Genomic DNA, 144179 nt, shown 5'->3' with positions numbered 1-144179 from the left:
GTCTGATTAAGGATCACCCCTGAGCTAGTGTCTATGATCTGCCAGGTGATATTATAAGGAATATGTGGGCTCCCGGTGGCAGGAGTGATCACAAGCAAGGTTACCAACATCAGGCAGGTCGAGTGCGCCGCAGCTTGAGCTTGAGCGGGTTGCGCTGGTCTTGGTCAATGCTCCAACGTGTGATGAAGTCTTCCTGGATTGCAGAGGGGTCGGCTGGGCGAGTGTGGGAGTGGTGGATCCAAGTCGCGATGCCGTCTACCTTGAGAGCGGTGGGTGTAGTCAGTACGACGATATAGGGGCCCTTCCAGCGTGGTTCGAGGGTCTCTCGTCGGTGCCTTCTGACGAACACCCAGTCTCCTGGCTGGTACTGATGAGGCGTCGGGGTGGGGCCAGCCTTGTAGACAGCGTGGAGGAGCGGCCAAATGTCCTCGTGCACCTTCTGCAGTTCTCTGGGTAAGATGTCTTCCAGTAGCTTCTTGGCCACCGTCTGGGCTGTTTCATGCTTGGTTGGGTACGCCTCTACCCAGCCAGAGAAGGTGTCTATGAACACTAAAAGATATTTATAAGCATACTTTCCTGGTTTGACTTCAGTGAAGTCGACCTCCCAGTGTGCTCCTGGTTTGGTGCCTCTGAGCCTGGTTCCTTGTCCACCTGATCCAACTCTTGCGTTTGTGAGTTGGCAGGTCTTACAGGAGGCTATAATCTGATTGATTTTGGAGTCTTGTTGGTGAATCTTGATCTTGGCATGCTGAATTAAGTCCTTTAACTTCCGGGCTCCCAGGTGGGTGGACCGATGCATGCGTTCTAACACTGTGACCCCAAGCCAGTCCAGTAGTATGAGTTTCTCATCCGAGGTATACCACCATCCCTTTATTTCCTTGGTGAGGGGAAGCTTTCTGATCTGCTGCAGCTCTTCCTGAGAGTACCTAGGCTGGTCTGGTAGAACTGGGTCCCCGGGGTCTGGTAGTTGTAAGGCCATGGCGGGGACGGGGACTGAGGTGAAGGCCGCTGCCATGGCTGCCTGATCAGCCTTTTGGTTGCCTCTTGCTACTGGATCATCTGCCTTCTGGTGCCCTTGACAGTGGACAATGGCTAACTTCGCGGGAAGCCATAGGGCAGCAAGCAGGTCTAGAATTTCCTGTTTGTTTTTTACTGTCCGTCCCTCTGCTGTCAATAGCCCTCTTTCCTGGTAAATCGCCCCGTGGACATGAGCCGTAGCAAATGCATAACGGCTGTCTGTGTAAATGTTAAGCCGCTTCCCCGCCCCCAGTGTCAGTGTCTTGGTGAGAGCAATGAGTTCTGCTCGCTGGGCTGCTGTCCCAGGAGGCAGTGCTTCTGCCCACACAGTGTCCGTGTCGGTGACCACTGCTGCACCCGCATACCTGCATCCATCTCGCACGAAGCTGCTCCCATCCGTGAACCAGGTGGCCTCTGCGTCAGGGAAGGGCCAATCGGTCAAGTCCTTCCGAAGTCCATGTACCTGCTCCAGGATCCCTGCACAGTCATGCAGTGGGGCATCTAGGTCGGGGTCAGGCAGCAGGGTAGCAGGGTTGAGAGCCATGCTGGGATGGAACCGTACTCTAGGGGGGTTGAGCAGCAGGCTTTGATAGTGGGTCATGCGAGCATTACTCATCCATCGGTCGGGAGGCTGTTTTAGGACTCCCTCAATGGCATGCGGGGTTGTTATCCAGATTTCCTGTCCCAGGGTCAATTTGTCGGCATCCTTGACTAAAAGCGCGGTTGCTGCAATGATTCTTAGGCACGGCGGCCAGCCGGCGGCTACGGGGTCCAGCTTTTTAGACAAATATGCTACCGGGCGGCTCCAGAGCCCTAAAGTCTGGGTTAAAACTCCTTTTGCTATTCCCTTTCGCTCGTCTACAAAGAGGCGAAAGGGTTTCGTGATGTCTGGCAGGCCCAGAGCCGGGGCAGCCAGAAGGGCCTTCTTTATCTGATTAAAGGCAATTTCCTCTGTCTCAGTCCATTCAAAGGCCTTTCCCTCTTTGGTTGCTTCATATAGGGGTCTGGCGATCTCAGCAAAACTTGGGATCCAGAGGCGGCAGTAGCCAGCCGATCCTAGGAATTCCCTTACTTCCCTCCGGGTGGTGGGAATGGGGATTTTCAGGACTGTTTCTTTTCTAGCGTCTGACAACCGCCGCTGTCCACCCTCCAGTATGTACCCCAGGTAACTCACCCTCTCTTGGCATATCTGAGCTTTCTTCGCAGAGGCCCGGTACCCTAAGGTCCCTAGGGTGGCCAACAAGTCTTTGGTCCCCTGTTCACAGTCCTTGGCAGTGTCTGCAACAATCAAGATGTCATCTACATACTGGAGGAGGGTGAGACTGGGGTGCTCTCTCCTGTACTCACCGAGGTCCTCATGTAGCGCCTCGTCGAAGATGGTGGGCGAATTCTTGAACCCTTGGGGTAATCGTGTCCAGGCTAATTGTCCACTGTAGCCTTCCTCTGGATCGTGCCATTCAAAGGCGAACAGGGGTTAGCTTTGAGGCGTGAGCGGCAGGCTGAAAAAAGCATCCTTCAAATCCAATACAGTGTACCAGACTCTAGAGGGTGCCAAAGAGCTCAGGAAAGTGTATGGGTTGGGGACGGTTGGGTGTATATCCATAACTCTTTTATTTACTTCTCGGAGGTCCTGGACTGGTCAGTAATCATTCGTGTGGGGCTTTCTGACTGGCAGGAGGCGGGTGTTCCAGGCAGATTGGCATGGAACCAGTATCCCTAGGCTTCATAGTCTTCGGATATGAGGCTGAATCCCCTTCCGAGCCTCCTGGGACATAGGGTACTGTTTAACTCTGATGGGACCTTCCCCTGGTTTCAACTCTACCAGGGTTGGGGCCCTGTGAGCAGCCAGTCCTACTCCCTCCGTCTCTGCCCAGGCAGTGGGGAATTCTTGTAGCCATTTGTCCATATTGTTCTCTCCTGGGGGCGCCCCCTGGTGGAGGCGATATTCATCCTCCAGTCGCAAAGTCAGAACCTGGATGGGATGGCCTTTGCCATCGGTGACCTGGGGCCCCCCTTGTCTGAAAGTTATTTGAGCTCCAATCTTGGTTAGCAAGTCCCGTCCTAAAAGGGGGTAGGGGCACTCTGGTATTACCATGAAGGAATGGGATACCCGGCCCGTTCCTAGATCTACTGTTCTTCGGGTAGTCCATGAATACTGGCTTATGCCAGTTGCCCCTTGCACCCAGGACTTTTTGCTGGCTAGCTTCCCTTGAGGTGTGCGTAGGACTGAGTGTTGTGCTCCAGTGTCGACAAGGAAGTTAACAGGGGTCCCCTCCACTCTAAGAGTTACCCTGGGCTCGGGGAGGGGGTCCGAACCCCGACCCCCCTAATCATTCAGTCCTCCCAGCTCCAAGACCTCCACCCGGTCCGTTTTGTTTCCCTTTTTACAGGCCTTCTTTGGGCAGTCCCGGACCCAGTGTCCTATCTCTTTGCAGTAGGCACACTGGTTCCGTTGCAGCTTCTTCTTCCCACCCCGGGCGGTCCCCTTACCTCCTTCTTGGTCATCAGCAAGCTGGCGAAGGCGGCGGGTCCGGTCGTCAGGGGACTCCATGGTGGTGGCTAGCAGAATCTTGGCCAGGTTTCAGGTTTGCTTGTCACTGGCAGTCACCATGGCGCGGGTTTGCCTATCCTCAGGAGATTCTCGATTGTTATACACCTTTTCAGCCACTTCCAGCAAGTCCCGAAAACTCTTTTCCCCTAATCTATCTATCCACTGCAGTTTCTTTCTAATGTCTATGGCTGACTGGTTTATAAAACTCATGACCACAGCTGCATTATTTTCTGGAGCTTCTGGATCCATGGGGGTATAGGTGCGATATGCCTCCATGATCCACTCGAGAAAGGCAGCTGGAGACTCATCTCTTTCCTGCTGTACATTCCCTACCTTGGTCAAATTGGTAGGCTTCCTAGCAGCCATACAGAGACCCCCTATCAGAGTCTGGCGGTAGATTCGAAGCCTCTCCTTACCTTCTGCCGTGTTGAAATCCCAGTCAGGCCTAGTTAAGGGGAAAGAGACATCTATCTGTGCCTGGTTGGTGGTTGGATTTCCGTCTACACCGGGAACCACCTTCCGGGCCTCATTGAGGATTCTCTCTCTCTCCTCCGTTGTGAACAGGACCTGTAAAAGCTGCTGACAGTCATCCCATGTGGGCTGATGGGTGAAAAGAACAGAATCTAGCAAGTCAATAAGTCCCCCCGGCTTCTCAGAGAACTTAGGGTTCTGTGCCTTCCAGTTGTACAAATCGCTCGTAGTGAAAGGCCAGTAAAAATAAGGTTGATTGCCGTCCGCATCTGGGGATCCGGCGGCTTGTAAGGGCAGGGTCTTGATAGTAGAATCGGGTGCGGCGACGGACATCTCCCTCTGAGCCCTCAGCCGGGTGAGGGGCGGACCTCCCATCTGAATCGCGGCCATTCCCGGAACCGGAACCCCGCTCCCGGCCACACCCGGAACTGCGTCAGCTTCCCGCGACGGGGCAGGATCAAATCTCTCCGGCAACCTAGGGAGCCGATATGGGGGAGGAAAAATTAGCTCTCCTTCGTTACCCCCCTGCAAAACCGGGTAGAGGGGAGCCGGAGCCGATGGCAGGGTGGTCTTTTTCTCCTCCTTTTTCTTCTTTTCCATTTCCTGCAAGGCAAGAATGGGTGCCGGCTCCGGTGGGCGTGGAGCCAGGAAGGGCTTGAGCCAGGAGGGAGGGTCCTCCACGAGATCCTGCCAAGTAACAATGTAAGGGAGCTGATCTGGATGACCCCCCTTTGGCCGAGAAACAATTTCTCTGACCCGGCGAACGGTGGGGAGGTCGAAAGTCCCCTCCTTAGGCCACCCAGCATTGAGAGCCGGCCACTCACTGGAACAGAAAGTCTGCCATCGACCCTTCCTCACCTCTACAGCAAGGTTAGTAGCCCTTCCCTTAACCTCTTTAAAATGATCAACCATGATGCTCAAAGGAGTAGTTTGAGTCTGTCCTATAACGTCCGTCCAGTGAGTCCACAAAATTAGACAAAAGAACACAGACAACAGACAAACAAAGATAACTAAGAACAGCCTTCCGACCCTGCAGAAGAAAAACTGGACGATGGCCGTATGCCAACCAGCGGGAGCGACCCACCTCGTCCCAGAGGTACAGAGGTTTAAGGGGAATGCACTCCCCTCGTGAGGGGTTTTCACACCCCTCCAGACGGAGGGCCAAGGCGTCCCCTGACTCCTCCTGCCTGAGACACGCGAGTGCGTCCACTTAGATCTTATCAGGCACAGATTACAGAAGCGAGCTCGTACAGAACAGAACAGAGGACACACAGACACTTACCGTGGTTAGCAGACCCTCCAGAGTGGGGTGCCTTGTGGGAGTTGGGGATCCCGGACACGCCCCCAAATGTTATGCCCAGAGTTCGGGGTCCCCAATAATTCACCAACAGGGAGCCTCTTCCGATGCAAAAGCAAAGAGTCGTTTATTCAAACCCAGGTTTGGCTCCCGGTCTCTGTCCGACACAGCGGTGAGACGAGAGAGTGTGTCCCGGGAGAACAAAGGTTATATAGGGCAAGTTATTTGGGTGGGCTTTAGGGGTGACGTGAGTTACAGAGATTGGTCATTTAGGTCAGAAGGGTTAGAGATTGAGGTGACCAACACATTCTGAAGGTTAGAGCCGTCCTCCTCTACAGCCTTATTAGGACCTGAGCTGCATTTCTGGAGCTTCATTGGTCCATTCAGGTAGTGATTGGGGGAGTTAGAACAATACCAGCATTCTTGCAGTCACTCTCAGAAAAGCGGGGGGGCTTGGGCTGAGGGCCCAGCCTTGCAAGACAAGATAGAGGGGAGGGAGGAGAGTGTGTCTCTGCTCTGTCCTTGAAAAGGGAGGAGGGCTTGTTCTTTGTTCTTTCAATAGCATTTTGGATGGCTCTTGGAAGCTTGAGACAACACTGAAGATTATGTTGTAAACAGTGCCTGAACTTAACGCCAGAGACACGCACAACAAAATTCAGACTTCAATCGCCAGACATTTAAGGTTTTCCCTCCAGGCCCCAGAAACCTAAGAACAGGTGCTCTTTCTGAGGACTGGGCCCCTCCTCCCGCCTTTCCTTCCCAGGATCAGCAAGGAGAAAGCCTGTGACAGAGGGCATAAGCCTGTCCCTACAGCACCTGGAACCCACTCTCCCCACCCCCTTCTACTTTTCTGACAGCGCCCCAAATTCTGCTGCCAGACCCCAGGGAGCCAGGGCCTGGTGATCAGGGTAAGGAGTCCTGTTGCCATAGTGTCTGGGGCTTCTCCCGGACAGGCAGGCTCCATGGATGCAGGTGGATGCAGACCTGGGAAGGAAGGAGCCGCCTGGCCTGCCTTCCATCTCAGCACCTCCACCCAGGAGAGGGGGTATCCATGGAATCCGCTTGTGGGCTGGAGAAAGGGGCATATCACTGCCACATCCGCCTCTGCCAGACTCCTCCCATTGTGCATAGGACCCCGCAGAGCCAAGCCCAGCAGCAAAGCGCCCAGCCAGGAGGGCAGCAGCTTGGACCCTGGCACCTCCCAGAGACCACGCCCGGCCACCAGGGCCAGGGTCTGCAGCCTTCCCTGAATTCTGAATCCACAGGTACCAGACGCCCTGAGCCTAGGACCCCCTTCCCCAGGGAAGACTCAGTGTAACTCGCGCTGGTCTTCCTGCAGCACAAGGCCAACTGGGCAGGGGCACAGCACTCCAGGAAGGCAGGCAAGTGATGCCTGGGGGATTGGGCAGCCTCGTGGAGCCTGGCTGCCAGGTGGGGACACAGCTGTGCCTGAGCTGGAAGGCAGGTGAGTGCACACCCGGTGGGCAGGCCCAGCCTGACAGGGCCCCTGTGCTCTCTGGAGGCTGGAGATGACCATCCCATCTCCTCAGTAAGAACCACGCTCCCATTTCCCGCGGGCTGGACTGGAAATCTCCATGTGAGACCTGGACACCCTGGTCCTCCCTCCATGTGGGATTTGACCAGCTTCCCAGCTGACTTTGGCAGACATAATCCTCAAAATTTGCGTTTCCTAGATGCGAATCTTTAGCCAGGAAAATTTGCTGCACGCTGCATGGCCCTTTCCGCTGTTTCCCTTCCCTAACCCCTGACCTGTCCACCAGGTTGGCTCAAGCCCGCCACACGGCTCAAGCCTTTCCCACCCTGGCCGCCAGCCCCCAGAAAGGGCCCAGCGCCTGGACTGCAGTGCTCAGTGGCCCCTCCGCCCTGGGAGCTCCCCCGGCTCAACAGCTTTCTCTACTGTCTCTGGTATGTTGTCCTGAAATGGGTCCTGTGGAAGCGACCTCTGTTCTGCTCTAGATGCCTGGTGGTGTGGGGAAGCCACATGCGCTCTTGAAGTCCCGGGCACACGCTGTCCACGCTGGGGGCATGCACTTTGACGCTGGGAACACGCGCTCTGATGCACAGGGCACGCGTTTTGACGCACAGAGCATGTGTTCTGATGCCCGGGTCACTTGCTCTGGACCTCCTGGGCAGGAGCTGCGGGAGTGGAGCGCTTGGGTCAGGGAGGCCTGTGCACGTGGTGACACCCTGTGGTCCCTGTGCTCCCTTTATTCCAGGGGGAAGGCTCCTGGGGGTGGCTGTGACCACCCTGCCCTGCGGGACCTGCAGGAAAGCAGAGCCTCAGGGGAGCGACCACCACCAGTATAGGTAAAAGGACGAAGGTCTCACTCCAGGCATCCCTGTGTGTCTCTTTCTCCCATTTGTCAGAAGGAATGGCTCGGTTGCCCCGCAGGAGTGAAGCTGTCTGTCCACAGGAGTGATGTCTGTACGGGTTGGGTATGCTGGGGAGGGGAGGCTGGTCCTGCACCACTTGTCTTGGGTGCTGAGGTGGACCTGCTACCGAGCCTGGGGGAGGCTATGGAATCTGCACCTGCAGGTGCACCAGCTTGGTGGACCTGGGCAAGCAGGGCACCTGGACAGGGGTGTGCCCTGTTCTCTCAGAGGCCGCCTGTCCTTTCCAGCCCCCTGTGTGCAGTCCTGTTCCCTGGAGGAAACTGGATTCCTGCTGCAGGGGATGTGGTGGGGGGTGGGAGGGTGAGGGTGGTCGCTCAGGCCTCTCTCCTGCCCCAGCTTCTCCCACCTGCCCCAGCTTCTCCCTCCTGCCCACAGACCCACCTCTCAGCCTGTTCCCACCTTCACAGTGCCTCCAGAGGCCCACACAGATACACAGTAGGTCTGTACCTGGGTTAGACCTGCCACCCAGAAACGTCAAGATAGGTTAGCATTAGAACATCCTCACTGCTGGGAGAGGCACTGCCCACAACCTGCGTATGGCTATTTGCCCTCCTCTTTATCCTGCTGCACTGGGAACTGCAGTGTCACACCCACCCTGGTCCTCACAGGGCCCAGGGTATCACTGTGCTCACTGAGCATGCCTTCACCACACCTGGCCTGGGCCCAGTCAGGGTCCTTACCTGCATGGCCATATCCCCTCTTCCCATCCTGTGTCTGTTTTGAGAAGGTGATTACTTCACTCAAGAGGTCCATTGAAATAATGAGACCACTTAGTCATTCCCATGGAAGAGCAAAGCATCTGGCCACCTCACAATCCTTGGTGGGTCAGAGACGGGGTAAATCACAGAACCCTAAATACAGGTGCCAGCGATGCAAAATGATTGCCTTGCTGGTGCATTCGGAGAGCAGGGTCTACAGCGACAGTCCTTCTCTGAATCTCATACTTGTTAAAAAGGATAAAGATCCAGATGACACAATTCAGAAACCATGAACGGCCCGGATAAATCCTCCACTGCAAGCAGTTTCTATGGTCACTTCTTTGGGGAAGACCCTACCTTTAACAGCTGCCAAGCTTCTCTTCCCGACCTGGAAAAGTCACATGTTCACCTGCCAGAGATGGGAAGCGCTTGGGAGCCATCAAAGGTATTGAAAGCATTGTAGTTCCTGCTTTTCCCCTGCTGGCTGTGTGACCACAGAGGGGTGCCCAACCTCTCTGAGATGGTTTCTTTCTGCCTACACCAAGCGATTAAACAAAACTTTGTCCTGCCAGTGTCCCTCAGTGGTTGAGCATAGTCCCAGGAACCAGAAGGTTGTCTGTTTGATTCCAGTTGAGGCACATGCCTGGGTTGTGGACACAATCCCCAGTGTGGGGCATGTAGGAGGCAGCTGACCAGTGATGTTCCTCTCTCCTCAATGTTTCTATCTCTCTCCCCTCCTCTTTCTCTAAAAATCTAGAAAAACAAAACAAAAACTTATCCCTGGAATCTTGCACATTCCTTTGCTAGTGCCGATTGTGAACAGCCAGCATGTCTCTGGCACTCAGGTTTCAAATCTCGAAGATAGACACGCAGAGGATGCTCCGAGGTCAGGGGTCAAAAAGATTCACATAAAACAGCCTGCAGTGAAGGAGCCATCTTCCTGTCAACATGAAAGGTGGGCCATGTTTCTGGAAATTGACTGTGTTAGACTTGGAAAATTATAATCTACTTAGAATCTTTTGCACATCTTGCTTCTGAGATGTTGCTGCCAAGTTTCCTAATTCTGTTTCCTCTACCCTCTGTACACTCCGACATACACATCTGAGAGAGTATACATATGACACATACATGCCTTATATTTTCCCACAAAATGCAGCTCAAACCCCTGTGGAAAATTACCAGAAATTAGTGCACAGGTTCCAGATAGTAGGCATTTCCTATAAAATGAAGTTGGGGATGGAATTTATTATATTAACTAAACCAATTTCCATGCGATGACGGTGAAAATTCTGTCTGGCAGCCTGGCTGTCTTTGTGGTGGCAGCATTCCTTCACCAGGAACATCTTGGCTGCCCCTGCAAGAGCACTCCCAATTAAAAAGGTGCGGTTACATGGCAGTTTCACTGTGCTTTGTGCTGCCCGCTGTGTAATGAGTGCTCCAAGCTGGGGAACAGATTTGGGCCTCCTCATGCCTGCTAACGACCTGCATCAGAATGGGCTGCTTTCTTTGTCATATTACTTAGTTTTCTTAGAGCCAGATTCAAGTTTTGTTCATAAAATCATGACGGTGATAAATGAAGGGGGCCCTATAAACCCTCCAAAGCATATAGATCGTGGGCTAGGAATGCAACAGCAGGTTTTGCCAATGGAAGGAAATACGTCAACTTCTAGATTACAGATTTTTAAACAGGTATTTGCTTAATGAAAAGGTGGTACAAGTGTGTCTGTAAAATTCACAGGATATGAGAGTTACAAGGGTACAGTGGAAACCTAAAACCGGTCTCCAGCTAACAAAGCTCTGTCTAGGGGCAACTAAGGTTATCGATCCTTATGCGTCCTCTGGCTTATTTTATAGTGAAGGAAAATGGCACTCAGACCCGCAAAGCGATTAATTGAGCCACACCACTGGTTACTTGCTGTAGCTAGACCACTGGACCAGGACATGGCCTCCCCCAGTCCTGACACATTCGTCCCCATCATCCATGGCTGTCCACAGGCCCCAGGCAAACTAGAGACATTCTTTTTTTTTTTTAAATAATTAAATCTTTATTGTTCAGATTATTACATTTGTTCCTCTTTTTTCCCCCCATAACTCCCTTCCTCCCAGTTCCCACCCCACCCTCCGCCCTCACTCCCCACCCACTGTCCTCATCCATAGGTGCATGATATTTGTCCAGTCTCTTCCCGCATCTCCCACACCCCTTTCCCCCCCAAGCATAGTCAGTCCATTCCCTTTCTGTGTCCCTGATTCTATTATAATTACCAGTTCATTCTGTTCATCAGATTATTTATTCACTTGATTCTTAGATTCACTTGTTGATAGATGCGTATTTGTTGTTCATAATTTGTGTCTTTCCTTTTTCTTCTTCTTCCTCTTCTTAAAGGATGCCTTTCAGCATTTCATATAATACTGGTTTGGTGGTGATGAACTCCTTTAGCTTTTCTTTATCTGTGAAGCTCTTTATCTGACCTTCAATTCTGAATGATAGCTTTCCTGGATAAAGTACTCTTGGTTGTAGGTTCTTGGTATTCATCACTTTGAATATTTCTTGCCACTCCCTTCTGGCCTGCAAAGTTTCTCTTGAGAAATCAGCTGACAGTCGTATGGGTATTCCCTTGTAGGTAACTGAGTTTCTTTCTCTTGCTGCTTTTAAGATTCTCTCTTTGTCTTTTGCTCTTGGAATTTTAATTATGATGTGTGTTGGTGTGGTCCTCTTTGGATTGCTTTTGTTTGGGGTTCTCTGAGCTTCCTGGACTTGTAAGTCTATTTCTTTCACCAGGTAGGGGAAATTTTCTGTCATTATTTCTTCAAATAGGTTTTCAATATCTTGCTCTCTCTCATCTTCTTGCACCCCTATAATTTGGATGTTGGTATGCTTGTAGCTGTCCCAGAGGCTCCTTACACTATCTTCCTATTTTTGGATTCTTTTTTCATTTTGCTTTTCCGGTTGGGTGTTTTTTGCTTCTTCGAATTTCAAATCTTTGACTTGATTCTTGCGCTTTTCTGGTCTGCTGTTGGGAGTCTGTATAATATTCTTTATTTCAGTCAGTGTATGCTTACTTTCTAGTTGGTCCTTTATCACACCATCGAGGGTCTCATTAGATTTCCTGTACATCTCATCAAGTTTATCGACAGACTCTAGAAGGCTCTTGAGAGACCTCAAAAGTGTGGTTTTGAATTCTATATCCAGAATCCTGCTTTCCTCCGGTTCTGTCCTTTGTGGCCTGTTTCTTTGTCTCGGCATTTTTTTTATGCTTCGCTGTGTTGATTGAGTGGATTTCTGTGTTAAGTGTCCCAATTACCTGAGGTAGACACTCTTGGTGCACCCCCTTGTGGTCTTTGTGCGAAGTCTTGTTGTAGTTAAGCCTTGATTGTTGTAGGTAATTACTCCTTGACCTCCAGGCCAACTGGCTGTGAGAATCAGCTGTGAGACATTCTTTTCTTAAAACACAAACTACAACGTTAATAAAACAGAAGGCCGAGGAGAACCTTCAGACACAGTGCTTTCACTTGGATGAATTTTCAATTCAGGACACCGGAGATTAGTTCTGAAATAGATATATAGGGAATCCATTCAAATGGCCTCAGCTTATAGATGAGGGAACTGAGGTTCCGACAAGGAAATAAATTTCCAGCACATTAATGCTGACGGGACCTGTTTTCGTGAACTCTAAGCAGTGCTTCTGACTTTGCAGAGGCAGTCTGGGTTCTCTCTCCCTTGCCCTATTGGCATCTCATGGTATGCCTGGCTGTGTCAGGGCATTATGGCTAAGTTGGAATGGAAAATGCAGGAGCTCACTGATTTTCAAAATGGTTTTACCTATAGGAACTTGCGAGGACATCTCTGGCTAGAAGATTTAGCCTTGAGTGTCTGGAAACCTTGAACTGAGACTGATGTTCAAAAGCAGTACCTCCCACTTGCTCCTGGAGAAAAGCCTTTCCCGCAAGGTGAGTCCTTGACTGGTCATTACTAAAAGGTGCACCAACTTAGTAATCCACACGTTAAACCTAAATGTTCATGTTAACTAATGTCACCCCAATAAAATTTAATGAAAAAAAAAAGAAAAAGAAAAGGAAAAAAAAACAACGAATGAAAAAATAAATGAAAAGTGCACCTTTTATTTATAAAATAAAAGTGGGAAATGGTTTGCTAAGCATTTGGACATCTTTTGTCTTCTTAGTAGAGCAAGTTATGGCCTTTGGAAAAATAAAACAATCATGAATAAAGCTTTGAAAAAAAGCTATGTAGTAACAAGTTTCCTCATATCTTTCTAATTTGGGTTGTATCCAGTGGTTCTCAACCTTCTGGCACTTTAAATACAGTTCCTCATGTTGTGACCCATCCATAAAATTATTATCATTGCTGCATCAAAACTGTAATGTTGCTACTATTATGAATCGTAATGTAAATATCAGATATGCAGTATGGTCTTAGGCGACCCCTGTGAAAGGGTCATTTGACCACCAATGGGGTTGCGAAAACAGGTTGAGAACCGCTGTATTAGACAGTGTGATTACAGAGAACAAGAGGAAGATTGACAGCAAGATGAAAGTTTGAGTATAGTCACCCTCCTCCCCTGCCCAGGCAAGACGAACAGCGTCAAAATGTCCCTGCCTGTGCTACCTCTACAGTCCTTTATATTTTAAATCTAACAACCAACTTGGGAGGCGCAAATTCTCACCACTTTCATTCTAAAGGTGATTATAATGAAACTAATGGCCTGGTGCACAAAATTCATGCACATTAAAAGGGGATATATTAGAAGAGATATTTTAATATTGCTATTTGCCCTTTCTCTATAATAGAAGTGTCAGAGATAAAAGAAAATTAGTAAAATGTATATGAAAGCTTTTCTCCTATCAGAGTCTGGGGTGCACCCTGGGACTGAGTCAAGTCCCCGCCTACCAAAATCGCATGAGATCCAGGCCCAGACCTAGCCAGCCCAACCCCCATAGGGTGAGATCCAGACTCAGCCGGCACCAAATTTGTCAAACCCCACCAGGTGGGAGGTGAAGCCTCAGGTCCTCAGCACACACTCAGGTCTCCTGGCTGAGCGCAAGGGCTGGGTGCATGGCCTAAGGCCCCTTGGCCTGGCACCGGGGTGGGTGGCATGGCCTGAGGTCCCCCATCAAGCCCCGCTGGGCTGGGGCTTATGGCCTGACGTCCCTAGACATGCCCTGCCTGGAAGGGGTGTGGCCTCAGGTCCCCCGTCAGTCCCTGCCTGGTGGGGGGTGAAGCCTCAGGTCCCCAGCCAAGGGCGGGGGAGCAACCTGAGGTTTCCCAGCCCGGCACCAGGGTAGGGGGTGTACCTTGAGATCCCCTGTCAAGCCCCACTGGATGGGGGGTGCAGCCTCAGGTCCACTGGCCGAGTGCCAGTGTGGGGGGCATGTTCTGAGGTCCCCTGCCCCAGCGCCCGGGAGGGGTTGCAGCCTGAGGTCCCCCGTCAAATCCTGCTGGGCAGTGGGTATGGCCTGAGGTCCCCTGGTCTGGGGTGGGTGTCGTGGCCTGAGGTCCTCTGTTGAGCCCCACTAGGCAGGGGGTGCAGCCTCAGTTCCCCTGCCCAAGCCCAGCGCCACACAGCCTCAGGTCCCTGCTGATTGCTCAGCCTCTCCTGTGAGTGGAGTCATTTTTTGTTACGGAAACCCCGCCTCCGCTTTGGGCACTGCCATCTTCATGATGGTATGATGGTCAATTTGCATATTCCCTCTTTATTAGATAGGATGATAACATTGTAAGGTATTGTATCATTCCCTCTCTCATTTTCCTGTGTCTTGGGTATGTCTTGTAATGATCATTGAGGCAATAATTACAATGAGGTATTCTCAGCAGTTCTTGACCCTGGATATTACTTTTTGCATCATTCACTTAGTCAACAAACAATTATCAAATGCTTATTATGTGCCAGGGTATGTTCTAAGTATAGGTGACTTGAAGGTGAACAAGTGGTCTTCCTGCCTCCAATCTTGCCTGTGTTTATCCTTTCTTCCCAGCGTAGTCAGAGGGAGCCCCCTCTACAAAGTGCAAATCTGATTCTGTCACCATAATGACATTAATGTTCAGATTCAGTTCAAAATACTTCAGGCTTTTGGTTTCTGTTGGTTTCTTAGCCTTCTTTCTATAACCTTCTCTCTCCACTCTTACACTGTAGTCATACTGCAGTCTCAGTTTTGTCAGCTCATCCAACTTTTTTGTTTTGAGCTTCATTTATATAGTCCCTTCTGGTCGGAATACTCTCCACTCCACTTACCTCTCTACTCCCTCCAGACTTTTAGCAGGCAATCTTCCCAAATACCTTCAGCTGTCAAGTTAGATGTCACTGCTCCTGGGTTGCCTTTTCTGTGTTCTTTAAAGCCTACTCTAGTATATGTGTGCAGAGCACACTCTACTTCTCATTTCATTGCATACATCATAATGTGTTGCATTTGTTTACCTCTCACAGCTCCTTTATAAGTTCTTTGAGATCAAAGACAATTGTGTTTTCAACACCTTGCCTATTCTTAAGATATCCTTCTTTTATTTTCAGTTACAGTTTACATTTAATATTATTCTGTACTAGAAACCCAGTGCACGAATTTGTGCATGGGTGTGGTCCAGCTGGCCAGGCCCCGATTGGGGTGGATCAGGGCTGGGCCTGTGGGGACGAGGAGAAGATGGGAGGTTGACCAGCCAGATCATCATGATCGGGGCCAGGGCAGATGGGGGAAAAGGCTGTGGGTGATTGGCTGGTGGGCCTGGCCCCAATTGAGGTGGGGGTGCCAATTGGGGGTGGGGCCAGCAATGGGGTGGGGCTGAAGGAGGTTGGTTGTCTGGCCCCGCCCCTTATTGGGGTAGAGGGTGGCAATCAGGGGCAGGGCCAGCTGGGGAGAGGGGTTGCAGGCTGTGCGGTTTGGTGGGGGCCCATTGTGGGTGGGGCTGGCCAGGGGGAGGGGCTGCAGGAGGTTGGCCACCAGCCCCACCTCCTATTAGGGTGGGGGGGCAATCAGGCACAGGGTGAGCCCATCGGGGACACGGCTGACAGGGAGGAAGGGCCATGAGAGTTTGGCTAGGGGGCCAAACCCCAGAACGGCCCTTTCGTTGGCCTCAGAGGGCGTCATAGTGATCAGTTGTTCCAGTCATTACGGTGTTCTGGTCACTGGGTTTTTATACATGTATAGATTACTTTCAGATGTACAGCATAGTGGTTAGAAAATCATGTAATTTACAGACTGGTTCCCCCAATATTTCAAGTACCTACATGGCCCTATACATAGTTATTACGATATTGATTAGTCCCTGTGCTATAATTTACATCCCTGTGACTATTCTCTAACTACCAATTTGTACTTCTTAGTCCCTTCACCTTTTTCCCCCAGTGCCCACAGCCTTCATCTCCCCTGTCAATTGACACTCTGTTGTCTGTATCTGTGAATCTGTTTCTATTTATTTTCCTTAAATTGTAATTTAGATTTCATATGTAAGGGAAATCATATGCTATTTGTCTTTCTTTACCTGACTTATTTCACTAAACATAATACCCCCTAGGTCTATTCATGCTGTCACAAAGGTAAGATTTCTTTTTAATGTTCAAGTAGTATTCCATGTGTATATGTACCACAGTTTTTTTTTTTTTTATCCTCACCCAAGGACATGCTTAGAGAGAAAATGGGAAGGACGAAGAGAAAGAGAAAGAGCATTGATGTTACAGAGAAACATCAATTTGTTGCCTTCTGTATGTGCCCCTACCAGGCATGGAGCCCACAACCTGGATATGTGCCCTGACCAGGATTCAAATGGGCAACCTTTAAGTTCAAGGGGTGATGCCCAATCATCTGAGCCCCACTGGCCAGGGCCCAACAATTCCATTTTATGATATACACTAAAAGGACTTGAAATCTGGAACTCAAATGAATGTGTGTACACCAAAGCTCATAGAAGCATTATTTACAATAATGTAGAGGTAGAAATAACTTAATGTCTATCAACAGAGGAATGGACAAACAACAGTTGTATATTCATACAACAGAATATTATTCATTTTACAAAGGTAATGAAATTCTGATTCATGCTGCAGTAGGTGAACCTTGAAAACATGGTAAGTATGAGGTAAGCCACGGGGAAAAAAGGACAAATATATGAATCCATTTCTATGGGATATCTACAGTGGACAAATTCAAAGAGATGGAAAGTTGAATAGAGATTACAAGGCACTGGTTGTAGGGAGAAATGAGAAGTTAGTGTTCAATTTGTATAGAATATCTGTTAGTTATGATAAAAAGTTCTGGAAATGACAGTGGATGATGGTTACACAATATTGTGACTGTGCTTCATGCCACTGAATTATACATTTAAAAATGGTTAAAATAATACATTTTGTTAGGCATAGTTCACCACAATAATAATAAATTAAATTGAAAAGCAAAACAAAGATAAGAAGGAACCAGGGAATCTAATGAACAAAATAAACTGATGGACAAAATAGATCCAGAGGCACAGAAGCATGGAATAGTCTGAGGAATCTGAGGGAAGGTAGGGGTAGGATACGGGTGGGGAGACATTAACCAGGGCAACTCATATGTATACATGCATTGCCCTGGGACACAGACAATAGTGTGATGAAGACCTGCAATGGACATATATAGGGTAGAGATGCTTATTGGGGAAGGGGAGAGATGGGGAGACAGCTGTAATACTTTCAACAATAAAGATAAATTTTTTAAAAAGTAACCAGGGGAACCAGAAATCTTGACTATGACTGAAATAGTACCAAAGGCTCAGTTTATAGGGACTTGTTTTAAAAGAAACAAAGTTGAGTTGTTAAATATCTTTATAAACAAATGATTGAGGTAATATGTATATAAATTATATCTATGTAATATGAGAATGAATGGGTAATTTTTTTGTCTTTGGAAATGTTTGACATTTTCTAATTAATATTTAGTAGGCATGCAGCATCAAAGTAATTAGGCCTGTTGCATTGAAAGGAATTAAAGGAAAGTTCTGAGATTATTTTGAGGCTCTTTTATATTCTCCACTTGATTATTAGTTTCTTGAGAGTAGGAGCTGCCTTAACTCATGTATGTAGTTCTATTCCTTGCCACTTGGTAAACCCTGATCTGTTTTGAATGAATGATTGTGGGCAGGATTAGCAAGGTTGTTTTTGTTTGGGGCTTAACTGGATTGCAATGTAGGTGTTAGCAGCAATGTCTCCAGTATGGCACTGGAACAAGAAAAATACAATAGGAGCTCAAAGCTATAAAGTTGGGGGTATGGGAGGAATGTAAAGATGTATCCTATACGTTAAAGTTCAAAAAGTTTCACACTATTTTATCAGTTTGTATAGAGTACACTAAATTATTCTACAAATATTAGAATACAATATGTGAATTATTTTCATATTAGGTATTAGATAGATCATGTTGGCTCCTTCAGTGGAGACCCCAGTGAGGTCATTAGCTGCTCCCTATTTCAGTGTGCTGTAATTTCTGGATTCTAAATTGTCATGCCTTTGCTCACCAAGGATTAATCACTATGGATTCCTAATGGATAGTGCTTTGTGCCTGCAAAGTTCACCAGCCTGTGCAGTTTAAACTTGCAACTGTGGCCTTCTATAAGATGGTCTAACCAGGCAATTTCGGCATAAAAATGATCACTAAATGAAGTGCGAGACTATAAAAAGCCACAGGTCACATCATTAAATGTATCTGAGATAAGCATCATTATTCTCTGTTCATGTTACTTGGCAATACTATTTATGTTACATTAACCTAATCCTAAATGTTATTGTAAATGTTTTCCTTTTATTCTATTTTTAAATTCTTTATTGTTTAAAGAATTACATAAGTCTCCCTTTCCCCCCATTGACCTCTCCCTGGCCGCCCCCACCGCCAGCATATGCCCTCACATGCCTACTGTTTGTGTCCATTGGATATGCTCATATGCTTGCATAAAAGTCCTTTGGTTGCTCTCTTACACCTCACCCCCTGCCTTCCCTCACAGGTTGGACAGTCTGTTAAATGCTTCTATGACTCTGGTTCTATTTTTGTTCACCAGTTTATGTTCATTATATTCCACAAATGAATGAGATCGTGTGATATTTTTCTTTCTCTGAATATCTTATTTTGCTTAGCATAGTGCTCTCCAGTTCCATCCATGCTGTTGCCAATGGTAAGAATTCCTTCTTTCTTACTGAAGCATAGTATTCCATTGGGTAGATGTACCACAGTTTTCTAATCCACTCATCTGCTGATGGACACTTAGGCTGTTTCCAAATCTTAGCTATGGTAAATTGTGCTGCTATGAACATAGGGATGCATATATCCTTTCTGATTATTGTTTCAGTTTTCTTGAGACATATTCCTAGAAGTGGGATCACTGGGTCAAATGGGAGTTCCATTTTTAATTTTTTGAGGAAACACCATACTGTGTCCATAGTGGCAGCACCAGTCTGCATTCCCACCAGCACTGTAAGAGGGTTCCTTTTTCTCCACATCCTCTCCAGCACTTGTCGTTTCTTGATTTGTTGATGATAGCCATTCTGACAGGTGTGAGATGGTATCTCATTGTTCTTTTGATTTGCATCTCTCGGATGATTAGTGACTTTGAGCATCTATATATATATACTAGATGCCTGGTGCACAGTACTTTGTGCACTGGAGGGGGCGGGGGGTGTCCCTCGGCCCAACCTGTGCCCTCTCATAGTCTGGGACCCCTTGAGAGATAACCACCTGCTGCCTTAGGCCTGCTCCTCTGGTGGCCGATGGCATGCCCAATACCGGAGTGTCTGCCTTGTCTCCCCTGGTCTCAGATGGCAGGCCCGGATCCCAAGCTGGGTCTGGTGGCCAGTCAGATTGTGCTGCCTCCTGCTCTGCCCCACACACGACAAGCCCAGATCCCATGCTGGAGGGGGGCGGAGGCTCTGGATTGTGCTGCTGGGGCACTGTTGGCCCTGAATCTGTTTTACTGTACACCTGTGTTTGCGTTTCACACCCTGTAGGACAGCAACTTTGAAGAATGTCTTCTCGAACACCTATATATATCCTATATAATAAAAGAGGAATATGCTAATTAGCCCAGATATACTAATTAGTTAAGACCATTCAGGTGCTTAATAGTCATGACCTGTCAGGCGCAGCCTGGGTGTGTCCCCCAGAGGAAGCGGTCACCGTCAGGGGCGCCGCTCAGCTCTGAGGCTACCCCGCCATGGGTCATGAAGAGGCAAGCCTCACTTCCTGGCCTAGGCCGGACCCAGGCGGAAGTGGCCATAGGCAGAGGTGGAAGCAGGCACCCTGCATCCGGGCCAGAGGATGCCCAGCTGAAAGAGTCACTGGAGACTCTGGTTAAATTCAATAGTTAAAATCACCATGAACTGTAAGAGCTGACATCCTCAAACACTCAGGACCCTAAATCATACAAATTAATAGGAAACAATTGCATAGTGCTTTGGCCTAATTGTACACACTTTAGTATTGTTTACAAATTATTCTACATCCTTCAAGTAAATTCAGCAGCTGACTGAGGAGAGCAGGTGCTGAGATGTGAAGGGCCCCAGCTCTGCTGTCTTGAGTTTGTGGTTCCCAAGGAAAAAGCCAGAAGGGGTGATAAACCCTCCTCAAACTCAGCCAGCGCCTATCTAAGCTGTGGCAAGCGGAGGCTTGGTTTAAATCGAGCCTCTCCAGCAGTGAATGACGCCAGCCCTCCCTGGATCAGGCAGGTTCCTGTGGAGTGCAATCTCCAGGTAATAGGAGGGGGCCCCAGTTTCATCCCTGGCGATGTCATGTGCATTAGCTCAGTCAGCAGGGAAAGAAGGGAAAGGGCATCATGTGGGGCAGCTCTGGTGAGCAAGTGGAAGGAAACCATATCTGTCAGGCACTCCCGTGCTACCCCCTTCAACCAACATGTAAGAAGAATCAAATAAACCAATACAAACACCCCTCCCTGCCCTGGAGAGATCTGGGACTGAGGGACGTCTTGTCTTGCCCAGACATTGTGTACCTGCTTCCCACCCACTTTACCCAAATAGACAGGTTAGGGGGTTAAGGGGAGGAGGAGGAGCCCTGCAGGACGGGGACACCCTGGAACTGCACCCCTGCCCTCCATCTAGACCTGACCTCAGGGAGCACAGGGCCTGACCCCACCCCCAGAAGATTTGCATATCAGAGACCCTCCAGTACTTCCAGGCACTGGGCATTCTGGCATCTACCCTGCCTGCTGGCCACTGACCCTCACTGTCTCCAGCCCCAGAAACACTCTGTCCTCCACAACTTTCGGTCTTTATAGCCTAAATGCACGGTGGGTTTAGTTGCTTCTCCACAGATTTCATTTGATAAGAACCCAGTGAAGTTGCTTAGCAACTGAGCTGCTCAGACTTCATCAGAGACATCCAATGACACACCTTACTTGGCTTTTATAGCAAAGCAATCTTATTCTTTTATTTTTTTAAGTACATTTTTATTGGTTTCAGAGAGGAAGGTAGAGGAAGAGAGATAGAAACATCAATGATGAGAGAGAATCATTGATCAGCTGCCTCCTGCACGCATCGTACTGGGGATCGAGCCTGCAACCCAGGCATGTCCTCTTGACCAGAATCAAAGCTGGGAACCTTCAGTCCGCAGGCTGAAGATCTAGCCACTGAGCAAAACCAGCTAGGACAAGCAATCTTATGCTTAAAGGCTTGATTTTTGTCATAAACAAGTGGATTTGAATGATAGCAAACCAATATACATTTTTTAATGAAATGTCTCTTCATTTCTACTAATGCAACTCTGCCTTAAGGGTTATGTTGTATGATCTATATTAATAAAAGAGTAATATGCTCATTAGACTGGACATCTTCCAGTCATCAATCCGGATGTCCTTCTGCACAAAGCCATGATGGTAGGGTCCGAGGCAGCGGCACACATGGGTGACCAGGCCGGCAGGGGAGAGCAGTTAGCAGCCAGTGGTTCCAGATTGTGAGACGGATGTCTTACTGCCAGTTTAGGCCTGGTCCCACAGGGGATCTCCTGAAGGGACCTGGATTGGAGAGGGCGCAGGCTGGGCTGAGGGACATTTCCCCCTCTCCCTGTGCATGAATTTCATGCACCAGATCTCTAGTCTATATATAATGCTAAGTGACTGGCCGTCTGTGTGATGATTTGACTAATTTTCTTTCATCTCTGACACCTATAAAGACAGGGAGAATAGTAATATTAAAATATTTCTTCTAGAGAACCAAGATGGTGGCGTAGGGAGCGGACCTGTGTGTGCTGCTCTCTCACAGCATCATTGAAACTATCAACTATGAAGTAAACAACCGCCACTCAGAACCATGGGGAAGTTGGCCCAGTGGGAGATCTACAACTGGAGGAAAAGAAAGAAGTGCGGTGAGACTGAGTGGGAGCTACGGAGGCACCAAAACCAGAGGTACGCAGTCACATGCCACGCGGGCTGCAAATGGATTCTCGGTTTTTTACGAACCCTCGAATCCTCTGGGCTTGCTCGGGGCGGGTCTCTGAGGCCCCAGATCCCACAGGGAGAGGCGGCCACGGCCTTGCAGTGGTCGGAGAGCGAGGGAAGCTCTGACACGTGGCTGCTCGCCGGCACTGAGGGACAAGAAGTCCTGGTGTCCCGGGGAGGCGAGGGGCGCGGAGACGCCGCCATCGCTATTTCCTCCACGCTGGCGACTCCCTGTGACCCCGCCCTACCCTCAGGGCTGTGCCAGAGGCACAAGAGGGAATGACTGTGCTTTTACAAACTCTCAAATCCACTGAGCTGGTTCGGGCGGGTCTCTGAGGCCCCAGGCCCCAAGGCGAGAGACTGCATGGCCTTCCAGCGGTCAGAAAGCGAGGGAGGCTCTGGCGCTCGGCTGCTCGCCGGCACTGGGGGACGCAAAGTCCTGGTGTCCTGGATAGGCAAGGGGCCGCTGAGTCTCCGCCCCAGCGACTCCCTGTGACCCCGCCCTACGCAATTTACATTCTCATCTGGGCTGTGCCAGACTCACAAGTAGAAACACCTTTGCTTCTGCAAACTTTCAAATCCACTGAGCTGGTTCAGGCGGGATCATGAGGCACCAGACCCTATGGGGAGAGGCAGCACGGCCTTGCAGCCATCAGAAAGCGAGGGAGACTCTGTTGCACAGCTGCTCGCCGGCACTGGGGGACACAAAGCCCTGGCAGAGAGTCAAGGGGCCGCGGAGACTCAGCCAGTGCTATTTGCTCCGCCATGGCGACTCCCTGAGTCTCAGCCCTAATCAATTTACATCCCCATCCAAGCTGTGCCAGGTGCACAAAAAAGACCCACCTGCGCTTTTGCAGCCTATCCCAACAAATTGCAGACTTCAACTGCTCGCAGCCATGGGAGACACACTCAAGAAGCAGACCCAGGAGAACCAGGATGGCGGCATAAGGAAGAGACCTGTGCGTGCTACCTCACACAACAACATCGAAACTACCAAATATCAGACAAACACCTATCATACAGAACCATGGGAAAGTTGGCCCAGTGGAAGCTCTACAACTGGAAGGAGAGAAAGAACATTGAGACTGAGTAGGATGTGACACCAAGTACAGAGCCCAACCCAACAAACTGCAGATTTCAACTCCTCCAATAGAAAGAAGCGCATTGAGACTGAGTAGGATGTGCAGAGGTACCAAGTACAGAGCCCATCCCAGCAGGCTGCAGATTTCAGCTCCTTGCATCTGGGAGGGACGCAATCGGGGGGCAGAGTCGGGTCCGGGGCCGTCCAGGGCTGGGCCTGACTCGGCCGGCACTGTGGAACTGCTGTACCAGCAAGCGCACAAACATGCCCACTGATCCCAGTCTCTTGTGGGGCGCTGGGGGACAGCAGACAGGCAGTCTGTGCACTTGGTGGAGGGCAGGAGTGCTGGATGTTCAACCACCAGGAATGCCTGGAGATTTTATCTGGTGGGGAGCCGCCGGCAGGGGACAAAGGGCCAAACTTCCTGTTTCCCCGGTAAGGCTGGGATGGCCCCGGTGAGGTTGAAACGGTCCCGGTGTGGTAGGGACGACCCCGGTCAGGTCGAAACGGCCCCGGTGTGGTAGGGACAACCCCAGTGAGGTTGAAACGGCCCCCATGAGGTAGGGACGACCCCAGTGAGGTTGAAACGGCCCCCGTGAGGTAGGGACGACCCTGGTCAGGTCGAAACGGCCCCGGTGTGGTAGGGACAACCCCGGTCAGGTTGAAACGGCCCCGGTGTGGTAGGGACGACCCCGGTGAGGTTGAAACGGCCCCCGTGAGGTAGGGACTGCCCCGGTCAGGTCGAAACGGCCCCGGTGTGGTAGGGACAACCCCGGTCAGGTCGAAACGGCCCCGGTGTGGTAGAGACAACCCCAGTCAGGTTGAAACGGCCCCAGTGTGGTAGAGACGACCCCGGTGAGGTTGAAACGGCCCCCGTGAGGTAGGGACGACCCCAGTGAGGTTGAAACGGCCCCCGTGAGGTAGGGACGACCCCGGTGAGGTTGAAACGGCCCCCGTGAGGTAGGGACGACCCCAGTCAGGTCGAAACGGCCCCGGTGTGGTAGGGACAACCCCAGTCAGGTTGAAACAGCCCCGGTGTGGTAGGGACAACCCCGGTGAGGTTGAAACGGCCCCCGTGAGGTAGGGACGACCCTGGTCAGGTCGAAACGGCCCCAGTGTGGTAGGGACAACCCCGGTCAGGTTGAAACCGCCCCCGTGAGGTAGGGACGACCCTGGTGAGGTTGAAACGGCCCCCGTGAGGTAGGGACGACCCCAGTCTGGTAGGGACAACCCCGGTCAGGTCGAAACGGCCCCGGTGTGGTAGGGACAACCCCGGTCAAGTTGAAACGGGCCCGGTGTGGTAGGGACGACCCCGGTGAGGTTGAAACGGCCCCCGTGAGGTAGGGACGACACCGGTGAGGTTGAAATGGCCCCCGTGAGGTAGGGACAGCCCCGGTGAGGTTGAAACGTCCCTGGTGAGGCTCAGACGGCCCTGGTGAGGTTGAGATTACTCCAGTGAGGTTCGGACAAATAAAGGGGACCAGTATGGACTGATGAACAGGGGTAGATACAGAAGCAGAGCAACATTGAACAGAATGTTAAACTACAGTGGGAAGCCTAGGGAGGGTTGGGGGGGGATTAAGAGACCAACTGAAGGACTTATATGCATGCATATAAGATTAACCAATGGACACAAGACACGGGGCAGGGCGGGCGGGGGGTAGTGGCTGGGGGAATGTCAAGGGAGGAAAAAAGGAGTCATATGTAATACTCTTTGTAATACTTTAAGAAATAAAAATTCTTAAAAAAAAAATATTTCTTCTAATTAATTTCCTTTCAATGTGCACTAATCCGTGCCCTGGGCAATAGTGTTTTCATATTGGCCTTCTGTATGTTCTCTTTTGAAAAGTGTCTATTTAGGTCCTTTGTCCAATTTTTGGATGGGATTCTTTATCTTCCTTTTATGAAGTTGTATGAGTTCCCTATGAATTTTGGAGATTAAATCCTTATTGGAGATAAAAATGGCAATTATGTTTTGCCATGCAGTGGGCTTTCTTGTTCTTCCATTGATGGATTCTTTTGCTGTGCAGAAGCTTTTTCATTTGATGTAGTACCATTTGTTTATTTTCTGCTTAGTTTCCATTGCCCTTGGAGCTGTATCAGTAAAGATATTTCTATGACTCAGATTCATCACTGTAATGTTTAAGTGGAAGTAAAATAAGGAATTTAGGGACTGCTACTTCTTCCATAGTACCTAGATTTCTACTTTAAATATAATTTGATCATTCCAAAGATATTTGCCAAATATTATTCTAGGTGCATGGGATATGTTGGTAAACAGAAGAGACAAAGGGCTCTGCATTTGTGTAGCTTATATTCTAGTGAGGAGACACAGACAATACTTAATAACCATAATATATAAGGAAATAATATAGATATTAGTAAGTTAAAAGGGCTATAAAAACACTAAGTTTAGTGAAGTACAATTATGATATTATAGAAGTTGGTAAGGCTTGGCCTCATGGAGAAGATGAATTTGAACAAAGGTCTGAAGGAGTTAAGAGGCTCCCTGAGGTAACTCTTCCAAGAAGCTCAAACAGCCAGTGCCAAGGCTGTAAGTCAGGGATATCCCTGGTATATTTGGGGAACACACAGGCCCATGAGGCTGAAGGTAAGTGAGCAGGGAGAGAGGGAAGTTAAGTGAGCAGGGAGAGAGGAAGTGGAGATGTGGCTGGAGGGGTAATAGGAATGTGAAGAGGTGGCAGATCTTATAGGGTCTTGTAGGCCATTTAAAAATCTTTAGCTATTATTCATAGTGAAATTGAGGGACCACTGTGGGATTCTGAGAAGAGGAGTAAACTTGATCTGCCTGATGTTTAAAAGTCTCACCTCCACTGCTTGAGCATAAACTGACAGGAGCAAGGAACCCATTAGGAAGTTTGGGAGTCAGCGTATATTTTGAAGGTAGAACCAACAGAATCTCCTGACAGAATGGATGTGCAGTGTGAGGGAATGAGGAGTCAAAGCTTTTGGCCAAAACACCTAAAATGATGAAATTGTCATTAACGTGGGGCTTGGGGGAGAGACAACAGAAATTGACTTTTGAATGTGGAGATGATGCATCAACTGGTAGTAAGTATTTGCTTATTATATATAAGGCTAAGGTAGTCAGGCTAAGTTAACTATTTGAGAAGATGCTATTATTATTCACATTTTAAGAAATTGTGACCACAGAACCAGCTTAAACTGGTCCTATGCTGTTTCTAACCAGATTTGAAATATTTAAACCTTGGATACACCACTTATAGGTAAACCCCACTCATGAGTGACACTTGTGCACCAGAAACTACTCTCCACCCCCATGGATCCAAAATAACCATATGATTAGAACCTGAACCCCAGAACCCTTTTGGAAGCAAAGTGTCTATTGTCCAGGATTATCTGGTGCTGAAGCCCCTTAAATCTTGCCCCTTGACCAGCAGGACAGATTTGACACTAGCCTCCTGTTTTCTTGGAAGTCAACTTGCAAATAAAAGCTCTTTCTTTTATCTCCTATGTTAATTTTATTCCTAAGACTCTTAATTTTTTTGTTGCAGTGGTAAATGGAATTTTTTGTTTAGTTTCTCTTTCTATTAGTTTATTATTGGTGTATTGAAAAGCCATTGGTGTTTCAGTGTTAATTTTGTATCCTGCTACATTTCCGAATTTATTAAATCCAATAATTTTTCCATGGAGTCTTTAGGATTTTTCTAGTACAGTATCATGTCATCTGAGAATAAGGAGTTTTGCTTCCTCCTTTCCAATTTGGATCTCTTTTTTATGACTTCTTGTCTGATCACAGTGGCTAGGACTTCCAGTACTATGCTGAACAAGAGTGGTGAAAGAGGACATCCCTGTATTGTTCCCGTTCCTAGGGGAAATGGTTTTCTTTTTTGCCCATTGAGTATGATGTTGGCAGTAGGTTTTGTCATATATGCCTTTTATTATGATGAGATAAGATCCCTCTATTCCTATTTTACTGAGAATTTTTATCAGCAATGGGTGTTGGATTTTGTCAAGTGCTTTTTCTGAATCAATTGATATAATCATAAGTTGATGGAAATTCAGGAGTCAGTGATGAAAAGGAACTATTGGGATTAGGGTGGCAGTTAGAGCAAGATTATCAGCACTTTCTGTCCCTTTTCTAACTACTTATCTTTTTGATTTGCTTTGCACTTAGAATTTAAAAGCATTCCCTAATCTGGTTTATAGTTTCTCCTACTAATATTGAAACTCATGGAACTTGGACCCTATATTGATGCACATACTTTATTGATTATTGGTATTATCCTATTGGACCTTTGCATTTTTGTTGATCCAGAATATCTGTTTCATATTTTAAATTTGCATTAGACAGAGCTAAAACGTGCATGCTTAGTTTATTTTGTCTACTTATTGTTATCCCATCCCCTGTACTAGGTGTTATTTTTTTTCTCATGCTCGTGAGCCAGTGTTTCTTTAAAATAATTTTCTGCAGTATAGAGTAATCATGTCTATAAAAAAGGAATTTAAAGCAGCATTCATTCCACTCATTTAAAAGCAGTATTGAACTTTTGCTACGCTAGAGTCAGAGTAAGAAGACAAATGATACAGGTTCTTTTCCCTCAAGAGTTGGTGCTTGGTAGAGGAAAAGAGGAAAAGAATATGCAAAAACAAAACTTCCCAATTTGATGAAATAAAAACTACAGGAAGATTGCCATTATTAATTTCCATCCTTTTATAAATGAAGTCTTAGCTTTGGTAAACACCATTTGATTTACTTAAGTACATTTTTTCTTTTTTAAAATATATTTTTCTTGATTTCAGAGAGGAAGCGAGAGGGAGAGATAGAAACATCAATGATGAGAGAGAATTATTAATCAGCTGCCTCCTGCATACCCCCCACTGGGGATCGAAGCCAAAACCCTGGCATGTGCCCTCACCAGAATTGAACCCGGGTCACTTCATTCCACAGGCCAACACTCTATCCACTGAGCCAAATCAGCCAGAGCAAATTAAATCAGTACATCTTAAAGACCTTCTAGGAGGAGTCCTCGGGGTGAACTAGACAATGTTCCTGTCCTCATGGAGCTGAAAGGGCTGGTAATGTGGATGTAGATTTCCCTGTACACCCAGCCCTTCCCAATTGCAAACTGACAGGGTTCTTGAGAAAACCAAATTGAAGGTATTGAGGATGGCACACACAGGATCATTAAGTTCTCCAAGTTTATGTAGTCTTTTCCAGGTGCATAAACTTCCTCTTTCTAGTATCCCAAATTATTCCTGTAATGGCTTAAATATTTAATTGAAATGCCAGGAGCTAGTCTCTTGGCTAGGTTTCTAAGTGGAATTCCCCTTATGCTATCCTCTATACAACAAAATATTGAAGAGTTGCCTGGCTTTGTGTCTTGATGAATAATCATTGGGATAAGACATATTTCTCGGGAAAGGTAATATTGTTTATAATTCCTGCTGGACTTGGCTAATAGTTTCAGTGTTTGCTGAAATTCATACTGACATCTCTTGAATGGATCTTTTTCTTTTGATGGCCCTCCTTATGTAAAACCATCTTTATTTTCCTTGGAGAGTCTATTGTTAGCAAAATTACTTGTTAATATTAAATATGAGAATGATTTCTATTCCAGTGGGAGGGGAATAACTGCTGGTCCCCTTCCTTTTTTTGGCATCTAAATATTAAGAAAGAGTACAGCACCTGTCCTAGACTTGTAGGCTTAATCTTCAGAAAACTGTAAAACTCCAAACATATTTTTTGACTCCTGGGAATTCAACATGTTCCTTAAAACATTATTTTTATTACATAAAATTCCTTGTCATTTTCTAAAAGCATAGGTTTTCCTCTTACTGATAAGTTACTCCATTTTTAAACATTTTAATTTAATTCTAAAATATTTCATTATATTAGTTATGTTGTTAGATGATTCAATATTTACTTTCACTTCTTTTTATATAAAATCAAAACAACTATTTGATTCACTCACATGAATGATAATTTGGGAGTACAAGAAAGATAAGCCGGTGTGGCATTGGTTAGAATGTCGGCTTGCACACTGAGGGTCACAGATTTGGTTTGAGGTCATGGACGGGTATCTGGGTTGCAGGTTCAATCCTGTGTGCAGGAGGCATCTGATCTCTCTCTCTCTCTCTCTCCGCCACTCTCTCAGGAGATAGATGGGAAAAGTATCCTTGGGTGAGGATTAACAAAAAAAAAGGAAAAAAGAAAAAGAAAACACAAACCAAAAAACGCATGATTGTTGTCTTGGCAGTTAGTTCATGTTATCATCTCCTAAACCTGGCTTTTCTTGAAATTTCCACTTTCCCAACAGTACTGATACAAATTGTCCCCAACAATGGGACATAAAGAAGGGACATAAAGGAGTGATTTACCCTCCACCCAATAATTCTTGGACACCAATTGGGGGGTCCTGCAATTTGACTCAATTCTGACAGTATCTATCTGAAGATAGTGTCAGAACTCATAGGTAAGGACTCAGTCCTACAAGACTGCTCCCCCGCCCCTCCCCACGCCCCCAACACACACCCTTCAGATTCTAGTCACAACTTCAGGTTGTCACCTGTGTTTCTAACTGGTGATAAGGTGGAGGTTCCAACCACCTCCTCTTTGGGAATTATTTGCTAGAGTGGCTCACAGAACCCAGAGACACATTTTACTTAGTAGATCACTGATTTATTCTAAAAGGGTATAACTCTGGAGCAGCCAAATGGAAGAGAGCTTAGGTAAGTCAAGGGGAAGGGCGTGGAGTTTCTACAGCCTCTTCAGGTGACACTGTTCTAGCAACCCCCTGTGTTCACTGGCCCAGAAGCTCTCTGAACGCCCTCCTGGTTTAATGAGCTCTAATCAGGGTCTTCCTCTGTAGTAGTCTGCTTTGGCCTGCACAACAGAAATTGATTCTCTCACAGTTCTAGAAGCTAGAAGTCCACTGCAGGTCTGGTCCACTGAGGCCTCTCTTTTTGGCTTGCAAATGGCTATCCTCTTGCTGCCCCTTCACGTGGTTGTCCCTCTGTGTATGGGAGCTTCTGACCCCCAGTATCTCACTGTATTTTCTAATCTCTTCTAATGTGGATGCCTATCATATTGGATTAGGGCCCATACTAACAGCCTTATTTTAACTTAGTTACCTCTTTTAAGGCCCATCTCCAAATACAGTCACATTCTCAGGTACTGGAGGTTGGGCTTCAACATATGAATTTTGGACTTACGTGAATTTAACAGGTTCCTGGATACAAGTTTAGAATATAATTATCACTTGTGTTTCTATGTGTTAGCAATTAACAAAAAGAAGATGAAATTAAAATGGAATTTATAATAACATGAAAAATGTAAAATATATAGTAATATATCTAAAAGATGGGTGTAATGTCTGCACTGAAAATTACTAAGCTTTGCTGAGAGAAATGAAAGAATATGCCACATTCATGGCTAGAAGACTCAATATTATTGTCAATTCATCCCAAATTGACCCATAGATGCAAGGCAACACAATTAAAATTCGAGCAGACTGTGTTAGTTTCTAGTGAAAACTGACAAACTGAGTCTAAAATTTATATGGAAATGTAAAGAAGCTAGAGTAACCAAGCCAGTCTTTAAAAAGCAGTACATGATGAACACTTTTACCACCAGAAACCAATTTACTGTAAAGTTAGAGTTCTAAGACATGGGATAGTACTCGCATGGGGAAAGTCAAGCAGATTGTTGGAATAGGATAGAGAGAGAGAATCCAGAAATAGCCCAAACATACAGTTTCATAACTGCACAATTTATGGCAGGATTTCTACTGAAACTCAGAAGGAAAAGGACAATCTTCTGAAAAAATGATGCTTGATCAAATGGATAGCAATATGGAAAAAATAAAGTATCCCTCTTCCTTACTACATATTCCAAGTTCAATTGAGTAGTATTGTATACCTAACTATGACAGGTTAAAAACTCAACTTTAGGACAATGACATAGGATAATATCTTCCTGATCTTCAAATAATGAATGATTTCTTAAACAGAAAATTGGACGACATAAAATTAAGAACTTTTGTTCACCAAAATAAACCATTTAGGTGCCCAAAAGGCAACCATAGAGTCGTATACAATGTTTACAACACATATAACTAGTAGTTCAAATATATATATGGCCTGGTGCACAAAATTCACATAGGGAGGGGGTTTCCCTCAGCCAAGCCTGCACCCTTTCTAATCAGGGACCCCTTGGGGAATGTCCAGCAGCCAGGCATCCCTCTTGCAATCTGGGACTGCTGGCTCCTAGCTGCTCACCTGCCTGCCTGCCTGATCACCCCTAACTGCCCTCCCCTGCCAGCCTGATCTCGCCTCCACCTGCCTCTGCCTGCCTCATTGCCCCTAACTACACTCCCCTGCCAGCCTGATCTCGCCTCCAACTGACTCTGCCTTGGCCCCCACCACCATGGCTTTGACTGGAAGGAAGTCAAACGTCTGGAAGATGGCTGGTGGACCTGATCTAATTAGCATATTACCCTTTTATTAATATAGATAGATTATATAGGATAGGATTGTTTAAATGCGGGGGGGCTTTTTCAGCAGGAGGAGATGCTCTTGGCAAACAAACACACATAGTCCCTATATCTGGACTGATAGCCAGCCATATGTACTATACTGCCAAAGCGGTCATTAAAAAATTGAACTGCTTTCTTACACTTTACACCAAACAGCTATTGCCTTTAAAACCCCTCCTCAGCCCCTACCTTAGGTTCTCCCTTTGCAGTTCACCCAGATTAGGTTCTGATTGGCTTGTTTCTGTGCCAGTCACTGTCAAAAGCTCCACCACCTAGGCAGCCATTGGTTCCTGGCACTTCACCCAGATTTGGTTCTGATTGGTCGGTTCTCTGCCAGTCAGCGTCTCTGGGCCTATCTCTGGGCCTGATCAAAGAGGCAGAGCTGATCAGCACCCCCTCCCCCACTCTTGTGGAGGCCCAGAGAGAAACAGAGGCATGGCTGCTGGTGAAGCCAGGAGAGAAAGAGAGAGGCAATGGCTGATCAACAGCTGCCACTGAGGCTGCAGATCAGACGTTGCCTCTGTCTTTGGGCCTCTCTCCAGGCCTGATCTGCAGCCCCCTAGGCAGTCAGTGCTGAGTCACTGCCCTGGTACTGGCTGCAGTCAGTGTTGGGTAGCCACGGCTACCCAGAACTGACTTCCAGTGTTCGGTGTTCAGTGGAGCCTTGGTCATTGCGGATGTTACGGATCCTGGCTCTTTATATATATAGATAAGCCTAAGTGAGCTCCGACCATTCGACCGTCCAACCGGTAGCTATGATGCACAATGACCACCAGGGGGCAGATGCTCAACATAGGAGCTGCCAAGCTGCAATGACTTGGCAGCTGTGGTTCTCAGGTGACACACCTAGAACCAGAGCAGATGGAGCCCAATTCTGGGGTATGTCACCTGAGACCTGCCCTCTCACAATCTGGGACCTCTCAGGGGATGTCAGAGAGCCAGTTTCGGCCCCATATCCATAGGCCATGTGGAGGGACCCCACCTGTGCACAAATCTGTGCACCAGGCCTCTAGTATACTAATAATTACTACAAATCAGTAAGAAAAATGCACATACATACACAACCTTCTGGCAAATGGGCTTGAGAAGGCAGGCACCTCACGAAAAGAGTATATCCAATGGTCAATAAACATGTGTTCATCTTATTATTAAGCAGGTAAAGTAATATTAGAAACACAATTTGGTGGCATTGTATATATGTCAAAATGGTCAAAAATTAAATTAAAAATGGTGTCAAATGTTGGTGAGGAAGTGGAGTAATTCTAGCTCTCAGATGCTATTGGTGGGGATGTAAATTCCAACAACCACTTTGGGAAACTGCCAGTATCTTCTAAAGTGAAACATGGACATTCCCTATGACTAGCCGACCATGTCCTGGTTTTCCCTGCACAGTTTTGGCTTGTGCACATTTTCTCAAAATGCTTTTTAGGTTAGCATTTGTCCTAGGCTTTTTCATTTTGAAACAAAATTTTGTTTAATAGTTGCATTCAAATAAGACAGGAAAGTTTTAGTGGACTTTCTTCTTCCAGCTTCTGCCAGGATTTGCCTAGTAGCGTGGGATGTATAAATATGAGAGTTCATACTTTAACACATTGTTAAATCTTAAAGGCAACCAGAGATAACACACTTTCCTTTCACCAACTCTCTCATGATGCCACATAACTAAAGTTTTTCTTTGATGGACACCATGCAGAGTGCTTTAAAAATAAACGTTCTTCTTTGTCTTGAATTGTAGTAAAAGAAGTTCCTGACAAAAACTTCTGATGGGTGTCCAAGTGGCCCCTTCTGGCCATTTGGTATAATACCAGCCAATTGTGCCGTGGCCCCTACCCATTGTCCTATGGGAAGCGTGAAGCCCATAAACTGCCAGCTAGTGTGATCAGCAGTGAAGTTGAGAAACTATACGTAGGAGTATTTGAAATATGTACAGAAAATAAAAGCTGGGCTGTCCTGTTAAAGAGTGAATCGAGTAGTTTTGTTATCTATTGTAGGGTGTAAATCTACAACAGTTCATTAATCATGCCATTATTTGGTAATGCTTTTTAAATTTCACAATAAATTTCCTTAAGAGCAATGAGCTAAAAAAAATTGGAAATGCATATTTAATTAAAACAATTAGGTACTATTTCTGTTTCTCAAGGAAGGTGATGATAAATGAATTATTTTCACAAAATATCTATGGACTGACATCAACTATCCATCACAGGGTGATATCACTGATCACAGAACAAATGGATTGAAGAAATGTCTGCATATATATTAAAGTGGTAGGGATTTTAGAAGGGCTGTAAGTAGCCACAAAAGGTGAGTTTACATGTCACTCCATGAAGCATGACTTTACATTAAGATCAAATGACCATTTCAAATTAATGTTTTTCATTTAAAAATGTCTAATTTTCTTGTGCAAATACAAAACCTGAAATGATAGCTGTCAGTGTGTTTAGTCCATTAGCAGAACAAGAACTTTTAATTTATTTTTTGTTAATCCTCACCTGAGGAAATTTTTCCATTGATTTTTTTTTATTGAGAGTTGTGGGGGGATGGAAGAGAGAGAGAGAGACATCAATGTGAGAGAGAAAGAGAGAGAGAGAGGGAGAGGGAGAGGGGGGAGGGAGACATCAATGTGAGAGAGAGAGAGAGACATCAATGTGAGAGAGAAAGAGAGAGAGAGAGGGAGAGGGAGAGGGGAGAGGGAGGCATCAATGTGAGAGAGAGAGAGAGACATCAATGTGAGAGAGAGAGATATCAATGTGAGAGAGAAAGAGAGAGAGAGAGGGAGAAGGAGAGGGGGGAGAGGGCGGCATCAATGTGAGAGAGAGAGAGAGACATCAATGTGAGAGAGACACATTGATTTCTTGCCTCTTGCAAGTGCCCCAACAGGGTCGGGGACAGAACTCACAACTAAGGTACATGCCTTTAAGTGGGAATCAAACCTGAAACCCTTTGGCGTGAACGCTGATGCTCTAACCACTGAGAAACCCCAGCCAGGGCAGAACAAGAACTTTTAAAACAGTTAAATGATAACAACAGTATAGCAATGTTATTGATGCCTCAGAAGGCTGATTGTTAAGCCTTTTCCAGTACACCCCTCTCTGGCACCCTATATCCCACTTTATGCACCATGATTCTGAAGTAAAAGACATCTTAAGACTGTCTTTTTGTAAATAATAATATAGTACAGTAATTTGTAAACAGCAAAACCAAACCTCATCATTTGAAATACTTCTGTAGCATTGCTGTTACATGTTCTACTTTACTACTTTCATTAGTATTAAAGGATAAAATAAATATGTCAACTGTAAAGCTTTCCTGAGGCATTGTACATTTATATATTTACTAGAGGCCCAATGCACGAAATTCGTGAAAGAGTAGGCCTTCCTTCCCCTGCTGCCAGCCCCGGCTTCCCTCTGGCACCTGGGACCCGGTCTTCCCTCGAAGTCCTGGCTTCATCTGGAAGTTCATCCAGAAGGACGTCCAGTCTCATTAGCATATTACACTTTTATTATTATAGATCCTTCACTTCAACCTATGTTTTCTATACCTTGGGACAGGTCCCAAGTTTCTGTGTAAAGTTATCAAGGGCTCAGGAGATGGCGATGTTACATTGTCTTTTCATCATTTTTCGGAGCTGTTGTTTTCTAGGACACTCATCAGAAACTTGTCATCTTAGAACCGGGGTTGAGAGGAAAAACCCAGATCTCTTAACCTGGTTCTAATTAGATACCAACTGAGATTCTAAGTCTCCTTTTTATTTTCCAAATCCTATAAAAATTTGGTGTCTTATGTAAATAGATATTGTCTAAACATCCATTCCTTAGGCATTTTTCTTTAATACCTCTCATCTGAGATTCTGAATGTATTCTGTTAATATTTCCTCTTCAGGTCTTAAAATCTAGGTAAGTAGATGAATCCTCTCACAAATCCTTTATTATTTTTTTCAGCACTTAAAACAACAAAGTCCAGAGAAGTGATGTTATTCTGAAAATTGAGTTTTGCCTCCCAGAAAACAGCCTTTCAATTTTTAAAATATCGCTAACACTAACAAATAGGATAAAGTCTATCTGATGAGTGAATGAATGTGTGACAATCTGGCTGGCTGTAGGACCTTTCTGCCACCCCCAGGCCTGTCACTGGAGCTGGCTAATAGGAACGTTGTTCAATTTTTACTTTGTCGTATCAAAACTAGGAGCTCAGTGTATGCATTTTTGTACCTTGAAAGGAACTGTAAGCCACAAGGCTGTAGTGGGCACAGAGTCGGGTCTCAGCCCATCCTCTGCTCCCCTACATGGCCCCTCCTGCCATAGACCCCATTCCCCTGTCTGCCAGCAGCCTAGCTCCTGCTGCTACTGCTCCCATGTGCTGACAGCATGGAGCCATTGGGACTGGCGCCGGGCACTGGCAGCAGGTGGGAGTGGTGGCTCTGGCGCTGGCTGTGGGTGTGAACAGGGCTAGTGCCAGCAGTGGGTGTGAGTGGTGGCTCTGGTGCCAGCAGTGGGTAGGAGTGGGGCCGTTGCTGGCAGTGGGTGTGAGAGGCGGCTGCTGGCCCTGATCGCCCCTCAGGAGCAGGGGGAGGTAGAGAAGCCCTGAGGGGCTATCCTGGCCAGTAGCCACCATACACACCCACTGACGGCACCGAGTGATCAGGGCAAGCGCTGGCAAGTGCTGGGCGGGACAGTGGCACATGGGAGCAAAGAATTTTCTGTAACCATCAGAGGCCCGTCCTGATGACAGCAACCAGTGCTCTGCCTTGGTCTTGTGCCCCCGCTCACCTGCTCCACAATCCCTCTGTGGCCAATGCCCACCATGTTCCACACTCTATCGCCTGTTGGCGACACCGCCATGTTCCGCGCACGTCCCTTGGTAGTCAGCACACGTCATAGTGACCGGCTGTTCAGTTGTTCGGTTGTTCAGCCATTTGGTCTATTTGCATATTAGGGTTTTATATATATACTAGAGGCTGGGTGCACAAAAGTTTGTGCACTCAGAGGGGAGGGGGGGATCCCCCCCAGCCCGGCCTGTGCTCTCTCACAGTCTGTGACCCCTCGGGACATAACGACCTGCTGGCGTAGGCCTGCTCCCGGGTGGCAGAGGGCAAGCCCAATCCCTAGGTGCAGCCCCTGGTCAGGCTCAGAACAGGGCCGAATGGGGAGTTGGGGAACCGCCCCCTGTCATGCACAGAGCAGGATGGATAGGGAGGTTGGGATGCCAACGTCAGTCACGCTCAGGGTAGGGCCAATTGGGGGGTTGGGGCACTGCACCCTGTCAAACTCAAGGCAGGGTCAATGGGGAGGTTGCAGCACCACCCCCTGTTACGCACAGAGCAGGGTGGATCAGGGGGTTGGGGCGCTGCACCCTGTCAGTCACAGTGCAGGGCCAATAAGGGAGTTGGGGTGCTGCCCCCTGTCACAAACTGAGCAGGGTCAATCAGGGGTTGGGGAGCACCCCTGGCATGCACAGAGCAGAGCTCATCAGGGGGTTAAGGAGCTCCCCCCTGTAATGCTCAGAGCAGGGCCGATCAGGGGGTTGAGGAGCTCCCCCCTGTCACACACAGAGCAAGTCCGATCAGGGGGTTGAGGAACTCCCCCCTGTCACTCACAGAGTAGGGCTGATAGGGGAGTTGGGGCACCCCCCTGTCAAACACAGAGCAGGGCAGATGATTGGTTTAGGATGCTGCATCCTGTCACACTCAGGGCAGGGGCAATGGGGAGGGTATGGCTCTACCCAGTCACACACAGTTCAGGGCCCATGAGGGGGTAGTTGTGGCGCCGCACCCTGTCACACACAGAGCAGGGCCTGTGGCGGGGGGTGGGCTTGGGGCGCTGCACCCTGTCAAACACAGAGCCACTGGGTGATCAAAGGATTGGGGAGCACCCCCTATCATCCACAGAGCAGTGCCGATCAGGGGGTTGGGGTGCTGCTCCCTGTCAAGCTGATCCCGGTGCTGGGAGCCTCACGGCTCCGCTGATCCTGGTGCTGGGAGTCATATTACCCTTTTACTATATAGAATAGAGGCATGGTGCACGGGTGAGGGCTGGCTGGTTTGTCCTGAAGGGTGTCCTGGATCAGGGTGGGGGTCCCCACTGGGGTGCCTGGCCAGTCTTGGTTTGGGGCTGAGGGCCGTTTTCCAGCTGGCTGGTTACTGAAGCTCCCAACCGCTCCTTTTTTTCTTTTTCTTTTTTTCTATTCTGGGCCAGCTTTAGCTCTGAGGCCTCCTCTGCTGAAAACTTTGATACAATGTTGCAGTCAGGCTGGCTGAAGCCTGGCTGACTGAAAGCCGGTTTCTGGGGTTATATTTGGCTTCTATATTTGCAACATAGTTGCTTAGAGTTGCAGCTGAGAGGCCGGCAAGTCAGGCGGGGGAACGTTGGAGTCCGCTGTCACTGGAGCAAGCAAGCCTCCCTGTTTGCTTCAGTGCATGGCTGCTGGCCGCCATCTTGGCTGACAGTTAATTTGCATAAGGATATGCTGATTAGCCAATGGGAAGGATAGCAGTCATATGCTAAGTACCACGTTTCTCTTTTATTAGTGTAGATATAGATAGATTTCAGAGCTATAAAAAAGTATAGCTAATCTAACCAACATACACACACCTACCACTCATCTGTAGAAAAAAAAGATCACAGGTGCCCTTGAACACCATATGCATTATTCCTATTTGCACTCATTGTTCTTACTCCCTAGTATTTCAAGTCCAGTTTTTTTGTTCATGTCTTTGTCATCTATCCTACTGACTTTCTTCTTTTGTTGTTAATCCTTACCCAAGAATATTTTTCCCACTGATTTTTAGAGAGGGTGGAAAGGAAGGCAGGGAGGGAAGAGAGGGAGAGAGAAACACTGATGTGAGAAGAGAGATACACCTTTTGGTTACCTCTGCTCATGACTCAACATGGACCTGGGATTGAAGCTGTAACCCAGGTATGTGTCCTTGAACCCTTTGGCGTGCAGGCCCACATTCTAACCACGGAACCACATCGGCCAGCACCTGGCTGATCTTTTATACTTGCTTTTTTTTCTGTTTAACATTATGTTTTGGAAACTTCCCACATTTATATCTAGTTTATTCAGTTTTACGTTTGCACATTGAGTGCATTACCATTCTTCCACTAATGCATATTTATGTCACTTCCAATTTTCCACTATGGACTACACACATAGTTGTTTGTGTGAGATATTTCTATAAATCTGTTTACTGCATGCACCTTAGATATTTCATAAAAACGACAAAACATAAGAACAGATATCTATAGTCATGGCAGCCAGTTTATCTTCCCATTGCCTCATTAAATGTAACTTGTGTCTTTCTTATAGGCATTGATAATTTTAAGATATTAAGAAGGCAATAGCCTGAGAATTCAAAAACCTTTCAGCGTGTCATTCAGCCTCTCAGAATTTGAATTTTCTAAACACCAATGAGTGGAACGGTACGGTTGTAGGCATGCACAGATTCCACGTGACTTCAAATCTCTGTGTTTAAGGACTTTGGCTGCTTGTTATCCCCCCAAGACTGTCAACCCACCCCCACTTTTAAAAATAACTTTTTGATATTGAAATTTAAAATGTATACAAAAATAGAGAAAATAGAATAATGAACTTTTATGTTCTTATCATTTAGTTTTAACCATTATTAATTCAGGCCCTCTTGAATCATACATGCCTATTTGCCTACACACTCCCCTCTCCCCCACATTCTTTGAAGCATATCTTGGAATTCTAGGATCTTAATCTGAAAGGTAACAATTTTTTCTTTGTAACAATGGCAATAACATGATTACACAAACACAATTAATACTCAGTCTTTATTAATAAAATAACCAGTAAGAGTACACATTTTCAATATTTTCTCATAACATTTTTATGAACCTTGGTCCCGCGGTTCCGCCTTTCCCATGACCCGGCTTTCTGATAACGATCACGATCACGATCACAATCATGCTCGTGGGCCACAGGAAAGGCAGCTTCTGGGTCAGGGGGCGCCGCCTTTCCTGAGGCCTGGCTTTCAGATCACGGTAACTATCATGACCACAGGCAAGGCGGCTCCTGTGTCCCAGGGTGCTTCCCTTCTTGTGGCCTGGCTTTCCAATCTCAATCCCGGGCCGAGGCAAGGAGGTACCTGGGTCCCAGGGTGCTACCTTACCAGGGGCCCAGCTTTCTGATCACGATCACGTTCTCGATCACAAGCTGCAGGCAAGGTGGCTCCTGGGTGCTGAGGTGCCGCCTTGCCTGCGGCCAAGTTTTCCAATCGTGATCACGAACAAGGGCCACAGTCAAGGTGGCTGATGGGTCCTGGGGTGCCACCTAGCAAGCAGTGCTGCTTTCAGCTCACAATCTCAGTAAAGGTCAGGATCACGGCTGCAGGATAGGTAGTTCCTGGGTCCAAGGGTGCTGCCTTGCCTGCGGCCATGCTTTCGGATCACGATCACGATCAGGATCATGATCAAGATCACAATCACGATCACAGGCTTCAGGCAAGATAGCTTCTGGGTCCTGGGATGGTGCCTAGCTTGCGGCCCAGCTTTCCAATAATGATCATAATCACAGACCACAGGAAGATGGCTGATGGGTGCTGGGGTGCCACCTTGCCTGTGCTTCTGCTTTCAGACAACAATCAGGATCACGATCACAATCATGATCACAGCTGCAGGCAAGGCAGCTACTGGGTCCCGGGGTGCCACCTTGCCTGTGGTCTTGCTTTCCGATCTCAATCACGGGCCACAGACAGGGCGGCACCTTTGTGCCCAGGGGCTGCCTTGCCTGTGGTCCACCTTTCTGATCTCGATCTTAATCACAAGCCACAGGCAAGGTGGTTCCTTGGTCTGCAGGGCACCCCTTGTCTGCGACCTGGCTTTCAAATCACTATCACGAGCTGCAGGCAAGGCAGCTCATGGGTCCCGGAGTTATGCCTTGCCTGTGATCCGGCATTCCAATCTCAATCACAGGTCGCAGGCACAGCGGCTCCTAGGTCCTGGGGTGCCTCCTTGCCTGAATCCTGCCTTCTAAATCACAATCATGGGACACAGGCAAGGCAGCTCCTGGGACCCCGGGTGCCCGCATGCCTGAGGCCTGGCTTTCACATCACGATCATGATAATGGGGCAGAGGCAAGGCGGCTCCTGGGTCCGGCTGTGGCGCCGTGCCTGAGGCCAGCCCTCTGAGCATGATCACGATCACGTGCTCCCTTGTGTCCCTGGGTGCCCCTTGCCTGTGGTCCTGCTTTTAAATCACGATCACTATATCAATCACGGCTGCAGGCAAGGCAGCTCCTGGGTCTCATTGTGCCGCCTTGTCTGTTGTTCGGCTTTCAAATCATGATCATGGGCCACAGGCAAGGTGCCTCCTGGTACCCAGGGGGCCTGCATCCCGGCTTTCCGATTACAATCATCATCATGGGCCACAGGCAAGCCTGCTCTTGTGTCCGGGGGTGCCACCTTGCATGTGGTCCGGCTTTCAAATCACAATCAAGGCCCACAGGCATGGCGGTTCCTGGGACTCAGGGTGCTGCCAGCCTTTGACTCAGCTTTCTGATCATGATCATAATCACGGGACACAGGCAAGATGGCTGATGGGTCCTGGGGTGCCGCCTTGCCTGTGGCCTGCTTTCAGATCAAGATCAAGATCAAGATCATGGTTGCAGGCAAGGCAGTTTGTATGTCTCGAGGTGCCGCCTTGCCTGCAGCCTGGCTTTCAAATCATGATCACATGCCAAAACCGGTTTGGCTCAGTGGATAGAGCGTCGGCCTGCGGACTGAAAGGTCCCAGGTTCTATTCCGGTCAAGGGCATGTACCTGGGTTGCGGGCACATCCCCAGTAGGAGATGTGCAGGAGGCAGCTGATCGATGTTTCTCTCTCATCGATGTTTCTAACTATCTCTCTCCCTTCCTCTCTGTAAAAAATCAATAAAATATATTTTAAAAAAAAAATCATGATCACAGTCTTCAGGCAAGGCGGCTCCTGGGTCGCAGTGTTTCTACTTTGGCTGTGGTCCGGCTTTCTTATATCAATCACTTGACACAGGCAAGGTGGCAACTGGGACACAGGGTGCTGCCTTTCCTGTGGCCTTAATTTCCAATTACTATCACGAACACCATCACGATCAAGCTGCAGGCAATGCACCTCCTGGGTCCCGGGGTGCTGCCTTGCCTGTGGTCTGGCTTTCAAATCACAAACATGGGCCACAGGCAACGCGGCTCAAGGAACGCCGGGTGCCACCTTGTCTGTGGTCCTGCTTTCTGATCTCAATCATGGGAAGCAGGCAAGGTGCCTCCTGGGACACAGGGTATTGCCTTGCCTGCGGCCTTACTTTCTGATCAGGATCACAATCACTGGCCGCAGGTAAGGCGGCCCCTTTTCCGGGGGTGCCACCTTGCCTGTGGTCTGGCTTTCAAATCATGATCATGGGCCACAGGCAAGGCGGCTCCAGGGACCCAGGATGCCACCTTACCTGTGGTCCGGCTTTCTAATCTCAATCACCTGATGAAGGCAAGGCGGCTCCTGGGATGCAGGGTTCTGCCTGGCCTTCGGCTCAGCTTTCTGATCATGATCTTGATCACCGGCCACAGGCAAGATGGCTGATGGGTCCTGGGGTGCCGCCTTGCCTGTGGTCCTGTTTTCAGATCAAGATCAAGATCAAGATCATGGCTGCAGGCAAGACAGCTTGTAGGTCTCCAGGTCCCGCCTTGCCTGTGGCATGGCTTTCAAAACAAGATCTCAGTCCTCAGGCAAGACGGCTCCTGGATCCCAGTGTGCAAACTTGGCTGTGGTCCGGCTTTCTGATCTCAATCACAGGACACAGGCAAGGCGGCAGCTGGGACACAAGGTGCTGCCTTACCTGGGGCCTTAATTTCCAATTACTATCACGATCATGGCTGCAGGCAAGGCACCTCCTGGGTCCCGGGTTGTTGCCTTGCCTGTGGTCTTGCTTTCAAATCACCATCATGGGCCAAAGGCAAGGCGGCTCCTGGTACCCAGGATGCCTGCATACCAGCTTTCTGATTTCACTCATCATCATGGGCCACAGGCAAGCCTGTTCCTGTGTCACGGGATGCCGCCTTGCCTGTGGCCTGGCTTTCAAATCAAGATCTCAGTCCTCAGGCAAGGTGGCTCCTGAGTCCCATTGTGCCACCTTGGCTGTGGTCCGGGTTTTTTATCTCAATCCCAGGACCCAGGCAAGGTGTCTCCTGAGACACAGGGTGCTGCCTTTCCTGTGGCCTTAATTTCCAATTACTGTCACGATCATGGCTGCAGGCAAGGCACCTCCTGTGTCCCAGGTTGCCGCCTTGCCTGTGGTCCCACTTTCAAATCATGATCATGGGCCACAGGCAAGGTGGCTCCTGGGAACCATGGTCCTACCTGGCCTCCGGCTCTGCTTTCTGATCATGATTATAATCACGGGCCACAGGAAAGATGGCTGATGGGTCCTGGGGTGCCGCCTTGCCTGTGGTCCCACTTTCAGATCAAGATCACTATAATGATCAAGGCTACAGGCAAGGAAGTTCCTAAGTCCCGGGGTGCCGCCTTGCCTGTGGTCTTGTTTCAGATCAAGATCAAGATCACGATCATGGCTACAGGCAAGGCAGCTTATAGGCCTCTAGGTGCCGCCTTGCCTGCAGCCTGGCTTTCAAATCAACATCTCAGTCCTCAGGTAAGGCGGCTCCTGGGACCCGGGTGCACCCATGCCTGAGGCCTGGCTTTCAGATCATGATCATGATAATGGGCCAGAGGCAAGGCGGCTCCTGGGTCCTGGTTTGCCGCTGTGCCTGAGGCCAGCCTTCTGAGCATGATCATGATCACGGGCCCCCTCGGGTCCCTGGTTGCCCACTTGCCTGGGGTCCTGCTTTTAAATCACAATCACAATCTTGATCACGGCTGCAGGCAAGGCACCTCCTGGAACCTGGGGTGCTGCCTTGTCTGTGGTCCGGCTTTCAAATCACGATCATGGGCCACAGGCAAGGCGGCTCCTGGGACCCAGGGTTCTGCCTGACATTCAGCTCAGCTTTCTGATCATGATCATGATCAGGGGCCACAGGCAAGAAGGATGATGGGTCCTGGGGTGCCGCCGTGCCTGTGGTCCTGCTTTCAGATCAAGATCAAGATCACCATCATGGCTGCAGGCCAGGCACCTCCTGGGACCTGGGGTGCTGCCTTGTCTGTGGTCAGGCTTTCAAATCACGATCATGGGCCACAGGCAAGGTGCCTCCTGGTACCCAGGGGGACTGCATCCCGGCTTTCCGATTACAATCATCATCATGGGCCACAGGCAAGCCTGCTCCTGTGTCCCGTGTTGCCGCCTTGCCTGTGGTCTGGCTTTCCTATCTCAATCACAGGACCCAGGCAAGGCAGCAACTTTGTCCCGGGGTGCCACCTTGCCTGTGGTCCAGCTTTCAAATCACAATCATGGGCCACAGGCCAGGAGGCTCCTGGGATCAGGGGTGCCACCTTGCCTCCGGTCCAGCTTTCTGATCTCAATCATGGGACCCAGGCAAGGCAGCTCCTGGGGCCCAGGGTGCTGCCTTGCCTGTGGCATTACTTTCCAATCACGATCACGATCACAATCACAATCACGATTAGGGGACACAGGCAAGGCAGACCCTGGGTCCAGGGGTTCCACCTTGCCTGTGGTCCTGCTTTCAGATCAAGTACACGATCATGATCACAGCTGCAGGTAAGGCAGTTCCTAGGTCCCGGGGTGCTGCCTTGCCTGCAGCCATGCTTGCACATCGCGATCACGATCACGAACACAGGCCTCAGGCAAGGTGGCTTCTGGGTCCTGGGTTGCTGCCTAGCTTGCAGCCCAGCTATCCAATCATGATCATAATCACAGGCAACATGCAAGATGGCTGATGGGTCCTGGGGTCCCGCCTTAACTGTGGTTCTGCTTTCAGATCACAATCAGGATGACGATCATAATCAAGATCACAGTTGCAGGCAAGGCAGCTCCTGGGTCCCAGGGTGCCACCTTGCCTGTGGTCCTGCTTTCCAATCTCAATCACGGGCCACAGGCAAGGCAGCACCTTTGTCCTGGGGTGCCACATTGCCTGTGGTCCAGCTTTCCGATCTCAATCGAGGGACACAAGCAAGGCAGCTCCTGGGAGCCAGGGTGCTGCCTTGCCTGTGGCAGTACATTCCAATCACGATCACGATCACAATCATGATTAGGGGACACAGACAAGACAGACCCTGGGTCCAGGGGTTGCGCCTTGCCTGTGGTCGTGCATTCCAATCTCTATCACGGGCCACAGGCACAGCGGCTCCTAGGTCCTGGGGTGCCCCCTTGCCTGAAGCCTGGCTTCTAAATCACAATCATGGGCCATAGGCAAGGCGGCTCCTGGGAACTGGGGTGCCCCCAAGCCTGAGGCCAGACTTTTATATCAAGATCATGATAATGGGCTAGAGGCAAGGCGGCTCCTAGGTCTCGGTGAGGCGCAGTGCCTGAGGCCGGCCCTCTGAGCATGATCACGATCACGGGCTCCCTTGTGTCCCGGGGTGCCCCCTTGCCTGTGGTCCTGCTTTTAAATCACGATCATGAACTGGATCACTGCTGCAGGCGCACCAGCTCCTGGGTCCGGGGGTGCCACCTTGCCTGTGGTCCGGCTTTCAAATCACCATCAGGGGCAACAGGCAAGGAGGCTCCTGGAACCCAGGATTCTGCCTGACCTTCGGGTCAGCATTCTGATCATGATCATGATCACCAGCCACCGGCTAGATAACTGATGGGTCCAGGGGGGCCGCCTTGCCGGTGGTCCTGATTTTAGATCAAGATAAAGATCACGATCATGGCTGCAGGCAGGGCAGCTTGTAGGTCTCAAGGTGCCACCTTGCCTGCTACCTGGCATTCAAATCATGATCTCAGTCCTCAGCCAAGGCGTCTGCTGGGTCCCAGTGTGCCACCTTGGCTATGGTCCGGCTCTCTGATCTCAATCACAGGACACAGGCAAGGCGGCTCCCGGGACAGAGGGTGCTGCCTTGCCTGCGGCCTTAATTTCCAATAACTATCACGATCATGGCTGCAGGCAAGGCAACTCCTGTGTCCTGTGTTGCCACTTTGCCTGTGGTCCGGCTTTCAAATCACCATCATGGGCCACAGGCTAGGCGGCTCTCGGGAACCATGGTGCCACCTTGCCTGTGGTCTGGCTTTCCAATCTCAATCACGGGAGGAATGTAAGGGGGCTCCTGGGACCCAGTGTGTTGCCTTGCCTGAGGCCTTACTTTCTGATAACGATCACAATCACTGGCCACAGGCAAGGCAACACCTTATTCCCCTGGTGCCACCTTGCCTGTGGTCCGGCTTTCAAATCATGATCATGGGCAAGAGGCAAGGAGTTTCCTGGGACCCAGGGTTCTGCCTGACCTTCGGGTCAGCATACTGATCATGATCATGATCAGGGGCCACAGGCTAGATAGCTGATGAGTCCGGGGGGGCTGCGGTGCCAGTGGTCCTGTTTTCAGATCAAGATCAAGTTCATGATCATGGCTTCAGGGAAGGCGTCTTGTAGGTCTCGAGGTGCCACCTTGCCTGTTACCTGGCTTTCAAATCATGATCTCAGTCCTCAGCCAAGGCGTCTTCTGGGTCCCAGTGTGCCACCGTGCCTGTGGTCCGGCTTTCCTATCTCAATCACGGGACGAATGCAAGGCGGCTCCTGGGACACAGGGTGTTACCTTGCCTGAGGCCTTACTTTCTGATCAAGATCACAATCACTAGCCACAGGCAACGCGGCAACTTTGTCCCGGGGTGCCACCTTGCCTGTGGTCCTGCTCTCTGATCTCAGTCATGGGCCAAAGGCAGGGTGACACCCTTATGCCCAGGAGCTGACTTGCCTGCAGTCCTCCTTTCTGATCTCGATCTTAATCAAAAGCCACAGGCAAGGTGGCTCAATGGTCTTTGGGGCACCCCTTGTCTGCGACCTGGCTTTCAAATCACTATCAGGGGCTGCAGGCAAGGCAGCTCCTGGGTCCCGGGGTTCCGCCTTGCCTGTGGTCAAGCATTCTAATCTCAATCACGGGCTGCAGGCACAGCGGCTCCTGGGTCCTGTGGTGCCCCCTTGCCAGAAGCCCGGTTTCTAAATCACAATCATGTGCCACAGGCAAGGCGGCTCCTGGGACCCGGGGTGAACCCATGCCTGAGGCCAGGCTTTCAGATCACGATCATGATCATGGCCTAGAGGCAAAGCAGCTCCTGGGTATCAGTGTGGCGCAGTGCCTGAGGCTGGCCCTCTGAGCATGATCACGATCACGGGCTCCCTTGTGTCCCTGGGTGCCCCCTTGTCTGTGGTCCCGCTTTTAATTCACGATCATGATCTCGATCACGGCTGCAGGCACAGCAGCTCCTGGGTCCCGGGGTGCCGCCTTGTCTGTCGTCCTGCTTTCAAATAACCATCAAGGGCCACAAGCAAGGCGGCTCCTAGTACCCCTTTTGCCACCTTGCCGGTGCTCCGGCTTTCCTATCTCAACCACAGGACACCGGCAATGCGGCTCCTGGGACCCAGGGTGCTGCCTTGCCTGAGGCCTTACTTTCCAATCAAGATCACGATCACAAGCCCAAGGCAAGGCGGCCCCTTTGTCCCGGGGTGCCACCTTGCCTGTGGTCTGGCTTTCAAATCATGATCATGGGCCACAGGCAATGCGGCTCCTGGGACCCAGGGTTCTGCATGACCTTCAGCTCAGCTTTCTGATCATGAACATGATCAGGGGCCACAGGCAAGTTGGCTGATGGGTCCTGGGGTGCCGCCATGCCTGTGGTCCTGCTTTCAGATAATGATCAAGATCACGATCATGGCTGAAGGCAAGGCACCTCCAGGGTGCCGGGTTGCTACCTTGCCTGTGGTCTGTCATTCCAATCACCATCATGGGACACAGGCTAGACGGCTCTCGGGACGGGGGGTGCCACCTTGCCTCTTTTCCGGCTTTCCTATCTCAATCATGGGCCGCAGTTAAGGCAGCACCTTTGTTCCGGGGTGCCACCTACCCTATCGTCCGGCTTTCAAATCACGATCGTGGGCCACAGGCAAGGCGGCTCCTGAGACCCGGATTGCCACCTTGCCGGTGGTCTGGCTTTCCGATCTCAATCACGGGACACAGGCAGGGTGGAACCCTCGTGCCCAGGAGCTGACTTGCCGGTGGTCCTCCTTTCTGATCTCGATCTTAATCACAATCCACAGGCAATGTGGCTCCTTGGTCTGTGGGGCACCCCTTGTCTGCGACCTGGCTTTCAAATCACTATCATGGGCTTCAGGCAAGGCAGCTCCTGGGTCACCGGGTTCCGCCTTGCCTGTGGTCGTTCATTCCAATCTCAATCACGGCTGCAGGCACAGCAGCTCCTTGGTCGTGGCGGGCCCCCTTGCCTGAAGCCCGGCTTCTAAATCACAATCATGGGCCACAGGCAAGGCGGATCCTGGGTCCGGGTGTGGCGCAGTGCCAGAGGCCGGCCCTCTGAGCATGATCACGATCACGGGCTCCCTTGTGTCCCTGGGTGCCCCCTTGCCTGTGGTCCTGCTTTTAAATCACGATCATGATCTCGAAAAAAGCTGCAGGCACGGCAAATCCTGGGTCCCGGGGTGCCGCCTTGTCTATGGTCCGGCTTTCAAATAACCATCAAGGGCCACAGGCAAGGCAGCACCTGGGACCCCAGGTGCCGCCTTGCCGGTGCTCCGGCTTTCCTATCTCAACCACAGGACTCAGGCAAGGCATCTCCTGGGACCCAGGGTGCTGCCTTGCTTGAGGCCTTACTTTCCAATCACGTTCACGATCACAGGCAACAGGCAAGGCGGCACCTTTTTCCTGAGGTGCCACCTTGCCTGTGGTCAGGCTTTCAAATCACGATCATGGGCCAAAGGAAAGGCGGCTCCTGGGACCCAGGGTTCCTGCATCTCGGCTTTCCGACTGCAATCATCATCATGGGCCACAGGCAAGCCTGCTCCTGTGTCCCTCGGTGCCACCTTGCCTGTGGTCAGGCTTTCAAATCATGATCATGGGCCACAGGCAATGCGGCTCCTGGGACCCAGGGTTCTACCTGACATTCAGCTCAGCTTTCTGATCATGATCATGATCAAGGGCCACAGGCAAGAAGGCTGATGGGTCCTGGGTGCCGCCGTACCTGTGGTCCTGCTTTCAGATCAAGATCAAGATCACGATCATGGCTGCAGGCCAGGCACCTCCTGGGTCCCGGGATGCAACCTTGCCTGTGGTGAGGCTTTCAAATCACCATCTTGGGCCACACGCAAGGTGGCTCCTGGGACCTAGGGTGTTAGCTTGCCTGAGGACTTACTTTCTGATCAGGATCACAATCACTGGCCGCAGGCAAGGCGGCACCTTTGTCCCGGGGTGCCACCTTGCCTGTGGTCCTGCTTTCTGATCTCAGTCTTGGGCCACAGGCAGGGTGGCACCCTTATGCCCAGGAGCTGACTTGCCTGCGGTCCTCCTTTCTGATCTTGACCTTAATCACAAGCCACAGGCAAGGTGGCTCCTTGGTCTTTGGGGCACCCCTTGTCTGCGACCCGGCTTTCAAATGACTATCAGGGGCTGCAGGCAAGGCAGCTCCTGGGTCCCTGGGTTCCGCCTTGCCTGTGGTCAAGCATTCTAATCTCAATCACGGGATGTAGGCACAGTGGCTCCTGGGTCTTGGGGTGCCCCCTTGACAGAAGACCGGCTTCTAAATCACAATCATGTGCCACAGGCAAGGCGGCTCCTGGGACCCGAGGTGAACCCATGCCTGAGGCTAGGCTTTCAGATGACGATCATGATCATGGGCCAGAGGCAAAGCAGCTCCTGGGTATCGGTGTGGCGCAGTGCCTGAGACCGGCCCTCTGAGCATGATCACAATCACGGGCTCCCTTGTGTCCCTGGGTGCCCCCTTGCCTGTGGTCCCGCTTTTAATTCACGATCATGATCTCGATCACGGCTGCAGGCACAGCAGCTCCTGGGTCCCGGGGTGCCACCTTGTCTGTGGTCCTGCTTCAAATAACCATCAAGGGCCACAGGCAAGGCGGCTCCTGGGACCGCGGGTGCCACCTTGCCGGTGGTCCGGCTTTCCTATCTCAACCACAGGACACAGGCAATGGGGTTCTTTGGAACCAGGGTGCTGCCTAGCCTGAGGCCTTACTTTCCAATATGGATCACGATCACAAGCCCGAGGTGAAGGCAGCCCCTTGTCCCGGGGTGCCACCGTGCCGCTGGTGCGGCTTTCCTATCTCAACCACAGGACACAGGCAAGGTGTTCCTGGGACCCAGGGTGCTGCCTTGCCTGAGGCCTTACTTTCCAATCACGATCACGATCACAGGCCACGGGCAAGGCGGCCCCTTTGTCCTGGGGGGCCACCTTGCCTGTGGTCAGGCTTTCAAATCACGATCATGGGCCACAGGCAAGGCGGCTCCTGGGACCCAGGGTGCCTGTATCCCGGCTTTCCGACTGCAAACATCAGCATGGGCCACAGGCAAGCCTTCCCCTGTGTCCCTAGGTGCCACCTTGCCTGTGGTCCAGCTTTCCCATCTCAATCACTTGATTCAGGCAAGGAGGCTCCTTTGACCCAGGGTGTTGTCTTGCTGTGGCCTTACATTCCAATCAAGATCATGACCACAGGCCCAGGCAAGGCGGCCCATTTGTCGTGGGGTTCCACCTTGCCTGGGGTCCAGCTTTCAAATCACGATCATGGGCCACAGGCAATGCGGCTCCTGGGACCCAGGGTTCTGCCTGACATTCAGCTCAGTTTTCTGATCATGATCATGATCAGGGGCCACACGCAAGAAGGCTGATGGGTCCTGGGGTGCCGCCGTGCCTGTGGTCCTTCTTTCAGATCAAGATCAAGATCACCATCATGGATGCAGGCAAGGCACCTCCTGGTTCCCGGGATGACACCTTGCCTCTGGTCCGGCTTTCAAATCCCCATCATGGGCCACAGGCAAGGCGGCTTCCGGGACCCGGGGTCCTACGTTGCCCATGGTCCGGCTTTCCTATCTCAATCACGCTACGAATGCAAGGCGGCTCCTGGGACCCAGTGTGTTACCTTGCCTGAGGCCTTAATTTCTGATCAGGATCACAATCACTGGCGGCAGGCAAGGCGGCACCTTTGTCCCGGGGTGCCACCTTGCCTGTGCCATGCTTTCTGATCTCAGTCATGGGCCACAGGCAGGGTGGCACCCTTATGCCCAGGAACTGACTTGCCTGCGGTCCTCCTTTCTGATCTCGATCTTAATCACAAGCCACAGGCAAGGTGGCTCCTTGGTCTTTGGGGCACCCCTTGTCTGCGACCTGGCTTTCAAATGACTATCAGGGGCTGCAGGCAAGGCAGCTCCTGGGTCCCAGGGTTCCGCCTTGCCTGTGGTCAAGCATTCTAATCTCAATCACGGGCTGCAGGCACAGCGGCTCCTGGGTCCTGTGGTGCCCCCTTGCCAGAAGCCCAGCTTCTAAATGACAATCATGGGCCACAGGCAAGGCGGCTCCTGGGACCCGGGGTGAACCCATGCCTGAGGCCAGGCTTTCAGATCACGATCATGATCATGGCCTAGAGGCAAAGCAGCTCCTGGGTATCGGTGTGGCGCAGTGCCTGAGACCGGCCCTCTGAGCATGATCACGATCACGGGCTCCCTTGTGTCCCTGGGTGCCCCCTTGCCTGTGGTCCCGCTTTTAATTCACGATCATGATCTCGATCACGGCTGCAGGCACAGCCGCTCCTGGGTCCCGGGGTGCCGCCTTGTCTGTGGTCCTGCTTCAAATAACCATCAAGGGCCACAGGCAAGGCAGCTCCTGGGACCCCAGGTGCCGCCTTGCCGGTGCTCCGGCTTTCCTATCTCAACCACAGGACTCAGGCAAGGCATCTCCTGGGACCCAGGGTGCTGCCTTGCTTGAGGCCTTACTTTCCAATCACGATCACGATCACAGGCCACAGGCAAGGCGGCACCTTTTTCCTGAGGTGCCACCTTGCCTGTGGTCAGGCTTTCAAATCACGATCATGGGTCACAGGCAAGGCGGCTCCTGGGACCCAGGGTTCCTGCATCTCGGCTTTCTGACTGCAATCATCATCATGGGCCACAGGCAAGCCTGCTCCTGTGTCCCTCGGTGTCACCTTGCCTGTGGACCAGCTTTCCCATCTCAATCACTTGATTCAGGCAAGGAGGCTCATTTGACCCAGGGTGTTGCCTTGCTGTGGCCTTACATTCCAATCAAGATCACGACCACAGGCCCAGGCAAGGCGGCCCATTTGTCCCCGGGTGCCACCTTGCCTGTGGTCCAGCTTTCAAATCATGATCATGGGCCACAGGCAATGCGGCTCCTGGGACCCAGGGTTCTGCCTGACATTCAGCTCAGCTTTCTGATCATGATCATGATCAGGGGCCACAGGCAAGAAGGCTGATGGGTCCTGGGTACCGCCGTACCTGTGGTCCTGCTTTCAGATCAAGATCAAGATCACGATCATGGCTGCAGGCCAGGAACCTCCTGGGTCCCAGGATGCCACCTTGCCTGTGGTGAGGCTTTCAAATCACCATCTTGGGCCACACGCAAGGCAGCTCCTGGGACCTAGGGTGTTAGCTTGCCTGAGGACTTACTTTCTGATCAGGATCACAATCACTGGCCGCAGGCAAGGCGGCACCTTTGTCCCGGGGTGCCACCTTGCCTGTGGTCCTGCTTTCTGATCTCAGTCTTGGGCCACAGGCAGGGTGGCACCCTTATGCCCAGGAGCTGACTTGCCTGCGGTCCTCCTTTTTGATCTTGACCTTAATCACAAGCCACAGGCAAGGTGGCTCCTTGGTCTTTGGGGCACCCCTTGTCTGCGACCCGGCTTTCAAATGACTATCAGGGGCTGCAGGCAAGGCAGCTCCTGGGTCCCTGGGTTCCGCCTTGCCTGTGGTCAAGCATTCTAATCTCAATCACGGGATGTAGGCACAGTGGCTCCTGGGTCTTGGGGTGCCCCCTTGACAGAAGACCGGCTTCTAAATCACAATCATGTGCCACAGGCGAGGCGGCTCCTGGGACCCGAGGTGAACCCATGCCTGAGGCTAGGCTTTCAGATGACTATCATGATCATGGGCCAGAGGCAAAGCAGCTCCTGTGTATCGGTGTGGCGCAGTGCCTGAGACCGGCCCTCTGAGCATGATCACGATCACGGGCTCCCTTGTGTCCCTGGGTGCCCCCTTGCCTGTGGTCCCGCTTTTAATTCACGATCATGATCTCGATCACGGCTGCAGGCACAGCAGCTCCTGGGTCCCGGGGTGCCACCTTGTCTGTGGTCCTGCTTCAAATAACCATCAAGGGCCACAGGCAAGGCTGCTCCTGGGACCGCGGGTGCCACCTTGCCGGTGGTCCGGCTTTCCTATCTCAACCACAGGACACAGGCAATGGGGCTCTTTGGAACCAGGGTGCTGCCTAGCCTGAGGCCTTACTTTCCAATATGGATCACGATCACAAGCCCGAGGTGAAGGCAGCCCCTCGTCCCGGGGTGCCACCGTGCCGCTGGTGCGGCTTTCCTATCTCAACCACAGGACACAGGCAAGGCGTTCCTGGGACCCAGGGTGCTGCCTTGCCTGAGGCCTTACTTTCCAATCACGATCACGATCACAGGCCACGGGCAAGGCGGCCCCTTTGTCCTGGGGGGCCACCTTGCCTGTGGTCAGGGTTTCAAATCACGATCATGGGCCACAGGCAAGGCGGCTCCTGGGACCCAGGGTGCCTGTATCCCGGCTTTCCGACTGCAAACATCAGCATGGGCCACAGGCAAGCCTGCCCCTGTGTCCCTAGGTGCCACCTTGCCTGTGGTCCAGCTTTCCCATCTCAATCACTTGATTCAGGCAAGGAGGCTCCTTTGACCCAGGGTGTTGTCTTGCTGCGGCCTTACATTCCAATCAAGATCATGACCACAGGCCCAGGCAAGGCGGCCCATTTGTCGCGGGGTTCCACCTTGCCTGTGGTCCAGCTTTCAAATCATGATCATGGGCCACAGGCAATGCGGCTCCTGGGACCCAGGGTTCTGCCTGACATTCAGCTCAGTTTTCTGATCATGATCATGATCAGGGGCCACACGCAAGAATGCTGATGGGTCCTGGGGTGCCGCCGTGCCTGTGGTCCTTCTTTCAGATCAAGATCAAGATCACGATCATGGATGCAGGCAAGGCACCTCCTGGTTCCCGGGATGACACCTTGCCTCTGGTCTGGCTTTCAAATCCCCATCATGGGCCACAGGCAAGGCGGCTTCCGGGACCCGGGGTCCTACGTTGCCCATGGTCCGGCTTTCCTATCTCAATCACGCTACGAATGCAAGGCGGCTCCTGGGACCCAGTGTGTTACCTTGCCTGAGGCCTTAATTTCTAATCAGGATCACAATCACTGGCGGCAGGCAAGGCGGCACCTTTGTCCCGGGGTGCCACCTTGCCTGTGCCATGCTTTCTGATCTCAGTCATGGGCCACAGGCAGGGTGGCACCCTTATGCCCAGGAACTGACTTGCCTGCGGTCCTCCTTTCTGATCTCGATCTTAATCACAAGCCACAGGCAAGGTGGCTCCTTGGTCTTTGGGGCACCCCTTGTCTGCGACCTGGCTTTCAAATCACTATCAGGGGCTGCAGGCAAGGCAGCTCCTGGGTCCCAGGATTCCGCCTTGCCTGTGGTCAAGCATTCTAATCTCAATCACGGGCTGCAGGCACAGCGGCTCCTGGGTCCTGTGGTGCCCCCTTGCCAGAAGCCCAGCTTCTAAATCACAATCATGGGCCACAGGCAAGGCGGCTCCTGGGTCCCTGGGTTCCGCCTTGCCTGTGGTCAAGCATTCTAATCTCAATCACGGGATGCAGGCACAGTGGCTCCTGGGTCCTGTGGTGCCCCCTTGACAGAAGCCCGGCTTCTAAATCACAATCATGGGCCACAGGCAAGGCGGCTCCTGGGACCCGAGGTGAACCCATGCCTGAGGCCAGGCTTTCAGATCACGATCATGATCATGGCCTAGAGGCAAAGCAGCTCCTGGGTATCCGTGTGGCGCAGTGCCTGAGAACGGCCCTCTGAGCATGATCACTATCACGGGCTCCCTTGTGTCCCTGGGTGCCCCCTTGCCTGTGGTCCCGCTTTTAATTCACGATCATGATCTCGATCACGCCTGCAGGCACAGCCGCTCCTGGGTCCCGGGGTGCCGCCTTGTTTGTGGTCCTGCTTCAAATAACCATCAAGGGCCACAGGCAAGGCAGCTCCTGGGACCCCAGGTGCCGCCTTGCCCGTGCTCCGGCTTTCCTATCTCAACCACAGGACTCAGGCAAGGCATCTCCTGGGACCCAGGGTGCTGCCTTGCTTGAGGCCTTACTTTCCAATCACGATCACGATCACAGGCCACAGGCAAGGCGGCACCTTTTTCCTGAGGTGCCACCTTGCCTGTGGTCAGGCTTTCAAATCACGATCATGGGTCACAGGCAAGGCGGCTCCTGGGACCCAGGGTTCCTGCATCTCGGCTTTCCGACTGCAATCATCATCATGGGCCACAGGCAAGCCTGCTCCTGTGTCCCTCGGTGTCACCTTGCCTGTGGACCAGCTTTCCTATCTCAATCACTTGATTCAGGCAAGGAGGCTCCTTTGACCCAGGGTGTTGCCTTGCTGTGGCCTTACATTCCAATCAAGATCACGACCACAGGCCCAGGCAAGGCGGCCCATTTGTCCCCGGTGCCACCTTGCCTGTGGTCCAGCTTTCAAATCATGATCATGGGCCACAGGCAATGCGGCTCCTGGGACCCAGGGTTCTACCTGACATTCAGCTCAGCTTTCTGATCATGATCATGATCAGGGGCCACAGGCAAGAAGGCTGATGGGTCCTGGGTGCCGCCGTACCTGTGGTTCTGCTTTCAGATCAAGATCAAGATCACGAACATGGCTGCAGGCCAGGCACCTCCTGGGTCCCGGGATGCCACCTTGCCTGTGGTGAGGCTTTCAAATCACCATCTTGGGCCACACGCAAGGCGGCTCCTGGGACCTAGGGTGTTAGCTTGCCTGAGGACTTACTTTCTGATCAGGATCACAATCACTGGCCGCAGGCAAGGCGGCACCTTTGTCCCGGGGTGCCACCTTGCCTGTGGTCCTGCTTTCTGATCTCAGTCTTGGGCCACAGGCAGGGTGGCACCCTTATGCCCAGGAGCTGACTTGCCTGCGGTCCTCCTTTCTGATCTTGACCTTAATCACAAGCCACAGGCAAGGTGGCTCCTTGGTCTTTGGGGCACCCCTTGTCTGCGACCCGGCTTTCAAATGACTATCAGCGGCTGCAGGCAAGGCAGCTCCTGGGTCCCTGGGTTCCGCCTTGCCTGTGGTCAAGCATTCTAATCTCAATCACGGGATGTAGGCACAGTGGCTCCTGGGTCTTGGGGTGCCCCCTTGACAGAAGACCGGCTTCTAAATCACAATCATGTGCCACAGGCAAGGCGGCTCCTGGGACCGAGGTGAACCCATGCCTGAGGCTAGGCTTTCAGATGACGATCATGATCATGGGCCAGAGGCAAAGCAGCTCCTGGGTATCGGTGTGGCGCAGTGCCTGAGACTGGCCCTCTGAGCATGATCACGATCACGGGCTCCCTTGTGTCCCTGGGTGCCCCCTTGCCTGTGGTCCCGCTTTTAATTCACGATCATGATCTCGATCACGGCTGCAGGCACAGCAGCTCCTGGGTCCCGGGGTGCCACCTTGTCTGTGGTCCTGCTTCAAATAACCATCAAGGGCCACAGGCAAGGCGGCTCCTGGGACTGCGGGTGCCACCTTGCCGGTGGTCCGGCTTTCCTATCTCAACCACAGGACACAGGCAAGGCGTTCCTGGGACCCAGGGTGCTGCCTTGCCTGAGGCCTTACTTTCCAATCACGATCACGATCACAGGCCACGGGCAAGGCGGCCCCTTTGTCCTGGGGGGCCACCTTGCCTGTGGTCAGGCTTTCAAATCACGATCATGGGCCACAGGAAAGGCAGCTCCTGGGACCCAGGGTGCCTGTATCCCGGCTTTCCGACTGCAAACATCAGCATGGGCCACAGGCAAGCCTGCCCCTGTGTCCCTAGGTGCCACCTTGCCTGTGGTCCAGCTTTCCCATCTCAATCACTTGATTCAGGCAAGGAGGCTCCTTTGACCCAGGGTGTTGTCTTGCTGCGGCCTTACATTCCAATCAAGATCATGACCACAGGCCCAGGCAAGGCGGCCCATTTGTCGCGGGGTTCCACCTTGCCTGGGGTCCAGCTTTCAAATCACGATCATGGGCCACAGGCAATGCGGCTCCTGGGACCCAGGGTTCTGCCTGACATTCAGCTCAGTTTTCTGATCATGATCATGATCAGGGGCCACACGCAAGATGGCTGATGGGTCCTGCGGTGCCGCCGTGCCTGTGGACCTTCTTTCAGATCAAGATCAAGATCACCATCATGGATGCAGGCAAGGCACCTCCTGGTTCCCGGGATGACACCTTGCCTCTGGTCCGGCTTTCAAATCCCCATCATGGGCCACAGGCAAGGCGGCTTCCGGGACCCGGGGTCCTACGTTGCCCATGGTCCGGCTTTCCTATCTCAATCACGCTACGAATGCAAGGCGGCTCCTGGGACCCAGTGTGTTACCTTGCCTGAGGCCTTAATTTCTGATCAGGATCACAATCACTGGCGGCAGGCAAGGCGGCACCTTTGTCCCGGGGTGCCACCTTGCCTGTGCCATGCTTTCTGATCTCAGTCATGGGCCACAGGCAGGGTGGCACCCTTATGCCCAGGAACTGACTTGCCTGCGGCCCTCCTTTCTGATCTCGATCTTAATCACAAGCCACAGGCAAGGTGGCTCCTTGGTCTTTGGGGCACCCCTTGTCTGCGACCTGGCTTTCAAATCATTATCAGGGGCTGCAGGCAAGGCAGCTCCTGGGTCCCAGGATTCCGCCTTGCCTGTGGTCAAGCATTCTAATCTCAATCACGGGCTGCAGGCACAGCGGCTCCTGGGTCCTGTGGTGCCCCCTTGCCAGAAGCCCAGCTTCTAAATGACAATCATGGGCCACAGGCAAGGCGGCTCCTGGGACCCGGGGTGAACCCATGCCTGAGGCCAGGCTTTCAGATCACGATCATGATCATGGCCTAGAGGCAAAGCAGCTCCTGGGTATCGGTGTGGCGAAGTGCCTGAGACCGGCCCTCTGAGCATGATCACGATCACGGGCTCCCTTGTGTCCCTGGGTGCCCCCTTGCCTGTGGTCCCGCTTTTAATTCACGATCATGATCTCGATCACGCCTGCAGGCACAGCCGCTCCTGGGTCCCGGGGTGCCGCCTTGTCTGTGGTCCTGCTTCAAATAACCATCAAGGGCCACAGGCAAGGCAGCTCCTGGGACCCCAGGTGCCGCCTTGCCGGTGCTCCGGCTTTCCTATCTCAACCACAGGACTCAGGCAAGGCATCTCCTGGGACCCAGGGTGCTGCCTTGCTTGAGGCCTTACTTTCCAATCACGATCACGATCACAGGCCACAGGCAAGGCGGCACCTTTTTCCTGAGGTGCCACCTTGCCTGTGGTCAGGCTTTCAAATCACGATCATGGGTCACAGGCAAGGCGGCTCCTGGGACCCAGGGTTCCTGCATCTCGGCTTTCCGACTGCAATCATCATCATGGGCCACAGGCAAGCCTGCTCCTGTGTCCCTCGGTGTCACCTTGCCTGTGGACCAACTTTCCCATCTCAATCACTTGATTCAGGCAAGGAGGCTCCTTTGACCCAGGGTGTTGCCTTGCTGTGGCCTTACATTCCAATCAAGATCACGACCACAGGCCCAGGCAAGGCGGCCCATTTGTCCCCGGGTGCCACCTTGCCTGTGGTCCAGCTTTCAAATCATGATCATGGGCCACAGGCAATGCGGCTCCTGGGACCCAGGGTTCTGCCTGACATTCAGCTCAGCTTTCTGATCATGATCATGATCAGGGGCCACAGGCAAGAAGGCTGATGGGTCCTGGGTGCCGCCGTACCTGTGGTCCTGCTTTCAGATCAAGATCAAGATCACGATCATGGCTGCAGGCCAGGCACCTCCTGGGTCCCGGGATGCCACCTTGCCTGTGGTGAGGCTTTCAAATCACCATCTTGGGCCACACTCAAGGCGGCTCCTGGGACCTAGGGTGTTAGCTTGCCTCAGGACTTACTTTCTGATCAGGATCACAATCACTGGCCGCAGGCAAGGCGGCACCTTTGTCCCGGGGTGCCACCTTGCCTGTGGTCCTGCTTTCTGATCTCAGTCTTGGGCCACAGGCAGGGTGGCACCCTTATGCCCAGGAGCTGACTTGCCTGCGGTCCTCCTTTCTGATCTTGACCTTAATCACAAGCCACAGGCAAGGTGGCTCCTTGGTCTTTGGGGCACCCCTTGTCTGCGACCCGGCTTTCAAATGACTATCAGGGGCTGCAGGCAAGGCAGCTCCTGGGTCCCTGGGTTCCGCCTTGCCTGTGGTCAAGCATTCTAATCTCAATCACGGGCTGCAGGCACAGCGGCTCCTGGGTCCTGTGGTGCCCCCTTGCCAGAAGCCCAGCTTCTAAATCACAATCATGGGCCACAGGCAAGGCGGCTCCTGGGTCCCTGGGTTCCCCCTTGCCTGTGGTCAAGCATTCTAATCTCAATCACGGGATGCAGGCACAGTGGCTCCTGGGTCCTGTGGTGCCCCCTTGCCAGAAGCCCGGCTTCTAAATCACAATCATGGGCCACAGGCAAGGCTGCTCCTGGGACCCGAGGTGAACCCATGCCTGAGGCCAGGCTTTCAGATCACGATCTTGATCATGGCCTAGAGGCAAAGCAGCTCCTGGGTATCCGTGTGGCGCAGTGCCTGAGAACGGCCCTCTGAGCATGATCACGATCACGGGCTCCCTTGTGTCCCTGGGTGCCCCCTTGCCTGTGGTCCCGCTTTTAATTCACGATCATGATCTCGATCACGCCTGCAGGCACAGCCGCTCCTGGGTCCCGGGGTGCCGCCTTGTCTGTGGTCCTGCTTCAAATAACCATCAAGGGCCACAGGCAAGGCAGCTCCTGGGACCCCAGGTGCCGCCTTGCCGGTGCTCCGGCTTTCCTATCTCAACCACAGGACTCAGGCAAGGCATCTCCTGGGACCCAGGGTGCTGCCTTGCTTGAGGCCTTACTTTCCAATCACGATCACGATCACAGGCCACAGGCAAGGCGGCACCTTTTTCCTGAGGTGCCACCTTGCCTGTGGTCAGGCTTTCAAATCACGATCATGGGTCACAGGCAAGGCGGCTCCTGGGACCCAGGGTTCCTGCATCTCGGCTTTCCGACTGCAATCATCATCATGGGCCACAGGCAAGCCTGCTCCTGTGTCCCTCGGTGTCACCTTGCCTGTGGACCAGCTTTCCTATCTCAATCACTTGATTCAGGCAAGGAGGCTCCTTTGACCCAGGGTGTTGCCTTGCTGTGGCCTTACATTCCAATCAAGATCACGACCACAGGCCCAGGCAAGGCGGCCCATTTGTCCCCGGGTGCCACCTTGCCTGTGGTCCAGCTTTCAAATCATGATCATGGGCCACAGGCAATGCGGCTCCTGGGACCCAGGGTTCTGCCTGACATTCAGCTCAGCTTTCTGATCATGATCATGATCAGGGGCCACAGGCAAGAAGGCTGATGGGTCCTGGGTGCCGCCGTACCTGTGGTCCTGCTTTCAGATCAAGATCAAGATCACGATCATGGCTGCAGGCCAGGCACCTCCTGGGTCCCGGGATGCCACCTTGCCTGTGGTGAGGCTTTCAAATCACCATCTTGGGCCACACTCAAGGCGGCTCCTGGGACCTAGGGTGTTAGCTTGCCTCAGGACTTACTTTCTGATCAGGATCACAATCACTGGCCGCAGGCAAGGCGGCACCTTTGTCCCGGGGTGCCACCTTGCCTGTGGTCCTGCTTTCTGATCTCAGTCTTGGGCCACAGGCAGGGTGGCACCCTTATGCCCAGGAGCTGACTTGCCTGCGGTCCTCCTTTCTGATCTTGACCTTAATCACAAGCCACAGGCAAGGTGGCTCCTTGGTCTTTGGGGCACCCCTTGTCTGCGACCCGGCTTTCAAATGACTATCAGGGGCTGCAGGCAAGGCAGCTCCTGGGTCCCTGGGTTCCGCCTTGCCTGTGGTCAAGCATTCTAATCTCAATCACGGGCTGCAGGCACAGCGGCTCCTGGGTCCTGTGGTGCCCCCTTGCCAGAAGCCCAGCTTCTAAATCACAATCATGGGCCACAGGCAAGGCGGCTCCTGGGTCCCTGGGTTCCCCCTTGCCTGTGGTCAAGCATTCTAATCTCAATCACGGGATGCAGGCACAGTGGCTCCTGGGTCCTGTGGTGCCCCCTTGCCAGAAGCCCGGCTTCTAAATCACAATCATGGGCCACAGGCAAGGCTGCTCCTGGGACCCGAGGTGAACCCATGCCTGAGGCCAGGCTTTCAGATCACGATCTTGATCATGGCCTAGAGGCAAAGCAGCTCCTGGGTATCCGTGTGGCGCAGTGCCTGAGAACGGCCCTCTGAGCATGATCACGATCACGGGCTCCCTTGTGTCCCTGGGTGCCCCCTTGCCTGTGGTCCCGCTTTTAATTCACGATCATGATCTCGATCACGCCTGCAGGCACAGCCGCTCCTGGGTCCCGGGGTGCCGCCTTGTCTGTGGTCCTGCTTCAAATAACCATCAAGGGCCACAGGCAAGGCAGCTCCTGGGACCCCAGGTGCCGCCTTGCCGGTGCTCCGGCTTTCCTATCTCAACCACAGGACTCAGGCAAGGCATCTCCTGGGACCCAGGGTGCTGCCTTGCTTGAGGCCTTACTTTCCAATCACGATCACGATCACAGGCCACAGGCAAGGCGGCACCTTTTTCCTGAGGTGCCACCTTGCCTGTGGTCAGGCTTTCAAATCACGATCATGGGTCACAGGCAAGGCGGCTCCTGGGACCCAGGGTTCCTGCATCTCGGCTTTCCGACTGCAATCATCATCATGGGCCACAGGCAAGCCTGCTCCTGTGTCCCTCGGTGTCACCTTGCCTGTGGACCAGCTTTCCTATCTCAATCACTTGATTCAGGCAAGGAGGCTCCTTTGACCCAGGGTGTTGCCTTGCTGTGGCCTTACATTCCAATCAAGATCACGACCACAGGCCCAGGCAAGGCGGCCCATTTGTCCCCGGGTGCCACCTTGCCTGTGGTCCAGCTTTCAAATCATGATCATGGGCCACAGGCAATGCGGCTCCTGGGACCCAGGGTTCTACCTGACATTCAGCTCAGCTTTCTGATCATGATCATGATCAGGGGCCACAGGCAAGAAGGCTGATGGGTCCTGGGTGCCGCCGTACCTGTGGTTCTGCTTTCAGATCAAGATCAAGATCACGAACATGGCTGCAGGCCAGGCACCTCCTGGGTCCCGGGATGCCACCTTGCCTGTGGTGAGGCTTTCAAATCACCATCTTGGGCCATACGCAAGGCGGCTCCTGGGACCTAGGGTGTTAGCTTGCCTGAGGACTTACTTTCTGATCAGGATCACAATCACTGGCCGCAGGCAAGGCGGCACCTTTGTCCCGGGGTGCCACCTTGCCTGTGGTCCTGCTTTCTGATCTCAGTCTTGGGCCACAGGCAGGGTGGCACCCTTATGCCCAGGAGCTGACTTGCCTGCGGTCCTCCTTTCTGATCTTGACCTTAATCACAAGCCACAGGCAAGGTGGCTCCTTGGTCTTTGGGGCACCCCTTGTCTGCGACCCGGCTTTCAAATGACTATCAGGGGCTGCAGGCAAGGCAGCTCCTGGGTCCCTGGGTTCCGCCTTGCCTGTGGTCAAGCATTCTAATCTCAATCTCGGGATGTAGGCACAGTGGCTCCTGGGTCTTGGGGTGCCCCCTTGACAGAAGACCGGCTTCTAAATCACAATCATGTGCCACAGGCAAGGCGGCTCCTGGGACCCGAGGTGAACCCATGCCTGAGGCTAGGCTTTCAGATGACGATCATGATCATGGGCCAGAGGCAAAGCAGCTCCTGGGTATCGGTGTGGCGCAGTGCCTGAGACCGGCCCTCTGAGCATGATCACGATCACGGGCTCCCTTGTGTCCCTGGGTGCCCCCTTGCCTGTGGTCCCGCTTTTAATTCACGATCATGATCTCGATCACGGCTGCAGGCACAGCAGCTCCTGGGTCCCGGGGTGCCACCTTGTCTGTGGTCCTGCTTCAAATAACCATCAAGGGCCACAGGCAAGGCGGCTCCTGGGACTGCGGGTGCCACCTTGCCGGTGGTCCGGCTTTCCTATCTCAACCACAGGACACAGGCAATGGGGCTCTTTGGAACCAGGGTGCTGCCTAGCCTGAGGCCTTACTTTCCAATATGGATCACGATCACAAGCCCGAGGTGAAGGCAGCCCCTTGTCCCGGGGTGCCACTGTGCCGCTGGTGCGGCTTTCCTATCTCAACCACAGGACACAGGCAAGGCGTTCCTGGGACCCAGGGTGCTGCCTTGCCTGTGGCCTTACTTTCCAATCACGATCACGATCACAGGCCACGGGCAAGGCGGCCCCTTTGTCCTGGGGGGCCACCTTGCCTGTGGTCAGGCTTTCAAATCACGATCATGGGCCACAGGAAAGGCAGCTCCTGGGACCCAGGGTGCCTGTATCCCGGCTTTCCGACTGCAAACATCAGCATGGGCCACAGGCAAGCCTGCCCCTGTGTCCCTAGGTGCCACCTTGCCTGTGGTCCAGCTTTCCCATCTCAATCACTTGATTCAGGCAAGGAGGCTCCTTTGACCCAGGGTGTTGTCTTGCTGCGGCCTTACATTCATGACCACAGGCCCAGGCAAGGCGGCCCATTTGTCGCGGGGTTCCACCTTGCCTGGGGTCCAGCTTTCATATCACGATCATGGGCCACAGGCAATGCGGCTCCTGGGACCCAGGGTTCTGCCTGACATTCAGCTCAGTTTTCTGATCATGATCATGATCAGGGGCCACACGCAAGATGGCTGATGGGTCCTGCGGTGCCGCCGTGCCTGTGGACCTTCTTTCAGATCAAGATCAAGATCACCATCATGGATGCAGGCAAGGCACCTCCTGGTTCCCGGGATGACACCTTGCCTCTGGTCCGGCTTTCAAATCCCCATCATGGGCCACAGGCAAGGCGGCTTCCGGGACCCGGGGTCCTACGTTGCCCATGGTCCGGCTTTCCTATCTCAATCACGCTACGAATGCAAGGCGGCTCCTGGGACCCAGTGTGTTACCTTGCCTGAGGCCTTAATTTCTGATCAGGATCACAATCACTGGCGGCAGGCAAGGCGGCACCTTTGTCCCGGGGTGCCACCTTGCCTGTGCCATGCTTTCTGATCTCAGTCATGGGCCACAGGCAGGGTGGCACCCTTATGCCCAGGAACTGACTTGCCTGCGGCCCTCCTTTCTGATCTCGATCTTAATCACAAGCCACAGGCAAGGTGGCTCCTGGGTCCCAGGGTTCCGCCTTGCCTGTGGTCAAGCATTCTAATCTCAATCACGGGCTGTAGGCACAGCGGCTCCTGGGTCCTGTGGTGCCCCCTTGCCAGAAGCCCGGCTTCTAAATCACAATCATCTGCCACAGGCAAGGCGGCTCCTGGGACCCGGGGTGAACCCATGCCTGAGGCCAGGCTTTCAGATCACGATCATGATCATGGCCTAGAGGCAAAGCAGCTCCTGGGTATCGGTGTGGCGCAGTGCCTGAGACCGGCCCTCTGAGCATGATCACGATCACGGGCTCCCTTGTGTCCCTGGGTGCCCCCTTGCCTAAGGTCCTGCTTTTGATTCACGATCATGATCTCAATCACGGCTGCAGGCACAGCCGCTCCTGGGTCCCTGGGTGCCGCCTTGTCTGTGGTCCTGCTTTCAAATAACCATCAAGGGCCACAAGCAAGGCGGCTCCTGGTACCCCCGGTGCCACCTTGCCGGTGGTCCGGCTTTCCTATCTCAACCACAGGACACCGGCAATGCGGCTCATGGGACCCAGGGTGCTGCCTTGCCTGAGGCCTTACTTTCCAATCAAGATCACGATCACAAGCCCCAGGCAAGGCGGCCCCTTTGTCCCGGGGTGCCACCTTGCCTGTGGTCCGGCTTTCCGATCTCAATCGCGGGACACAGGCAGGGTGGCACCCTCGTGCCCAGGAGCTGACTTGCCTGTGGTCCTCCTTTCTGATCTCGATCTTAATCACAATCCACAGGCAAGGTGGCTCCTTTGTCTGTGGAGCACCCCTTGTCTGCGACCTGGCTTTCAAATCACTATCATGGGCTTCAGGCAAGGCAGCTCCTGGGTCACGGGCTTCCGCCTTGCCTGTGGTCCTGCATTCCAATCTCAATCACGGCTGCAGGCGCAGCGGCTCCTCGGTCCTGGGATGCTGCCTTGCCTGAAGCCTGGCTTCTAAATCACAATCATGGGCCACAGGCAAGGCAGCCCCTGGGTCCCGGGGTGCTGCCTTGTCCTTGGTCCGACTTTCAAGTCAAGATCATGGGCCACAGGCAAGGCGGCTCCTGGGACCCGGGGTGCCTTCGACCCGGCTATTCTGATTACAATCGTTATCATGGGCCACAAGCAAGCTCGGTCCTGTGTCCCGAAGTGCCACCTTGCCTGTGGTCCGGTTTTCTGAAATCAAACACGGACCGCAGGTAAGGCGGTTCCTGGAACCCGGACTGCTGCCTTGCCTGCAGCCTTAATTTCCGAGTACTATCATGATCACGATCATGATCATGGCTGCAGGCATGGCACCTCTTGGGTCCCGGGGTGCCACCTTGCCTGTGGTCCTGTGTTCAGATCTCAATCAACGGCCGCACGCACGGCGGATCCTTGCTCCTTGGATGCCACCATGCCTGAAGCGAGGCTTCTAAATCACAATCATGGGCCACAGGCAAGGCCCCTCCTGTGGCCTGGGGTGCCGCCTTGTCTGTGGTCCGACTTTCAAGTTAAGATCATGGGCCACAGGCAATGCGGCTCCTGGGACCCGGGTGCCTGCATCCCGGCTTTCTGATTACAGTCATCATCATGGGCCATAAGCAAGCCGGCTCCTGTGTCCAGGGGCGCCACTTTTCCTTTCGTCCGACTTGCGGATCTCAATCACAGGACGCAGGTAAGGAGGCACCTGGGACCAAGAATGCTGCCTTGCCTGGAGCCTTAATTTCCGAATACTATCATGATCACGATCATGATCATGGCTGCAGGCAAGGCACCTTCTGGGTTTCTGGGTGCCACCTTGCCTGTGGTCCTGTTTTCAGATCTCAATCGCCGGCCGCATGCACGGCGAATCCTGGGTCCTTGGATGCCACCATGCTTGAAGCGCCCCTTCTAAATCACAATCATGGGCCACAGGCAAGCCGCTCCTGGTCCCGTTGTGCCGCCGTGCCAGAGGACAGCCCTCTGAACATGATCATGATCACGGGTCCACATTGGTCCCGGGGTGCTGCCTTCCCTGTGGTCCTGCTTTTAAATCTCGATCAGGATCATGATTACGGCTGCAGGCAAGGCAGCTCTTGGGTCCAGGGGTGCCGCCTTGTCTGTGGTCCGGCTTTCAAATCAGGATCATGGGCCACAGGCAAGGCGGCTCCTGGGACCCGGGGTGCTGCTTGGCCTTGGGCTGAGCTTTCTGATCGTGATCATGATCCTGGGCCACAGGCAAGACGGCTGATGATTACTGGGGTGCCACCTTGCCTGTGGTCCAGCTTTCAGATCTCAATCAGGGCCTGCAGGTAAGGCAACTCCTGGGTCCCGGGGTGCCGCCTTGTCTGTGGTCCGGCTTTCAAATCACTATCATGGGCCACAGGCAAGGCGGCTCCTGGGACCCGGGGTGCTGCCTGGCCTTGCACTCAGCTCTCTGATTGTGATCATGATCCTGGGCCACAGGCAAGATGGCTGACGATTCCTGGGGTGCCGCCTTGCCTGTGGTCCTGCTTTCAGACCTCAATCACCGGCCGAAGGCACCCCGGATCCTGGGTCCTTGGATGCCACCATGCCTGAAGCACGGCTTCTAAATCACAATCATGGGCCACAGGCAAGGCCGCTCCTGGGTCCCGTTGTGCCGCCGTGCCTGAGGACAGCCCTCTGAACATGATCATGATCACAGGTCTGCTTGGGTCCCGGGGTGCCGACTTGCCTGTGGTCCCGCTTGCAGATCACAATCACGATCACGATCATGATCACAGCTGCAGGCAAGGCCACTCCTGGGTCCTGGGATGCCACCTTGCCTGTGGTCCAACTTTCAGATATCAATCAGGGGCTGCAGTCAAGGCGGCTCCTGGGTCCTGGGATGCTGCCTTACCTGAAGCCTGCCTTCTAAATCACAATCTTGGGCCATAGGCAGGGTGGCTCCTGGAATCCGAGTTGCCGCCTTAACTGCGGCCCGGCTTTGAAATCACGGTCAGGATCACGGCTGCAGGGAATGCCGATCCTGCGTCCTGTTGTGCCTCTGTGCCTGAGGACAGCCCTCTGAACATGATCATGATCACGGGTCCACTTGGGTCTTGGGGTGCCACCTTGCCTGTGGTCCTTCTTTTAAATCTCGATCAGGATCATGATCACGGCTGCAGGCAAGGCAGCTCCTGGGTCCAGGGGTGCCGCCTTGTCTGTGGTCCAGCTTTCAAATCACGATCATGGGCCACATGCAAGGTGGCTCCTGGGACCCGGGGTGCTGCCTGGCCTAGGGCTCAGATTTCTGATCGTGATCATGATCCTGGGCCACAGGCAAGACGGCTGATGATTCCTGGGGTGCCGTCTTGCCTGTGGTCCTGCTTTCAGATCACAAACAGGGGTTGCAGGCAAGGCAGCTCCTGGGTCCCGGGGTGCCGCCTTGTCTGTGGTCCGACTTTCAAGTCAAGATCATGGGCCACAGGCAAGGCTGCTGCTGGGTCCAGGGGTGCTGCCTTGCCTGTGGTCCTGCTTTTAAATCTCGATCAGGATCATGATCACGCCTGCAGGTAAGGCAGCTCCAGGGTCCAGGGGTCCCGCCTTGTCTGTGGTCCAGCTTTCAAATCACGATCATGGGCCACAGTCAAGGCGGCTCCTGGAACTGGGGGTGCTGCCTGGCCTTGGGCTCAGCTTTCTGATCGTGATCATGATCCTGAGCCACAGGCATGATGGCTGATGATTCCTGGGGTGCCGCCTTGCCTGTGGTCCTGCTTTCAGACCTCAATCACGGGCCGAAGGCACACCGGATCCTGGGTCCTTGGATGCCACCATGCCTGAAGCGCAGGTTCTCAATCACAATCATAGGCCACAGGCAAGGCCAATCCTGGGTCCCGTTGTGCCGCTGTGCCTGTGGACAGCCCTGTGTACATGATCATGATCACGGGTCCACTTGAGTCCCGGGGTGTCAACATGCCCGTCACAATCACGATCACGATCATGATCACAGCTGCAGGCAAGGCAGCTCCTGGGTCCTGGGGTGCCACCTTGCCTGTGGTCCTGCTTTCAGACCTCTATCACAGGCGGCAGGCACACAGGATCCTGGGTCCGTGGATGCAACCATGCCTGAAGCGTGGCTTCCCAATCACAATCATGGGACACAGGCAAGACCGCTCCTGGGTCCCGTTGTGCCGCCGTGCCTGAGGACAGCCCTCTGAACATGATCATGATCACGGGTCCACTTGGGTCCCGGGGTGCAGCCTTGCCTGTGGTCCTGCTTTTAAATCTCAATCAGGATCACGATCAAGGCTGCAGTCAAGGCAGCTCCTGGGTCCAGGGGTGCCGCCTTGTCTGTGGTCCATCTTTGAAATCACGATCACGGGCCACTGGCAATGCGGCTCCTAGAAACCGGGGTGCCACCTTCCCTGTAGTCTGTCCTTCTGATCTCAATCAGGGGACGCAGGTGTGGCGGCTCCTGGGACCTAGGGTGCTGCCTTACCTGCGGCAATAATTTCCGAATACAATCACGATCAGGATCAAGATCACGGCTGCAGGCAAGGCAGCTCCTGGGTCCAGGGGTGCCGTCTTGTCTGTGGTCCGGCTTTCAAATAATGATCATGGGCCAAAGGCAAGGCGGCTCCTGTGACTCAGTTCGCTGCCTTACCTGCGGCCTTAATTTCCGAGTCCTATCACTATCATGATCATGATCACGGCTGCAGGCAAGACACCTCCTGTTTCCCGGGGTGCCACCTTGCCTGTGGGACTGCTTTCAGATCTCAATCACGTGCTGCAGGCACAGTGTTCCTTGGACCCGAGGTGCCACCTTGACTGCTACCAGGTTTTCAAATCAGTATCACAGGCTGCAGGCAAGGCAGCTCCTGGGTTCCAGGGTTTCGCTTTGCCTGTGGTCCGGTATTCCAATCTCAATCACGGGCCGCAGGCACAGCAGCTCCTTGGTCCTGGGGTGCCCCCTTGCCTGAAGCCTGGCTTCTAAATCGTAATCATGGGCCACAGGCAAGGCGGCTCCTGGGACCCGGGGTGTCACCATGCCTGAGTGCAGGCTTTCAAATCATGATCATGATCAACGTCCAGATGCAAGGTGGCTCCTGGGACCCGGTGTGCGCCATGCCTGAGGTCGGCCCTCTGATCATGATCAGGATCACTGGTCCCCTTGTTTCCTGGGATGCCGCCTTGCCTTGGTCCTGCTTTCCGATCTCAATCTCAGGCGGAAGGGCACAGTGGCTCCTGGGTGCAGGTGTGCAGCCGTGCCTGAGGCTGGGCTTTCTGATCATGATAATGATCATATGCCACAGGCAATGTGGCTCCTGTGTCCCGGGGTGTCACCGTGCCTGCGGCCGGCCTTCTGATCATGACGTAGATCTCGGGCCGCCTTCAGTCCTGGAGTGCTGCCTTGCCTGTGGTCCTGCTTTCAGATCGCGATCAGGATCAAGATCACGGCTGCAGGCAAGGCAGCTCCTTGATCCCGGGCTGCCTTCTTCATGCGGCCCGGCTTTTAAATCATGATCACATGTTAACATGTAAGATAAATTCTCATATTTTCAGTTAACAAAACTTTTCAAATGTATACCACGATATAAAAAATTTAAAATCTCATTTTTTTCATGTGCACTTTAAAAATGAGGCAAAGTAAATTGAAAAAGTACGAAACTATATTTTTCAAAGGGGAATTCAGTGTAGTATGCCCACCTTAAATAGTTACTGAAGTAGCAAACTTAATATATTATGAAGCCTTTTAATCTATCACTGTGGATCTTACAGCACTGTCCACAGTAAGTATGCAGTATATACTAAGATACTAATAAAAAAATTTACAATAAAAGTTCTTACTATTTCCTTACTTTTTAATATAGAGACTGGCTTTAAGCACCTAATCTTTACAAAAAATTTTAATTACTTCAACTATTCCTGCCAACATTCTGATAACTTTAATGAAATATTAAATATACCTATATGCAACCCAGTAAAACCTGGAAAATATTTAAACTCAATCTTAATGACCCTTTTGACTGACATCCTAGCCTAGTGAATATTTTCTACTCACTTCCTTCAACTGTATTATCAACTCTAAACATGTTAAAATTTTTGAAAGGTTATGCTTGAAAAGACTCAAGAAGAAACATCATGGAAGTGTTCCAATTTTTAAAATTCTTCCTTGCTAATGTGCTTTTATAATTTGCCATTGTAACTGCAGATTTAGGAGAGAAAATGCTGACATCACAGACACATTTTAACTCAAAAAGTCAATAGTGCAACACAGACAGTCCTCTAGGGAAAGCAAGATGTAGATCACAAACAATGAGATTTTACTTTCTAGATACTGGTTGTCTAATTTCTTTAAAACCAATTTCTAGACATGATAGCTAATGGCATGCATTATAGGTAGAGTAAGTCACTTACTCAATGTAAGCCCTTGGAAATACCTGCTAGCAAGGCGGTCCTGGAAAGTAATACAGAACAGCCACCCTTTGTATCCAGCGTCTGTACCACCAGAAATCTACACTTCACTAGTTCATTGTGGCAGTTTTAAGGCCAGTTACACAAGAATTTTCAAAGGCTAAAGAGCACAGAATATATGATTTTTATAATGAGAATAGTTGTTATTTAATTTCTTTGAAAGAGAAACTTTCACCCTGGCTAGATGGCTCAGTGGATTGGAGTGTCTTCCCAGGCACCAAAGGGTCCAGGATTCAGTGACCAGTCAGGGCACATACCCAGGTGCCAGGTTTGATCCCCAGTCCCAGACACTGGATGGGAGGCAACTGGTAGATATTTCTCACATATCCATGTTTCTCTCCCTTTCCCTTTCCTTCTCCCTTCCTTTCCCTCTGACATCAATTAAAAAGAAAGAGAAATCTTCAAAGTCAGAAAAACTGAAATGAAAACTCATAATTAAAATTATTTTAAAGTAATTCATATATGGTAACAATGTCCAAAAGGTTCAGGAGGAAAGGAAACAGCACATAATATATATATTAAAAGAGTAGCCATTTTGCTCTTGGAAGCAATATAAAATATTTAAGGAATTTTCTACTGTAAAATAATCCATTTTCCACATTATTAAAGTAAACATTAAAGCATTTGAAACTATACTAGTATACAGAAATAGGTACTTTAAACTTATTAAATGAGAGGACCAAAGCTGAAAAGAAAATGTCAAGTGGTAGGTTAACTAGAAATTGTTAAAAATTTAAGAGAGACATTTCCTTTTTATCCAAAATTAAACAAATGTAATAACCTCTAGTAATAAAAATAATCAAAAGGGAAATGAAAAATACTAAGGATCATAAATTAAGCATAGGCTAAGAAAGATCCTCATCAGGTTAAAACCTTTCACTTATTTTTAAGAGGAAATACTAAACTTGCCAGAATAGGGAATATTATATTTCAACAGTCCTTGTTTTGGTAGGTGAGATACTCATTATGTCAATATGCCCCCGCCGCCCCTGTCTCACTTAAAAGGAAAGAACTTATCTGGGATTGGAGCAGGAGCAGTGATTCTTCTCCAGTCCTTGCAGATGAGGCGCTCATCATGTCACAGCCCTCATTCCTCCTTAAGATAAGATGGCATGGCCACGCTGCACATCAGTAAGGTTAGCACAGCTGCCAGATTTTTTTGTGGCCACCCTGCACAGGTTTTTGTTTTCACAATATCTGGAAATGGCCTACGGGTAAACATGAGATAGAACACAGGTACATTCAAAAAAAAGGAGCTGCAGCTTTCACAGAGAAAGCATCACTGATAGCCACACAGTCCCACTTCTTTATATGGATTATAGTCATTGCCTCTTCGTAGAGCTGGCGTATACACTGCATGGTCCTTGGGATCCTATTTTATGTTCATCCACGAAGTTAAGTAGTTTAGGGACTCTGATTAGATTGACAGAGCAAAGGGGAACTCAGTATTTTTTTTTTAGTTTGAGTTTTTTCAAGATGTCAAAGGTGTGACAGTCTTCCTAACAACAGGATCATCTGTTGTCTGTACACTTGGTTCCTTAAATATAATAAATATACAGTTGGGAAATGTTATTGTTTACTCAGCTATTTACATTCTATCCAATCTTCATTAGCTAGCATTTACTCTAAGCAAATTTTAATGAGGCAGGCATGTGCTGTATTTTACTGAAAGCTCGAAAGGTCTAGTGACTGATGCACCATCAAGGTACTATTTCACTTGCACATTAAGGCAGACGCACTCTAAAGGACTATTAAGTACCAAAAAAACTGTCCATTTTAGTTATAATTTTGTTGTATACTCCCCAGAATTCATAAGCCATAAATATTATTTTGTCGCACATACTTTACAATTGCCATTAAAAACCCATATACTTTCTACACCCAGTGTTTGAAGTACATATTCTACAATCTAAGTATCACTCTCTCAGGTTACTTCTGTCTAACAAACTGAAGGTACTGAACTGTGATCTATACAGAAAAGACATGAATTTGCAAACTGAGTTAAGAGTGATAAGTAGAATATGGTTGTAGATATGATTAATGATACAATTGTAGGAAATTATTCATGTATGGTTATAAAATAGAATACAGTTTCAAAAAAAACCATCAAAGTTTAAAATGGATTTAAATTATTCTGAATCGTGGTCACAGAAAAGGTAATTTTTATAATGTAGGATTCTTATATACACCATAAAAATACTGCTAATATGATGTGAGAGAGTTAATAAGTCTTATTCAATGTGTTAGTTTAAAACAGCTTTTCATTTTCCTAGTCTCTACATAATATGATTTATGCACAGATACTGGATTTTGAGTCTGACAGAAAACCCCACTTTGTGATTCCACAGCTTTACCTCTAGGTTCAGTGCTCTTTCTTTTCGAAGAGGAGTCAATGCAATAGGCAACAATCCATGGTCACTTGCTAAGGACCGAAGGTCAAAATAGTATTGGGCATAGACACTGGTAGAAACATACAGACGAAACCGCAGTAGACATATGTATTGCCTTTCCAACTCATTTCTGGGGAAGAAGGAAAACACAAAACTACCACAGGGCAATTTTAGTCAACTTGGTTCTCTTCAATATTGTCATTCTAAGCTACTAGGTTGGCTCTGAGGTTAGTTTTGAATTAAATAAAGGCTACCCAGCTGGGCTAATACACTAATGTTCAACCAGGCAAACAAGGCTCAACAATTTGTGGTCCCCTTTGAGTTTGGGACAAGGGGAAGGACTTTGAGTTTGGGACAAAGGGAAGGAGGTTATGTCTCTTGTGCACAACAGCTGTTGACTAGGGGCTCAATTATCAGAGTCCCATTAGTGCAGCTGTAGGTTTCTTCTTCTTGCTCACTCTCAGGGCTCCACTCTAGTGCTCAGATGAAAGGAATGATGTATGCTGTTTCTTAGCCCTGAAGAACTTGCAGACATTTTACCAGGCTGATAGCAGGAAGAGGATTAGTAAAATAGAGATGTGCCAACAAAAGGACTGGGCACATCACCACAGCAACAAATGGATCCATTCAGAACCACCACTCTTATCTTTGAGGGGAAAACTCTTGGAAAATTATCAGACACCAAAAAACAAACTGAGGAAGAGACAAATCAATGGAAGCATGTACAATGCTCGTGGACAGGAAGCATTAACAACTTTAAAATGTCCATACCACCTCAAATAATCTCTTTCAACCAAATTCCTATCAAGATGCCAATGCCATCTTTTACAGAAGTAGAACAACTAATCCAGAGTTTTATACGGACCCACAAAAGACCCTGGACAATTCGTCACAGCAGTTGAGAGAAAAACAAAAGAGGCTGGAGGTATCACACTACCTGATATCAAACTCCACTACAGGGTTATAGTCATCAAAACAGCATGGTACTAGCATGAAAACAAACATAGATCAATGAAACAAAATTGAAAGCCCAGAAATAACCCCACACCTATATGTTTAATTACTATTTGACAAAAGAGGAGACTTCATTCAATGGTATGAAGACAGTCTATTCAATAAATGATGTTGGGTAAATTGAACAGATACATTCAAACATTGAAGCTAGACCACTTCTTACACCATATACAAGAATAGACTCAAAATGGATTGTTAACCTAAATGTAAGTGTCAAAACCATAAAACTCCTAGAAGAAAACATAGGCACTAAAATCTGGAATATTTCTCTTAGTGCTTTGCTGATAGATTACCCTGAGCAAGCAAAATAAAAGAAAAAATAAAGGAATGGGACTATATCAAACTAATAGTTTTAGTATAGCAAAAGAAAACAGCAACAAAATAAAAAGACAACCCACTGATGGGAAAACATATGTGACATTGATATATCTAATAGGGGGTTTAATATTCAAAATTTATAAAAAACATATATAACGCAACACCTTATAAAAAACATATACAGCTCAATACCAAAAATACGAACAATCTAATTAAAAAATGGACAGAGGACCTGAAAAGACACTTATCCAAAGAGAGCATACAGATGGCTGATAGATAGGAAAAGATGCTTAACATCACTGATCATCAGTGATATGCAAATTAAAACCACAATGAGATATCCTCACACCTGTCAGAATGGCTATCATCAACAAAGAGCAAGTGCTGACAAGGATGTGGAGAAAAGGGAACCCTCGTGCACTTTTGGTGGCAAGGTATATTGGTGCAGACACTGTGGGAAATAGTATGGAAGTTCCTCAAAAATTAAAAATTGAACTGCCTATTACTCAGTGATTCTACCCCTGGTATATATCTGAAGAAAACCAGGGCACTAATTGAGAGGATATATGCACCCTATATTCACTGCAGTATTATTCATAATCCTTAAGCTGTAGAAGCAACTCAAGTGCCCATTAACTGATGAGTGGATAAAAAAGCAGTGGAATATTATGACTCATCCATAAAAAAGAATGAATTCCTGCCATTTGTGAGAGAATAGTTTGACCTAGAGGGTATAATGTTAGTGAAATAAGTCAGTCAGAGAAATACAAATAACATATGATTTCACTAAAAAGCAATATAAATGAACAAACAAAACAGAAGCAGACTCAGAGGTAAAGGGAACATTTTGATGGTTGCCAGAGGAGAAGAGGTTTGGGGGCGCTGGGTGAAGAAGGTGAAGAAATTGAGAAGTACAGACTGGCAATTACAATGCAGTTATGGGGATATAAATTACACCATGGGAAAGAGAGTCAATAATACTGCAATAACTACGCATGGTGTCAGGTCAGTACTAAAAATACTGGGGAAAACACTTCGCAAAGCACATGATTTTCTAACCATTATGCTGTACACCTGAGACTAATATGAAATAACTAGAATCCCGGTGCACAGATTTATGTTCTTACACAACCCGGGACCCCTCGGGGGATGTCAGAGAGCCAGTTTCGGCCTGATCCCTGCAGGCCAGGCCGAGGGACCCCACTGGTGCACGAATCTGTGCACTGGGACTCTAGTATGCATATAAGATCTTTGGTTAATCTCTTCCCGCACTTCCCACTCCCCCATTCTCTCTGAGATTCATCAGTCTGTTCCATGTTCCCATTCCTATGGTTTCACTCCTGTGTTAAGCATCTGCTCAGGTCGCCAGTGCACATCATAACTACTGGCTGGGCAGCCGGTCGCTTAGTTTTCTCTTTATATATAGATATTGAATGTAAAGTCTTATTGAAAATAAATGAAATTTTGAAAACGGGGGAATAAAAGACCTGAACTGGTGGAAAGCGTTAAGAAAGGCCTGAAGGTATTTACATTACTGTTGTTTTTGAATCTGAGCTTCTACAAACTTTGCTACCAGAGAAATATACCAAATTATCACACAGATTATTACAATAATAACACATGAAGACATACTAATTAATGAGGAGTATGAAATGTCAAAGCAAATATGGATAGAAAAATGTATGTAATTTTATGCCTAGTTCAGTCCTCTGCACAATGGAACCTTTCAAAATATTTCTTATTTTGTAAACTTTATGGGGGCAAATAAGGTATTCGAAAATGGTTTGAAACTTCATCAAAATCTTGCCAACTCACAAGTTCTTGATTGTAATGCCCCTTAGCAATGAGAAGAAGTGAAAATTCCACATAGCCTCATCGTGCAGATACTTGTAGGTCAGAATAATCGCTCCCAAAACAATGCGTTTCCAGTTAGATGGGCAAATGTCGATTTCAGCATAAGATAAAAGTCTTTCTATGTAAACCTGCAAAGTAGAACACTGGTTTTTGATTCTAGTTCAGTTTAAGTGCTGTGATAAGAACTTTCAGGAATGATAGATTTCATCAGTTTTTGACATGCCTTTTATTCATAGCTTCTAGAGACACTGCTTGGCCAGCCAAAGCCAGAGGCCAAGAAACAGTTGCAAATCAGACACTTCTACTGCCTACTTTCCCATGTGAATTTCCAGCCTGCTCACCAAAGAGTCGCTGGTTCCACTCTTGGCCCCTGTCAGGACTCATGCGGGAGGCAATCAATAGATGTCTCTCTCTCATACTGATGATTCTCTGTCTCTTTCTCCTCTCCTCCCCTGTCTTTTCTACTTTCTCTGAAAATCAATGGATAAAATATCCTCTGGTGAGGATTAAAAATTTTTTTAAAGAGAGTCCCCCCAGTGGCTGCTGTGTGGTGCAGCAGGACAGGCAGTGCAAACAGGTGTGTCTGAGGCAGGTCTCTACAACTGTCAGGTATTCCTGGACTTAGTGCCTTTGTAAGAAACACACATGCACACCAAGGATAGACATTTCATATCCCCTAAGCCTCACATCTCCATCACGATTCTGTGAAATCCATCTCTGTCTTACACAACCTGAGGCTTGGTCAGTTCTGTTGGTTTCAGTTGGTAGCAGAGCTGCCAGTCTCTATCTCCCTGGTTCTCCTCTAAACCTGCCAGATAGCTGGTGAGATCTCATGATTTCTTCACATGTATTACATGTCTATTCTACAAAGAACTGGGTGAAGTTAACAGCTAAGCAAAGATTATAGAGGCAAGCTGTGATTTGCTGTTTCGTCAAAGGGTTCTTTGAAGGAGAATATGTTTACTGTCCGAGGTTATCAGATTGACAGCTCACATTAGCCAAAGGTGTTAAAACCCAACTGTATTTTAGAAAGCAAAAGGTTACTGAACATTATGTGCTATTATTGAAAGTTTGCACCAATCTCCCAAAGCTAAATGCTCCCAGATATCCTAAGAATGAACCTCCTTGCAAGGTTCAACTGTCAACTTTCTGGGAATAATTAGAGACATACACAACATTGGAAATCACTCAACTTTCCTTCATCACTTCTACAGATTTAGAATGTGCCATTACTCATTCATTTATACCACTTGCCCTCCTGTGTCAGTGGAATTGAGTTTCTCTTCTCACTGAGTTTCTCTTCACTCTTCCATCAGTGAAGTCAATCCCATCCCACTTCTGAAGAACACCTCCCACAATTACCTCTTCTTGAACACTTTCCTGTGCCAGAGATTCTTCCTAATATGAATATATTTATGTGGTACCCATCCCACTCCCCACAATCCCTAGACTGCCTCCTCTCTGTTTGCTCACAGTGAATGCCCTGAAGCTGCTTCTCATCTCCCACTCTCTCCTTCACCCACTGTAGTCTGCCCCTGGCACTGTCACTCGACTGAAACTACTACTGCTAAGGTCATCAGTGCGTGTGCACATACAAACCAGAGCTCTTCACCCCAGCTCCCCACTCCCTACGCATTCCCTAATGTCATGTGGGGCACTGCCATTTGCCTAGGTGCTTGGCCAAAGACGTCCAATTGAGTTGACCTGTTCCAAACTGTTAGCAACTCTTGTTATTGCTGCCTGTCACTGATAGTGAGTCTGCTTCCTAGTCTATTTGTCACTTCTCACCCATGTCAATGTTATTGCCCCTGACTTCTCGGCCTCCACTCAGACTCCCAGCTACAATCATTCTCCCCAAAGCAGCCTGGATAGCTTTTGTAATCAAGAGCACTTCCCCACCCTGCTCAACTCTGCCAAAGTGTTTCCACCAAACAAATAAAAATGTCACTTTCTCCCATGGCCTGCAAGCTGCAAGGCCCAATCAGGTAGCACTTGCCCTTCTAGGTCCACATGACCTACATTCTCTCCCTCATTGCACACTCTGACCACACTGGCCATACCTCACTCTTACTCAAATACCAAGTATAAGTTCCCATCTCAGAGGCTGGCACTTATTCCCTCTGCACATAACGCCAGAGCTCCTCATCTTCCTCAGTTCAGTCAGGCCAGGGTCAGATGTCATCTCTTACAGAGGCTCTTCCTGATCACCTCTCTCAAGTAGCAAGCCCCTCTCAGCATGATATCACGTCACCCTGCTGTACCTTCGTGATATTTACTACTACCTGAGATATTCACCTTTTAACAACACTCAGTTAAAGAAATATTTATCTCTTCCTCACTAGGACAGAAGCTCCATAAAAGCAAACACTTTATTCAACCATGGCTCTCCTCTATCCTCTGCACTTAGATCTGTAAGGACTCAGCTCTGAAGGAGAAATCATCAGGCATAGCTTAGGATGATATCGAAAACAGGGAGAAACAATAAAATAGAAGGAAGATAAGCGAGGTTCCAGAAAGAGAGTGAGGTCAAAGTGCTCAATGCTGACAAGAAGTTGCTCGTTCCATAAATATCCACTAAATACCTGCTGTTGTTACTCTTCCTGCTTCCATGCACTTTTTATTCACACATTTTCTCGGTATTGGAATAGCTAATACTAATTCCCTGCCAGTAGCTCAGATTCATGCTCGAATTCCACATATTCAAACGCGTGGCCTGGTGCATCAAAAGCGTGCATGGAGGGGGGTGTTCCCTCAGCCTAGCCTACACTCTCTCCAATTGGGAAGACCTTGGGGGATGTCCAACTGCCAGATTAGGCCCAATCCCATGGGCCTAAACTGGCAGTCGGACATCTCCCTCACAATCTGGAACTGCTGGCTCCTAACTGCTCACATTCCTACCTGCCTGATTGCCCCTAACTGCCTCTGCCTGACTGCCTGATCACCCCTAACTGCCCTCCTCTGCTGGCCAATTTGGTTCTGACTAGTCTCTTTCTATGCCAATCAGCATCAAAAGCTCTGCTTCCTAGGCAGCCATTGGCTCCTCACACTTCACCCAGATTTGGTTCTGACTGGTCAGTTTCTATGCCAGTCAGTGTCTCTGGGTCTATCAACAGAACCTGCTCAGAAGTGCGGCACTGATGAGCAGCCCCGGTGGAGACCTGGAGAGAAATAGAGATGCTGCTGCTGGCCCGTCTTGGAGAGAAAGAGAGAGGCAAGTGTTGATCAACAGCTGCCACACAGGCTATGGATCAGACCCTGCTTCTCTCTTCAGGCCTCTCTCTGGGCCTGGTTTGCAGTCCCCTCAGCAGTCAGTGCTGGGTCATAGTGCCTGCAGCCGCAGCAGTCAGTGCTGGGTCACCACGGCAACCAAGTGCTGACTGCAGGACTGACTTTCGGTTGGCTGAACCTCCGATTATGACGAACTCAGGGTTTTTATATAGTAGGATGATCTCTAGAGATGCCCCTCTGTCTCACAGGTGCATCATCTTAATGTGTTTGAAAAGCACTCACCCTCTTCTACCCCAGATGCTCTCCTTGCTGAGTTCCCTAGCTCTTCAAGTGGGAGCACCACTCCCGCCTTTGATCAGCTGTGCTCAGCACTCCAGAGGGCTGGCAGATACGTGGAAAAGCCTGTGTCTAATCCAGTGCCCACTGAGGGGTCTCTATTCGGAAGCACAGGCTGCCTCTCCAAAATTCTGACTGAACAGTGACGGAGGAGGCACTGCACTAAGTACTCTTCCCTCAGACCAAGCAGGAGACTTTCCCCTTTAGGATTGTTCGAGGGAGGAGTGATACAATCCCCATTCCTTCTCACTAGAATGGACCACTCATTCCAAATGACACACTCTTTCCACAGAAATCCTGGATGAATGACACAGAGCCCCTTACACAGCTGTAGCTGAGCAGACAACCAGCAAAGCCCTTTCAGGTCCTACTGGCACTAGAATCATGGAAACATCACAGGCAGGCACAAGAGGACAGCAAGGACAGATGAACACCCATCATCCAAGGAACAGAGAACATTGGGCTCTAGTTCTCAGTCAGGACACACATTACAACTGCCTGGGGAATGCAGCCTGCGACTCAGCTTAGACCTACACTGAACCTGACACTGCCTGGGGCCCAGAAGGTTCTGTTATTGCCCCCATCCTGCCCCATCAGCACACCTTGTATGTATGCCTGTGTGCACTGCATGTGCCTATGTCTCCTGAGGTCTGGAGTGAGAAATTGGAAACCTCTCCCTCCTGCTGCCTTTGAAAACAATCCCTTTGTGGTGAAAAAAGCAAGCACATTTTAAATCATGATGATTATTAAGCTCAAGTGTGTGAACTTTACATCCTTTGATAGGTTTCCCTTAATAAAGTTCTGAAAGAAGAACTATCTTACCAATGTTGTTATGGCATATCCTCCTGTTGCCTTAAAGGCAATGAAGAAAGGTCGAATAAATCTGTAAATTGATTCGGGATCAGGATTATGATGAAAGAATTCCTCAGGAACCTTTTCTTCCTGAAAGAAAGCATCCATTGAAGAAAAATATTAAGTACTTTTGTAACAACCATGTTCCACTTGTGCCCATGTTCCGCTTAAAATAATTTTGATTGGCTGACATGTATTTTAGCCTTTTAAATATAAATAATTGGACCTTAAAAAACAGTGACTGAATATTGACACTCAATAAAGATAAATACAGGCACAACCTCAGAATATTTATATATTCCTTTCCACCTTCCCCTACAATATTCTGTCTAAATGTGAACTATTTTTAGGCTCCAAAGACTTGTTGGTTATCATGTCATACTTCTCTGCAATCAACTTTGAGAATGTAACCATCAGGCTCTAAGGCTGTGCTGTGCATACAGTGCTCACCAGCCACATATTGTTATAGAGCATATCTGAAGACATTTGAAAATTTTTGTCATTCTAATTAATTCAATATTTAAATAGCTGTTTAATTGTCTTCTAGAGATCCTGACATATCTATTAGGTTTATGTACAAATATTCATATTGCTTGATGTTATTGAAAATTTTCTTTTAAAAATATACATTTTTGTTTTTCAGGCATGTTGTCCACTGTAGCTCACTAATTATACAAAGCTGAAACTCAGTTCTTACTGACCTATCCTATATAATTAAAGGGTAATAAGCAAATCGACCGAATGGCGGAAAATTGGTCGCTGTGATGCCCCTGACCACCAAGGGGCAGAGCCTCAACACAGGAGCTGACCCCTGGTGGTCAGTGTGCTCCCACAGGCGGAGTGCTGCTCAGCCAGAAGGCAGGCCGATGGCTGGCGAGCACAGTGGCTGTGGCAGGAGCCACTCCCGCCTCCGTGGCAGTGCTAAGGATGTAAGCCATCAGTCAGACATCCCCTAAGGGCTCCTAGACTGCAAAATGCACAGACTGGGCTGAGGGATCCTCCACCCCCAGTACATGAATGTCACGCACCGGGCCTCTAGTTTCTTATATAACATGAGAGGCTCAGTGCACAAAATCTGTGCATGGGTGGGTGGCCCTCAGCCTGTGCCCTCTCACAATCTGGGACCCCTCACGTAGGGTCCCTAGGCTTGACTGGTGATGAGGCCCTATTGGGGCTTTCCTTCTCCTGGCTACTGGCAGCTGGCCATGCCCCCATTCCTGCCACTGCTTGCCATTGGTGTGGCACTGCCAACCCCTACCCCATCACTTGGCATCTCCCTCTGCGGGCAACAGGCGTGGGGTGTGATCATTGGCTGGCCTGGGATTTCCCTCTGCGGGGTGATCACTGGCTGGCCCTGCACACCCACCACCACATTGCTAGCCAGTGGGCTGGGCCTCCCTCTGTGGGTTGATTGATTGTAGGGGCCCCCAGATCAATCACTCTGCAGAGGGTGGCCCTGCCCACACACGACAGTGCTGTCTGTAGGGGTAGCCTGGATCTTCCTCTTTAGGACAATTAGTCGTGGGGCTCTGCCCACCCAGCTGGGGCTCCACAAATGGTCACCGCCCAGAGGATGGCCTGGGCCTCCCTCATTGGGGCGATCACGGAGTGCCACCTCACCCCGATCGATCGCCCCGCCAGCCAGAGGCATGTGTCTCCCTCTTTGGGGCCTTGGCTTCCCTCTGTAGGGCGATCATGGGGCGATGGCCGGGCCCCCTGACCAATCACATTGCACCCACCTTGGCAGGCCTGGCACCAGTGTGTGTCATAGCATGGTCATCCAAAGTTCATCTGGAAGGTCGTTCTGCTGTTTGGTTGTTTGGTCGGTTTGCATAGTACACTTTTATTATTATAAACTAGAGGCCTGGTGCATGGATTTGAGCACAGGTGGGGTCCCGCGGCCGGGCCTACGGGGACCAGGCCAAAACCAGCTCTCCAACATCCCTCGAGGGCTCCCGGACTGTGAAAGGGTGCAGGTCAGGCTGAGGCACCCCTCACCCCAGTACACAAATGTTGTGCACTGGGCCTCTAGTTTCTTATATAACACTAGAGGTCTGATGCACAGATTTGTGCACAGGTGGGCTCCCCTGGTCTGGCCTGCAGGGATCAGGCTGAAACCGCTCTCGACATCCCCCAAAGCATCCGGGATTGCAAGAGGGCAGTTCTCGGGTTACACACCCCAGAATCGGGTCCCTCCTCTCAGGTTCCAGGTTCATCACCTGAGAACCACAGCTGCCAAGTCACAGAAACTCAGTAGCATCTGCATTGAGTGTCAGCCCCCTGTTGGTCAGTGCGTGCCATAGCTACCAGTTAGACAGTCGCTTATGCTTTTATATATAGAGATTCCTTTTGTAAAATAATTAGATACAACATGTGATGGGGAAGAAAACTTAAAGGAAGGTAATGTGAACTCCAAGCTGGAGAAAGTAATTTTTTACTAGTGATTAATTTTGAAGCAAATCAGCATGGAATAAGCACAACTGTCTGAGAGAAAAGGACAACCTCAATACAACTGGCACTTACTGTGACAGGATGGAGTCTCTCATCAAAAATGTCCTTGGATCTATTTGCATCTCTAGAAAACAAGAACGTGATTGAAAAAAAACTAATCCAGGAATTGTTGTGTTAGCAACACATCTGCTGGGAGTAGAGGGGGGTGGAGGGAGCTTAACCTTCAACAAAGAAAGTCCTTCTACAAATTCTTCTCTTAGATCCCGTAGGAATTTTCTGACCTCTTTTTATTCAGCACATCAAATTCTCTGAAATTTTTTCTACAATGACCTGCCAGAGCTGCCTTTATAAGCATTGACCCTCCCTAATAGGCAACGCTAGGCAACCAAATCGATGGCCAGTCCTCTAACCTCTCATTGGCAGACACAGGAACATTTTACAACGCAGTAGTAGTGGGCAATTCTTCATGTGAGAATGAGGTTACTGTTTTTTTTTTTTCCACTGTTTTTTCTCTTACTAGTTTCCTATATTATATTCTTCTTGATTCTTTACAATAATCTGAGGTTAAAATTTGCCTTTGTATTTTAGAAGTGACCACTCTATTGATTTGAGGGGGAAAAATGGATTGGCTGCCTCCTATACATGGAACTGGAAAACTAGCTATGTGGCCTTACAGTATTGAACCTACAACCTAGGTATGTGCTGCCCTAACTTGGAATCAAACCTGCCAGCTTTTGGTGTACAAGACAATGCTCCAACCAACTGAGTGAGGGAAACCAGTCTTCTGGGGGTTTTTATGTTTAATATTCCACACTACTACACTCTGCTCATTTACACAGTGGTTCTCCAAGTGTGTTTTGCAAGTTTCAGTGGTTCCACTAGACCATTTCCAGGAGACCCATGAGGCCAAAACTGTTTGTATAGAAATATTAAGGCACTGCCTGCATTTACACTGACATTTGCAATGACTGGATAAAAGCCAAAGTCAGTAAAACTGGTTTCTGAGCAAGAATCAAGGCAGGGGTCCCAATCTGTGCTAGTAGTTATTCTATTCTTCACTGCCACTTGTTGACAAGAAATATGCTTTACTTAAGCACATCTTTGATAAAGCAGTGACAATGAATAATGTTATTAAAAGTTGAATCTTCTTCTTATACTCTACAGTGGTTCTCAACCTTCTGGCCCTTTAAATACAGTTCCTCATGTTGTGACCCAACCATAAAATTATTTTCATTGCTACTTCATAACTGTAACGTTGTTACTGTTATGAGTTGTACTGTAAATATCTGATATGCAGGATGGTCTTAAGTGACCCTTGTGAAAGGATCATTTGACCGCCAAAGGGGTCGTGACCCACAGGTTGAGAAATGCTGCAAGGGGAAGTATGCATTAAGCATTTCTGCATACTGAAATGTGGTTGTTAAGGAAAAGCACTTGGAATTAGTTGTGAGATGAATGCCCTACTGTTCTCAGAGAATAATATTTTTATTTGATAATACAAGTGTCGTGCACTCAAGACTGAAAAGTGAGTCTGTCACTTCCAGGAAAATAACTTATACATTTCTTGCCAATTGCACAGTTCCAGCTATCAAGCTCAAAATCAAGATTGGGGAAAACTTGTATCCTTTTTGTAACCTAACAGTTTTTCAATACCTAAAGTTTTTTCTGGGAAGACTGGTGGTTATGTGATGCTACCTAACAAAAGTGAGTTTTGATACTGTAAAAAGAAATGTGAGCTGATACTTTCCAAATGACCAATGCACAATGTTATTTGAAAATTACTTACAATTTAAGAGATTCATTTAGCATAGAAGATGTATGCATGGGTACTAATTTAACAGAGACCTTAGTACAAGTTCAAGGATAGGATTTAAAATTCCATTGTAACTAATTTCAGAAGACAGCTTCTGTGGACTTCTGGTATAGTATCAAAGAATATCCAAAATTATCTGAAGGCTTTGAAAATACAAACTTTTCTAGCCATAAAGATACATGAGGCTGGGTCTGCATATTGTTTATTCAAAACAAATTATTGAAATGACTGAGGTAATCACTAAGGATTGAAGACAGGGTGTAAGTGAGAATCAGCTGTCTTCTGTTGAACCAGACATAAAGAGATTTGCAAAATGTAAATAAGTGACACAATTTCCATTCGACCAATTTATTGTGGAAAATGATTCTCTTTTATAAAGAATTTTGTTACCACTATGACTTGCTATCAGGGGTGTTTCTGCCCCCCAGGAAACATTCGGCCATGGTGGATACAGCTTTTGTTGTCAAAATGGGGCCTGGGAAGATTATGCTACTGGCATCTAGTGTGGAGAGGCCAGGGAAGCTGTAAACACCCTGTAACGCACAAGGCAATCCGCCACAACAAAGCAGTATCCTGCTCAAAATTTCAACAGTGCTATAAAAACCATGTTTCAACATACAAGGAATTCATTTTTAAATTCTCAATTTTAATTTCTAATACAGTAAATATCAATATAACCCACATAAACAAATTTTCTTCAGGATCCTCAATAACTTATGCATTAGGAGTACTAAGACTAAAACAAATGGTTCATTTCAACAATGTAATAAGAGCACTATAGCTTACTCCAATAATATCCATAGTTAAAATCTAACACTAACTTTATATCTTGTAAGTTTATTAGCTAGAATAACAAGACTGGTTTTAAAACTCACCTCTTCTTTATGTGGTAATATATTGCTAGTGCCAGGCTGTGGAGAAAAGAAAAAGTAACAATTGACTTTATGTCAGGTCTGAAGACAGGTTTTAAAAGGGTTGTGGTGGGGGAAGACCATCCCAGCTGCCCAGTGGCCATGAGATCCTCATTCAGAAAGTATCGCCCAAGCACTTTCTGCCTTGTGGTAGTTCTTTGTCAGTTACTAAAATTAGGAAAACCAAAATGCTAAGGAATATGCTGTTAGAAGACATGTTTTGGGTGATCATTATAACATATAAGTTATTACACTCTTGCCCTATCTTTTGCCTTTCTACTCAGAGAACCTTTCATCCTGTACAAGTTAGATCTACTTGCACACATGCTTAAATTTAAGCCACAGTAGTTTTTCCACCTGCCCACCTATTTTCCTTCTTCCCCTAAAGTTAAATAAAATGCTCTATACCGAAGCGTATCATTTAAGGTCACTTTTACATAATTGTTAAGAAAATGTAATGGCAAATATAAGAATGCAATGAAGTAAAATTATACACCGTGTAGTATTAAAAACATTTATTTCCAAATTAGTTTAAATAAAATTTTAATGAGCAGATGTAAGTCCTCACATACTGCGTAAGTTCCTATATCCCTATGTTATTCCCAGATGCTGTGTAACATGAAACAAAGGAGTGCTGTAGATCAAGTTATATGCTTTTTCTCTTTGCCCCAAATGTCAGAAATGAAGCTCCAAATAATTGAGGAAAAGCAAATCTGAATTTTATAACTAGGTTATAGAATATTAGCAGTTGTACAAAGGCCTGTAGCATTGTTAGCATCAAAGATGGGCACTTCTGTAGTGCTTCAAACAGTTTCATCTTCAAAATGATTTTAAAATCATAGAATTTGAAGCATGTAAGCTGAAAGGAACCAATGAACTTGTGATGATATTTAACTCAACAACCCATTTTACAGAGAAAGTAACCAAGGCTTAAAACTGACTTGCTCAAGGTCCCACCAAGAGTGAGAAGCAGTTCTCCTTCTTCTACCCTCTAACCAGGCAGTGTGTTTCCCAAGCTTGGCTGTGCATTGGGATCATCAGAGGAGTTTTACAAACTGCCTACTTCCACCTTGAGATGCTCTGATTTAACGGGCATTGGTTAAATTTGGAAGCTTCTCGGGTGATGACAAAGTGCAGCAAAGTTTGAGAACACATTAAGTAGAGTAAAAATCAAAATCATCCCAGATGCTTTTCTCCACATAAAAATGCCTTCCATCCCTCCTCAGCTTATCAGAAGTCTTGTGAGAGTGACAGAGTGTGTTAGGGAAGGAGAAATGGAATGCATGTGTTTAGAGACACATTTAGACAAAAATTGTGTAAGTGATTCTAATAAGGCTCACCCATCCCATTGAGAACAATGCACTATTATCCCAGAATAAACTTTTTTTTCAAAACCATTCCTAAAAGCTAATGAGCTCTATTAATATTCTCACTAAACCTTTAATTTACCAATAGTAAATGTACTGAATGATCATTTTCAAAACTTGGTAAGAGCAAATGAAAATTTACTGTACTTCCAAAAATTAGACGAATTCGGAGAGAAAAGGCATAACACCCACTTGTCTAAGTAAGGCTAATCTTCAAAACAACTCTTGAATTATATATTGTAACACCAGAATCATCTAATTCAAAAGAAGCTATGAAATGCAGCCAGAAAGGACTGGTTTTTACTCCCGGATTTAGTGGCCAGACTGAAGAAAAAGACTCAGTGATTGTGAGTTGGGTGCCAAAGCTCAGGACTTTAGAGAGAGACGGGCTCCAGTTTTGCTGAAACACAATTTGATCTCAACTGTTGTTATGAGAGAAGAAACTTACATTATTATGATTGTGAACTGGCTGTTATAATTAAAGTAGAAGTTACTGAGAATTTAAGTAGCCAAAAAGCTGATACAATATAAACAAAATTAAGTTTATAAATAAATTATGTCTTAGGACTGAAAAATAAAATCAGGAATGAGGATTTTAATATTTTCAGGTAGAATTTCTCAAACTGTGTTCTGGAAAGTCAACCCTCTCATCCTGGAGAGACACCAATAATGATCCTTGGACAGCACCAATGGGATTCAGGAAGCTCTACATCCAAGTTTTGGTTTTATTTTGCTCTTAAGTAAGCTTGAAAGTTTCATATTAGGGTGTTTTTAAAGTGCATCTCCAATTGTGGACTATGAACTCACAGAATTTAATGAATAGTTTTCATCATCATGACACTGTTATGTTTGCTTAAGCGTAAACCTGACTGTGACTATGTTTCCCAAACTTCACCTCTCTCATGATTTTGCAATATATGGATCGATATAATGTAGTTTCTTGAAGATGTGTAAATATATATCTATACATATATATATAACTAAATTTAATTCATCTATGAAATTAAAACCTCAGTTGAACAAATTTAACCCTCAAAGAAATTATTTTGAAAAGTTGTTCCTTTAGACTGCTTTGATGCATTTTTCCTGGAAGGAGAGTGCATTTCAATATAGAAATAGTGCAGGAAAAAAGAAAGTAGGATGGGGGAAACCTGACACAATCCAATGAACTGTAATTGCAGATACACTCTGGTGCCAGTAGGGGACAAGCGGTCCCTTCTTCCAAGAGCAGCTTCCAGGGTAGTACACATGGTTTTAGGCCTGTATCTCATGAAGAAATACTCTATTCCAGAAACATTCGGTAAAACGCACCTCTCCTTTCATTGGTTCAACAATGTCTCAGGAACAGTAATGCCTCAAGAAAAGATAAACACTTTTGGGGGGATTTTTTAATTGTTAAGTGGGTTTCCCTTCTTCCAGTCACTCTAAGATTAAAATGGAAGTGGAAATCAATATATAATTGACACCAGTTTTTTAACCTGAGCACTGAAAAGGACAATCAAATAAATGTACATGTGGGCAGGATAAGGGTTCTGTCCCCTATTTGTACTCACCACTGCAAGGTGATTTTCAAATCAGACTGAGAAATAGTGCTGTCTACAAATACTGTAGCACACGAGCTGTACTTTTCCCTAGGGTGACAAGGAGACACCTGAAGGGGAAGGGGAAGAGAGGAAAATATCACAGTAAGTTAAACCTATAAAAGTGTGTTTTTCCTTGGTTAAAATGTCAGACAATTAAGCATTACAATTGTTCTCATACCCTATGAACTGCTTCAGTGCAATACCATGTGCAGCTCTACGGTAAACACACTGCATGCTCTCTCTTCCAATGATGAGAATTGACGAGGGGGTCATCAAATGCTGCCCTTGACATACTACCTATAATCCAACTTGGCAAACACCTATGATTAATTCCCTTTATAACAATGTAAAACATTTAAAATAAGATTTTAGTGTTTTTTCCTTGAGAAATGAATCCTTCCAAGATTTCTATTTCTACTATTTATTTTCTACATTAAGACATACTGCCTTCTATAATATTGAAGCAAGAGCTTTTACTGAAGTACATAAAAGCCAATAATAAATGTTAGTTCAGGAGACAGTGTGACAAAATACATGTATCTGAGGCAGAGGTGTGTGTGTGCTGGGGCTGGCCTGCGGCTCACAAGTTAGGGACCAGAGTTCTCTCTGGGCCTCAGTTTCCTCACCTTGAGAATTAAAAAGTATTGTTTTAAGATTCTCTCACATCCAAAAATAGATCAAACAACTCTGAGAATTTAACTCTCTCCTCATGTTGAAATAAGACTATTATTATATTACTCAAAAGAGAACCTCAGATAATACGGTACTTAACATGATATTACAAATTCTACTAGAGGCCTGGTGCACAAATTTATGCACAGGTAGGGGGTCCCTTGGCCTGCCCGCCAATCAGGGCCCATTGGGGCTGTCTTGCCCAGTCCTGATCCGGGCTGATCAGGGCCAACCAGCCAGGGGGAGGGACTATGGGAGGTTGGCCGGCCACAGGAGGTTGGCTTTGGGAGCACATTTACCACCAGGGGCAGCTCCTGCATTGAGTGTCTGCCCCCTGGTGGTCAGTGGGCATCATAGCGACGGGTTGACTGGTTGTAACGGTCTCTTAGGCATATATATATATATATATATATATATATATATATATATATATATATATATTAGATCCAATGCACGAGTTCATGTACGAGTAGGGTACCTCAATCAGGGCTGATTGGGGCTGTGGGAGGTTGGCAGGTGGGACGGGACATGAAAGGTTGGCCAGCCAGCCTGATCGGGGCCATTGGGGCCAGCTGACCAGGGGAGGGGTCATTGGAGGTTTCAATCAGGACCATTGGGACCAACTGGAGGGATGTTGGTCAACCGGCCTTGGGTTATGGCCATGGGAAGTTGGTTGGTCAGCGGGATGTGCTGCAAAGGGTTGGCCAGTCACCTGGGGGGAGGGGCCATGGGAGTTTGCCCGGCCCAAGGGAGAGACTGCGGGAGATTGGCCAGGCCTTCGGGGCCATCAGGCTGGCTGGCTGGTCGGGGGAGGGTTTGTGGGACGTTGGCTGTGGAAGCACATTGACCACCAGGGGGCAGCTCCTGCATTGAGTGTCTGTCCCCTGGTGGTCAGTATGCATCATAGCTACTGGTTGTTCAGTTGGTTAGGCTTTTATATATATAGATTCCCTAAGCTACATGATACTTATCAGGACCCTGCCTCACTCATATGCTCTCTCTGACTACAAGGCGTTTTTCTTCCACTGTTTCCCAGCAAGGTTAACCCCACTTCCCATCTACCTCCAGGACACCTCTGCCAGCAGCCACACGACACAACTGTCCCTTTCTTTGCACTCACACACCTGAGTTACTACTTGTTACATGGTATCAACTGCTTCCAGGGCATCCCTCTCATAAAAAGTGAGCTTCTCTAGGGAAGACAGGACTTTCACTCCTCTTGTACCTCCAACCTTCTCAGCACAGAATCTGGGGCAAATTAGGCGTGCCACAAGTGTTTGACCAATTGTCTAAAATCAATTGCAACTGGAAGGCAAATCCTCCTACTGATACAAATTAGAATTTACCTGCAGTGGTGTCAGACATATGACAATGATTTTTTGAGATATGCTAGAGAATAAATTATCTTTAAAACACTAGAAATATTCATGTCTTTTAGAAGTACCCATTAATTTAAGAGCCCAACAATACAGCAATAATCAAATACGGAAATAGCCCAAACGATGTTACAAAAATCCTCTTAGAGTAAAACCAAAACCCAATTCTAGTCACTGTAAGTAGTTGAAAGTAATAGTAGTATTCTTTAATATGACAGAATACCAACAATTTTAATAAGCTTCATTTTGTTAGTGGCAAAATGGCACCAGAGTTTTGACATTTGTCGTTGAGTTTTGCTGAGGAAGAATTTAGAGCCAAGAACTTAAATTATAAGAGAAAGTATATTTAGAAAGTCACAGAGGTAGAAGTGAGCCAGTGTTGCTGCGTGGGCTCCACACACAAGTTACAGAGGCAGAAGAAGGGCCCCTGGAACTTAGAAGAAAGAAAGGAAGAATATACACGCCCAGGGGAACAAGAGGGGGAAGGCATGGGCATGCTCCAGAGTGAGAGCACCTGAGAAGAGGGCGGGAAAAACTACAGGCATGCTCAAGGGAGAGAGAGCACAGGTGCTGGGTCCTTCATCTTAAGGGCTTTTACCTAAAGGCAGACATTTTAGGGACGGTCTTAGGGGACCTAAGCTGGGCCTGAAGCTGAAACCAACTGAGGCCTAGATATTACTTCTACTTTGACCAAAACTCTGTCTCTAAGCTCAGCAGACTGGAGGCTTTGTTACTAAGATTTTTAGAATCAGGCCAGAACCTCTTTTGTCCTCAGGGCTTAATGCTATGGGAGTCAGGATGCAAGGGCATGCATGGAAGTTGTATGAGGCTATTCTCTGGGCCCTTTGTTTCTCTTTAAGGGTGTCCATATGCTGGGGGAGGAAAAGTGAGGGGACCAGCGATATGAAAGTTCAGGGGTTGTAAACTGCATGACCCGTGATAAGCTAAGGGAGGAAAGGTCACCCTTGGGTGAGGTCCCACCCTACAATACTTGGTTTCCCAGTTTTGCCCATTGCTAGGCACCAACAGCTTTCTACTTTGGTGACATACTTGGCCTATCATTCCTACTCTGTTCGTGTCTGCCTAACTGCCTACTGTATCAGTTTTCTTGTGTTATTATAAACTAATTCAGATAAGCCTTCGTTCCTCATATTCCTATAAAATAGCTTTCATCATGCTGTCATACTTTCCCACCAGTGTGCCCCTCATATACACAAAAGACAGGTAGGGAGATTATCCGGTTGATATCTTTTAAAATACAGAGCATTTAAAAACTGCCAGTATCCAAAAATCAGAAATATCTTTATATTATACTAGAGGCCAGATACACAAAATTCATGCGGGAGTAGGCCTTCCTTTCCCTGGCTGCCAGCACCAGCTTCCCTCTGGCACCCGGGACCCAGGCTTCCCTCGCAGCCCTGGCTTCATCTGGAAGTTGGTTGTCCGGGAGGATGTGGAGTCAAATTAGTATATTATACTTTTATTATTATAGATAAAATATCAATTTGCCTGTTTCAGATGCTTCCCTTTAAAGCCACTGACTCCTCAGTAACCAGAAGCTCCAGATGGCATAATTTGAAAACAATCACTATTTGGAGGAATAAATTCTCCTTCAAGCTAGAAATATCTTAACTATAGCTAAAACTCTGATATGTTTCTTATGCCATGCAGTTAACATATACTTTACTTTTCGGATCTCATCAGACAAATACAGCTTAAAATATGAAAACTCATCCAAATACTTTTTTACTAAATGGAAGGTTTAATACTATACAGCTGCAATATGGCATATAATACACCATAATAAAGTCAATTATGACCAGAAACCTATATAGGGGGGAGTAAAAAGAATAGGAATAAATGCACCAAAATATAGACTAGTTAGTAAAACTTTGGGTGATATTTGCTTCCATTTCCTCTATTTAAATTTTTTTCCATTATAAATGTACATTGTGTTCTATTTGAAAATAGTGCTAAAACACTGAAAATTTTTAATCAGACATGGGCTCACAGGTCTATGGGGGTTCATTTAGTAAAGCAACACTTTACAGTATAGTACTGTTAGGTCCAATCAAAGCAACACTGAGTACTTCCCCATCAGTCCAGGTCTACTCCCAATTTTTCAAAATTTCCAGTACCAAGTATCTAGTACCCACTATGGTGGCAGAATTAAACCTCGTAGCAAATCCTGGATATACTGGCTGCCAGATGATTATGTTCCTCTCATCTTGCTTGAATATGTAAAACAATTGTTCTTTATGGTTAAAACTTTACTGTTGCTGGCTTACAACCTCAATAAACTCCACAGAAAACCATAGAGATAAAAAAGCAAATGCTAAAAAAGAATCAAAGAACCTAAATGCTAATGACAAGGTAGTCTTTGTAGGTATTTCAGTAGGTCACTAGAATATAGAAGGCAAAAATCCTACTGTATGTTCACTCATTCAGAACAAATGGTAGAATAGATTGACTTTTACAATCTTTTCAAGAAAGGGAAGCGGTTCGTTAGATTTACTTATTTATTATTATGGTTGTTTTTTATTGTCTAAAGTTTTACATGTCTACTTTTTCCCCAATTGTCTGCCCCTGCCATTCCCACCCCGTGTGGGCAAGCCCCTACCGCCCCAGTGTCTGTGTCCATTGGTTATGCTAATATGTATGCATACAAGTCCTTTGGTTTCTCTTCTTACCACCCCTCCGCCCCCGCTGCCATTTGTCTCTGGATCTATTCTTGTTTATCAAATTATGTTCATCAGTATAACATACATATGAGTGAGATCATGTGATATTTATCTTTCTCTGACTGGCTTATTTCGCTTAGCATAATGCTCTCCAGTTCCATCTGTGCTGTTGCAAATGGTAAAAGTTCCTTCTTTTTTATAGCAGCACTAGAGGCATTGTGCATGAAATTTGTGCACTGGGGGTGGTGTCCCTCAGCCCAGCCTGCACCCTCTCCAATCTGGAAACCCTAGCGGTTGTCCTACTGCTCGTTTAAGCCCAATCCATACACCGGCAGTTGGACATCCCTTTCACAATCTGGGACTGCTGGCTCCTAACCACTCGCCTGCTTGCCTGCCTGATTGCCCCTAACTGCTTCTGCCTGATGGCCCAATCGCCCCCAACTGCACTCCCGTGATGGGCTGATCTTGCCCTCAATGGCCCTCCCCTGCTGGCCTGGTTGCCTCCAACTGCTCTCCCCTGCCAGCGTAATCTCACCCACAACTGCACTCCCCTACCAGCCTGATTACCCCTAACTGCATCTGCCTTGGCCCCTACCACCATGGCATTGTCCAGAAGGAAGTTGGACGTCCAGAAGATGGTGGGTCAACTCAGTCTAATTAACATATTACCCTTTTATTGGTATAAATAAATTATATAGGATAGGATTGCTTAAAGGGGGGAGGGAAGCCTTTTTCAGCAGGAGGAGATGCACTTGGCAGACAAAAATACATAATCACTGTATCTTGATTGAGAGCCAGCCCTATGCACTGTACAGCCAAACTTATCATCAAAAAATTGAACCGCTTTCTTACACTTCACACCTTACACCAAACAACCTTTGCCCTTAAAACCTCTCCTCAGCCCCCACCTTAAGTTCTGCCTTCACAGTTCACCCAGATTAGGTTTTGATTGGCCAATTTCTATGCCAGTCAGCATCAAAAGCTCTGCCTCCTAGGCAGCCATTGGCTCTTCTCAGTTCACCCAGATTTGGTTGATTGGTCAGTTTCTATGCCAGTCAGCATCTCTGGGCCTATCTCTGGGCCTGACCAGAGAGGCGTGGCTGAACAGCAGCCACCCCAGGCTTCTGGCAAGCAGGCTGAACTGCTGACCTCTCAGAGAGAGCGAGCTGCTGCTGCTGGTGAGGCCCAGAGAGAGAGAGAGGCAAGGGCTGATCAGCAGCTGCCACGGAGGCTGCGGATCAGACCCTGCTTCTCTCTCTGGGCCTCACCAGAACCTACAGCAGCTGATCAACCCTGTCTCTCCCGTTTTCTGAGAGGTCAGCAGTTCAGCCTGCTCGCCAGTCCCTGCTCCCCCGAGCCTGCTGTGTGTGAAGTGTGGTGTTCGGTCGTCCCTTCAGTTGTTTTGTACATTATGGTCCCTGGCTCTTTATATATATAGACTAGTAGCCCGGTGCAAAAATTCATGCATGGGGGTGGGAGGGAAAGGGGGACCCTCAGTATGGCCTACACCGTCTCCAATCCAGGACACCTCGGGGAATGTCCGACTGCCTGTTTGTTCCCACACTTTTAACAGATGACAGCTCCACTGTTGTTTATTTCTTCTCATGCTTAAAACAATTGGAATTAGTAGGTATTCAGAGTGTGTATACATTTTGGGAGGACACTCTGTCTATCTCTAGTCAGCGGTGAAAGGAACCAACAGCGGATTTGGAACCCCCAGACAGGGAACCTCGCTCACTCTCCGCATGTCTCCCCACTTCACTTTCCACCCTCACGGGCAGCGGAAGAATCAATGTTTTCTGTCATTAACTAGGAAAAGCACATCCTCTCACCCGCCGCCTGGCAGGTGTGAGCTGCTAGGAACCATACGAGCGAGGCTCAGTCAGGCCAGCCTTTGCTCATGGGTGCTGGCACCCAAAGTGCACATTCCTCCTCTGCAATCACCCCGACTATCCCACTGTTTCAGTGAGAGGACGGACCTCTTCGCCTCCTCTGGATTCTTGATCTTGAATGCTGACCAAAGGCACCTCAGTGAGGGCCGCCTGTGCCCACCAGGGTGTCTGTCTGCACCTGCTCCCACCTAGGCACCTGCATTAGCCCCACAGAGGTGATTTCAAGCTGCACTGGCCTCCACGGGAACAGGGCATCTTCACTCCACCCTCTCACTGTCATCTCACAGGCGCCCACACTCAGCACCCAGAACACTCAGCCACTCTCCAAAGGACGTGAGCGTGTCGGAGGGGACGAGTGCACATCCTGTGGGGTCTTAGGCATGCTAGGGTTGATGGAAGTGCAGTGGAGGGGCGGGGGGAACTTGTGGAAGCCTTGTTCCAGGACTGTTGCAGGCGCACAAGGGTGACAACACCTTGGGGGATGTTCGCATGCAAGGGGGGGAGGAGAGGATATGTACACCGGAGGCCTATGGCTTTGCAGATATGCAAACCCCCAGGGTGTGGCCAGGAGGACATCAATCTGGCCCTCCACTGTGGCTGTCCTTGTGATCACACACCTACTGGGCCAGGAGGTGGGACTTGTGCAGCCACTTCTTGGCACTTCACCTCGACCCACAGGCTCCAGGATGGCACGCTCACGGCTGCCATTGCCACCATGTGGGGAGTGCTGGCCGCCCTCCCCTGTCCAGAGGCTCTTCTTACGCACTGACCACAGGCCCAGAGCAGTCTGGGCGGGGCGGGACGCTGGCGAGTGCTGCTCACCTACCCACAACGGCTGGGATGGAGTGGAAGCCAGGCATCCCGCCCTGCTGTGGCGGGCCGCTCCATGCCTCCACGCATTGCACACTGGCACGGAGCGGCCAGGGTGAGACACCTGCCCGAAGGCGCTCGGTGCCTATGCACATGCACGCTGCCCACAGGCCTGCCATCTTTGTTGGGTTAATTTGCATACTCATCCTGATTGGCTGGTGAGCATAGCAGAAGTGATGGTCCCAGAGTTGGTGAAAGTCCTGGGAGCCCATGGGTGTGGCTTGGCGTGCCTCCTGGGGCTGGTGAAGATCCCAGGAGCCCGTGGCTGCGGCCATCGTGGCCTTCTGGGGCAATTGACACCTGCGTATGCAAATTAACCGCCATCCTTGTTGGATAATTTGCATAGTCACTCGGATTGGCTTGTGGGCGTGGCTTGGGCATAGCAGAGAGATGGTTAATTTGCATGTTTCTCTCTTATTATATAGGATAATGAACTCACAGAAAGAGAAATGAAAAAAAAATCCCATTTATCAGTGCACCAAAAAAATTAAGATAACTGGGAATAAATTTAACTAAGGAGGTAAAAGACCTCTACTCAGAAAACTATAGGACATTGAAAAAAGAGATAGAGGAAGATCTAAACAAATGGAAGAACATATTATGCGCATGGATTGGTAGAATCAACATCATTAAAATGTCCATACTATCCAAAGCAATCTACAGATTCAATGCAATCCCCATGAAAATACCAATTGCACATTTCAAAGATCTTTAACAAACTTTTCTAAAATTTATATGGAATAAAAAAAGACCCTGAATAACCACAGCAATGCTGAGAAGGAAGAACAAAGTTGGAGGGATCACAATACCAGAAATGAAGCTATATCAGCAAGACATGGTTCTCACAACTGCCTGGTACTGGGACAAGAAAAGACAAATAGACTAATGGAATAGAACCCAGGGTTCCTCAGATTTAAGTTCAATAGCAAAGGCTAGAAAAATTATCATGCCTAGGAGTCTAAGTGACAACTCAAACCTTACTATCAAGTACCTGTTGAAATCCTGCCTACTGCCTCATCTTAACATATCCTATATAATAAAAGCATAGGTAGTGTCACGCGACGTTGTCACAAGATGGCTGTCACAAGATGGAAGTCACAAGATGGCTGGCAGGGGACAGCAGTTGCAGGCGATCATGCTGGCAGGGTGGGCATTCGGGGTCAAACAGGCAGGCAGGAGAGGGCAGTTAGGGGTGTCCTAGCCTGCAGGGGAGGGTGTTAGGGGTGACCAGGCCTGAAGGGGAGGGCAATTGGAGCTGACCAGGCTTGTAGGGCAGTTTGGGGCGATTGGGCCAGCAGGGGAGGGTAGTTGGGGTGATCGGGCTGTAAGGGGAGCAGTTAGGTATCAATCAGGTCGGCACGGGAGCGGTTAGAGAGCTATCAGGCTGGCAGGAGAGTGGTTAGGGGGTGATAAGGCTGGCAGGCAGAAGTGGTTAGGGGCAATCAGACAGGCAGGCAGGCAGGCAGGCGAGTGGTTAGGAGCCAGCAGTCCTGGATTGTGATGAGGGGGAAGTCCCAGATTGGAGAGGGTGCAGCCGGGCTCAGGGACAGCCCCCGCCACACCCCAGTGCACGAATTTTGTGTACTGAGCCTCTTGTTAGATATAAAAAGAGAGCCAGGGACCACCACACATCTGAAGGAAGCCAACAAGAAAGACAGACCAAAGCAGAATGGTAATCACAAGTGTTGTAGAAGTTATGGAGAAAAAGGAACCTTCATTCACTGCTGGTAGGAACATAAACTGTACATCCACTATGGAAAAGTGTATGGAATTACCTCACAAAAACAAGAATAGAATTACCATATGATCCGACAACCCCTCTTTTGGTTATCTACCAGAAAAATTGAAAAAACATTTGTTTTCAAAGATATATGTTCATTGTAACATTATTCCTGATGGCCAAAACATGAAAATAAAGTGTCCTTCAGTAAATGTTTGGATAAAGAAGATGTGGTGTGCGTGTGCGTGCGTGTGTGTGTGTGTGTGTGTGTTTGTGTGTATGATGCTACAACTCAGCCATAAGAAAGGAGGAAGTACTGCCATTTGTCACAACATGGGTATTATATGCTAAATGAAGTCAGACAGAAAAAGCTAAGAAGCATATGCTCTCACTCATATGTGGAAAATAAAACTAAAACTCATAGACATAGACCACAGTATGGTGTTTACCAGAGGGAACGGGTGTGGGGGTAAGTAAAGGGTAAAGGGGACCAAATATATGCTGAGGGAAGATTATTTGATTTTCGGTGGTGGTCACACAATGCAATGTAGCGATCATGTATCGGAGACATGTACACTTGAAATCTAAATAAGGATTTTAACCAATGTCACCCCAATGAATTTAATTTAAAAAATCTGAAGTCATAAACAAAAAGCAGATTGAAAGCATTTCCTAAAATCTACATGCTAAGAACATCATATTTCTTAGTTATTACTTTCATAGAACAATTTAGAATCTGTGGTATCAGCAAATGGGTTGTCCTATCCTATCTAATAAAAGAGAAACATGGTAATTAGCCGTACCTCCACTACCCTTCCCATTGGCTAATCAGGACGATGTGCAAATTAAAGGCCAGCCAAGATGGCGGCCGGCAGCCAGGCAGCTTGAAGCAAACATGAGGCTTGCTTGCTTCAGTGATGGAGGACTCCAACATTCCCCGCCTGCTGCTGACGGCCTCTGAGCTTGCAGTTTGAAACATTGTTACAAATATAGAAGCTAAACAAACTCCAGGAACCTACTTTCAGCCAGCCGGTATCTCAGAGCTGGAGTTGAAACAGTGTTTCGATGATAGAACACAAACAAGCCAGATACCTGCTTTTAGCAGCTGAGGCCTAAGAGCTGGAGCCACGCCTCAGAGCTAAAGCTGGCCCAGAATTAAAAAAAAAGAAAAGAAAAAAAGGAGCGGTTGGGAGCTTCAGTCACCCGCCAGCCTGAAAAGAGCCCTCAGCCCCTCACCCAGACTGGCCAGGAACCCCAGTGTTGATCCCCACCCTGATCCAGGACAACCTTCAGGTCAAACCAGCTGGCCTTCACCCATGCACCAGGCCTCTATCCTATATAGTAAAAGGGTAATATGCCTCCCAGCACCAGGATCAGTGGCGCGGCGAGGCCTCCAGGCAATGGGATCAACGTGACAGGGGGCAGCGCCCAAACCCCCTGATCGCCCTGCTCTGTTTGTGACAGGGGAAGGTTCCCCAAACCCCTGATCAGCTCTGCTCTGTGCCTGATAGGGGGGAGCTCCTCAACCGCCTGATTGCCCTGCGGCTCTGTGTGTCACAGGGTGCAGCACCCCAAGCCCCTGATCGGCCCTGCTCTGTGTGTGACAGGGTGCAGCGCCCAAACCCCACCCCCCACGGGCCCTGCTCTGTGTCTGACAGTGTAGAGCCATAACCTCCCCATCGGAACTGCCCTGAGTGTGACAGGGTGTGGCGCCCCAACCCACTGATCCGCCCTGCTCTGTGCATGACAGGGGGCAGCGCTCCAACTCCCCAATCAGCCCTGCTCTGAGCCCGACCAGGGCCTGCACCTAGGGATTGGTCCTGCCCTCTGCCACCCGGGAGCAGGCCTAAGCCAGCAGGTCGTTATCTCTTGAGGGGTCCCAGACAGCAAGAGGGCACAGGCCGGGCTAAGGGACGCCGCCCCCATCTCCCCCGAGTGCACAAATTTTTTGAACCGGGCCTCTAGTCTATACTAATAAAAGAGTAACATGCTAATTAGACCGGACATCTTCCACAGGACTGTCCTGACAAAGCAGGGGACTTGGATGGCCTGTAAACTACCCCAGGACCCTTGCCTAGGCCAGCCCCACACCCAGCAGGGACCCCCCCCCCACCCTGATTGGAGATGACGTCAGCTTGCAAACCACCTAGGCCCCTCACCCAGGCCGGCTCCACCCCCAGTGGGGACCCCAACGCAATTGGGATTGTGGCTGGCCTGAAAACTACACTCAGCCCCTCACCCAGACCAGTCCCACAGCCAAGCAGGGACCCCCACCCCAATTGGGGGCATGGTCAGCCTGCAAACTGCCCCAGACCCCTCGCCCAGGTCAGCCCTGCCCCCATTGGGGACCTCCACTGAGTTTGGGGGCAGGGCCAGCTTGCAAACCCCACAGCCCCTGCCCCAGTGGCCCTTCCACCCTGCAGGCTTCCCCCACCCTGATCCAGTCTTCCTTTGGCCACTGATGTTCAGTAGTTAGAGCATTGTCCTTTGCACCAAAAGGTCTAGGGTTTGGTTCCTAGTCAAGGGCAAGTACCTGGGTTTTAGATTCACTCCCTTCCCCTGGTTGGGGAGCATTTGAGAGGCAGTCAGTGGATGTATTTCTCACATAGATGTTTTTCTCTCTCTCTCTCTCTCTCTCGCTCTCTCTCTCTCCTTTCCTGCTTCCTACCTCCCATTCTTCTACTCTCTCTGAAAAGCAATAGAAAAGTATCTTCAGGTCAAGATTAAAATTTTCTCTATATTAAAGCCCAACAACTGGAACAACTGGACGACTATCCTGTAGCTATGATGCGCACTGACCCAGACCTTGCAGCTGGGGCCCTGACATCCTCAAATTTGGTTCACCCTCACCCCGGACCCAGACAGGAGGGAGGAGGGAGCCCGATTCCTCATGGAATTGGCGGTGCCTTAACCGTGCCTTGCTTGCTGCTGGCAATAAGGGGGGGATGGCTGGCCAACTTCCCAAGGTCCCTCCCTCCTGCTAGCCACACCCCCCATCCGTCCCAAACACCGAGGGACCCCACCTGAGCACGACTTTGTACACCAGGCCTCTAGTAAACAAACAAACAAATAAATAAATAAACTTCAGAAAAGCAAAACATTGCATTGGTAAAAGAATGAAATGCTATAAAAAATGACAGGGTATAAGAGAACACTATCAATTAAAAACTAGATAAACAAAACAGAATTATAAAGTATTGGTGGCCCTAGCCAATTTGGTTCGGTGGATAGAGAATTGGCCTGCAGACCGAAGGGTCCCGGGCTTGATTCTGGTTAAGGGCACATGCCCAGGTTGCGGGCTCAATCCCCAGTAGGGGTCGTGCAGAAAGCAGCTGATCACTGATTATCTTTTATCATTGATGTTTCTATTTTTCCATTCCTCTCTGAAATCAATAGAAATTTTTAAAAAAGGAGGTTGGTGAACAAAGTCAAGGAAACCTCCAGGAAGCAGAAAAAGACAAAATGGGAAATAAGAGGGGGGAAATATTTAGAGATTTGTCCAGGAATACTGGTCTAAGAGTTCCAATGTCTGAGTAATGGGACTGCTAGGAAAAAGAAGGAGTAAAGAATGTATAAAAGAAACAAAAATATCCCCTGAAAGTAGATAAGACCTGGAGTCTTGATGGCCACAATTAAATGAAAAGGTGCATACCAAAACATACCATCAAATTTCAGAATCCCAGGAATAGATTAGCTTCTAAACATTTCCAGAGAAGAAAGGGTGGAGGAAATTATTGAAATTCCAAATATACAGTGTATCATACATTGCCAATATATTTAAGAGCAACGCTATAATGAGAAAACAGTAGAAATGTCTTTAGAACTGCAAAAATTAATTTCAACCTAGAATTCTCTGCTTTGTTAAGTAGGAGGCATTTCAGAGGGGCTAGATCTTCAAACAATTTCTGCCCATGTATCCTTTCCCAGCAAAAAGTGCTTTAGTGAAACAAAGGAGAATAACAATACAGAGGAAAACATAAACACGGGACAAAGATTTTCAACCAGTGTACCACCCAGCACACTGGTGTGTGGCAAGAATATTTACAAAATGCAATACCTGACTATTTGGGCAGGGGCATTGACATTTTCCCTTACATTGTCAAATAACAAAATGACAACAACCAACACCACAATAGATGCCAAAAGTGAATGAATCACAATTATACTTTTTTTTTTAGATTGGTAAGACACATATTTTTTTGGTGTGTCACAGAATTTTAGTCATTAGTTTTTTCATACCATGAGATGAAAAAGGTTGAAAACCGCTGATCTAAGAAATCGGGTATCCAACATAAGAGAGCAGTATGTGAGATCCCGGATGACTTTAAAGAAATATGCTTCAAATCAGACACAGATCAGGCCTTCAGAGAACAAGTGCATAGTAGAGGAGGATAACAAAAGGCTAGGGAGATGGCTTCCAATGACAAATGGAACAAATGTGGTCAGTACATGGAAAATATTTTTGACAGGCCTGTGACAAAATTCACAGCATGTTCGGGAAAAAAAATAGAAAAGAAGATGTGAATACACTAAAAAAATTAATTCCACTACATAAAAAGGAAAACTTACTAGGTATTATGTTAATGTAGCATAAATGTAGAGTTTTTGCCAACAGTCATCTTTCTCTGCCAAGTTACTAGATTGTTAGATATAAAGCAGTTATTTCTGAAATCAGAGAGACCAGCCTACCTGCTGCCTTTGACTACGTGAGATCATGTTGACAAGGGAGAGGGTTTGGATTATTCTGATGAAGTGTAGCAGTGCTCAAATTTCAGTAATCCAGGGGGTCCCAAAAATGAATACACATTTTAACAGATGATAACTCAATTTTCACTCCTTTTCAGGTTTAATTGATTCAAAATAATAGGTAAAGTCAGACTATGCTTTGAATAAAGAAAACTTATTCTAATCTCTGACTAGACTTTTTTTTAATAGGGAGATAGAAAACCAGCAATAGATGACAAATTGAGGGCACACAAATATCGACTAAAATATTAATTCTTGACATTTGCAATTCCACTGCTTAGTTTTGTTAGCAGTGCCTGGACCAGAATGGCCATCAGTTTGAAAACAGGTATTCACAAAATTATTCACTTCTGAAGATTCTTTCAAATTTTGAAAATGAACTATCCTATATAATAAAAGCCTAATGTGCAAAAGGACCAAACGGTGGAATGACCGGTCACTATGATGTGCACTGACCAGTGGGGGGCAGGCCCTCAATGCAGGAGCTGCCCCCTGGTGGTCAGTGCACTCCCACAGTGGGAGTGCCGCTCTGAGGCTCCCACAGCGGGCCAATCCCCACAGGCCTCACCCCCCACCAGGGCCTGAATCACAGGCATGGGGCCTCAAGTAAGTTAATAAACACCAACATAATCATGCAGAGTGCGTATACATTTTTTGATCAAAAGAATGAAGGGCATACAAGGAAAAGGCACAGCCAGAGAACTAGAGGGCTCAACGCTAACAAACATTTGCATAGTCACGATAACAGAAACACTGATTCAGATTTACTAACAACCATGATACATGTTGGGAGAACAGAAGGAGGGAAAGAAGACCACACTGGAGGGAGGAAGCTCAGCTGTCAGCTGCTAAAACAACAAGTCAATAGATAACACAAAAATTGCCGTAGCTATGATATGGTTGTTACTTTTGTTAAAAAACAAATGAAAAGTTAAGGCACAAAATTAAGGTAGATCTTTATATCACAACCATGTTACTGACATTTAACTTAAAGGTCAGAACCCCTTAAAAAATGACCATTACTAAGCGAAAACTTTCCTGAATATGTAAACTTGTTAATTAAGGTAACAGAAGTGATTAAGAAAATCTTCCAAAACAGGTTCTTGCTAATGATACTGGACTCATAATAGATTGTTAACAATTATGGCAGACAATTTTTAATTCAAATTATTAATTTCTTACATAACTTTTTGAGTATGTACTTACATGGTAGAAATAGTTGTTCTTCCTCTTTTCTCCCACTAAGAATACAAAGAATGAACTGATCAATACTGATACAAATGCCACAGAAAAACATAAGTTACTGATTTTCTGAAAGATTACTAATATACAAAACTAGAGGCCCAGTGAAGGAATTCGTGCAAGGGTGGAGTCTGGCTGGCCAGGCCCCAATCAGGACAGATGTGGGCAGGCCTGTTGAGAGGAGGAAATGGCAGAAGGTTGGCCAGCCAGCCTGCCCTGACTAGGGCCTGATTAGGGCCAAGCTGGGTGCGGGGAGGGGCCATGGGTGATTGACCAGAAGGCCCTCACCCAGTTGGGGTGGGGGAGGCAGATTGAAGGTGGGGCCAGCTGTGGGGAGGGGCTGGATGTGTCGGGGGCGGTGATCAGGGGCAGAGCTGGCTGTGGGGAGGGGCCATGGGCAATCAGGGTGGTGGTGGGTGATCAGGAGTGGGCTGGCTGGGGATTAGAGCTGCAGGAGGTTGGCTGGCCAGCCCCGTACCCTATTGGGGAGGGGGAGCAATCAGGGGCAGGACCATCCTGGGGCAGGAGTTGTGGGCCACTGGGAGTGGTGGGGGCCCAGCAGGGATGGTGCGGGCCTGGGGTAGGGGCTGCAGGAGGTTGGCCAGCCAGCCCCCCCACAATCTGGTCAGTTCACTGGCCACAGTGGGTGTCAAAACGACTGGCCTGATCCCACCCATTATGGTGTTCTAGTCGCTGGCTTTTTATATATATAGATAAGACCAAATTTTATTCCATTTCTTTTATAACTTCCAACAAAATTTAAAATTTAAAGCAGCTGGCAAGATGAGTCCCATAAGCAGTATCTTAAAACTAAGTTTTATACTTTTGACCTAATGGATATTCTGTTTTAGGTACAAATAAAAGTCCCTCATGTCCAGAAGGAAAGGGCAAAGGGCAAAGCCAGGGGAGAAACTTGGCTAATAAAAAAACTTATCTGTTGTGCCTCTGAGCCAGTACTCAGTCGGAGTTTCCAATTCTACACGGATACCCTCTGTACTTGAACCACCAGGATCTAACAGTTGAGGGCTCTAAGAACCAGTTTCTGGCCAGGCACCTGCAAGCATCCTGAACCACTTAGGTAACCACCTAGAATATCTTACTAAGAAATTAAATGCATCTCTACTCAACTGCAAAGTAACCTATCCAATTTAAACTTTAAAATGATGGGGCTAAGCTAAGTAAACAAGTGTACAACACACAAAATCATTTTGCTCCAATAAAGATCTGAAGAAAAATAAAAGCTCCAAAGAGGGTCTTGGGCTGAACTCTGTTTCCCACTCTGCCTCCTTTAACGTGGCAGGGGCATCATAGGCACACATTCCTTAGGACTGAGGAGAGGGGCATGGGATAGTACTTCCTTTACTCTCTCACCCTCTCTCTACAGGTGAGGAGCCCCTGGCTCTGGAAGAAACTGAGAAATGCAGCAATCCTAAGCAAAATGATCAGCTCCAGACAGTCATGCACACATGCCATGAAAACGCATGTTAAAACCCCCACTTTGTATTGAGCTGCATGGATTCAAATAAAATGGATCCTTCCCTGCCTGTACTTCTGCTGTCACAATCAACTGAGACTCGATCCTTGTGCCTTTTTAAGCAAGTAAACTCGATTGAACATAACATTAAGGAAATAAGCAGGCAAGCAGAAACATTAAAGTCCTACAGTTCTGGTTCTTATCCTAAAACAAACAGGACACAGGAAATTGACATAGTTGTAGGTGTTCCTGCTAGGCTTCTGGGAACCCCATAGGGCTCTGTTCCTCTGAGGTACTCTGGCAGCATTACATAGGGGAGAGAGTTTGAATAGCTTCAAATTCTAATGTGGGACAGGATCCTGTGTAAGATCACAAATTCAATCCTCATATGTAAACAACTGCAATGTTTTTTATTTGTTCAAACAAAAACCTGTGACCTCAATCCTATCTTGACTTACCAATCATTTGACATTTCTTCCGGAAAATTGTGCCAGCCCCAGGATGGCCAGAAGGGATTAAACCTGAAGGAAGAAGAGAAAAGGCATACAATTTTGTTGAGTAGAAAAATTGGTAATTTAAAAAATAGCTACACATCAACTTATATCACTTCCTGTTGGGAAGACTTTTTTAAAAATATATTTTATTGATTTTTTTACAGAGAGTAAGGGAGAGGGAAAGAGAGTTAGAAACATTGATGAGAGAGAAACACCGACCAGCTGCCTCCTGCACATCCCCTCCTGGGGATGTGCCCGCAACCAAGGTACATGCCCTTGACAGGAATTGAACCTGGGACCCTTGAATCCGCAGGCCGACACTCTATCCACTGAGGGAAACCGGTTAGGGCATGGGAAGACATTTTAAGTAATGGTAATCAGCCAATTTTAGTAAAGGCAACAATATAAAAATTCTACTCAGAAAATTCAAAATTGCAGAATCTTGCTATACATGTGCAGTAAAACCCGGCTATGTCTTAGACTTTTTTTTCTAACTTGCACCTAAATAATCTATGGATTATTTATGTGTTTCCCCACTTCTACTTATCAATTAGAAATATAGTCAGTCTCTTTCACGCTGATATTACCAGCCCATTTCAGAAACCGTGTTAAGAAACAAATTAAACTGTGGCCAGTTACTGTCAGATACCTGCTAATACATCAAATATGCCCAAATCATGAGCTATATTTGGCAAATATTCTTTACCATTTGGCTAATTCTAACTTCATTCACAAAATGAACTTATTTAGTTAGCTGTGGCTTACTTGGCGCTATTCATCGTGGCATGTTTAAAAGGGTAGTATAAAAGCTCAATGTTTTAATCTACGGGGAAACTTTCACGACAGTGACTTTTTATACTTTCATCAAAGTGATTTTTTTCAATCTTTATTGTTCAAAGTATTACAGATGTCCCCTAGTTTCCACAATTGTCCCCTTCTAGCCCACGCCCAGGCCATCACCCCCCTATTGTCTGTGTCCATGGGTTACGCATATATGTGAAAGTTTTCACTTGCATTCTTTGCTTGATCTAGTCCCACCCACCCACCCACTCCAGCCTTCCCTCTGAGATTCATCAGCTGTTTCATATTTCTATGTCTCTGGATCTATTTTGTTCATCAGTTTGTTGTTGTTGATGTTTTAGACATAGATGGAGTGGTAATTGTTGTTTCTGAGTTGTATACAATAATATCAAATGGAAATAATCAAGACTGGAGCAAGTTAAATAGGCTCACTTTGTGGAGAGTTTCTAACATATAGGCTGCATTCTAAGGAGCGCTGTGTACATCAACAAATTGAATTTGGCACATCTATCACCAGCATGTCAGCCTGTCCTGTTCAGCAGCTGGTTACACATCCGTTCACATCTCTAAGTGTCAGTTTCTTCATCAGCAATAGAAGAATATACACGGGACTTGTTTGCAGTTAGAAGGACCAAATGGGCTATACATGGGAGTGAGCTGTAAATCTTAAATATATAACGGTCTTATTTTGGTCTCTCATCCAAAACTACCCATCTACTAACTGGTTTATAAAACCACTCAGACAGAGGCTTACCTTATAGCACCAAACAGAGTGAACAGAAAATTTCACAGGTTCTCACTTGTTTTGTGTTTAAAGGTACAATTCATTAATTCAAGAACGTTGTTCGTTTTTTCATACTATTTTAATATACTGAACAGGGAGTACTTTTCAGTTATAAAGACATAGCGACCATCCAGGTGAACCCCTAGGCTTAATTATTCTAACTTTTAAAGAAATTAAAAGCTAAACTAGAGTTTAAATAGAATAAGAGCTATTATGTGTTTTCTCTATGAAATAATCTCTACCATTTAAATGAAAAAAAAAGGGCCAAAGAGGCTTTAACATCTTTGTAAAATGTATGTTTCCTACTTCACAAATCACAGTCTTCATTAGCTATATTTGTTACCCAGAATTATTTTAAACCAAGTACCATATTTCCACTCTTCTCCCTCTCTCCTCCCACTTCTCCACTCCCCAAACCCCTCTTCAGGCATCTGGTCTTCAGAACTTTCACCTCAACATTCTTACAGTTAAACAGGAAGCTACTGGCAGTACGGGAGACGATGAGGACAAACATTCTTGCACACAATTTTACATCTTAACTGCCAAGACTTTATGTTACAAACTAAAGTCTACATATGTGTGTTCTCTTTAGAAACTTTTGACCAACACTCTTGTGAACCATCCCCGCTCCTTTGGGACAAACAATGTGACAGGGAAGTCTGTTAGGTCACTGAAGGAAGACTGAGGAAATTTTGTGTCAACGTGGACATATCAAAGTAATCAGAACTCCCTGGGTTCTGCTATAAATTAAAAAAAACAAACAAGCAACTATTCTCTGTATGACTGGCAGTAACATTTCACATGATTCGAGAAATTTTGAGTTCCCTCTCCCACCATTTCCTTCTGTGTTCAAATTATAAGCTGGAAGGAAGAAATAGCTTCTATCCAGGCAACTGAAAACAGCCAATGTAATAACACTATATAGGTTCTATGTCGGTTATTGATTTCGAATTTACCTAACAACCCCTAAAATCTTTGCAGCAGAACTGTTCAGAGTATCAACTGTCTTAACAGGTGGAAACAAGGGTATCACTGGGCCCTACCTGATTCCTTCACTAAGAACCAAAAGGCTAGGTAAGGACAGGGAGATGGGATGGAACCTTGGAAGTTGGGATGTTAAAGTTTTCACTGAGAAAAAGGAGAGAATATACCCACAATTCTTCCTGGAGTCCCAGGAGACACTACAGAGAGCCAGGAACAGGAAGGGCCAACTGGAGTGTCTCAGGCTGAATGGGGATGGAAGAAAGAACTGGGTAGTTGGGTACTGAACAGGGAAAGAAACTGGCCAGACATGACGGGGGTGGGGAAATAAAGGTTCGGGATGCCAGAAAGAAGGCAAGGAGGAGTCTGAGGTGGTGCCCATCTAGGGGGTCCTGGGGTCAGCAGAGCCCAGAGGTGTGACTGAGATCAGCGAACCCCTGCCACTCCTTACCTTTGGGCGTTTGCCGGTTACTGAGGCGCAGCACAGGGTGGCATTTGCAGAACAGGAGACCCAAGTCCTCATGTGCCCAGGCAGCTTGAGTCACCTCACAGGCATCAGACTCAGGGTGCGGATTCACCCACTCCAAGCTCTGGCCCACCTTGGGGCTGGCATTGGGCTTCATGCAGCAGCTGAATTTGTTCCCCATGAGGAACCTCTACTGGCGCTGCTGTCACTGCCTTCACTCAACAGTCCCCCTAACCACCCCCCGCCCCGCCCAACCCCCAAAAGGGCAAACCCAGGGGCCCCCGCCGCCCCCGCCCAGCTGTCAGCTGCTGCCGCCTCCACAGAATTGACTAGTCTGTGAGGACAGCCAGCAGTCTCACGTATTTAAAAGGTGTGCTGATCAGGCAACTGCTGAGAATCACAACCTCTGCAAGAAGAGAGCACAGCCGAAGCTCCACCACCTGCCACAGCTGCTTCTCAACTGAAGGCAGGGCTCCTGGCGGGCCCCAGCCAACCAGAACACATTCTGTGGTCACCTGGTTACGAGGGACCAATCACGGCAGCGTTCCCTCCGCGTGCCCACCTGGCAGGGAAGGCAGTGGGTCAGAATGCTGGTCCTCCCTGCCCTGTAGGCCCTCTATCCCCTCTCCCAGCGCACTCATGTGGCCCAGCCTCGGGCTCCAAACAGCATTTCCTAAACACACTCAAATGTTGTCAGGAGGGCAGGACACCTACAAATGCCCTTGGCGATGGCAAAGAAGTGAATACATTTTTCAGTTACTGTACACGTTTTGGAGAAAAACAGAAAAAAATCAAGAAGAAAAAGACGTGTACAGTAATTGCAAAATGTACAGACATTTACAAACCCTTCAATCAAATAGTTGCCCCACCAAAGGACCAGAGGGAGTGTTTTCCTTTATTAAAAGAATAGGAGAAAAAGGTCACCTCAAAAAATCAGGGAAACAGAGATTATTAATATTCAACAGTATAAGAGATATGTCTGGTGACAAGAATGAGCAAGATGTTAACATGTGGAGACCACAGTGGAATGGGAAATGACCTGATGAACTTCAGTTTCTTTTAAATAGCATCTAGTTAAGTCCTTAGAAGCTGGATTTAACTGGATGCTATTAATAATATTATTGTCTAAAGTCCTAGGAATGTCATTAGATAGCATTTTGGATGGCTCTTGGAAGCTTGAGACAACACTGAAGATTATGTTGTAAACAGTGCCTGCACTTAACGCCAGAGACGCGCACAACAAAACTCAGACTTCAATTGCCAGACATTTAAGGTTTTCCCTCCAGGCCCCAGAAACCTAAGAACAGGTGCTCTTTCTGAGGACTGCGCCCTTCCTCCAGCCTTCCCTTCCCAGGATCAGCATGGAGAAAGCCTGTGCCAGAGGGCATAAGCCTGTCCCTATAGCACCTGGAGCACACTCTCCCCACCCCCTTCTACTTTTCTGACAGCGCCCCAAACACTGCTGCCAGATCCCAGGGAGCCAGGGCCTGGTGCTCAGGGTAAGGCGTCCTGTTGCCATAGTGTCTGGGGCTTCTCCCAGACAGGCAGGCTCCATGGATGCAGGTGGATGCAGACCTTGGAAGGAAGAAACCGCCCCGCCCGCCTTCCATCTCCGCACCTCCACCCAGGAGAGGGGGTGTCCATGGAATCCGCTTGTGGGCTGGAGAAAGGGGCACATCCCTGCCACATCTGCATCTGCCAGACTCCTCCCATTGTGCATAGCACCCAGCAGAGCCTAGCCCAGCAGCAATGTGCCCAGCCAGGAGTCAGCATCTTGGACCCTGCCACCTCCCAGAGACCACGCCCTGCCTCCAGGGCCAGGGTCTGCAGCCTTCCCTGAATTCTGAATCCACAAGGACCAGACGCCCTGAGCCTAGGACCCCCTTCCCCAGGGAGGACTCAGTGTAACCCGCGCTGGTCTTCCCACAGCACAAGGCAGACTGGGCAGGGGCTCAGCACCCCAGGAAGGCAGGCATGTGATGGCTGGGGGACTGGGCAGCCTCGGGGAGCATGGCTGGCAGGTGGGGACACAGCTGTGCCTGAGCAGGAAGGCAGGTGAGTGCACACCCGGTGGGCAGGCCCACCCCCCACAGGGCCCCTGTGCTCTCTGGAGGCTGGAGATGACCATCCCATCTCCTCAGTAAGAACCACGCTCCCATTTCCCGCGGGCTGGACTGGAAATCTCCACGTGAGACCTGGACGCCCTGGTTCTCCGTCCGTGTGGGGTTTGACCAGCTTTCCAGCTGACTTTGGCAGACATAATCCTCAAAATTCGCGTTTTCTAGACCTGAAACTTTAGCCAGGAAAATTTGCTGCATGCTGCATGGCCCTTTCCGCTGTTTCTCTTTCCTAACCCCTGACCTGTCCACCAGGTTGGCTAAAGCCCGCCACACAGCTCAAGCCTTTCCCACCCTCGCCGCCAGCCCCCAGAAAGGGCCCAGTGCCTGGACTGCAGTGCTCAGTGGCCCCTCCGGCCTGGGAGCTCCCCCGGCTCAACAGCTTTCTCTACTGTCTCAGGTATGTTGTCCTGAAAGGGGTCCTGCGGAAGCGACCTCTGTTCTGCTCTAGATGCCTGGTGGTGTGGGGAAGCCACATGCACTCTTGACATCAGGGGCACACGCTGTCCACGCTGGGGGCATGCACTTTGACACTGGGAACAAGCGCTCTGATGCACAGGGCACGCGTATTGATGCACAGAGTATGTGGTCTGATGCCCTGGGCACTTGCTCTGGACCTCCTGGGCAGGAGCTGCGGGAGTGGAGCGCTTGGGTCAGGGAGGCCTGTGCACGTGGTGACACCCTGTGGTCCCTGTGCTCCCTTTATTCCAGGGGGAAGGCTCCTGGGGGTGGCTGTGACCACCCTGCCCTGCGGGGACCTGCAGGTAAGCAGAGCCCCAGGGGAGCTACCACCACCAGTGTGGGTGAAAGGACGAAGGTCTCACTCCAGGCGTCCCTGTGGGTCTCTTTCTCCCATTTGTCAGAAGCCATGGCTCGTTGCCCCGCAGGAGTGAAGCTGTCTGTCCACAGGAGTGATGTCTGTGCCTGTTGGGTATGCTGGGGAGGGGAGGCTGATCCTGCACCATTGGCCTTGGGGGCTGAGGTGGATCTGCTACCGAGCCTGGAGGAGGCCATGGGATCTGCACCTGCGGGTGCACCAGCTTGGTGGACCTGGGCAAGCAGGGCACCTGGACAGGGGTGTGCTCTGTTCTCTCAGAGGCTGCCTGTCCTTTCCAGCCCCCTGTGTGCAGTCCTGTTCCCTGGAGGAAACTGGATTCCTGCTGCAGGGGATGGGGTGGGGGGTAGGAGTGTCGGGGTGGTCTCTCAGGCCTCCCTCCTGCTCCAGCTTCTCCCTCCTGCCCCAGCATCTCCCACCTGCCCCAGCTTCTCCCTCCTGCCCTCAGACCCACCTCTCAGCCTGTTCCCACCTTCACAGTGCCTCCAGGGGCCCACACAGATACACAGTAGGTCTGTAACTGGGTTAGACCTGCCACCCAGAACCGTCAAGATAGGTTAGCATTAGAACATCCTCACTGCTGGGATAGGCACTTCCCACAACCTGCGTATGGCTATTTGCCCTCCTCTTTATCCTGCTGCACTGGGAACTGCAGTGTCACACCCACCCGGGTCCTCACAGGGCCCAGGGTATCACTGTGCTCACTGAGCATGCCTTCATCACACCTGGCCTGGGCCCAGTCAGGGTCCTTACCTGCATGGCCGTATCCCCTCTTCCCATCCTGTGTCTGTTTTTTGAAGGTGATTACTTCACTCAAGAGTTTCATTGAAATAATGGGACTGCTTAGTCATTCCCATGGAAGCGCAGAGCATCTGGCCACCTCACAATCCTTGGTAGGTCAGAGACGGGGTAAATCACAGAGCCCTAAGTACAGCTGCCAGCGCTGCAAAATGATTGCCTTGCTGGTGCATTCGGAGAGCAGGGTCTACAGCGACAGTCCTTCTTGGAATCTAATACTTGTTAAAAAGGATAAAGATTCAGATGACACAATTCAGAAACCATGAATGGCCCGGACAAATCCTCCACTGCATGCTGTTTCTATGGTCACTTCTTTGGGGAAGACCCTACCTTTAACAGCTGTCCAGCTTCTCTTCCCGACCTGGAAAAGTCACATGTTCACCTGCCAGAGATGGGAAGCGCTTGGGAGCCATCAAAGGTATTGAAAGCATTGTAGTTCCTGCTTTTCCCCTGCTGGCTGTGTGACCACAGGGGAGTGCCCAACCTCTCTGAGATGGTTTCTTCCTGCCTACACCAAGCGATTAAACAAAACTTTGTCCTGCCAGTGTCGCTCAGTGGTTGAGCATAGTCCCAGGAACCAGAAGGTTGTCTGTTTGATTCCGGTTGAGGCACATGCCTGGGTTGTGGACACAATCCCCAGTGTGGGGCATGTAGGAGGCAGCTGACCAGTGATGTTCCTCTCTCCTCAATGTTTCTATCTCTCTATCTCTCTCCCCTCCTCTCTCTCTAAAAATCAAGAAAAACAAAACAAAAACTTATCCCTGGAATCCTGCACATCCCTTTGCTTTTGCCGATTGTGAACAGCCAGCATGTCTCTGGCACTCAGGTTTCAAATCTCTAAGATAGACACGCAGAGGATGCGCCAAGGTCAGGGGTCAAAAAGATTCACATAAAACAGCCTGCAGTGAAAGAGCCATCTTCCTGTCAACATGAAAGGTGGGCCATGTTTCTGGAAATTGGCTGTGTTAGACTTGGGAAATTATCATCTAGATAGAATCTTTTGCACATCTTGCTTCTGAGATGTTGCTGCCAAGTTTCCTAATTCTGTTTCCTCTATCCTCCGTACTCTCAGACATACACATCTGAGAGAATATATATATGACACATACATACATTACATTTTCCCACAAAACGAAGCTCAAACCCCTGTGGAAAATCACCAGGCATTAGTGCACAGGTTCCAGATAGTAGGCATTTCCTATAAAATGAAGTTGGGGATGGAATTTATTATATTAACTAAATCAATTTCCATGCGATGACGGTGAAAATTCTGTCTGGCAGCCTGGCTGTCTTTGTGGCGGCAGCATTCCTTCACCAGGAACATCTTGGCTGCCCATGCAAGAACACTCCCAATTAAGAAGGTGCGGTTACATGGCAGTGTCACTGTGCTTTGTGCTGCCAGCTGTGGAATGAGTGCTCCAAGCTGGGGAACAGCTTTGGGCCTCCTCATGCCTGCTTATGACCTGCATCAGAATGGGCTGCTTTCTTTGTCATTTTACTTAGTTTTCTTAGAGCCAGATTCAAGTTTTGTTCATAAAATCATGACGACGATAAATGAAGGGGGCCCTATACACCCTCGGAAGCATATAGATCGTGGGCTAGGAATACAACCGCAGGTTTTGCCAATGGAAGGAAATACGTCAACCCCTAGGTTACAGATTTTTAAACATGTATTTGCTTAATGAAAAGGTGGTACAAGTGTGTGTGTAAAACTCACAGGATACGAGAGTTACAAGGGTACAGCGGAAACCTAAAACCGCTCTCCAGCTAACAAAGCTCTGTCTAGGGGCAACTAAGGTTATCGATCCTTATGTGTCCTCTGGCTAATCTTACAGTGAAGGAAAATGGCACTCAGACCAGCAAAGCGATTAATTGAGCGGCACCACTGGTTACTTGCTGTAGCTAGGCCACTAAACCAGGACCTGGCCTCCCCCACCCCTAACACATTCGTCCCCATCATCCATGGCTGTCCACAGGCCCCAGGCAACTGGAGACATTCTTTTCTTAAAACACAAACTACAACGTTAATAAAGCAGAAGGCGGAGGAGAACCTTCAGACACAGTGCTTTCACTTGGATGAATGTTCAATGCAGGACACCGGAGATTAGCTCTGAAATAGATATATAGGGAATCCATTCCAATGGCCTCAGCTTATAGATGAGGGAGCTGAGTTTCCAACAAGGAAATAAATACCCAGCACATTAATGCTGACGGGACCCGTTTTTGAGAACTCTAAGCAGTGCTTCTGACTTTGCAGAGACAGTCTGGGTTCTCTCTCCCTTGCCCCATTGTCATCTCTTGGTCTGCCTGGCTACGTCAGGGCATTATGGCTAAGTTGGAATGGAAAATGCAGGAGCTCACTGATTTTCAAAATGGTTGTACCTATAGGAACTTGCGAGGACATCTCTGGCTAGAAGATTTGGCATTGAGTGTCTGGAAACCTTGAACTGAAACTGATGTTCAAAAGCAGTATCTCCCACTTGCTCCTGGAGAAAAGCCTTTCCCGCATGGTGAGTCCTTGATGGTGAGTCCTTGACTGGTCACTACTAAAAGGTGAACCAACTTAGTAATCCACACGTTAAACCTAAATGTGCATGTTAACTAATGTCACCTCAAAAAATTTAATGAAAAGAAATAAAGAAAAAGAAAGGAAAAAAAAACAACCAATGAAACAATAAATAAAAGGTGCACCTTTTATTTATAAAATAAAAGTGGGAAATGGGTTGCTAGGCATTTGGACATCTTTTGTCTTGTTAGTAGAGCAAGTTATGGGCTTTGGAAAAAATAAAGCAATCATGAATCAAGCTTTGAGAAAAAGCTATGTAGTAACAAGTTTCCTCATATCTTTCTAATTTGGGTTGTATCCAGTGGTTCTCAACCTTCTGGCCCTTTAAATTCAGTTCCTCATGTTGTGACGCATCCATAAAATTATTATCGTTGCTACTTCATAACTGTAGTGTTGCTACTATTACGAATCGTAATGTAAATATCTGATATGCAGGATGGTCTTTGGCGACCCCTGTGATATGGTCGTTTGACCACCAATGGGGTCGCGACTACAGGTTGAGAACCGCTGTATTAGACAGGGTGATTACAGAGAACAAGAGGAAGATTGACAGCAAGATGAAAGTTTGAGTACAGTCACCCTCGTCCCCTGCCCAGGCAAGACGAAGAGCTTCAAAATGTCCCTGCCTGTGCTACCTCTACAGTCCTTTATATTTTAAATCTAACAACCAACTTGGGAGGCAGATATTCTCACCACTTTCATTCTAAAGGTGATTATAATGAAACTAATGGCCTGGTGCACAAAATTCATGCACATTAAAAGGGGATTAATTAGAAGAAATAATTTGATATTGCTATTTGCCCTTTCTCTATAATAGAATTGTCAGAGATAAAAGAAAATTAGTAAAATGTATATGAAATTCTTTCTCCTATCAGAGCCTGGGGTGAACCGTGGGACTGAGTCAAGTCCCCGCCTACCAAAATCGCCAGAAACCCAGACCCAGACCCAGCCAGCCCCACCACCATTGGGTGAGATCCAGACCCAGCCAGCCCCACCTTTGTCAAGCCCCACCATGCAGGGGGGGCAGGGGGTGCAGCCTCAAGTCCCCTGGCCTGGAACCAGTCAGGGGGTGCATCCTCAGCTTCCCAAGCGCACACTCAGGTCCCTTGGCCCAGCACCAGACAAGGGGGCATGTCCTGAGGTCCATCGGCCTGGCACCAGTGCGGGTGGCATGGCCTGAGGTACCTCGCCATGCCCTGCCTGTTGGGGGGGCACAGCATCAGGACCCCATCAAGCCCTGCCTGGTGGAGGGTGCAGCCTCAGGTCTCCCAGCCCAGGGCAGGGGGAGCAGCCGGAGGATTCCCAGCCCAGCATCTGGGCAGGGGGTGTAACTTGAGATCCCCTGTCAAGCCCCACTGGATGGGGGGTGCGACCTCAGGTCTCCTGGCCCAGTGCCAGGGTGGGGGGCAAGGTCTGAGATCCCCCGCCCCAGCGCCGGGGTGGGGTTGCAGCCTGAGGTCCCCCGTCGAGCCCTGCTGGGCAAGGAGGTATGGCCTGAGGTCCCCTGGGCTGGGGCGGGGGTCATGGCCTGAGGTTCCCTGTCAAGCCCCACTAGGCAGGGGGTGCAGCGTCAGGTCCCCTGCCCAGGCGCAGCACCACGCAGCCTCAGGTCCCTGCTGATTGCTCATTAAGGCTTCTTACGGGAACTCAGCCTCTGCTGTGAGTGCAGTCTTTTTTGTTATGGAAACCCCGCCTCCGCTGTGGGCACTGCCATCTCCTTGATGGTGTGATGGTCAATTTGCATATTCCCTCTTTATTAGATAGGATGATAACATTGTAAGGTATTGTATCATTCCCTCTCTCATTTTCCTGTGTCTTGGGTATGTCTTGTAATGATCATTGAGGCAATAATTACAATGAGGTATTCTCAGCAGTTCTTGACCCTGGATATTATTTTTGCATCGTTCACTTAGTCAACAAACAATTATCAAATGCTTATTATGTGCCAGGGTATGTTCTAAGTATAGGTGACTTGAAGGTGAACAAGTGGTCTTCCTGCCTCCAATCTTGCCTGTGTTTATCCTTTCTTCCCAGCGTAGTCAGAGGGAGCCTCCTCTACAAAGTGCAAATCTGATTCTGTCACCATACTGACATTAATGTTCAGATTCAGTTCAAAATACTTCAGGCTTTTGGTTTCTGTTAATTTCTTAGCCTTCTTTCTATAACCTTCTCTCTCCACTCTTACACTGTAGTCATACTGCAGTCTCAGTTTTGTCAGCTCATCCAACTTTTTTGTTTTGAGCTTCATTTATATAGTTCCTTCTGGTCAGAATACTCTCCACTCCACTTACCTCTCTCCTCCCTCCAGATTTTTAGCAGGCAATCTTCCCAAATACCTTCAGCTGTCAAGTTAGATGTCACTGCTCCTGGGTTGCCTTTTCTGTGTTCTTTAAAGCCTACTCTAGTATATGTGTGCAGAGCACTCTACTTCACATTTCGTTGCATACATCATAATGTGTTGCATTTGTTTACCTCTCACAGCTCCTTTATAAGTTCTTTGAGATCAAAGACAATTGTGTTTTCAACACCTTGCCTATACTTAAGATATACTACTTTTATTTTCAGTTACATTTACATTTAATATTATTCTGTACTAGAAGCCCAGTGCACGTATTTGTGCATGGGTACAGTCCAGCTGGCCAGGCCCCGATTGGGGTGGATCAGGGCTGGGCCTGTGGGGAGGAGGAGAAGGTGGGAGGGTGTCCAGCTGGACTGCTCTGATCAGGGCCAGGCCAGAAGGGGGAAGAGGCTGTGGGTGATTGGCCGGTGGGCCCCGCCCCCAATTGGTGTGGGGGTGCCAATTGGGGGTGGGGCAAGGAATGGGGTGGGGCTGCAGGAGGTTGGTTGTCTGCCCCGCCCCTTATTGGGGTAGAGGGTTTTGATCAGGGGCAGGGACAGCTGGGGAGAGGGGCTGCAGGCTGAGCAGGGTGGTGGGGGACCATTGTGGTTGGGGCTGGCTAGGAGGAGGGGCTGCAGGAGGTTGGCCACCAGCCCCACCTCCTATTGGGGTGGGGGGGCAATCAGGCACAGGGTGAGCCCATCGGGGGCGCGGCTGGCCAGGAGGAAAGGCCAGGAGAGTTTGGCTAGGGGGCCAAACCCCGGAACGGCCCTTTCGTTGGCCACAGAGGGCGTCATAGTGATTAGTTGTTCCAGTCATTACGGCATTCTGGTCACTGGGTTTTTATACATGTATAGAATACTTTCAGATGTACAGCATAGTGGTTAGAAAATCATGTAATTTACAGACTGGTTCCCCCAATATTTCAAGTACCTACATGGCCCTATACATAGTTATTACGATATTGATTAGTCCCTGTGCTATAATTTACATCCCTGGGACTATTCTCTAACTACCAATTTGTACTTCTTAGTCCCTTCACCTTTTTCACCCAGTGCCCACAGCCTTCATCTCCTCTATCAATTGACACTCTGTTGTCTGTATCTGTGAATCTGTTTCTATTTTCTTGCTTATTTTGTTGTTTAGATTTCATATGTAAGGGAAATCAAACGGTATTTGTCTTTCTTTACCTGACTTATTTCACTAAGCATAATACCCCCTAGGACTATTCATGCTGTCACAAAAGGTAAGATTGCTTTTTAATGTTCAAGTAGTATTCCATGTGTATATGTACCACAGCTTTTTTTTTTTTATCCTCACCCAAGGACATGCTTAGAGAGAAAATGGGAGAGGGAGTGAACAAGGGAGGGAGGGAGGGAAAGAGAAAGAGCATTGATGTTTCAGAGAAACATCAATTTGTTGCCTTCTGTATGTGCCCCTACCAGGGATGGAGCCCACAACCTGGATATGTGCCCTGACCAGGAATCAAATGGGCAACCTTTAAGTGCAAGGCATGGTGTCCAATCATCTGAGCCCCACTGGCCAGGGCCCAACAATTCCATTTTATGGTATACACTAAAAGGACTTGAAATCTGGAACTCAAATGGACATGTGTCCACCAAGGCTCATAGAAGCATTATTTACAATAATGTAGAGGCGGAGATAACCTAAATGTCTATCAACAGAGGAATGGACCAACAACAGTTGTATATACATACAACAGAATATTATTCATTTTACAAAGGTAATGAAATTCTGATTCATGCTGCCGTAGGTGAACCTTGAAAACATGGTAAGTATGAAGTAAGCCAGGGGGAAAAAAGGACAAATATATGTTTCCATTTATATGGGATATCTACAGTGGACAAATTCAAAGAGATGGAAAGTTGAATAGAGATTAGAAGGCCCTGGACGTAGGGAGAAATGAGAAGTTAGTGTTTAATTTGTATAGAATATCTGTTAGTTATGATAAAAAGTTCTGGAAACGACAGTGGATGATGGTTACACAATATTGTGACTGTGCTTCATGCCACTGAATTATACATTTAAAAATGGTTAAAATAATACATTTTGTTAGGCATAGTTCACCACAATAAAACTAAATTGAAAAGCAAAACAAAGATAAGAAGGAACCAGGGAATCTAATGAACAAAATAAACTGATGGACCAAATAGATCCAGAGACACAGAAGCATGGAATAGTCTGAGGAATCTGAGGGAAGGTAGGGGTAGGATATGGGTGGGGAGACAGTAACCAGGGCAACTCATATGTATACATGCATAGCCCTGGGACACAGACAATAGTGTGATGAAGACCTGCAATGGACATATATAGGGTGGAGGTGCTTATTGGGGAGGGGATAGTGGGGGAGACAGCTGTAATACTTTCAACAATAAAGATACATTTTTTAAAAAGTAACCAGGGGAAACAGAAATCTTGACTATGACTGAAATAGGACCAAAGGCTCAGTTTATAGGGACTTGTTTTAAAAGAAACAAAGTTGAGATGTTAAATATCTTTATAAACAAAAGATTGAGGTAATATGTATATAAATTATATCTATGTAATATGAGAATGAATGGGTAATTTTTTTGTCTTTGGAAATGTTTGACATTTTCTAATTAATATTCAGTAGGCATGCAGAATCAGAGTAATTAGGCCTATGTTGCATTGAAAGGAATTAAAGGAAAGTGCTAAGATTATTTTGAGGCTATTTTATATTCTCCACTTGATTATTATTTTCTCTAGAGTAGGAGCTGCCTTAATGCATGTATGTAGTTCTATTCCTTGCCACTTGGTAAACCCTGATCTGTTTTTTGAATGAATGATTGTGGGCAGGATTAGCAAGGTTGTTTTTGTTTGGGGCCTAACTGCATTGCAATGTAGGTGTTAGCAGCAATGTCTCCAGTATGGCACTGGAACAAGAAAAATACAATAGGAGCTCAAAGCTATAAAGTTGGGGGTATGGGAGGAATGTGAAGATGTATCCTATACATTAAAGTTCAAAAAGAGTTTCACACTATTTTATCAGTTTGTATAGAGTACATTAAATTATTCTACAAATATTAGAATACAATATGTGAATTATTTTAATATTAGGTATTAGATAGATCATGTTGGCTCCTTCAGTGGAGACCCCAGTGAGGTCATTAGCTGCTCCCTATTTCAGTGTGCTGTAATTTCTGGATTCTAAATTGTTATGCCTTTGCTCACCAAGGATCAATCACTATGGATTCCTAATGGATAGTGCTTTGTGCCTGCAAAGTTTACGAGCCTGTGCAGTTTAAACTTGCAATTGTGGTCTTCTATAAGATGGTCTAACCAGGCAATTTCGGCATAAAAATGATCACTAAATGAAGTGCGAGACTATGAAAAACCACAGGTCACATCATTAAATGTATCTGAGATAAGCATCATTATTCTCTGTTCATGTTACTTGGCAATACTATTTATGTTACTTTAATCTAATCCTAAATGTTATTGTAAATGTTTTCCTTTTATTCTATTTTTAAATTCTTTATTGTTTAAAGAATTACATAAGTCTCTCTTTCCCCCCATTGACCTCTGCCTGGCCGCCCCCACCCCCAGCATATGCCCTCACACGCCTACTGTTTGTGTCCATTGGTTATGCTCATATGCTTGCATAAAAGTCCTTTGGTTGCTCTCTTACCCCCTCACCCCCTGCCTTCCCTCACAGGTTCCACAGTCTGTTAAATGCTTCTATGACTCTGGTTCTATTTTTGTTCACCAGTTTATGTTCATTATATTCCACACATGAATGAGATCGTGTGATATTTTTCTTTCTCTGAATATCTTATTTTGCTTAGCATAGTGCTCTCCAGTTCCATCCATGCTGTTGCCAATGGTAAGAATTCCTTCTTTTTTACTGCAGCATAGTATTCCATTGGGTAGATGTACTCCAGTTTTCTAATCCACTCATCTGCTGATGGGCAATTACGCTGTTTCCAAATCTTAGCTATGGTAAATTGTGCTGCTATGAACATAGGGATGCATGTATCCTTTCTGATAATTGTTTCTGTTGTCTTGAGACATATTCCTAGAAGTGGGATCACTGGGTCAAATGGGAGTTCCATTTTTAATTTTTTGAGGAAACACCATACTGTTTCCATAGTGGCAGCACTAGTCTGCATTCCCACCAGCAGTGTAAGAGGGTTCCTTTTTCTCCGCATCCTCTCCAGCACTTGTCGTTTCTTGATTTGTTGACGATAGCCATTCTGACAGGTGTGAGATGGTATCTCATTGCTCTTTTGATTTGCATCTCTCAGATGATTACTGACTTTGAGCATCTATAAATATACTAGATGCCCGGTGCACAGTAATTTGTGCACTGGCGGGGGCCGGGGGGGGGGGGGGAGTCCCTCAGCCCAACCTGTGCCCTCTCACAGTCTGGGACCCCTCGAGAGATAACCACCTGCTGGCTTAGGCCTGCTCCTCTGGTGGCCGCTGGCACGCCCAATACCGCAGTGTCTGCCCCGTCTCTCCTGGTCGCAGATGGCAGGCCCGGATCCCGCGATGGGTCGGGTGGCCAGTCAGATCATGCTGCCTCCCACTTCGCCCCACACACGACAGGCCCGGATCCCATGCTGGGGTGGGCGGAGGCTCTGGATTGTGCTGCTGGGGCACTGTTGGCCCTGAATCTGTTTTACTGTACACCCGTGTTTGCGTTTCACAGCCTGTAGGACAGCAACTTTGAAGAATGCCCTCTCGCACTCCTATATAATAAAAGAGGAATATGCTAATTAGCCCATATATACTAATTAGTTATGACCAGTCCGGTGTTTAATAATCACGACCTGTTAGGTGCAGCCTGGAAGTGGCCCCCAGAGGAAGTGGCCACCATCAGGGGCGCCGGTCAGCCCTGAGGCTACCCTGCCAGGGGTCACAAAGAGGCAAGCCTCACTGCCTGGCCTAGGCGCTGCTCCAGGCAGAAGTGGCCATCGGCAGAGGTGCAAGCAGGCACCCTGCACCCGGGCTGGAGGCCGCCCAGCTGAAAGAGTCACTGAGAACTCTGGTTAAATTCAATATTTAAAATCACTATGATCTGTAAGAGCTGACATCCTCAATCACTCAGGACCCTAAATCATACAAATTAATAGGAAACAATTGCATAATGCTTTGGCCTAATTGTACACACTTTAGTATTGTTTACAAATTATTCTACATCCTTCAAGTAAATTCAGCAGCTGACTGAGGAGAGCAGGTGCTGAGATGTGAAGGGCCCGAGCTCTGCTATCTTGAGTTTGTGGTTCCCAAGGAAAAAGCCAGAAGGGAAGATAAACCCTCCTCAAACTCAGCCAGCGCCTATCTAAGCTGTGGCAAGCGGAGGCTTGGTTTAAATCGAGCCTCTCCAGCAGTGAATGACGCCAGCCCTCCCTCGAACAGGCAGGTTCCTGTGGAGTGCAATCTCCAGGTAATACGAGGGGGCCCCAGTTTCGTCCCTGGCGATGTCATGTGCATTAGCTCAGTCAGCAGGGAAAGAAGGGAAAAGGCATCATGTGGGGCAGCTCTGGCGAGCAAGTGGAAGGAAACCATGTCTGGCAGACACTCCCGTGCTACGCCCTTCAACCAACATGTAAGGAGAATCAAATAAACCAATACAAACACCCCTCCCTGCCCTGGAGAGATCTGGGACTGAGGGACGTCTTGCCCAGACATTGTGTACCTGCTTCCCACCCACTTTATCCAAAAGGACAGGTTAGGGGGTTAAGGGGAGGTGGAGGAGCCCTGCAGGACGGGGACACCCTGGAACTGCACCCCTGCCCTCCATCTAGACCTGACCTCAGGGAGTACAGGGCCTGACCCCACCCCCAGAATATTTGCATATCAGAGACCCTCCAGTATTTCCAGGCACTGGGCATTCTGGCATCTACCCTGCCTGCTGGCCACTGACCCTCACTGTCTCCAGCCCCAGAAACACTCTGTCCTCCACAAATTTCGTTCTTTATAGCCTAAATTCATCGTGGTTTTAGTTGCTTCTCCACGGATTTCATTTGATAAGAACCCAGTGAAGTTGCTTAGCAACTGAGCTGCTCAGACTTCATCAGAGACATCGAATGACACATCTTACTTGGCTTTGATAGCAAAGCAATCTTATTCTTTTATTTTTTTAAGTACATTTTTATTGGTTTCAGAGAGGAAGGGAGAGGAAGAGAGATAGAAACATCAATGATGAGAGAGAATCATTGATCGGCTGCCTCCTGCACGCATCCTACTGGGGATCGAGCCCGCAACCCAGGCATGTGCTCTTGACCAGAATCGAAGCTGGGACCCTTCAGTCCTCAGGCTGAAGCTCTAGCCACTGAGCAAAACCAGATAGGACAAGCAATCTTATGCTTAAAGGCTTGATTTTTGTCATAAACAAGTGGATTTGAATCATAGCAAACTAATATACATTTTTAAATGAAATGTCTCTTCATTTCTACTAATGCAACGCTGCCTTAAAGGTTATGTTGTATGATCTATATTAATAAAAGGGTAATATGCTCATTAGACTGGACATCTTCCAGACATCATTCCGGATGTCCTTCTGCACAAAGCCATGATGGTAGGGGCCGAGGCAGCGGCGCATAGGGGCGACCAGGCCGGAAGGGGAGAGCAGTTAGCTGCAATCAGGCTGCCAGACAGGTGAGCAGTTAGCTACCAGTGGTCCCAGATTGTGAAAGGGATATCTGACTGCCAGTTTAGGCCTGATCCCACAGGGGATCTCCTGAGGGGACCCGGATTGGAGAGGGCGCAGCCTGGGCTGAGGGACATTTCCCCCACTCCCTGTGCATGAATTTCGTGCACCAGGTCTCTAGTCTATATATAATGCTAAGTGACTGGCCATCTGTGTGATGATTTTACTAATTTTCTTTCATCTCTGACACTTATAAAGACAGGGAGAAGAGTAATATTAAAATATTTCTTCTAATTAATTTCCTTTCAATGTGCACTAATCCGTGCCCTGGGCAATAGTGTTTTCATATTGGCCTTCTGTATGTTCTCTTTTGAAAAGTGTCTATTTAGGTCCTTTGCCCATTTTTGGATGGGATTATTTATCTTCCTTTTATGAAGTTGTATGAATTCCCTATACATTTTGGAGATTAAATCCTTATCGGAGATAAAATTGGCAAATATGTTTTGCCATGCAGTGGGCTTTCTTGTTCTTCCGTTGATGGATTCTTTTGCTGTGCAGAAGCTTTTTCATTTGATGTAGTACCATTTGTTTATTTTCTCCTTAGTTTCCATTGCCGTTGGAGCTGTATCAGTAAAGATATTGCTATGACTCAGATTCATCACTGTAACGTTTAAGTGTAAGTAAAATAAGGAATTTAGGGACTGCTACTTCTTCCATAATACCTAGATTTCTACTTTAAATACAAGTTGATCGTTCCAAAGATATTTTCCAAATACTATACTAGGTGCATGGGATATGTTGGTAAACAGAAGAGACAAAGGGCTCTGCATTTGTGTAGTTTATATTCTAGTGAGGAGACACAGACAATACTTAATAACCATAATATATAAGGAAATAATATAGATATTAGTAAGTTAAAAGGGCTATAAAAACACAAAGTTTAGTGAAGTACAATTATGATATTATAGAAGTTGGTAAGGCTTGGTCTCATGGAGAAGATGAATTTGAACAAAGGTCTGAAGGAGTTAAGAGGCTCCCTGAGGTAACTCTTCCAAGCAACGCAAACAGCCAGTGCCAAGGCTGTAAGTCAGGGGTATGCCTGGTATATTTCGGAAACACAGAGGCCCATGAGGCTGAAGGTAAGTGAGCAGGACGAGAGGGAAGGTAAGTGAGCAGGGAGAGAGGAACTGGAGATGTGGCTGGAGGGGTAATAGGAATGTGAAGAGGTGGCAGATCTTATAGGTTCTTGTAGGCCATTTAAAAATCTTTAGCTTTTACTCATAGTGAAATTGAGGGACCACTGTGGGATTCTGAGAAGAGGAGTCAACCTGATCTGCCTGATGTTTAAAAGTCTCACCTCCACTGCTTGAGCATAAACTGACAGGAGCAAGGATGAGAGCAAGGAACCCATTAGGAAGCTTTGTGAATCAGCGTATATTTTGAAGGTAGAACCAACAGAATCTCCTGACAGAATGGATGTGCAGTGTGAGGGAATGAGGAGTCAAAGCTTTTGTCCAAAACACCTGGAATGATGGAATTGTCATCAACGTGGGGCTGTTGGGGGAGAGACAACAGAAATGCACTTTTGAATGTGGAGATAATGCATCAACTGGTAGTAAGTATTTGCTTATTATATATAAGGCTAAGGTAGTCAGGCTAAGTTAACTATTTGAGAAGATGCTATTATTATTCTCATTTTAAGAAATTGTGACCACAGAACCAGCTTAAACTGGTCCTATGCTGTTTCTAACCAGATTCAAAATGTTTAAACCTTGGATACACCACTTATAGGTAAACACCATTCATGAGTGACACTTGTGCACCAGTAACTATTCTCCACCCCCATGGATCCAAAATAACCATATGATTAGAACCTGAACCCCAGAACCCTTTCTGAAGCAAAGTGTCTATTGGCCAGGATGATCTGGTACTGGAGCTCCTTAAATCTTGCTCCTTGACCAGCGGGACAGATTTGGCACTAGCCTCCTGTTTTCTTGGAAGTCAACTTGCAAATAAGAGCTCTTTCTTTTACCTCCTATGTTAATTTTATTCCTAAGAATCTTAATTTTTTTGTTGCAGTGTTAAATGGAATTTTTTGTTTAGTTTCTCTTTCTATTCGTTTATTATTGGTGTATTGAAAAGCCATCGGTGATTCAGTGTTAATTTTGTATCCTGCTACATTTCTGAATTTATTAAATCCAGTAATTTTTCTATGGAGTCTTTAGGATTTTCTAGTACAGTATCATGTCATCTGAGAATAAGGAGTTTTGCTTCCTCCTTTCCAATTTGGATCTCTTTTTTATGACTTCTTGTCTGATCACGGTGGCTAGGACTTCCAGTACTATGCTGAACAAGAGTGGTGAAAGAGGACATCCCTGTATTGTTCCCGTTCCTATGGGAAATGGTTTTCTTTTTTGCCCATTGAGTATGATCTTGGCAGTTGGTTTTGTCATATATGCCTTTTATTATGATGAGATATGATCCCTCTATTCCTATTTTACTGAGAATTTTTATCAGCAATGGGTGTTGGATTTTGTCAAGTGCTTTTTCTGCATCAATTGATATAATCATAAGTTGATGGAAATTCAGGAGTTAGTGATGAAAAGGAACTATTGGGATTAGGGTGGCACTTAGAGCAAGATTATCACTACTTATCTTTTTGTCATTACTTATCTTTTCGATTTGCTTTGCACTTAGAATTTAAAAGCATTCTCTAATCTAGTTTATAGTTTCTCCTACTAATATTGAAACTCATGGAGCTTGGACCCTATATTTATGGACATAATTTATTGATTATTGATATTATCCTATTGGTCCTTTTGCATTTTTGTTGATCCAGAATATCCGTTTCATATTTTAAATTTGCATTAGACAGAGCTAAAACGTGCATGCTTAGTTTATTTTGTCTACTTATTGTTATCCCATCCCCTGTACTAGGTGTTATTTTTTTCTCATGTTCCTGAGCCACTATTTCTTTAAATTAATTTTCTTCAGTATAGAGTGATCATGTCTAACAAAAAGGAATTTGAAGCAACATTCATTCCACTCATTTAAAAGCAGTATTGAACTTTTGCTACGCTAGAGTCAGAGTAAGAAGACAAATGATACAGGTTCTTTTCCCTCAAGAGTTGGTGCTTGGTAGAGGAGAAGAGGAAAAGAATATGCAAAAACAAAACTTCCCAATTTTATGAAATAAAAAATACAGGAAGATCGCCATTATTAATTTCCATCCTTTTATAAATGAAATCTTAGCTTTGGTAAACACCATTTGATTTAATTAAGTACATTTTTTCTTTTTTAAAACATATTTTTATGATTTCACAGAGGAAGGGAGAGGGAGAGAGAGATAGAAACATCAATGATGAGAGAGAATTATTAATCAGCTGCCTCCTGCATACCCCCCACTGAGGATCGAAGCCGAAACCCGGGCATGTGCCCTCACCAGAATGGAACCCCGGTCACTTCATTCCACAGGCCGACAGTCTATCCACTGAGCCAAATCAGCCAGGGCAAATTAAATAAGTACATCTTAAAGACCTACTAGGAGGAGTCCTCGGGGTGAACTAGACAATGTTCCTGTCCTCAAGGAGCTGAAAGGGCTGGTAATGTGGATGTAGATTTCCCTGTACACCAAGCCCTTCCCAATTGCAAACTGACAGGGTTCTTGAGAAAACCAAATTGAAGGAATTGAGGATGGCACACACAGGAACATTAAGTTCTCCAGGTTTATGTAGTTTTTTTCCAGGTGCAAAAACTTTCTCTTTCTAGTATCCCAAATTATTCCTGTGATGGCTTAAATATTTGATTGAAATGCCAGGAGCTAGTCTCTTGGCTAGGTTTCTAAGTGGAATTCCCCTTTTGCTATCCTCTATAAAACAAAATATTGAAGAGTTGCCTGGCTTTGTGTCTTGATGAATAATCATTGGGATAAGACATATTTCTCGGGAAAGGTAATATTGTTTATAATTCCTGCTGGACTTGGCTAATAGTTTCAGTGTTTGCTGAAATTCATACTGATATCTCTTGAATGGATCTTTTTCTTTTGATGGCCCTCCTTATGTAAAACCATCTTTATTTTCGTTGGAGAGTCTATTGTTAGCAAAATTACTTGTTAATATTAAATATGAGAAAGATTTCTATTCCAGTGGGAAGGGAAAAACTGCTGGTCCCCTTCCTTTTTTTGGCATCTAAATATTAAGAAAGAGTACAGCACCTGTCCTAGAATTGTAGGCTTCATCTTCAGAAAACTGTAAAACTCCAAACATATTTTTTGACTCCTGGGAATTCAACATGTTCCTTAAAACATTATTTTTATTACAGAAAATTCCTTGTCATTTTCTAAAAGCGTAGATTTTCCTCTTACTGATAAGTTACTCCATTTTTAAACATTTTAATTTAATTCTAAAATATTTCATTATATTAGTTATGTTGTTAGATGATTCAATATTTACTTTCACTTCTTTTTATATGAAATCAAAACAACTATTTGATTCACTCACATGAATGATAATTTGTGAATAAAAGAAAGAAAAGCCGGTGTGGCAGTGGTTAGAATCTCGGCTTGCACACGGAGGGTCACAGGTTTGGTTTGAGGTCAAGGACAGGTATCTGGGTTGCAGGTTCAATCCTGAGTGCAGGAGGCAACTGATCTCTCTCTCTCTCTCTCTCTCTCTCTCTCTCTCTCTCCTCCACTCTCTCAGGAAATAGATGGAAAAAGTATCCTTGGGTGAGGATTAACAAAAAAAGGAAAACAAAAAGAAAACACAAACCAAAAAACACATGATTGTTGTCTTGGCAGTTAGTTCATGTTATCATCCCCTAAACCTGGCTTTTCTTGAAATTTCCACTTTCCCAACAGTACTGATACAAATCGTCCCCAACAATGGGACATAAAGAAGGGACATAAACGAGGGATTTACCCTCCATCGACCCAATAATTCTTGGACACCAATTGGGGGGTCCTGCAATTTGACTCAATTCTGACAGTATCTATCTGAAGATAGTGTCAGGTCTCATAGGTAAGGACTCAGTCCTACAAGACTGCTCCCCGGCACCCCCCACCCCACCCGCCACCAACACACACACTTCAGATTCTAGTCACAACTTCAGGTTGTCACCTGTGTTTCTAACTGGTGATAAGGTGGAGGTTCCAACCACCTCCTCTTTGGGAATTATTTGCTAGAGTGGCTCACAGAACCCAGAGACACATTTTACTTAGTAGATCACTGATTTATTCTAAAAGGGTATAACTCTGGAGCAGCCAAATGGAAGAGAGCTTAGGTAAGTCAAGGGGAAGGGCGTGGAGTTTCTACAGCCTCTTCAGGTGACACTGTTCCAGCAACCCCCTGTGTTCACCGGCTCAGAAGCTCTCTGAACCCCCTCCTGGTTTAATGAGCTCTAATCAGGGTCTTCCTCTGTAGTAGTCTGCTTTGGCCTGCACAACAGAAATTGATTCTCTCACAGTTCTAGAAGCTAGAAGTCCACTGAAGGTCTGGTCCACTGAGGCCTCTCCTTTTGGCTTGCAAATGGCTATCATCTTGCTGCCCCTTCACGTGGTTGTCCCTCTGTGTATGGGAGCTTCTGACCCCCAATATCTCACTGTATATTCTAATCTCTTCTAATGTGGATGCCTATCATATTGGATTAGGGCCCATCCTAACAGCCTTATTTTAACTTAGTTACCTCTTTTAAGGCCCTATCTCCAAATACAGTCACATTCTCAGGTACTGGAGGTTGGGCTTCAACATATGAATTTTGGACTTACGTGAATTTAACAGGTTCCTGGATACAAGTTTAGAATATAATTATCACTTGTGTTTCTATGTGTTAGCAATTAACAAAAAGAAAATGAAATTGGAATGGAATTTATAATAACATGAAAAAAGTAAAATATATAGTAATATATCTAAAAGATAGGTGTAATGTCTGCACTGAAAACTACTAAGCATTGCTGAGAGAAATGAAAGAATATGCCACATTCATGGCTAGAAGACTCACTATTATTGTCAATTCATCCCAAATTGACCCATAGATGCAAGGCAACACAATTTATTTATTTATTTATTTATTTATTTATTTATTTATTTATTTTTGCTTTATTTATTTATTTTTATTTTATTTTATTTTTATTTTTCGCTTAAAGTATTACAAAGGGTATTACATAAGTGTCCTTTTTTCCCCCCCGCCCTTGACAAGCCCCTGCCCTCCCTTACCCCCCAGTGTCTTATGTCCATTAGTTATGGTTATATGGGTGCATACAAGTCCTTCAGTTGATCTCTTAATCCCCTCTCTCCACCCCCCCAACCCTCCCTGGCCTTTCCACTGCAGTTTGACAATCAGTTTGAGGCAGCTCTGCCTCTGTATCTATTATTGTTCAAAAGTTTGTAATGGTGTTTATTATCCATGAATGAGTGAGATCATGTGGTATTTTTCCTTCAATGACTGGCTTGTTTCACTTAGCATAATGCTCTCCAGTTCCATCCATGCTGTTGCAAATGGTAGGAGTTCCTTCTTTTTAACAGCAGCATAGTATTCCATTGTGTAGATGTACCACAGTTTTCTAATCCATTCATCTACTGATGGGCACTTAGGCTGTTTCCAGATCTTAGCTATGGTGAATTGTGCTAAGGCAACACAATTTAAATTTGAGCAGAGTGTGTTAGTTTCTAGTGAAAACTGACAAGCTGAGTCTAAAATTTATATGGAAATGTAAAGAAGCTAGAGTAACCAAGCCAGTCTTTAAAAAGCAGTACATGCCCTAACCGGTGTGGCTCAGTGGATAGAGCGTCGGCCTGCAGACTCAAGGGTCCCAGGTTCGATTCCGGTCAAGGGCATGTACCTTGGTTGCGGGCACATCCCCAGTGGGGAGTGTGCAGGAGGCAGCTGCTCGATGTTTCTCTCTCATCGATGTTTCTAGCTCTCTATCCCCCTCCCTTCCTCTCTGTAAAAATTCAATAGAATATATTTTAAAAAAATAAATAAAAAGCAGTACATAATGAACACTTTTACCACCAGAAACCAATTCACTATAAAGTTAGAGTTCTAAGACATGGGACAGTACTGGCATGGGGAAAGTCAAGCAGATTGGTGGAACGGGATAGAGATAGAGAATCCAGAAATAGCCCAAACATACAGTTTCATAACTTCCCAATTTATGGCAGAATTTCTACTGAAACTCAGAAGGAAAAGAAAATCTTCTGAAAAAATGATGCTTGATCAAGTGGATAGCAATATGGAAAAAATAAAGTATCCCTCTTCCTTACTAAATATTCCAAGTTCAATTGAGTAGTATTGTATACCTAACTATGACAGGTTAAAAACTAAACTTTAGGACAATGACATAGGATAATATCTTCCTGATCTTCAAATAAGGAATGATTTCTTAAACAGAAAATTGGACTACATAAAATTAAGAACTTTTGTTCACCAAAATAAACCATTTAGGTGCCCAAAAGGCAACCAGAGAGTCGTATACAATGTTTACAACACATATAACTAATAGTTCAAATATATATATGGCCCGGTGCATAAAATTCATGTAGGGAGGTGGGTTCCCTCAGCCCAGCCTGCACCCTTTCTAATCAGGGACCCCTTGGGGAATGTCCGGCAACCAGGCATCCCTCTGGCAATCTGGGACTGCTGGCTCCTAGCTGCTCACCTGCCTGCCTGCCTGATCACCCCTAACTGCCCTCCCCTGCCAGCCTGATCTCGCCCCCACCTGCCTCTGCCTGCCTCATTGCCCCTAACTACACTCCCCTGCCAGCCTGATCTCGCCTCCAACTGCCTCTGCCTTGGCCCCCACCACCATCACTTTGACTGGAAGGAAGTCAAATGTCCGGAAGATGGCTGGTGGACCTGATCTAATTAGCATATTACACTTTTATTAGTATAGCTAGATTATTTAGGCTAGGATTGCTTAAATGGGGGGTGGGGAGCCTTTTTCAGCAGGAGGAGATGCTCTTGGCAGACAAACACACAGAGTCCCTATATCTGGACTGATAGCCAGCCATATGCACTATACTGCCAAAGCGGTCATTAAAAAATTGATCTGCTTTCTTACACTTTACACCAAACAGCTGTTGGCCTTAAAACCCCTCCTCAGCCCCTACCTTAGGTTCTCCCTTTGCAGTTCACCCAGATTAGGTTCTGATTGGCTTGTTTCTATGCCAGTCAGTGTCAAAAGCTCCACCACCTAGGCAGCCATTGGCTCCTGGCACTTCACCCAGATTTGGTTCTGATTGGTCGGTTGTCTGCCAGTCAGTGAATCTGGGCCTATCTCTGGGCCTGATCAAAGAGGCAGAGCTGATCAGCACCCCCTCCCCCACTCTTGTGGAGGCCCAGAGAGAAACAGAGGCATGGCTGCTGGCGAAGCCAGGAGAGAAAGAGAGAGGCAATGGCTGATCAACAGCTGCCACTGAGGCTGCAGATCAGACGTTGCCTCTGTCTTTGGGCCTCTCTCCAGGCCTGATCTGCAGCCCCCTCGGCAGTCAGTGCTGGGTCACTGCCCCGGTACTGGCTGCAGTCAGTGTTGGGTAGCCACGGCTACCCAGAATTGACTTCCAGTGTTCGGTGTTCAGTGGAGCCTTGGTCATTGTGGATGTTACGGATCCTGGCTCTTTATATATATAGATAAGCCTAAGTGAGCTCCGACCATTCGACAATCCAACCCGTAGCTATGATGCACAATGACCACCAGTGGGCAGACGTTCAACATAGGAGCTGCCAAGCTGCGATGACTTGGCAGCTGCGGTTCTCAGGTGACACACCTAGAACCAGAGCAGATACAGCCCAATTCAGGGGTATGTCACCTGAGACCTGCCCTCTCACAATCTGGGACCTCTCAGGGGATGTCAGAGAGCTAGTTTCGGCCCGATATCCATAGGCCATGTGGAGGGACCCCACCTGTGCACAAATCTGTGCACCAGGCCTCTAGTATACTAATAACTACTACAAACCAGTAAGAAAAATGCACATACATACACAACCCACTGGCAAATGGGCTTGAGAAGGCAGGCACCTCAAGAAAAGAGTATATCCAATGGTCAATAAACATGTGTTCATCTTATTATTAAGCAGGTAAAGTACAATTAGAAACACAATGTGGTGGCATTGTATATATGTCAAAATGGTCAAAAATTAAATTAAAAATGGTGTCAAATGTTGGTGAGGAAGTGGAGTAATTCTAGCTCTCAGATGCTATTGGTGGGGATGTAAATTCCAACAACCACTTTGGGAAACTGCCAGTATCTTCTAAAGTGAAACATGGACATTCCCTATGATTAGCCGACCATGTCCTGGTTTTCCCTGCTCAGTTTTGGCTTGTGCACATTTTCTCAAAATGCTTTTTAGGTTAGCATTTGTCTTAGGCTTTTTCATTTTGAAACAAAATTTTGTTTAATAGTTGCATTCAAATAAGACAGGAAAGTTCTAGTGGACCTTCTTCTTTCAGCATCTGCCAGGATTTGCCTAGTAGCGTGGGATGTATAAATAGTAGAGTTCATACTTTAACACATTGTTAAATCTTAAAGGCAACCAGAGATAACACAGTTTCCTTTCACCAACTCTCTCCTGATGCCGCATAACTAAAGTTTTTCTTTGATGGACACCATGCAGAGTGCTTTAAAAATAAACATTCTTCTTTGTCTTGAATTGTAGTAAAAGAAGTTCTTGACAAAAACTTCTGATGGGTGTCCAAGTGGCCCCTTCTGGCCATTTGGTATAATACCAGCCAATTGTGCCGTGGCCCCTACCCATTGTCCTATGAGAAGCGTGAAGCCCATAAACTGCCAGCTGGTGTGATCAGCGGGAAAGTTGGGAAACTATATTTAGGAGTATTTGAAATATGTACAGAAAATAAAAGCTGAGCTGTCCTGTTAAAGAGTGAATCGAGTAGTTTTGTTATCTATTGTATGGTGTAAATCTACAATTGTTCATTAATCATGCCATTATTTGGTAATGCTTTGTAAATTTCACAATAAATTTCCTTAAGAGCAATGAGCTAAAAAAAAAAACAAAACCTGGAAATGCATATTTAATTAAAACAATTAGGTACTATTTCTGTTTCTCAAGGAAGGTGATGATAAATGAATTATTTTCACAAAATATCTATGGACTGACATCAACTATCCATCACAGGGTGATATCACTGATCACAGAACAAATGGATTGAAGAAATGTCTGCATATATATTAAAGTGGTAGGGATTTTAGAAGGGCTGTAAGTAGCCACAAAAGGTGAGTTTGCATGTCACTCCATGAAGCATGACTTTACATTAAGATCAAATGACCATTGCAAATTAATTTTTTTCATTTAAAAATTCCTAATTTTCTTGTGCAAATACAAAACATGAAATGATAGCTGTCGGTGTGTTTACTCCATTAGCAGAACAAGAACTTTTAATTTATTTTTTGTTAATCCTCACCTGAGGAAATTTTTCCATTGATTTTTTTTATTGAGAGTTGTGGAGGGATGGAAGAAAGAGAGACATCAATGTGAGAGTGAGGGAGAGAGACATAGGGAGAGGGAGAGAGAGAGGGGGAGAGACATCAATGTGAGAGAGAGAGAGAGAGAGAGAGAGAGACATCAATGTGAGAGAGACACATTGATTTCTTGCCTCTTGCAGGTGCCCCAACCGGGTCGGGGACTGAACTCACAACTCAGGTACATGCCTTTGACGGGGAATCAAACCTGAAACCCTTTGGCACAAAGGCTGATGCTCTAACCACTGAGAAACCCCAGCCAGGGCAGAACAAGAAATTTTAAAACAGTTAAATGATAACAACAGAATAGCAATGTCATTGATGCCTCAGAAGGCTGACTGTTAAGCCTTTTCCAGTACACCCCTCTGGCACCCTAAATCCCACTTTATGCTCCATACTTCTGAAGTAAAAGACATCTTAAGACTGTCTTTTTGTAAATAATAATATAGTACAGTAATTTGTAAACAGCAAAACCAAACCTCATCATTTGAAATACTTCTGTAGCATTGCTGTTACATGTTCTACTTTACTACTTTCATTAGTCTTAAACCATAAAATAAATATGTCAACTGTAAAGCTTTCCTGAGGCATTGTACATTTACATATTTACAAGAGGCCCAATGCACGAAATTCGTGCAAGAGTAGGCCTTCCTTCCCCTGCTGCCAGCACCGGCTTCCCTCTGGCACCTGGGACCCGGTCTTCCCTCGAAGTCCTGGCTTCATCTGGAAGGTCATCCAGAAGGACATCCAGTCTCATTAGCATATTACCCTTTTATTATTATAGATCCTTCACTTCAACCTATGTTTTCTATACCTTGGGACAGGTCCCAAGTTTCTGTGTATAGTTATCAAGTGCTCAGGAGATGGCGATGTTACATTGTCTTTTGATCAGTTTTCGGAGCTGTTGCTTTCTAGGACACTCATCAGAAACTTGTCATCTTAGAACAGGGGTTGAGAAGAAAAACCCAGATCTCTTAACCTGGTTCTAATTAGATACCAACTGAGATTCTAAGTCTCCTTTTTATTTTCCAAATCCTATAAAAATTTGGTGTCTTATGTAAATAGATATTGTCTAAACATCCATTCCTTAGGCATTTTTCTTTAATACCTCTCATCTGAGATTCTGAATGTATTCTGTTAATATTTCCTCTTCAGGTCTTAAAATCTAGATAAGTAGATGAATCCCCTCACAAATCCTTTATTCTTTTTTCAGCACTTAAAACAACAAAGTCCAGAGAAGTGATGTTATTCTGAAAATTGAGTTTTGCCTCCCAGAAAACAGCCTTTCAATTTTTAAAATATCGCTAACACTAACAAATAGGATAAAGTCTATCTGATGAGTGAATGAATGAGTGACAATCTGGCTGGCTGCAGGACCTTTCTGCCACCCCCAGGCCTGTCACTGAGGCTGGCTAATAGGAACGTTGTTCAATTTTTACTTTGTCTTATCAAAACTAGGAGCTCAGTGCATGTATTTTTGTACCTTGAAAGGAACTGTAAGCCACGAGGCTGTAGTGGGCACAGAGTCAGGTCTCAGCCCATCCTCTGTGCCCCTACCCGGCCCCTCCTGCCATGGACCCCATTCCCCTGTCTGCCAGCAGCCTAGGTCCTGCTGCTACTGCTCCCATGTGCTAACAGCATGGAGCAATTGGGACTGGCGCCGGGCACTGGCAGCTGGTGGGAGTGGTGGCTCTGGCGCTGGCTGTGGGTGTGAGCAGGGCTAGTGCCAGCAGTGGGTGCGAGCGGTGGCTCTGTTGCCCGCAGCGGGTACGAGTGGGGCCGTCACAGGCAGTGGGTGTGAGAGGCGGCTGCTGGCCCTGATCGCCCCTCAGGAACAGGAGGAGGTAGAGAAACCCTGAGGGGTGATCGGGGCCAGTAGCCACCACTCACACCCACTGACGGCACTGAGTGATCAGGGCCAGCGCTGGCAAGCGCCGGGCGGGACAGTGGCACATGGGAGCAAAGAATTTTCTGTAACCATGAGAGGCCAGCCCTGATGACAGCAACCAGTGCTCTGCCTTGGTCTGGCGCCCCGGCTCACCTGCTCCACGGTCCCTCTGTGGCCATTTCCCACCATGTTCCACACTCTACCGCCTGCTGGCGCCACCGCCATGTTCCGCGCACGTCCCTTGGTAGTCAGCGAACGTCATAGTGACCGGCTGTTCAGTTGTTCGGTTGTTCAGCCATTTGGTCTATTTGCATATTAGGGTTTTATATATATACTAGAGGCTGGGTGCACAAAAGTTTGTGCACTCAGGGTAGAGGAGGGGATCCCCCCCAGCCCGGCCTGTGCTCTCTCACAGTCTGTGACCCCTCGGGACATAACGACCTGCTGGCTTAGGCCTGCTCCCGGGTGGCAGAGGGCAAGCCCAATCCCTAGGTGCAGCTCCTGGTCAGGCTCAGAGCAGGGCCGAATGGGGAGTTGGGGCACCGCCCCTGTCATGCACAGAGCAGGGTGGATAGGGAGGTTGGGATGCCAACGTCAATCACGCTCAGGGTAGGGCCAATTGTGGGGTTGGGGCACTGCACCCTGTCACACTCAAGGCAGGGTCAATGGGGAGGTGGCAGCACCACCCCCTGTCAAGAACAGAGCAGGGCCGATCAGGGGTTTGGGGCACTGTACCCTGTCACTCACAGAGCAGGGCCAATCAGGGGGTTGGGGTGCTGCCCCCTGTCACGCACAGAGCAGGGCCTATCAGGGGGATTGGGGCTCCGTACCTTGTCACGCACAGAGCAGGGTCAATCAGGGGGTTGGGGAGCTCCCCCTTGGCATGCACAGTGCAGAGCCCATCATGGGGTTGAGGAGCTGCCCCCTGTCACTCACAGAGTAGGGTGGATAGGAGAGTTAGGGCACCGCCCGGTCAAACACAGAGCAGGGCAGATCAGGGGGTTGGGGCGCTGCATCCTGTCACACTCAGGGCAAGGTCAATGGGGAGGTTATGGCTCTCCTCCGTCCCACACAGAGCAGGGCCCATGGGGTTGAGAGGGTTGGGGCGCCGCACCCTGTCACACACAGAGCATGGCCAATCAGGGGGTTGGGGTGCCGCCACTGTCACACTCAGGGCAGGGAAGATGGGGAGGTTATGGCTCTACCCCGTCACACACAGTTCAGGGCCTGTTGGGGGGGGGGGGAGTTAGGGTGCCGCATCCTGTCACACACAGAGCAGGGGCCATGGGGGGGGGGGGGTTGGCTTGGGGCGCTGCACCCTGTCAAACACAGAGCCACAGGGCGATCAAGGGATTGGGGAGCTCCCCCCTATCAGGCACAGAGCAGGACAGATCAGGGGGTTGGGGTGCTGCCCCCTGTCAAGCTGATCCTGGGGCTGGGAGGCATATTACCCTTTTACTATATAGAATAGAGGCATGGTGCATGGGTGGCGGATGGCTGGTTTGCCCTGAAGGGTGTCCTGGATCAGGGCGGGGGTCCCCACTCAGGTGCCTAGCCAGTCTGGGTGAGGGGCTGAGGGCCGTTTTCCGGCTGGCGGGTGACTGAAGCTCCCTACCGCTCCTTTTTATCTTTTTCTTTTTTTTTCTATTCTGGGCCAGCTTTAGCTCTGAGGCTTCCGCTGCTGAAAACTTTGATACAATGTTGCGGTCCGGCTGGCTGATGCCCGGCTGACTGAAAGCCGGTTTCTGGGGTTATGTTTAGCTTCTATATTTGCAACATAGTTGCTTAGAGTTGCAGCTGAGAGGCCGGCAAGTCAGGTGGGGAACGTTGGAGTCCGCAGTCACTGGAGCAAGCAAGCCTCCCTGTTCGCTTCAGTGCATGGATATGCTGATTAGCCAATGGGAAGGGTAGCGGTCGTACGCTAAGTACCATGTTTCTCTTTTATTAGAGTAGATATAGATAGATTTCAGGGCTACAAAAAGGTATAGCTAATCTAACCAACATACACACACCTACCACTCATCTCTAGAAAAAAAGTTCACAGGTGCACTTGAACACCATATGCATTATTCCTATTTGCACTAATTGTTCTTATTCCCTAGTATTTCAAGTCCAGTTTTTTCATTCATGTCTTTGTCATCTATCCTACTGACTTTCTTCTGTTGTTGTTCATCCTTACCCAAGAATATTTTTCCCACTGATTTTTAGAGAGGGTGGAAAGGGAGGCAGGGAGGGAAGAGAGGGAGAGAGAAACACTGATGTGAGAAGAGAGATACACCTTTTGGTTACCTCTGCTCATGACTCAACAGGGACCTGGGATTGAAGCTGCAACCCAGGTATGTGTCCTTGAACACTTTGGCGTGCAGGCCCACACTGTAACCACGGAACCACATCGGCCAGTGCCTGGCTGATCTTTTATACTTGCTTTTTTTTCTGTTCAACATTATGTTTTGGAAACTTCCCACGTTTATATCTAGTTTATTCATTTTTACGTTTACACATTGAGTGCATTACCATTCTTCCACTAATGCATATTTATATCACTTCCAATTTTCCACTATGGACCACACCCATAGTTGTTTGTGTGAGATATTTCTATAAATCTGTTTACTGCATGCACCTTAGATATTTCATAAAAACAACAAAACATAAAAACTGATATCTATAGTCATGGCAGCCAGCTTATCTTCCCATTGCCTCATTAAATGTAACTTGTGTTATCTACACTAATAAAAGAGAAACATGGTAATTAGCGTACAACCGCTACCCTTCCCATTGGCTAATCAGCATATCCTTATGCAAATTAACTTCAGCCAAGATGGCGGCCGGCAGCCAGGCAGCTGGAAGCGAACATGAGGCTTGCTTGCTCCAGGGACTGCAGACTCCAATGTTCCCGCCTGCCTTGCAGGCCTCTGAGCTGGCAGTTTGAAACTTTGTAACAAATATAGCCGGCTGGGATCTCAGAGCTGAAGTTATACATTGTTTCGATTACAGAACGGCAAACAAACCAGCAGCGGAAGCCTCAGAGCTAGAGCCAGAGCTAAAGCTGGCCCAAAATAACATAAAAAAAAGAAAAAAGGAGTGGTTGAGAGCTTCAGTCAAAACCGCCAGCCTGAAAGCAGCCCTCAGCCCCTGACCCAGACTGGCCAGGCACCCCAGTCGGGACCCCCACCCTGAAGGGTGTGTGACCAGCTGCAAACAGCCATCATCCCCTCACCCAGGCTGGCCAGGCACCCCAGTGGGGACCCCCACCCTGATCCAGGACACCCTTCAGGGCAAACCAGCCGGCCCCAAGGCCTCTATCCTATATAGTAAAAGGGTAATATGCCTCCCAGCACCGGGATCAGCGGAACCGCGAGGCCTCCTGGCACCGGATCACCGTGACAGGGGGCAGCTCCTGAAACCCCTGATCGGCCTGCTCTGTGTGTGACAGGGGTTGGCGCCCCAACCCCCCCCCCCCCCTCCATGGGCCCTGCTGTGTCTGTGACGGGATAGAGCCATAACCTCCCCATCGGCCCTGCCCTGAGTGTGACAGTGGTGGCGCCCCAACCCCCTGATCCGCCCTGCTCTGTGTGTGACAGGGGACGGTACCCTAACTCCCCTAACGGCCCTACTCTGTGCGTGACGGGGGAGCTCCCCAACACCCTGATGGGCCCTGCTCTGTGCATGACGGGGGGGGGGGCAGTGCACCAACCCCCTGATTGGCCCTGCTCTGTGAGTGACAGGGGGCAGCGCCCCAACCCCCTGATTGGCCCTGCTCTGTGCATCACAGGGGGTGGTGCCACAACCTCCCCATTGACCCTGCCTTGAGTGTGATAGGGGGCTGTGCCCCAACCCCCCAATCAGCCCTACCCTGAGCGTGACTGAGGGTGGCATCGCAACCTCCCAATCCACCCTGCTCTGTGCATGACAGGGGATGGCGCCCCAACTCCCCAATCAGCCCTGCTCTGAGCCAGACCAGGGGCTGCACCTAGGGATTGGGCCTGCCCTCTGCCACCCAGGAGCAGGCCTAAGCCAGCACGTTGTTATCTCCCGAGGGGTCCCAGACTGCGAGGGGGCACAGGCCAGGCTGAGGGACCCCCCCTCCCCCCCCGAGTGCACAAATTTTTGTGCACCGGGCCTCTAGTTTCTTATAAGCATTGATAATTTTAAGATATTAAGAAGGCAATAGCCTGAGATTTCAAAAACCTTTCAGCGTGTCATTCAGCCTCTCAGAACTTGAATTTTCTAAACACCAATGAGTGGAACGGTACGGTTGTAGGCATGCACACATTCCACGTGACTTCAAATCTCTGTGTTTAAGGACTTTGGCTGCTTGTTATCCCCCCAAGACTGTCAACCCACCCCCACTTTTAAAAATAACTTTTTGATATTGAAATTTCAAATGTATAAAAAATAGAGAAAATAGAATAATGAACTTTTATGTTCTTATCATTTAGTTTTAACAATTATTAATTCAGGCCCTCTTGATTCATACATGCCTATTGCCTACACACTCCCCTCTCCTCCACATTCTTTGAAGCATATCTTGGAATTCTAGGATCTTAATCTGAAAGATAACAATTTTTTTCTTTTAAACAATGGCAATAACATGATCACACAAACACAATTAATAGTCAGTCTTTATTAATAAAATAACCAGTAAGAGTACACATTTTCAATATTTTCTCATAACAATTTTATGAACCTTGGTCCAGGGGTTCCGCCTTGCCCACGGCCCGACTTTCTGATAACGATCACGATCACGATCACAGTCACAATCATGGGCCGCAGGAAAGGCAGCTTCTGGGTCAGGGGACATCGCCTCTCCTGGGGCCTGGCTTTCAGATCACAATCACTATCATGTCCACAGGCAAGGCAGCTCCTGGGTCCCAGGGTGCCTCCTTGCCTGCGGCCCAGCTTTCAGATCATGATCACGACCATGGGCCGCAGGCAAGGCGGCTCCTGTGTCCCAAGGTGCTGTCCTGCCTGTGGCCTGGCTTTCAAATCTCAATCCCGGGCCGCAGGCAAGGAGGTACCTGGGTCCCGGGGTGCCGCCTTGCCAAGAGCCCAGCTTTCTGATCACGATCAAGTGCTCGATCACGAGCTGCAGGCAAGGCAGCTCCTGGGTACTGGGGTGGTGCCTTGCCTGCGGCCCAGTTTTCCAATCATGAAAACGAACAAAGGCCACAGTCAAGGTGGCTGATGGGTCCTGGGGTGCCGCCTTGCCTGCGGTCCTGCTTTCAGATCTCAATCACAGGCCACAGGCAGGGCGGCACCTTTGTGCCCAGGGGCTGCCTTGCCTGGGGTCCTCTTTTCTGATCTCGATCTTAATCACAAGCCACAGGCAAGGTGGCTCCATGGTCTGAGGGGCACCCCTTGTCTGTGACCTGGCTTTCAAATCACTATCACGGGCTGCAGGCAAGGCAGCTCCTGGGTCCCGGGGTTAGGCCTTGCCTGTGGTCCTGCATTCCAATCTCAATCATGGGCCACAGGCAAGGCGGCTCCTGGGACCCGGGGTGCCCCCATGCCTGAGGCCAGGCTTTCAGATCAGGATCATGATAATGGGCCAGAGGCAAGGCGGCTCCTGGGTTCCAGTGTGCCGCCATGCCTGAGGCCGGCCCTGTGAGCATTATCACGATCACGGGCCCCCTTGGGTCCCGGGGTGCCCCCTTGCCTGTGGTCCTGCTTTTAAATCACGATCGCAATCACGGCTGTAGGCAAGGCAGCTCCTGGGTCCGGGGGTGCCGCCTTGTCTGTGGTCCGGCTTTCAAATCACGATCATGGGCCACAGGGAAGATGGCTGATGGGTCCTGGGGTGCCGCCTTGCCTGTGGTCCTGCATTCCTATCTCAATCACCAGATGCAGGCAAGGCTGAGGACCCAGGGTGTTGCCTTGCCTGCGGCCTTACTTTCTGATCATGATCGCAATCACAGGCCTCAGGCAAGGCGGCCCCTTTGTCCCGGGTTGTCACCTTGCCTGTGGTCCGGCTTTCAAATCACCATCATGGCCCACAGGCAAGGCGGCTCCTGGGATTTGGGGTGCCATCTTGCCTGTGGTCTGGCTTTCAGATCTCAATCATGGGAAGAGGGCAAGGCAGCTCCTGGGACCCAGGGTGTCGCCTTGCCTGCGGCCTTAATTTCCAATTTCTATCACGATCACAATCACGTTCACGGCTGCAGCCAAGGCATCTCCTAGGTCCCGGGTTGCCGCCTTGCCTGCGGTCCTTCTTTCAAATCACAATCATGGGCCATAGGCAAGGTGACTCCTGGGACCCGGGGGGCCACATTGCCTGTGGTCCGGCTTTCCTATCTTAATCACCGGATGCAGGAAAGCTGGCTCCTGGGACCCAGGGTGTTGCCTGGCTTGAGGCCTTACTTTCTGATCACTATTATAATCATGGGCCACAGGCAAGGTGGCCCCTTTGTCCCGGGGTCCCACCTTGCATGTGGTCCGGCTTTCAAATCACGATCATGGCCCATAGGCATGGCGGTTCCTGGGACACAGGGTGCTGCATGGCCTTCGGCTCAGCTTTCTGATCATGATCATAATCACGGGCCACAGGCATGATGGCTGATGGGTTCTTGGGTGCCGCCATGCCTGTGGACTTCTTTCAGATCAAGATCAAGATCACGATCATGGCTGCAGGCAAGGCAGTTCGTAGGTCTCCGGGTGCCGCCTTGCCTGCGGCCCAGCTTTCAAATCTCGATCACAGTCCTCAGGCAAGACGGCTCCTGGGTCCCGGTGTGCCACCTTGGCTGTGGTTCTTCTTTCTGATTTCAATCACAGGGCACAGGCAAGGCGGCTCCTGGGACACAGGGTGCTGCCTTGCCTGTGGCCTTAATTTCTAATTACTATCACGAAAATAATCAGGATCACCCTGCAGGCAAGGCACCTCCTGGGTCCCGGGGTGCCGCCTTGTCTGTGGTCCGGCTTTCAAATCATGATCATGGGCCACAGGCAAGGCGGCTCCTGGGACACAGGGTGCTGCCTTGCCTGTGGCCTTAATTTCTAATTACTATCACGAAAATAATCAGGATCACCCTGCAGGCAAGGCACCTCCTGGGTCCCGGGGTGCCGCCTTGTCTGTGGTCCGGCTTTCAAATCATGATCATGGGCCACAGGCAAGGCGGGTCCTGGGACACGGGGTGCCACCTTCCCTGTGGTCCAGCTTTCCTATCTGAATTACCGGATGCAGGCAAGGCGGCTCCTGGGACCCAGATTGTTGCCTTGCCTGCGGACTTACTTTCTGATCTTGATCACGATCACAGGCCGCAGGCAAGGCGGCCCCTGTTCCCAGGTTGCAGCCTTGCCTGTGGTCTGGCTTTCAAATCACGATCATGGCCCACAGGCATGGCGGTTCCTGGGACGCAGGGTGCTGCCTAGCCTTCGGCTCAGCTTTCCAATCATGATCATAATCACGGGCCACAGTCAAGATTGCTGATGGGACCTGGGGTGCCGCCTTGCCAGTGGTCCTGATTTCAGATCAAGATCAACATCACCATCATGGCTGAAGGCAAGGCATTTCAGAGGTCTCGGGTGAGGCCTTGCAGGTGGCCAGCTTTCAAATCACGATCACAGTTCTCAGGAAAGGCGGCTCCTGGGTCCCAGTAAGCCACCTTGCCTGTGGTCCTGCTTGAAATCATGATCATGGGCCACAGGCAAGGGGGCTCCTGGGACCCGGGGTGCCACCTTGCCTGTGATCCGGCTTTCCGATCTCAATCACCTGACACAGGCAAGGCGGTTCTTTGGACCCAGGGTGCTGCCTTGACTGCGGCCTTACTTTCAGATTACTATCACATTCATGATCACGATCACAGCTGCAGGGAAGGCACATCCTCGGTTCTGCGGTGCCGCCTTGCCTGTGGTCTGGCTTTCAAATCACGATCATGGGCCGCAGGCAAGGCGGCTCCTGGGACCTGGGGTGCCACCTTGCCCGTGGTCCGACTTTATAATATCAATCATGGGAAGCAGGCAAGGCAGCTCCTGGGATCCAGGGTGATGCCTTGCCTGTGGCC

At 48.3% G+C, this 144179-nt stretch overlaps 1 protein-coding gene across 1 annotated transcript; it reads right to left on the bottom strand.

The window, feature by feature from the left end:
• Positions 1-71306: 71306 nt before the first annotated feature.
• LOC139016582 (cyclin-Y-like protein 1) lies at positions 71307-142759 on the bottom strand. The gene is made up of 6 exons (XM_070424865.1): positions 142631-142759; positions 85341-85376; positions 80172-80291; positions 75747-75913; positions 72564-72729; positions 71307-71417 (listed from the first exon to the last, which is right to left on the bottom strand). Exons 1-6 carry the CDS (start codon positions 142757-142759, stop codon positions 71307-71309), a joined length of 729 nt encoding a protein of 242 aa, XP_070280966.1.
• Between the last annotated feature and the right edge of the window lie 1420 nt (positions 142760-144179).

Source organism: Myotis yumanensis, unplaced genomic scaffold (genome assembly GCF_028538775.1).
Source record: "Myotis yumanensis isolate MYYU_CA2020_CCGP unplaced genomic scaffold, mMyoYum1.0.hap1 SCAF_1, whole genome shotgun sequence".
Lineage (NCBI taxonomy): Eukaryota > Metazoa > Chordata > Mammalia > Chiroptera > Vespertilionidae > Myotis > Myotis yumanensis.
The sequence above is the reverse complement of the archived record's forward strand: the minus strand, read 5'-3'. Positions and strand labels throughout refer to the sequence as shown.

Excerpts from the sequence above, each read along its gene's own strand:
- LOC139016582 (XM_070424865.1), bottom strand. The coding sequence starts at position 142,759 with ATGGCGGCACCCAAGAACCCATCAGCCATCATGCCTGTGGCCCGTGAT. Across the intron at positions 80,292-85,340 it reads TATTACCACATAAAGAAGAG|GAAGAAAAGGTTCCTGAGGA; the intron begins GTGAGTTTTAAA and ends GCTTTCTTTCAG. Across the intron at positions 75,914-80,171 it reads GATATGCCATAACAACATTG|GTTTACATAGAAAGACTTTT; the intron begins GTAAGATAGTTC and ends TCTACTTTGCAG.